This window comes from Acomys minous (genome assembly GCF_964271855.1).
Source record: "Acomys minous genome assembly, chromosome: 17".
Taxonomy (NCBI): Eukaryota; Metazoa; Chordata; class Mammalia; order Rodentia; family Muridae; genus Acomys; species Acomys minous.
Genome location: NC_140500.1, coordinates 57,702,460 through 57,819,667, shown reverse-complemented (window position 1 = coordinate 57,819,667; position 117,208 = coordinate 57,702,460). Strand labels below are relative to the sequence as shown.

Here is a 117,208-nt window from a genome sequence, read left to right as displayed (position 1 = left end):
AATGCTACCTTTATTTCCAGACCAGGAATAAGCTTTAAGACTGAAATAGCTAAGTTACAAGGAAAGATCAAGCCTGGTCCTGCAGGCCAGTAGTGATTTCCATCATCACAGCTTCCTACAGAGAAGCAAGGATTGGTGTTGTGCTAGCATTATCATTGTGACATTATCAATGGAAAACACCAGGAGGTAGCTTAGAATTGTAGACCAGCCTGTCAGTGGACTTGTGGAAAGAAGGCTGCTAGGGAAATGTGACACAGATGATGGAGTTGAGCCTAAAGGTAAAGGCCAGCTTTCAGGGGAGTGTGGCATTACAGTTTTGGAGACTATTGCAAAGGCAACATAAACAGCAAAAGGGTGTTGCTGTCACCAACTGATGCTCTCTTTCCAAGGGCCCCTTTAAAGAGCCCCAGAGTGAAACTGTAGACAGAAGCAGAGGACGGAAAGCGCCTGGCCGACTGTGTTGTAGCCCCGTTCTTATCCACACCCAAACCCATAGCAATCCTCTCAACTCTGTTCTGAAGACTGCCTAAGAATAAATGCAGGGACTAGGAGACGGCTCAGTGGGCAGAAGCTAGGCAAGCAAGCTGGCTGACTAAAATGCAGCACTCAGGGGGCAGAGACCAGCTGGCTAGCCAGAACAGCCAAGCGGGTAGGCTCTGAGCAAGCTCAGTAAGGGACTCTGCCTCAATAAAAAAAAAAAGGGGGAAAGAGGCCAAGGAATACATGTGATAGCCTCAGTCTCCATGTGTGTGCACACATAGGTGCACACACACCTGCCTACATATACGCCTATTCACATATATGTAAATATGCACACACACACACAGCACTCCATGGGGAAAATGTCAAATTAGCCATTTTATTTTGTGCAGCAGTGGAATTTTCTGTCATTAGTAGTGTGTTCAAGTCCCCGTAACCCATAGACAGGTGTTAGTAAAGAAACAAAAGCCGGGCCAAATGTGCATTTCACTTTGGCTGTGGGTGCTGTCCTGATGTTGTCCTCTGCCAGATGTGGAACGAAAGGGCTTTGGATTTTCCTCTTTTGTTTTGGTGGAAACAGGTGCAGGGGCTCTCATCTGGACAGAAACCACTCCACGGTTTCCTTGGCTGGAGGGTTTTTGTTTTGTTTTGTTTGTTTGTTTGTTTTTTCGAGGCAGGGTCTCTCTGTCCTGGACTCGCTTTGTAGACCAGGCTGGCCTTGAACTCACAGCGACCTGAGGACAAAGGAAAATGCAGAAGCAACAGCAGTGGTCCTGATAGTTAAATGTCTTCCTGACATGGGCTTTTCTCCTCCATCCCTCTCTGAAGCCCATCTCTCGGCACGGGGCTTCGTTTACTTCTCTCCGTCACTCATAGTATAAGTTTTGTAATTTACATATATGTGTGTGTGTGTGTATGATGGTGGGAGGGGCTATGTGTAGATTTTGAGGGAGGAAACGGGGTGGGAAGGATCATATTTCATTGTACACCTGTTTGAAATTCTCAAGAATAAGAATTATAATTAAAAAATAAGAGACAGAGCCGGACGTGGTAGCGCACGCCTGTAATCCCAGCACTCGGGAGGCAGAGGCAGGCGGATCGCTGTGAGTTCGAGGCCAGCCTGGTTTACAAAGCGAGTCTAGGACAGCCAAGGCTACACAGAGAGACCCTGTCTTGGAAAAAATGCAAAATCGGGGGGCTGCCGAGATGGCTCAAGGGTTAAGAACGCTTGCTGGTTTTGCAGAGGACCTAGGTTTGGTTCTAAGCACCCACATGGCTGCTTACAACCATGTGTAACTCCAGTTACAGGGCATCTGCTGCCCTCTGTAACCTGCACAGACACTAGACATGCTTGTGGTCCACATATATGTGTTCAGACAAAGTACTTATACACATAAAAATTTTAAATTTATGCCCATGTTTCCAGGTGTGTTGACATTTGGTCTCAAGAACACTTTTAATGCTTTCTTTACTTTTAAGATTTAGAAATAGTTGGCCTATTTACCTTGGTGTTGGTGGTGTGTGCATACCTTTAGTCCCAGCACTCAGAAGGCAGAGGCAAGTGAATCTTTGAGTTCGAGGCCAGAATAAGTTCCTAGACAGGTAGGGCTACATTGAGAAACCCTGTTTTGAAAAAAAAAAAAGTAGAAATACTTTATGTTAAAGTCCTATCTTTACAACCTCCTTTGAAAAACAGCTGGGATTTATAAAAAAGGACCAGGAAAGTCTTCTCCTAGGAAGCTGAGTCTCTCTCTTTCTCCCCTGTCTTTCCAGTTGGGTTCCTCAGCCTCCTTTAGGACAGAGATTATTGTGCTTGGCTTCCAGCACAGCGAGAGGAACCCTTCGCTGAAACAATTGTGAATAGCATAGTTCATTCCGAGCAGAGGCCGAGCTTAGGACAGCAGCTTCCTTTGAAAAGGTTTCTGTGGTGTGACACTTACATTAATGACCTTTTGGCTCACAAAAACAACCCACAGGGGCTTCAGGGCAGAGAGACCCCTGCGGGTTCTTTCACCTCACTGAGCTTTATCATTGTTTACTACTCAAAAGTAGCATTGCCAAATAATCTCTAATTTTCCAACAACATGCCCCCCCTGAAAAAAAACCCCAAAGAATCATGAAATGCTGACAGGGTTTCAGGATAAGTTTCTGTAATTAGATTAGCTTTGATGTTGTGGTTTCACTTAGTCCAAATGTGACAGCAACGCTCTCTCTCTCTCTCTCTCTCTCTCTCTCTCTCTCTCTCTCTTTCAGCCCTCTTTAATCCTTCCTCAGTTCAAAGTCTTAAGATTAGAGAGCTAAGCATTGGACTTTCTGGCTAGCTGGCATCTTTGCTATTTGCTTAATTACTATAACTGGCATCGTGCACAGGAAGGGTGAGGCTGCCTTCTGTTAAATATGCACTTGGTAAATATCAAAAAATGAAGTGGGAGTGAATTGTTTCAAGATTTCACTTGTTGGGCCAGGCGTACTGGTGCGCGCCTTTAAGCCCGGCACTCGGGAGGCAGAGGCAGGTGGATCGCTGTGAGTTCGAGGCCAGCCTGGTCTACAAAGGGAGTCCAGGACCACCAAGGCTACACAGAGAAACCCTGTCTCGGAAAAAAAAAAGACAAACCATACATACAGATAGTACACAAACATACACACATACAGGTGGAACATTAGATATATACAGGTGGTACTTTTTTTTTTTTAAAGATTTATTTATTTGTTTATACAGTGTTCTGCATGCATGTTAGCTAGCACACCAGTAGAGGGGCACCAGATCTCAGTATAGGTGGTTGTGAGCCACCATGTGGTTGCTGGGAATTGAACTCAGTACCTTTGGAAGAGCAGACAATGCTCTTGACCACTGAGCCATCTCTCCAGCCCTAGGTGGTACTTTCAAGTGGGGACCATAAAGTGCTAAAGCACTTGGTGCTAAAGCAAGCAAGAGAAAGAAGAGGAGCGGAGAGTATGAGAGACTCTGGAAGGCTTTCAAGCCCACGGACACCCCACTAAAGGAGTGCCGCCACCAGGAAGATGCTGGTGATTCCCTGCTGAGCCTGTTGCTAAGGAGGAAGATATCAGCGGCTCTCCCGAAGGAGTGCTCAGGCTCACCTGCAGGTGAGGACCATGTTGAATTTCAGGTTTGTTGTTCCCTTGCTGAAGTGCAGAATGTGTGGGCATGGGTGGAGCCAGGCGTGCCTTGGCTCTTGGGAGGCCCTAATAGCACCCAAGGCAACAGACGCAGTGCTGTACAGGTGAAAAAGATCCACCTGCCCTAGCAGTGGCTCACTACCCCTGTCCTTGAGAGTACGCTGTCTATCCTCCCTTGTGTGAAGGTACGCTGAGGATAAAAACTGTTCATCTAGCCCAAGGCCCTTTCAGCAGCAAGGTGTGACCACACACACAGCTTAGAGCCTGTGAGGCCCAGGGAGCTTCTCATGCATCGGGCATGGCCAGCATGAACGTGACCTTGTTTCTTCTAGACCCTGCGACTGGCAAGTAGTTCAAGCTAGGCAAGGCAGGTTCAGCGGGCGTGAGGTTGTCTCAGGGCAGCAACGTAAACTGAGGAGGCCAAATGGCTCATGGAGAATGAGTGTGGACTATGGGGGCTCCCTATGGCGAAGCCTGCTTCTACGTCACTGTGCTCAACACTGCTCTTTGGGATTTTTTGGTGATGTATTAAGTCATACTGTCATCTTTTGTTTTTTGTTTTTTTTTTTTTTTGAAACAGGGTTTCTCTGTGTAGCCTTGGCTGTCCTGGACTCACTTTGTAGACCAGGTTGGTCTCGAACTCACAGCGATCCACCTGCCTCTGCCTCCCGAGTGCTGGGATTAAAGGCATGTGCTACCATGCCTGGGGCATCTTTTTTAGTATCCCTAGAGAAGCCAAATTCCGGCACCAGATGGAGCTTGCTAAGAAGGGACAACTGCAAGCCTTCCGGGATCTGGCTGACCCACTGTAAAAGATTTAATTTTATAATTATGCACTTGAGTATATTACAGATTTGTAAAAGCACCTGGAATAATGCTAAACACAACAGCTAAACAAAACAAAACAAAACTTTAAACAATCTCTCCTATTCTCCCTCTCCAAAACAAAACAAATATCAGAACTAAACTGGACAAGCCCCCCTACACACACACACACACACACACACACACACACACACACACACACACACAATCATGAAAGCTGTTTGGGTGAGGGGGATGTGGGAGGAGCTGGAGGAGAGGATAACTAAAATATATGGCATGAAAACAATTTTTAAATGAAAAAAGAGAAAGAAATAGATCAAGGTGCCTGTGTGTGTGGTAAAGGACACTCCCAGTAGCCACATGGTTGTTGGATGACTATCCCAGTGTAAAAGGTGATGTATCTCCCTACAATGTGTAAGTCAGGAGGCCTCTGAGTGTCCTCACACTACAGGCTACTGCCGCTGCTGCTGGTAGCATGGGAAAACTCCATAGCGAGTCCCTATCGCTAAAAGATGTCACACTTTTCTTTTTGTAATAAGACATGGGAAAACCAGACGGAGTTGTGAACGCCTTCTCTCCTGGCTAACATTTGCAGTGTTGCAAAGGGGCCATGCAAGATTCTGGAGAGAACCGTTGCAACCGGCCTTGTTATCAGCATGTGCCAGGCTGCTTAGCTCTGCTGGTTTGGTAGTGTCACAGCTGCAGGCACAACTACCCACTTTCTGGTTGAGTGTAAAACCCACTTCCCAAGGGAGAACCAGGACTGGTACTATAAGTTGGCAAAAAGCCTGTAGCAGGGGAGGTCATAGGCTTCGGAGTGGAGTCCACTGCTGTTGTTTTGTTAAGTTGATGCTCATGTTTACCAAATTGTCTTCTAAGCATGTGCATTCGTACCAAACGAGCGCCACTTCTGTCAATCACTGCTGTGAAGAGGGATCTCTTTCCTCCGGTGGACGGTGGACTCATAGCTAACCAAACTGCTAAGAAAAGTGTGTGTTACTCTTTGTTTGTTTTTGTGACAGGGTTTCTCTGTGTAGCTACTCTAGCGGTCCTGGAACTTGCTCTGTAGTCTAGGCTGGCCTCGAACTCACAGAGATCCACCTGCCTCTGCCTCCCAAGTGCTGGGATTAAGGGCATGAGCCACTACCGCCCGCCCAAGTGTGTGGTACTCTTGACATCTATATTTCTCTGGGAACGTTGCAACAGACTTGTGTGGATGTCAGAACTGGAGGGAGAGGAGGCGCGCTATGTAATTATCCACACAAGGTTGATACATTTCCTTGCAGGAATGAAAGAGACACACCTGAAATTCTCAAAAAAAAAAAAAAAAGTTCCAAGAGTCCCCTCGCCAGGGTGACATAAGCACTTAACAATTGCTTGTGGTCATGAAACTCTTTGACGATGTAGCTTCTTACAGGTTGTTCTAAGAACTTCAGTAATGCGGCCTCCATAGTCAACTGCCCTGGTCAAAGTGGACTTTGGGTGACACAACTCTCTAAGTCATCCACGTTGATGTAAGTGACCCATTATCTGTGCTGCGACAAGCAACTCTGATGACCGCATTGGCTGGTCAAGATGGAGCAGCCATTTGTCTGGTTTCTCATTGGTGTGGTATGTGGATGTAAAAATACTGTTGTCCCGTGTGTCCCCCAAAGCATCCCTGCCCCTAATAAAGCAGGAGTTTTCATGGTGTTACCATGAGCCCAGGACTCCCATCACCTGAGAATGGAATGTTGTCATTGTCCTGGTAACCTTTTCTATAACTGTTATTAGGGCCTGCCCTCATTACTTTCAACCGTCAACTTGCCGTAGCCTAGCCTCATCTTCTGAAGGTGTCTCTGTTGAGGGATTTCTCAGATCAGACTGATCTGTGGGTACCATCAGTAAGGGACTGTCTTAATTTAGGATTGACGAGGGAGGTCTTAGCCTACTGTGGGCAGCGCCAACCCTAGGCTTTGCCTGGGCTGTATGAGAAAACTAGCTGAGCATGAGCTAATGAGTGAGGAGAGGGCATGCCAGGCAGCTAGCAGCACCCTCTGTGGCTCCTGCTGTACTCCTTTAGCTGCGAGTGAGTTCCCCAGTCAGAGAACACTGCGTGGACCGGTAAGCAAGCAGTCCTACCTTGAGTTCCTGGCCTGACTTCCCTCAGTGATGGACTGTGACTTGCAAGTGTAACATGACACGAGCCCTTTCTCCCCCTAAATTGTTTTTGGCCAGCGTGTTTTACCACAGCAACAGAGAAGCACACTAGCACAGGCTCACAGCATCCAGAGCCCATGTGTGTTCAAGTAAAAACCATTTCTCTGCTATTGTCTAGACATTCGCAAAGACAGCGACTACCTAGAAACACCCCTATGGCATTCCCAGAGTGCCCTGGAAGTGCTCCTGGAATTGCTGTGTAAGGGATGTATGTGGAAGCAGAGCAATAGAGGCTTGGGAAACGCAAGTATTGTATCTGTCTGAAGAGCCTCCATTTGAGTAAGAAACTGGTCTAGAGTTCAGTAGTCACAGGCATCTGTGTAACAGCTGTCTTGTGGGTGAGCAGGAGGGAAGTAGTTGACCCCTGTGCTTTAGGTGGGCACAGGAAGGTAGGCCTGAAGGAGGAGGGTGGGTCTGAAGAGGGAACTGTGGGTACACAGCAAGGCATTAAAAGACACCTCCCTAGACACAGGAGTTTACCTTACAGTACCAAACCTGGGCTCTCCCTATGGAGTGAGCCTGAAATTCAATCAGAAAGCAGTTGGCTGCACCCATAGCAACTATGCCATTAGCACACCAACAAGAGTATCTTGCCTGACATGATTTAATGACCCTTCCTTCCACCCTCAACGACCCAGCCAGCATAGCACTTTCTGATACTGGAAACGCCAACTAGTAAGGAGAAAGACTTCATGTTTGTCTATGTGGGACTCTCAGAGGGAGGCATGTGTTCCTGGAAAAAGTCTCTTTGGTTTGGAGACATTCTACAGCTTGCCAAAGTGATAGCATGAAGATACATGAGCCTATGAAAAGACTGGTTGGCGGGACGGCAGAGAATTGCCTATCAGATCTCGCAAAGACAGCTCTAAGCCAATGAAATGCCAAGGCTGGGCAGTAGTTCCAATGAGGAGGACCTACAGCTGTGATTAGCGGGGCCATCTGGGTTAGGGACTCCCAGTGTGAGACAGTGTCAGACCTATCTCGGTACGTCAGTGATAGAGATGAAGTTGCAGAAATTACAGAAACATCAGCACACAGCTGTCTTAATTTGTCCTTGAAGCTTGTAGGACGGCATGGTTGGGACTGAAGCACCCATGTCACCGGAGTCCCTAGTCTAGGGACAAAGGCTGTTCCAGCCTCAGTTCCCATGGGTAGTAAATCCAGGACACTCAATAGTCTCCTAACTTCTTCCTGGACCCACAGAAACACCCCATACACGGCTTCTACTCAGTCATGCTGGCCCACGAGACTGGGTCTCGTCAGTGCCATCAGGGTCACACATGTTGGTCAGGAACTACCCCCACTGCATCAGTGATCACTGACACCCCCTCTCCAGGAAGTTAATTTTAAAGGAAATAGAGTACGTCATTGCCCCTGTTCTTTATACACCATCACACAGATAGCATTCCGATGAGCATGACAGATAATGCCTTTGTGAACCGCTACTGTATTAGGGTTTGCTTGTGACAGCACAGTGAACTGGAGGCTGACAGCGGCACAGGGAAATGAGATCACAGCTCGCGTTCCTGGGCAGAAGGGAGCGGGTACATGAACTGAATTGAATGAACAGCCATTAGCTTTGCGATCGTGTTGAAGAAGGACACACCTGTCTTTTGGAAGCCCATGCCCTTGTAGAGGGCCACAGCGTCACGCATCAGCATGTTGGTCCGAAGAACAACATCACTGTAGCCCTGGTCCCGTGCAAACAGGAGGACAGCTCTGACCAGCGCCTTCGCTATCCCCTGTCCTCGATGCTGTGAGAACACAGACAGGTGAGAGAGCTGCAGCTGCTGCTTCTTCTTCACTGAGGGATCCTTGACTGGCAGAGCAGCTGCTAGGCCCACCACCTGCCCCCCAGACTCAGCCACAAAGAAGCAAGAGCCATGCTCACTCAGGTAGGACTTGGTGATGTCAGCCAGGTCTGTGCGTAGACTCCTGGCCACAAACATCTTAAAGGGCTGTCTGGCAAGGAGCCGCAGGAGCAGGAGCAGAAAGAAGACACAGAAAATGGCCAGCAGCCAGGAGCCAGACACCAGGGCTAGGGCAAGGGGCACCCCAAGTAAGACCAGGAGGGTTTGGGGCAGCAGCAATGCATGGTAGAATGCAGTGGGGACATGCTCTTCCATGCCCCTACAGAACATGTCCAGGACCTGCTTGCGGTCCCTCTCCTGGTACTGGCGAATGTGATAAGGTGTCATGGGGAAACTTCTGGGTCTCAAATCTGCATCCATAGGGACAGCCAGACCTGCCGGCACAGAAGAGAAAGAAAACCACGTGAGACGCCTGAGACCCTTCAACCCTGCTCCAGGCCTCCTAGGAGCTGTGTAAAATTTGCTCAAGTGTGTGTTTTTTAGTGTCACCTAGGACGCAACAGGGTTTCACTGGGAGAAAGTGTGAGGTTACTAATACCCGGCTACTCCTCTGGGTTCCCGCTTCCCTCCTTTGTGACCTCATCATGCTCCTTGAACTCTCTCCACCTTGCAGAACACAGTAAAATAACACTTGCTTTCCTGGGGAATTGTGGGGATTTAACATGGCGGCCACCCTTCCCTGCTTCTGTCCTTACTCACAGGCTATCTAAACTTCTCTTGTCTTGACACAGCACCTTGTGGCAGGAAATCTAGCCTCCAGCTGTTGCTTCTTGAGGGTCCATACATTGCAGAACCCCACGTTCCCAAGTACAAGTTTCAGGAAAGCCTCTCTTCCCTCTGATTAGAAAGTTTAATTTCGTGCAGAATAACAGCTCAAGCCAAAAACACCCTGTCCATGTGGCCCGAGGAAGGTTGAGGAACTCCAGGCCCACAGAGGCCCCTCCCCTCAGCCTTGCCTCTCTGTTCTTTCACCTAGTAGCACAGAACAGGCAGTTCCAGGACGCTGCAGACTAGGCATTCAGAAGAACCTGTCTGGGCCTGCTGCCACCTCCGGGGAAGAAAACTTGGCCTAGCATCTCATTGGCTGGCTCCTGGGTAATCATAGACCAAGTCAAGAACTGGAATGTGACAGAGGGCAAAGGAGCTGTCCGTGCACTTTCTGATCCCCCCAGGGAGCTGATCTGAGGGGAAAGTAGGCCTGAGTGGACCCTGGGTCCTTAACCGTGTGAGACAGCTTTGAACCTTGTGTGCCACACTGTCTCTCACAGCACACTTGGCCCTCTCTCAGGACATTCTAGGCCACAGTGCAACTCACCCCAAGCTCAAATTGTCCTTGTCAGGAGTCCAGGTTCATCGGCTCAGCAGCAAAGTTCCTTCGTGGCAGGGTTTCTCTCTGTCTAAGCTTGCCTGTTTTCTCTTTGAGGACAACGAATGCTCCCAGTGCGCAGTGCTCTCTGGTCTCACCCCCTTGACTATCACACAACTTTACAGGAAGTACTGCCTTCCAGAGGATAGGCCTTGGATAGGGGACGGCCGTGTGAGCTCTGAGGGATGCTGGGAGTCCGGAAGACAACTCACTCCTCTCACCTGCCTTAGCTGAGGACTTGCCTCACACGCTTGAGCAACTCAGACGCTTGAGCAACTCAGAGGAACACCATTCTCCAAGGAGCTGCCCCTCCTTTCCCCGAGTCTTGACCTACACAGGCCTGTGAGGGTCCTGCTGTCTCCTCCCATGACACCCGACACAGGTGGAGAGGAGCCTACAGTTAGTTCTTACTTAGAAGGAGTCTCATAGGAGCTTTGGGGCCAAGGAAAAGTGGGGCACCCTCACAGCTGTGACAAGAACCAGGTGGGCGGTGCTGCTGAGCTATCAGGATAGAGATAGGATGCCCAGAGAAACATCCCAGAAGAGGCTGGTTTACCTCAGCAGTGTGGGCAGCTCATCAGGCTGAAGGTAGAGAAGCACGGATGCTCCTGAGGCAGCAGCAGGGCGTAGTCCTTGGGGAAGGGTGGTCCTCAAATGAAGAAGTGGCTGATACTAGTAGAGACCTGGTTATACAGGACCCTCATCCCATGGTAGGATAGATAGTGCATCCCAGATGCTCATGAGTCTGGGAATATGCTTTCGGCTGGAAAGCTAAATGACAAGTGTGCTGGTGAGGCCATGGGTATCTGTTTTTATTCATTTGGACCATGGACTGGCTAGTCGTGGCAGGAAGAGGAGCTGTGTGCACAGAGATGTGCTGGCTGCCGTGATAAGACAAGGTCCCCTGGGTGTGCAGGCTGCATGCTGCAGAGACCTTGTGGCCAGCAAGGTGCCATGGAACTCAGTCAGTGCTGGCTCCCAGGAGGATCCCTGGCACATAGCTGAGTTGGAAACAAGTTCAAAGGCTGTATATTTTTTAATTGCTAAAATGTCTTGTTTGCCCACGATGTTGTGGACCGAGTGGGTTTATTGTTTGCAAGGGGAGCCTTAATCAGTGTTGACTAAGGGAACAGTAGCAGGAACAGTGTGTCTTATGACCTGTTCATTATGACCCAGGCCAGACAGGGAAATCTGCATCACCTTGAGGTGCATTTAGGGCAGAAATGACAGGAATCAGCATCCCTCAGACAGTGAATCAGGAGGATAGTCTCAGAGATGCAGGGAAGGCCATGACAGAACATCTAAGCTCGTGTAGGGAGAGGCCAATTTTTGAAAGCTCAGGGATGCTGCCTGTAGACGCTTCATTGCACACCAAGGGCTGAAGCATAGGTCCTGGTGGAGGCTGTGGCAACTCAGGATGTTTTGACCCTTCAAAGTTAACCATTCTCATGATGCTCATGAGAAACTGGGTGCTCTGTAGCAGGTTATGATGCTTATGGGGGGGGGATAGAACAATGACCCATTGCTAGGGGAGGTGAAACACTTCCACATGCAGAGATGCTTCCTAGGCTTAGGAATTAAGCAACTCAAGAACTTCAGGAAGTCCCTGAAACTGACCAGATCCATTAGCCTTCCCTCCTCAAGCATATGAGCGTACATGAGTAGTAAGGGCTGCTGGGAAGGAATGGAGGTCTGCCAGGTGACCTAGAAGAAACCGAGACCCGCTGAACCACCTGGAGATGCCACTCTCGGAGACCTGCTGATCCACCTGGAGATGCCACTCTCCAGCCTGCTGAGTTGTCAGTATGCAATTTGGCTAACTTTTCCTCTTCTTGTAATTTGTCACTAATGATGGAATAGACTTTAATGATGCAACTGTTTTGCTGTTTTTGAATGATTCCTGAAAGTAACCATTCGCTAGGATTTCTGTACTTGACCCAATAAAACACAAGAGTTCAGTAAGCTGGACTTTGATGGTGTCTGTGCTTTGGTCTGTCATCAACTCTATTTGTGGTAAGTAGATGTGTGTGTGTGTGTGTGTGTGTGTGTGTGTGTGTGTGTGTTGCGTCTTCTCAGCAATACTCCCACAGAGCAATGGGTGACCCTGTCTTGGGACATGTTGATACTGTCCCTAACATGTGAATGCTAAGCTGAAGTTAAACCAGGGGCCTGAGGGGGGACCAGAGGGTTGACTGCTGCTGTGCACATTCCGGGGCCTATTACCTCCAGCAGAAATGGAAGTCAAGCTGAAAGACTTCGGGCTTAGGTCCTCTGTGCCCACATATCCTTGGTGGCTTCCTCCAAACCCAGTGGCCTCGGTCTCAGTGCATCTTGAAGGCATGCTGAGCCTTATGGTTTCTCTATTACTCTCTGCTCGGTGCCACCTTGTTCCCACCACTGATCTCATGGCTTGCAGGCTGCTCCCTAGGTAGCTTCGCTTGCTTTGTTTCCCACCAGCGAAAGGTGACAGCTTATGCCTGGTATCAGAGTGCTGAGTGGGGGGCGGGGGATGACACCATGACTACTGCCTGTGGAAACAGAATGAACTAATGGCAACAAAGCTACATTATATAAATGTAGGTTTATTGGAGCAGTGAAGGAGGGGGAGGGGAAGCACACACGGGGTTGGGGGGAGGTTAAAGGAAAGGAAAGAGAGAGTAGGAAGGGGTAAATGGAAAAGAGGGACCAGCAAAGGAAAAAGGGGGGAGTGTCATTGGAACCAAAATGTCTGGATTATATAGTGAAGGGAAGGCCAGGCCCTGGGTAGAGAGCAGGGCATGTCACCCCACCTTGCAGCAGGACCTAACAACTGTGGCAACTCTTATAAAGGAAAACATTAATTTGGGGCTGGCTTACAGTTCAGAGGTTTTACTCCATTCTCTTCAGCGTGAGAAGCGCGGTGGCGTGCAGACAGACACAGTGCTGGAGAGGGGCTGAGAGCTCTACATCTGGATGCACGGGCAGCCGGAGGAGGCAGTGAACCCCCAGGCCCGGCTTGAGCTGCTGAACCCTCAAAGCCCGCCTCAGTAACACACTTTCTCCAGCAAGGCCACGTCTCCTCGCAGTGCCTGTTGCAGGATGTTTGATCACACTGTGAACTCCAAGATTGTGTTGTTTACTGGAAAAACAAACAAACAAACACCTGTTTCTAGCTGTGGTGTGGTTCAGCCCCAGCACACACCTTTAATCCAAGAGTTTTCTGCTTGAGTGTTGTAAACAGGATTAAATGAAGTCAACTATAGGTCCTGAGGCTGAGCAAGCAGCCAGTTTACATAGGGGGAAAAAAACAAACAAACCCCAACAGAGAGTGAGAGGAAGTCAGGAGGACGGATAGAGAGAGGCACAGGAAGTAGAAGGGAGGGACATTAACCCTGAGGGTTTTTTGAGATGGCATGGGAAGAGGCATTCCCTCTTCGGGGACATCAACTGAAAAGGAAGGTCAGCTGGGTGCATTCTCTGCCTCTCCGAGCTGGCAGGCTTTCACCCCAGCATCTTCATGATTGAGATTTTGTTTAAAGTAACAAGTGCCCTATGAACCTATGGGGGTCATTTTCATAAAAGCCAAAACACAGAGCATGGTTAGGTGGTCAGTGTCAGTGCAAAGCACTCTTTTAAAAAGTGAGTGAATGAGTCGGGCGGTGGTGGCGCACACCTTTAATCCCAGCACTCGGGAGACAGTGGCAGGTGGATCCCTGTGAGTTCGAGGCCAGCCTGGTCTACAATTCGAGTCCAGGACAGCCAAGGCTACACAGAGAAACTCTGTCTCAAAAAACCAAATAAATAAATAAATAAATAAAAGTGAGTGAGTGTGTGAGTGTGTTTATGAGTGTGCCTGTGTGTGTATGTGCGTTAGCTAGGCTACAGTTGTTAGAGAGCCTGAGACCTTAGCACAACTGACTCCGTGGTGGAAGTGCCATTCAGGTTACAAAACTCCGCATGTAAACAGCACCACCTGCCAAAACTAAAACAAAGGCCTAATCCATGAAAGTCCATAGCTCTGGAAAAGTCTCAAAAATGTACTAACCTTGCTTTTTAGCTTGTGTAGTTCTGCTTCCAGCTGTTTTGTAAACTAAAGTATGTCAGCCCTGAACACAGTTTTTGCGCTTTAAAGCTCATCCTGAGAAAGGCTGGGGGCTCCCCTGGAATCCTGAGCGCCAGTGTAGTTGCTGGCTGGCGAACAAAGACTTTCTATTCGCTTAACCCACATCTAAGCAGCCTTCGCTGGTGAGCAGCCTGAAACATTTCTGGAAACTCCAACAAGATCCCAGAGCCCAGACCTTGAGACACCGGGGGTGGGAGGGGGGAATGGGGGGATGTCTCAAAGCCCCTTGGAGTGAGGAAGAGTACCATGGTCAGAGGACTTCCAAGGGAAGTTGGCTTAACCCACGTCCAAGCAGTCTTCACACAACACAGTGACAACCAGTCTCTAAAGCTGACTAGTTCATCTCAGCAAAAAAAAAAAAAAAAAAAACCATGATGCTTCAGGCCACCAGCCTGGTGGAGGCAGCTCAGCCAGGGCTCCAGGGTCAAACCTGCCAACTGGGCAGAAGCTCCAGGGATGGTGTAGGAGCTTGAAAGCTTCTGCACGGAAGTGACATATGAGGCTCATCTTGTTTCATTCACACCAACTTCAAAAACGGTAGAGAGGTGTGACAGTGACATGCGCTAGAGTGCCCACTTTCATGCAGGCTTCCTGGGCTCCGTGCTTTGTGTGCTCTGTTTAGTCTTCGCTATAACCCTAACATACTAGGAGGGAGAGGAACCCTCTTGTTCTGTTTACTTTAAAAAAAATTCAAACTAGGTGTGGTGGAAGACACCTGTAATTCCAGCGTTCAGGAGGCTGAGGCAAGGAAGGATTGGGAGTTCAAGGCCAGTCTGTGCTACGTAGCAAGAGGCTGTCTCAAAAATTTTTTCAAGCCTACATATTAAATATAATTGATATGGGAATTCTGTGTTGTTGTTGAGAGCAATAGAGCCTCTCTTAGCTTGAGGAACTAGCAAAACTGGACAGTCACAAAAGCCTGTGACTCTTAGGTGCTTGCCTCAAGAATCCAAAGACTCAAATACAGGGATTTAGAGACAAGTTTATTACAGCTTCGTAGCGAGAAGCTTACGAGAAAGGAAGACAGACATTCCATTTGAGTTAACCTGATATAGATAGAGGTCATGGCAGACATATGGTGGGGGATCGGAACCTGGCCATCATGGAAAGAACAGTAAGGAAGCCCAGAGTACCAGCAACAGTATAATTAGGCACTGGCCAGCACCATAAAGAGACAGAAGGGTACATAAGCTAATAGGGGTGCATAAGAGGTAACGAGGTACATAACCTTATTAAAGGACTAATTATTCTTCATCTCTTCAGCGATCATTAAGGTGAATCCATCAGCCCAAGAGGTCATCCCACAGGCAGGTGATTGACAGGTACAACCGGATTAAGTCTTTATAAAGAAATTATTGTACTTTTAGTACTAGGATGTGTCTAGGCATTTTGTCTACATGCAGGTATATCTGTGCACTTGAGTGTCCACAGAGGCCGAAGAAGCTATCGCATTCTCTGGAACTAGAGTGACAGAGAGTTGTGAGCTGCCTTGTGGGGACTTAAGAGTTGAACCTGGTTCCTCTGAAAGAGCAGCCAGTGTGCTTAACCACTGAGCCGTCTCTCCAGGCCCTGGATTAACTCCTAAGTCAGCAGACACTGGTGTACACCCATTCTTTCATCCTGGAGGCAGTGGCTTTACCTTTGTGGGCTTCAGTGCTATGGTAGCCCACTTCCCAAAGCCACACCCCCAAACGATCAAGTGCTGGCATGAACCGCCACACCCAGATTCACTTATGTTTTAATTTATTTAAAAGAGAAGGAGAGAAAGGAGGAGGAGGAAGGAGGGAGGGAGGGAGAAAGGGAGAGAGACAGAGAGGGAAGGAGAGAGAGAGGGAGGGGGGAGAGAAAGAAGGAGGAGGAGGAGGAGGAGAGGAGGGGAGAGGAAGAGAAAGAGACAGAAGATGTGTTTGTGTGGGTCATATGTATTTGGCTCCTTGGATGAAAAGCCAGCTGGAACAAGGAGGTGTGTAAACCAGTGGTCACGGTTGCTCCGCAGGCTTGGGAAAGACAAGCAAGGCTCTGAGCCAGCATGGAGGAGGTGTTTTTGGCACAACCCATCCCCCATCAGAAGCCAGCCTGCCCTAAGGCCCCAGCTTCCTCTTAGGAGACCCAGTGCTCCTGGGCTGTCTATGGGCTCCTGCTGCCAACTTCCTACTTCAGCCCACCCCGACCCCCCATGTGTGCCTGCCTGGAGCTGTGCTGGCTCTTTGGCCACTCCTAGTTTTTGTATTGTTTTTCCTGGTTTCACTGCAACTCCTTTCAGTCACCATGGAGAGTAAAGCATGGCCTTCTGGGTCAGTTGCTTTGGGGATAAAATCTAGATGCATCACAACTGGCTGTCCTAGATGCCCTCACAGCCCTTTGTGCCTGGGTCAGCATTTTCCCTCCCGCTCATGCTGTCCTGGAGACTGGCTTACTGTCCTGCCACAGCCAGAGCATCAGGAAGCCACTTCTCAGCCTTCACTTGAGTTTGGGGGTGGGGTGTGGGGCCTGGGAGTGATTGGAAGATGGAGGGAGAGAGGGTGACCTGGTGCTTTGTCGGGGTCCTCCTTGAGGACAGGGTCTATTCCCAGCATCCGGGTTCCCCAAACTTTCCCTCCCTTTCTGTCCAGGACAGGCAGCCTTGATGACTTAAAGCTCCTGCTCATCTGCTCAGGCTTGTAGCCGCAGCATGCTGGCTTTAGAGCAATCGGGGTGTGAGTGCTGCCTCTCATGGTGGGTCAGCTTCATACAATCGGGGTGTGAGTCCTGCCTCTCATGGTGGGTCAGCTTCATATAATTGGGGTGTGAGTGCTGCCTCTCATGGTGGGTCAGCTTCATACAATCGGGGTGTGAGTCCTGCCTCTCATGGTGGGTCAGCTTCGCATTGCTGATCAGGAAATTGTCCCTAAGACCCTGAGCTGGATAGGCTGGGAAGAGATGAGTCCCAGATAAGTGGCCTCTGGATTTCTCAGCAGGGCACCAAACTAGGTCCAGCTTGCGTCCCAGCAAGGGCAAGCTGAAGAACAGTTGTTGGGGACGACAGGCCATATGGCCAGTGTTCAGCCATCTTGTCAGAGTCTGTACCTTTAAGTCTCTGTCTTTCCCAGAGCTTGCCTTTCACCAGAAACTAGCTGACCCTGTTGTGGGTCAGCCATTAGACTAAAGACAGATAGAGATGGAGCAACCCTGTTATGGTTTAGCAGTTAGACTAGACAAAGATGGAGCCAGATACCCTGTGTGGCAGGACATTATGACCCTGCCTGGAATTCCCTGTGTTTTGAGAAAAGCCTGCAGCTGGGTTGCTATAGCAATATGCTTCCCTGCCTTCTGCCTTATAAAAGCTGCTGCCTGACTAATAAAGTTTGAGAGTTTGATCAACCAGACTTGCTTTCCTTCTTTGTGTCTTGCATTCCAACAGGTGAACTTCCTCCCGAATTTTAGTCGAATCCCGCAGGCTGAGGCAAACAGTGACTCTAGCAGGTGTCCTTTATCAGCAGGAGAGATGGACACCTCAGTGAGAGGCTGACACACTGTACTCCTTTGGTTAGAGTGTGGACTGGATGGAAGGGGACTACCTAAAAAGGATGGGATGCCCTCTGGTTCTGGGATAGCTCCTGTACAGAGGCCTCCCTCAGGCATGGCTCCACATGTAGGTGGTCACCTAGACTAGAGCCTTCTTCCTCCCAGAGGCCCAGTGAGGCACAAGTCCTTGGCTTTCAGGAACATTTGCCCAGTGGGATTTTTGCATGACGATGTCTACCTTGATGGCAAAGAGGGCAGTTTTAAAAGCGTGTATCTAGATCCTAACTTTATAGAATATTCTAAATGTTCTAAATGTACCTGAGAAGCTTATCTATTCTTGTTGTTATTATTATTATTAATGAAGTATTTGGGGCCTCAGATATGCTGTGAAAGTGCTTTATGCTATGGTATATTCCCAGACCCCAGCAGATGCTTAATATTTAAAGACATGCATGGATTGGGTTTTTTCTTTATTTTTCTTTTAATATGTATGGATTTTTGCCTAAATTTATGTCTGTGCACCAGGTACTTACCTAGTGCCTTTGGAAGCTGGAAGATGTCAGCTCCACTGGGAAGAGTAATAGATTGTCGTGACCTGTAATGTGGATGCTTGGAGTTAAACATCAGACCTCTGGAAGACTATCCAATGCCCTGAGACATCTCTCCATCACTCCCATGCCCCTTTGAGATAGAATCAATAGGAGAATAAAAAGAACACACACACACACACACACACACACACACACACACACACACACACACGTGTTCTCTGGGAGGTAATGCTGATCCAGCAGTTCCTTAGTGACTGTATTTTGAATTCTATGACTTTAAGAGTGTTTGCAATAAGAAGATGTATAGAATTTTAAGACTGTAATATGCTTAAGTAGTGGTGGTAGTGGTAGTGATGGTAGTAATGTGTGATGAAGGCAAAGTCTGGGTGCTTGGCTGCTACCCATGAGGCCCGCCTCTAGGCTAATCTATTGTAGACCTCCTCACTAAGGCTAGGGTCCCGGGGGCCCTAGCCCTGGGATCTGGCTCCTGGCCCCTGGCTACACTGTGCAGCCTCCTCACACTCCTTGGCCTGAGGTGCCTTGTCTGGCTTTCTTCAAAATATTATGGGGCTACATATTTGCAAACAGACATGGCTAATGTCACTAAGTCCTATCTGAATGCGCGTGGCTCCTGCTTCTGGGTGGCTGAGTCTGGGGGGCAGGTGGTGGACACAGTGGCTGCTCTGCCAGTCAAGGATCCTCCACTGGAGAGGAAGCAGCTGCAGCTCTCTCGCCTGTCTGTGTCCTCACAGCATCGAGGACAGGGGATAGCGAAAGTGCTCATCAGAACTGTCCTCCAGTTTGCAAGGGACCAGGGCTACAGCGATGTTGTCCTTGAGACCAGCACTGTGCAGTATAGTGCTGTGGCTCTCTACCAGGCCATGGGCTTCCAGAAGACAGGCGAGTACTATGTCAGCATACCCATGAGGTTAGGGGGTCTTTCTATCCTTCACTTCACTCACTCTCTCCCTTTCGCTGTGGAACCAGGGATGTGATCTTTTTTTGCCATGTCTTTGAGGCTGCAGTTAACTGTGCTGTAGGAACAAGCAAACCCTGGCAGTTTTCTACCACCAATCATAAGAGCTTCAGGTCAGTCTTGCTGGTGGTGAGTTGTGGGTGTTGGCTCCCTGCTCCATTCTGCCTTTTTAAATGTCACTCTTTCATCTCTCCAGTGTCATGTTAATACACCACAAAACCCAACTCACATTTCACTCAGGAGTCTATTAGTTGGGAAGTTTACCCAGATAGATGCCCCTTGCTACATCATCGAATGGTTCTAAAGCCAAACATACTAGGGCCTGGGACCATGGGCTTCACTTCTGTTCTCTCCATGCACAGTTTCCTACAGCTGTCTGTCCAGGTTACTGTCCACTCAGTCTGTGGATTCCATCTTCTCTCAAGACCCAACCATTTACACACATGTTCCTCTATGCCTATCGGCTCTCTCTCTCTCTCTCTCTCTCTCTCTCTCTCTCTCTCTCTCTCTCTCTCTCTCTCAAACACACACACACCCCTTTGCCTATGAGTTGTAGGTCCAGTTTCCTACTCAACTGTGGGTCCCTCAAAAGAATGCTGTGCTCTTCTGTCACATCGTCTCTTAGCCACCAAGGCCAGAGCTTCCTAGAGAGGTTCCAGGGTGTATAAGCAGAGGGGACAGAACAGGACAGGTGTCCTTGATGGTCCCGGGGATTTAAAGCTTCATCTAGGAGCAGGTCCCTGTGTAGCTGCGTCCTGCAGACTGAGACATATCCTAAAGAGATAGGAGGCTCACATGGCTCTGGCAGATCTCCAAACTTAGTGAAGCCACTTCTGGGGTTCTATAAGCAGTAAATGGCTGTTGTAAGTGGTAGGGGACTGTGATGGAACGACCTACCTGCTGTTCACGGACTTCTAATGATGCAGGGTTATTTTTTTCTCTTTCTTTTTGGTTTTTCGAGACAGGGTTTCTCTGTGTAGTCTTGGCTGTCCTGGACTCTCCTTGTAGATCAGGCTGGCCTCAAACTCACAGAGATCCACCAGCCTCTGCCTCCCTGAGTGCTCAGATTACATTTCCTGTGCTGATGTGAGCACCTGTAAGAAACCCCCCCTCAAGTCCCTGATTCACCGTGGTGGCTGTGCTGGTTTGAGTGAGAACGGCCCCCAGGGGCTCACAGGCTCTGAGAGGAACAGCAGCGTCACCCTGAAGTGAGTGATAAACCATGCAACCCAGGCCAATCCAACAAGATGTGCTCTGACCTTACATGACCACCATCACACACAGGTGAAATGGCTGAGGCAATGCCATCCAGGTCCAACTTCATCTGATGTTTATTTGCTCACTTCTTGGCTCTCCACTCCCAACAGCCACTTCTGCCTTGGCAATGCTTCAAGGACTGCCCGTGACCTTGACTATGGTCCAAATGTGTTAAACAGTGCCAGGAAGAGACTGGGGAGCCTTGAGAAGGAAGCAGATGTTTCTCAGCTGTTCTAACTCCTTCACTATGTACCACCCTTCCCAGCACTGATATGATTATGGTTTCATCTGTTACAATGCTGTAACCCTGAGCTTGGGCACCAAGAAGATTTTCAAAGGCGTGAGCTCATCTTAGTCTGGTTGTTAATTTTAAAAGAGGACCCGACACTTCTAACTTGCTCAACCAGAATGAATGGTTGTCAATAACTATCACGTGTAAATCATTTCACAGGCAACACACACACACACACACACACACACACACACACACACACACAGAGTAAATAAATGTAATAGGTTGTGTAAATGATCAACCAAAAAAGAAATGATTTAGTCAATTCTAGGTACGCTGTACAAGTTGTCCAAATCACTCCTGTCATTTTCATTAATACCACGTAAATTAATATGGAAAGCTGGTTGGCTCTGAGGGAAAGCATACAGGGGTACACGCCCTAGAGGAAGAGGTAGTCTTCCTGTCATACCCTGCACAGTGAGCACCGTTGGCAGGCCACCTGCCAGTGATTGCTGGTTCAAGGTGGGAGTGGACGTATTCTGAGAGCTGAAACTTGAAGTACTTAGATTTTACTATTTGTGGTCAAGGGCATCTGTTTCAAACCTCCCACGGGGCTGGAGAGATGGCAGAGTGGTCAAGAGCATTTGCCACTCCTGCAGAACATCTTGGTGGCTCACAGCCATCTTTAATTCCACGTACAGAGGATCTGACACCTTCTGGCCTCTATGGTACCAGGCATCCAAGGGGTACATATACATATAGGCAAACACCCATGCACAAAATATGTTGTCTAAGTTTCCTTTGAGATCAAAACATTACACCCCGAAGGAGGCTCCTTAAGCAGCCAAGATGCCTGGAATAAGTTCAGACCAGAATCACTTGGAAAGGACAGTCTCCAGCCTGTTGTAATGCCGGTGTCTTAGTCATCTCTGCTCCAGTATCACCTCGTTGGCACTCCTGTAAGTAACCCACAATAAAACTCATTAGTCCATCAAGTCAGACTTGGTGGTCTTTGTACTTTGGTCTGTCATGAGCTCCCTACCTGGGGTGAGCAGACATGCGTGGTGGTACATCTCACCAGGGATATTTTAGCGGCATAATGTAAGTCTAAGAAAGAAACCATGTCTCTACCTCGACCACTGGAAAGCACGGTTTGGCAAGACACACATGTGCTTTGCAATGATCTGTGGCTCCCCATGACGTTATCAAACAATTCTCTTTCCTTCCATTTTCTAAAAGATCTTTTTGTTTCTTTTCTATACATTGGTATTTTTGCCGGGATTTCTGAGAGATTGCATCCACTGAAACTGGGGTTACAGATCCTTGCGAGGAGCCGTGTGGAAGTCTAACTCAGTCTCTCAGCTAGAACAAGCGATGTTCATAACCACTGAGCCATCTCCCCAGCCCATTCTATTTTTTTTAGATGAAAGGTACACGATATAAGATTAGCTTATAGTTGCACTGTATTTGTGACCTTTGGTCCATCCAGGTGTCGTGCCTTAACCCTATTCCTCAAATCCCAAGCATTCCCAGCAGCCTAAGACGCAACTTCAGCTCCAGCAGCGACTGCTTCCTTCTCTGTCTCCCCAAACCTTGGCCATCTCCGCTTTACCAGGTTGACTGCCTTTGGGCTCACAGTTTCCTATTGGTCACGTGGCCCTCCCAGCACTAGCGCATTTTCCTCCTTGTCTTTGTCCACTCTGGCTCAGCAATGTCAATCCCATGCACGCGTCCATGCTGCCATCAGCACACGGAGCGTGGGCTCCATGTTTGCATCCTTCAGCAAGAGACGACGGAGCCTCGCTGACTATTGTGGAAGTAGTTCAAGACCACTGAGGACATCGCTTTCCTGCTCCTGGATACGGCTGCATGGCACCTCAGAAGGCTCCATTCAGGGTGGGCATTTAAGGGCTGGTCATAGCCTTTGGGGTGCTCAAAGCGCCATGTCCCCTTATTCATCAGGCAACATGGCAGCTGGCGGATCCCTCGTAGGGAACACATTCCTGGAGCATAGAGGGAACTCTCCATGGCAGCCAGGATTCCAACAGGACAAGTCTCTTCCCGACTCACAGGACATGTTTGGATGCAGCCAGCAATCTTCTCTGCCCTTGAGTGGCTGCCATGTCTGCAGAGGAAGAGCAGGGGTGGGGCAGGGAGGTCAAGGGGCAGCTCAGTGGGTGTTTCCAGGAGCAGAGTCAATGAGCAGGAGAGATCCCAGTAGTGAGTGGGGGTGGGGGTGGGGGTGGGGTAACGCAGCTTTCCCTGGTGCCCAGGACTGGCCCATTACCTACTTTGGCAGTCTTTCCATGCAAGACCTGCTTGGCCTCTCTGCTCCTGTGATCTGGCTCGAGGATGGCTTATTCAGGTAGGTACAAAATGAGGAAAACCATCCTTTTTGTGCCAGTGTCACTGTTTTGACTTCCCCTGGGGATGTGAACAACCATCTGGTCACACCATAGAGGGCACCAGGACAGACAGACAAGCAAACAAGCATGATTCTATTCAAGTCAAGTTGGACAAACCAGTTTATTGGGGCTGCTCATAGGAACATGGGAAGGGTCCTTACAGGAGCATGGGTGGTCCCACATTAATTAAAGTCCTCCATTGATTGCATACAATCTGCAACACTCAGGTTCCTAAGGGACTTCTCTGCCAGTAAGTGTTTCCTGCTTGGTGACCTTAGGGAAGAGCCCTTTCCCGAGACTTCCAGCCCCTACCAGCTCTCCACAGGAGGATGGTTCAAGTCAGGCCAAACAGACAACACAACTCCAGATCTTGAATCTTTCTGCACCCTCTCCCATCCTCCTCTAAACCTTGGAGCAGATGACATATGAATCTATTTTTTTTCCATTCATGACATAATATGGGGCTGTACCAAAGGAACAGTCACTTTTTCTCAGCAATTTGACACGTTCTGAGTCTAAAGTAACCCTCACTCACTGTGTGATCTCCCCACACAACTGAGGCTGCACTGCAGGCATCTGTGGGCACAAGCACCAATGTTGTGAAGGCCACTGGCACATTACACATGCTTAATAAAGAATAAAACAATAGAAGTAGTCTCCTCACTGTGGCCTATGGCTTCCACAGCCACAGGATTTCATTCTGGCTTAGAATACTCAATAGCGTTCCCTCCCGCAGAGGCACTAAGTTTAACCAAAGAGCATCTGCTTGCAAATGTAACAACGGCACTATTGCACCACCGTGGACATCTTCCTGGCATGTAACAGTTCAGCACACAGGTTCCAGAACCGAGCAAGACTCTGCAACAACTGTCCCAGGGCAGCTTGAACTGAGCCTCTTGCCACTAGATACCCAGACAGCAGACAGGGAACTTCCAGCTGAGTCTCTGCTTTGTTCTTCCACGTCTTGTGATGTCTCCAGCAGTGAGCTCTTCAGTCCTGGCATGCACCCAAAAGCCATGCATTTGTGGTCTGCTGGACATCAGGGCCTTTTCCTCACAACAGCTAGGAAGGCTGCCTATGCCTAGTACTGAAATGTCTACCCAACAACCTCACCAGCTCTGAGAATGCCTTTCTCCACTCTAGAGGCTGCTCCAAGTTCTGCACTGCCATCCGCACTGTGGTTCCAGGGTGGTTTCCTTATCTGGAAGACACTTAGGGTTGGGCTCATGAAATCTTTAAGATAACCAGGATCACTGGAGGCCTCCTGCTGCCCAACCCAAGCAAGGGCCAAGTGGTTCTGGGGTTTTTCTCTAGGGGGACACATTCATGACAACTCATGATCCCATATGCTCTCGTGGATCCACACCAACGTTTCCTGTTTGCTATCCACCTAGTTGTGCTTTCCCACAGACCGGAACCAAATAAGGCATGAAGGATCAGGAAGCCAGGAGAGGCCATTTTAATCACTCTCCCTGCCAACAGAAGTCACCTTCCTCTCTGAACAAAGGTGACTTAGGGGTAAGATAAGCACTTGGTTGTGCCACTTATCACAGGGCACATGCTAGCCTGGCCTGTGACTGTGCTGTGCCTGGACCACAGGAGGCTCCTTTCAACACAAGTCTTACATTTCTCTCTATGTGGCAGCTTCGGTGTTTCAGAAAAGCTGCCATGTTCTTTCTGAGTTCATTCCAGCTTCTCTGCAAAGAACCTAAATCCATCTGGGCTGCTAGAACTTTAGCTCACCAAGGTCACTTGCCCTGTGGTCTTGAGACCAGCTAGCTGAAGCTGGTATCTAGTTGACTCCTGAGTGAAATGTGAGTTGGGGTTTTGTGGTGTATTAACATGACACTGAAGAGATGAAAGAATGACACTTAAAAAGGCAGAATGGAGCAGGTAGCCAACACACACAACTCACCACCAGCAAGACTGGTCTGAAAGGAAAACAAACAAACAAACAAACAAAAATACAAAAAACAAAACAAAACAAAAACAAACACAAAAAGCCCGAGATATTGGCATAGGTGGCAGAAAACTGCCAGGGTTTGCTTGGTCCTACAGCACAGTGGACTGCAGCCTTACAGACATGGCAAAAAAAGATCACATCCCTGGTTCCACAGCGAAAGGGAGAGAGTGAGTGAAGTGAAGGATAGAAAGACCCTCTAACCTCATGGGTATGCTGACATAGTACTCGCCTGTCTTCTGGAAGCCCATGGCCTGGTAGAGAGCCACAGCGCTATACTGCACAGTGGTGGTCTCAAGGACAACATCGCTGTGGCCCTGGTCCCGTGCGAACTGAAGGACAGTTCTGACCAGAGCTTTCGCTATCCCCTGTCCTCGATGCTTTGAGGACACAGACAGGCGAGAGAGCTGCAGCTGCTTTCTCCCCAGTGGAGAATCCTTGACTGGCAGAGCAGCCACTGTGCCCACCACCTGCCCCCCAGACTCAGCCACCCAGAAGCAGGAGCCACGCGCATTCAGGTAGGACTTGGTGATGTCAGCCATATCTGTGCGCAAACACGTAGCCACAAAATTTCTCCAAGATAGCCAGACACGGAGCCTCAGGCCAAGGAGTGTGAGGAGGCTGCACAATATAGCCAGGGGCCAGGAGCCAGACACCAGGGCCAGGGCAAGGGGCACCCCAAGTAAGAGCAGAAGAGTATGGGGCAGTGTCAGCATATGGCGGAAGGCAGCGGGGATGTGCTCTGCCATGCCGCTGGAGAACAAGTCCAGGACTCTCTTGCGGTCCCTCTCCTGGTACTGGCGGATGTGGTAAGGAGCCATGGGGACTCCTGGATCTCAAGTGTCAGTGATCACAAGACCTTCTTGCAAAGCTTCCCTCAGCCTGCAGGAAACAGAGGAAGCCAAGTCAGTGCCCCAATCCCCTCTCAGCCTCCCAGAACCAGGGAGATGCATTCTCAGGTGCGCCTCTGTCAACAGCCATTAGGAAGCAGGGCAACACTACTGGGAAAAACTATCAGGCCATTGTCACCTACTGACCCCATGTTTCCTCCCTCTTCTAGCCACCTGACCCTGGGACATGTCCCATGACCTCATTAGCCTATGTACCCTCATCTGTAAAACAACGCCTGGTTTCTAGGCTGCTCTGAGGATTTAATAGAGGAAACTGACCTTTAGGAGTTGAGGTGCTGTTCTGAGATCTTTGTTTCCTCTTCCAGGTCCAGACATCCAAAACTCCTGTGTTCCCAGGTGCAAGTTGCAACAAATGCTCTTTCGAGCAATTGGAAAAATTCACTTTATACAGAGTGTTGACAAAAGATCAACCCAATAACTCTCCACCCATGGGTCTCCAGGAAGGTTGTGGGACTCTAGATCACAGAGACCCCAAGTTTTACCCCTGTGACCTCTAACAGATCTGTCTCCTGGGTACACAGTTTGAAGTGTCCAGGATGGTGTGAGCCTCTGATGATATCCTGAAAAGCCTACCACGGGGCCACTGAACTTCTAGGGCACAGATCCGGCCTGGCACCTCATTGGCTGTTTCCTGGACAATTATAAACCGAAGGTCAAGAACTGAAATGTGACAAGGGCTGGAACCCACATCTATTCATCTTAGGCTTAATCTGGGGCGGTGTGTTTGTGTGTGTGGCGGGGGGGAGGGTAAGCTGGCTCTGGCTAACCATTATGGGAAGCCTCTCGCTCCTTGCTGTCCCTTCTTTAACGCAGACAGCATCTTTCACTCAGTGCCCTTTGCCACCTCTGGATTCCAGCCTAGTCACTGGCATTGGCACACACATGCTGGGAGAGGCCTGTGCTCACGACCAGCTGGGTTTCTTTTCGTGGTACTTCATCACCCTTAATGTACCCCGCAAGTACCCTAAAAGTCCAAATGCCCCCTTTAAGTACACCTCAGGTGGGACAAGTCTGAAAAGACAAAACAAAACAGAAAAGCCAGTGAAGTGTGACGCCAGCTCGTGCTGCAGTGAAGGGGAGACGCCTCAGGACCACAGCACCTCACCAGCCTGTCCTGCAGCTTCCTGTGCTCTGCGCTTGTGTAAGCACTGTATGCACTGTTCAGTCTTCACTGTAGCTCTGGGATTCTAGACGGAGGGAACAGATTGGCTCTTTCTTGACTTCAAAATAAATCTCAAAGCAGGCATGGTGGAGGACACCACCTGTAATCCCAGTGCTCAGGAGCCTGGGACTTGGGAGGGTTGAGAGTTGGAGGCCAGTCTGGGCCATGTAGCAAGACACTGTCTGAAAATGTTGTGTGTGTCCCCCCCCCCAGCCTACAGAATAAAGCAGAAAACAAACATCTAATGGTATGTCTCGGGCCTTTCCCAGGAGTCTACCATTATAGAACACTTGCTTCTTGCTCTCTGGAGCTCTTCCATTGACTACCTGCAAACACACCTGTTGCTTGGTTTTCTTACAGTATTAGAAATAAGATGCTTGCTTCATGGCACTTCTCTGTACATTGCATGTAGTGGCCATGTCTCTTAGAACTAACTGCCTCTTTAAAAATAAAGTTGAGATTTTTGTTTTTCACACTAAGCCTGTCTTTCAGGACTCTGTGTATTTGGTTTTATCCAGAGTTATTTAAAACAGTTTAATCCTGAGCACAATTCCTGGAAATGTTGGGAAAGCCGCAGCACCCACACTGTGCTCACTTCCTCCCTCTGCTTTGCCCAGGTACTCACTGGCCGCTGGTCCCATTGTGGGCGAGTCTCTTCACCATTAATGCCTCTCCTCCACTGCTGTTCTCAGAGTTGAACAATTTCTCAGACTCAAATTGCTGGGCTGGAATTAAAATTGAGATCTGAGAGATGCCTAGATCGAGAGATCTCAATAAATCTACATTAGCTCTTCCTGTACTCTCAAAAACTTCCACGTGCTGCGATGAAGGCTGAGAACAGCTACACTGAGATTCTACTTTTAAAATAAATAAAAATAAATACATAAAATATTGAGGAGGGCATGGCAGGGGAGGGGGGCCACATCCTGCACGAAGGTAACTTTTGAAGGCTGTTTTTTTCCCCTCCCACTGTGGGGTCCTGGCATTGAACTTAGCTTCCTCATCCTGAGAACAGTGGGAGGACAAAAAGGCCGGAAGTCCTCAGTGGATCTCGGTATGTGACCTGTTGCTGTCTGCACTACTAATGCACAAGTTAGCCTGGTGCACTGCACCCCTAATGCCTTTCTAGGGCGAAGTGCCCCACAGCACTCCTAATGCCAGGTCAGGGATGAGACTGCCCCGAAGCAGTCTTGCAAGCAATGCCAATCCCTAGCCCCCTTCTGCCCTTTGGGCTGTTACACTGCTGGGACAGCTGATGTGGTCGTTTACTGTGTCACAGAGATGGCTTGTGAAGCTTTCATTTCTCTCGTTGTGATGTCTTTCGTGCTTGTGAGCCTCTGGCCAAGAAATCAAATAAAGTAGAGCCATTTCCCAGGGAAGAAGTTAAGGGAAGTGGCCCATGTCTCTCAAAGGGTAGTTTCAAGCCCACTTAAGAGCAGTGTTCTCTGTACTACCCACTTGTAACCGGGGCCTGCGCCCTGCTTTACAAAAGCTGCTTCTTTCTAATGAACTTCTAGGAGGAGAGGGCATGTAGGAGCCGGGGACATGTCTCTATCAAAAAAGCACTTGCTACACAAGCATTGGAACCTGAGTGGGATCCCCAACATCCACGTTAAAAAGCCAGGCATGGTGGCCTGCCATGTAATCCTGGCTCTGAGGAGGTAGAGACAAAGGAATCCCTAGGGCTCTCTGCAGCCTTTGTACCCTAAGATGGGACCCGGGCCAGTGAGAGGCTGTCTCAAAAAGAAGGTGGCGGAACTCCTGGGGAATGAAATCTGAAGTTGACTTCCATCCAACCTCTGCATTCCCGTGGGTGGGCACCTTCATATGGGTATTCCAGCCTACACAGGGCGGGTGGGGGTGGGGGGGGAGGCTGAGGAGGCGGCAGTGTGGCAGTGAAGAGGTGTTTTCGTGTATTTGGCTCCTTGCATGAAAAGCCAGCTGGTACAAGGTGGAGGAGGGGCTGTGTAAACCAGTGGTCACTGTTGCTCCGCAGGCTTGGGAAAGACAAGCAAGACTCTGAGCCAGCATGGGGAAGGTGTTCTTGGCACAACCCATCCCCCATCAGAACCCAGCCTGCCCTAAGCCCCCAGCTTCCTCTTAGGAGACCCAGTGTTCCTGGGCTGTCTATGGCCTCCTGCTGCCAGCTTCCTACTTCAGCCCACCCCAATGGGTGCCCGCTCAGAGTCTGGAGCTGTGCTGGCTCTTGGCCACTCCTGGCTTTAATGTTGTTTTTCCTGGCTTCACTGCAACTCCTTTCAGTCACCATGGAGAGTAAAGCATGGCCTTCTGGGTCAGTTGCTTTGGGGACAGCATTTAGATGCATCACAACTGGCTGTCCTAGATGCCCTCACAGCCCTTTGTGCCTGGGTCTGCACTTTCCCTCCTGCCCATCCTGTCCTAGAAACTTCTATACTGCCCCAGCCCGAGCAGGAAGAGGCCACTTGTGTGTACACTCATATCCCCCTGAGAAGTCAGAGTTTTCTGGCACTTCTGGTTTTGATGCTGTCTCACCTCCTGGCAGTGTTTCGCTTACTGAGGGAGTCTCAGGAGCTGACTTTCCCCTTTCACAAAGTAGTGTTTCAATGCATGGGAAACAGCTACACAGCTATTTCACTAAAGAAAGCACAGCAGTAAGATAAAGTGATAAAAGCACTTCCCCCCCTAATTTCCAAATAGAAAATTAGGAAATTCGGTGTCTTTTCTATTTCTGGGAAATCTGAGCTGTTGTGTATGAAGACAATACGATGTTGGGCTTAAGCACGGGTGGCGGTTGGAAATGTACTTTTCCTGAAGTCCTGGGGTAAATGAGCTTTCTTGGTATTTCATATAATTTTGCATGTCTGTCTGTCTGTCTGTCTTTAGTTTTTTGAGACAGGGTTATTTTGGCTGTCTTGGACTCCCTTTGTAGACCAGGCTGGCCTCGAAATCACAGCGATCTGCCAGCCTCTGCCTCCTGAGAGCTGGGATTAAAGGAGCGCGCCACCACTCCTGGCAGTTCGGCATGTCGCTTAATGAAAGTCTCCACTCTGAGCACATGAACATGAACTAAAACAGTTCAGGCCCCTGGCATTTTGTTCTTTTCCCCCAACAACCCTTCTATGCTTACGTCTGTCTCCAGCACCTGGGGTCCATGGACTATGTTTAGCTGTAATGAAAACCTGTGTGAGTGAAGATTGCGTTAAAAACTCAGTGCATACATATATGAAACTGTCAGAGAAAAAAAAAAGTGGACTCAAGATATCATTTCTAACTCTGAGAAGGGCAATGATACAGGCCAAAGCCCATGGGCTCCTGGAACAGAGGACCAGAGGGGCCTCCAGGTTCACTTCCCATGCTTAAGGTTTACGTTCAACCAGGTGTCCTGGGGCTGGGTAAGCTGCCCCTTCCAGCTCTGCAGAAACGTCTGACCCACAGACTCCAAAGTGAGATGCATGTAGTAGTATTTTTGCATTGTTTCTAATATGACAGATGGGGCTAGATATATGAAACACAGGCACCCCAGAAACCTAGAGTGTAGCAGAGCCCCCAACCCTCACTCAGCCATCATATGTATTAGAACTGGTGTGCACCAGCAAGGAGCTTTTATTGTTCATCACACTGACATGATGGGGTTCATTGGGTCTTGTAGCAGAGTGTTCTGGGGTATGTTTGCTGCACAGGAGCATAGGCCACAGCCCCCCTTCCTAGGCAGAAGGGAAGGAGTACTTTAACTGAACTGTACAAATAGCTATTAACCTCCAGAACATACTCATGAAGTACTGGCCTGTCTTCTGGAAACCCAAGCCCAGGTAGAGGGTCATAGCACCTTGCTGCAGTGTGCTGGTCTCCAGGACGACATCGCTGTAGCCCTGGTCTCGTGCAAACTGGAGGACAGTTCTGATGAGCGCTTTCGCTATCCCCTGCCCTCGATGCTGTGAGGACACAGACAGGCGAAAGAGCTCCAGCTGCTTCCTCCCCAGTGGAGAATCCTTGACTGGCAGAGCAGCCACTGTGCCCACCACCTGCCCCCCAGACTCAGCCACCCAGAAGCAGGAGCCACGCGCATTCAGGTAGGACTTGGTGATGTCAGCCATGTCTGTGCGCAAACATTTGGCCACATACTCCTTCCAGGGCTGTCTGGCAAGGAGCCGCAGGAGCAGGAGCAGAAAGAAGACACAGAAAATGGCCAGCAGCCAGGAGCCAGACAGCAGGGCCAGGGCAAGGGGTGCCCCAAGTAAGAGTAGGAGGGTTCGGGGCAGCAGCAGGATGTGGCGAAAGGTGGCTGGGATGTGCTCCTCCATGCCCTTGGAAAACAGGTCCACGACACTTTTATGGTCACTGTTCTGGTACTGGCGGATGTGATAAGTAGCCATTGGAGACTTCTGGGTCTCAAATCTTGGCATCCGGGACAGACAGCTTTACTTGCCTGCACACCTTCCCTGAGCCCTGCAGAAGAGAAGAGTCATGTGAGTCTCCTGACCGCCCCCTTCCCAACTTCCCAGGGTCTGTGCACATGCCGTTCAAGGGTGTGTCTTTCTGCTGTTACCAGAGAGAAGCAGGACACTCACCCCTAAAGCAGGACTTGACTGCTCCCCTGCCTCCGTTCCCTTTGTAGCCTCTAGCCACGGGGTGCTGGCTGTCTCTTATCCTCTTTGAGCAGATGTATCTTCATGTAGATCTGGGAAAAAAAGAATGCCTGGTTTCCATGCTACGGCCTGTGTGCAAGCAGCATGCATAGAAACTGTTTCCTCTCTGTGGTTACCCAGTTACAGGCTTTTTGGTCTTTGGTACTCAGATGGTACTTTTGTGCAGGAAGATGTGATGTCCCAAGAACTGTGTTTCCTGGTCACGGTCCCCACATTCCAGAGCTGTGTTTCCAAGCTCACGTTCCAACAAACCCTCTTCTTTCCCTTGATTAGAAAGACTTGATGTGGTCAATGGCAAAACGTTAATCCCCACACTGTCACCTTTGAGTCCTGTGCAACACAGGCCCCACCCTTGCCTCTCTTTCCTCTCACCTGGTACCACAGAGTCAGGGGTGTCTGGAACGGTTCCACCTCTGAGCAGCAGTACGTACAAACTGCTGGCACCTTCCTTTGCTCTGGGCAGCAGATCCAGGGAGGCAACTCCTTGGATGGCTCCAGAATAATTATAAACCAAAGTCTAAGAACTGGAGTGTGGCGGTGGAGGTGGCACACATGCATTTTCCTTGTGGCCCCAGGGAATATACCCAGACAGGCGAGCTCTGGCATGGCACACTGGACCCCATGCTTTGGAATCCTGCCTCCTTCTTCCTGTTCCCTGCATTTCTTAGTGTTTTTCTCTAATTCCCAGCCTGGACACCTGAATGCACCTGCTAGGACAGTGTTTCTTAATTAACCTGGGGGCCAAAGAACCTTTTAACAGGGATCACCTGAGACTACTGGAAATACCAGATAGTGACATTACAATTCAAAACAGTAGCAACATTACAGTTATAAAGCAGCAAGGAATATAATTTTATTGTTGGGGGTTACTACAATAGGAGGAACCATCTGTTATGGAAATGTATTAAAGGGTCACAGCACTGGGAAGGTTGAGACCCACTGTGCTAGGAAGAAACCTGCGGTCTGGCCACTTGCCATGTGCTCACGCCTCCTGGCCCAGTGACAGCCTTCTTAGCAGTGCGCATCCCTGCCTCAGCTGTACCTGATCTGGAGCTACTAAAATGGATCTGGAGCTCGCACTGACCTCCCCACTCCTTAGCCACGGTGGAGGACACAACTGGTATGCCTCATGGACACTTTTCAGTCCCAGAAAATGACAGTTCCTGGGTAGAGTAGCTGCTGGAATTGAGCCATGCTTGAATCCGAAGATCTTCTCACATCAACATCGACAGCACCTCCCCCAAGAGGGGAGGAGTGGCTCAACTGGCTGTGTGTGCGTGTGTGTGCGTGTGTGTGTGCGTGTGCGTGTGTGCGTGCGTGCGTGTGTGTGTGTGTGTGCACGCGCACGTATGAAAAAGATTTATTATTATGTATACAGTGTTGTCTGCATGTACACCTGTAGGCCAGAAGAGGGCACCAGATCACATTATAGATGGTTGTGAGCCGCCACGTGCTTGCTAGGAATTGAACTCTGGAAGAGCAGTCTTAACCTCTGAGTCATCTCTCCAGCTCTGAGAATATTTTTTAAAAGAGAAAGTATGGGAATATTTTATTCATGTTTAAAGACAGTGTTGCCACCCCTCTCTCTATGGCTACATAGCTGTACTGGAACTCACTGTGTAGACCAGAGTGGCTTCATACTCAGAGAGATCCACCTGCCTCTGCTTCCCCAGGGCTGATATTGAAGACATGTGCCACCATGCCCAGGGAAAAGGAATATTTTAGATGATGAAGGATTTTGAAGGGTAAATTAGGATTTTGATCTGGATAAAATGACCAGGTCTCTCCAAAATGGTAAAAGACAATAAATAAATAAATAAATAAATAAATAAATAAATAAATAAATAAAATAAAAAATTAAAAAAAAGGGGGGGGGGGTAAAATCAGGAAGCTGAAATGAGTGGCAAATGGTCACAGTGAGGTACACAAAGTCTGTGGGTGAAGGCTGGCGTGGTGGTGCATGCCTTTAATCCCAGCACTCAGGAGGCAGAGGTAGGTGGATCTCTGTGAGTTCGAGGCCAGCCTGGTCTACAAAGTGAGTCCAGGAGAGGCAGGATGACACAGAGAAACCCTGACTTGAGGGCTGGGAGAAGAGCTGGAAACAAAGTCTGTGGGTGACAACGTAAGGTGGCATAGCCATGTGCTGTTACTGGGATTCCTCAGGTCAAAATTAAGTTCATTCACACCGCCTAGAATGTAGTACTCTGTTGAAAACAGTGAGTTTTTGTAAGATATTAATCCACTCTCAGCATTGGCAAAAAATACTTTAAAAAACGAAAGGGTTTAATTAAGATAATTACTTATGCTTCTGTTAAGTTTGTCAGAATTTTAACTACTTAGGAAACCCAGTCTTTAGTCGATGCTCATTAATTCTAATTTGTTTAAGTTAACGTCTTGAAATAACCACTTTCATACACATTTTCCCCAGATGAATCTAATGTCCTACGTATCTGTGTGTGGTGATCCATGACTGAGCTTGTTTGCAGTTAAAGTCAGAATACCAACGATTCACACGGAATGACCACCATGTGCTCTCTTTTATACAGAATTCATTGTGGCCAACATAATTCTTCTGATATTTCTACTATTTTTAGCCAATTCCATTCAGAATTAAAAACAAAACCAAATCACAATCTTGCCATTTGGGCGGTACTGTTACTTAGAATCCCGGTCTGTATGTCTTCACCTTGACAAAAGACACAGCTTGTTGCTGTACACAGAATTCACTGACTACATCTGTGCATGATCATGAACACTGTTCCCCATGACAGGTCTAAAGTTTATTTTTAAGTAGGTGGTGCTGTAGACCTATTATCCTACCCGGCCAAAAAAAAACCTACATTTTGCTTCAAAGACAAAAACTAGATAGATTGAGAGATAAATAATGGGGACAGGTACTTTGGTTTTGTATAATCCTTCCATGTGGTTATACAAACTGTTGTTGGCACTCTCTCTCCCTCTGTCTTTGTCTGTCTCTGTCTCTCTCTTTCTCTGTCTCTCTCTCTTTCTCTCTCTCTGTCACACACACACACACACACACACACACACACACACACACACTGCATAAGTACAACCTATAACGTAGAGCCCCATTAGTATTTTTTGAGATACTAGGACATCAAGCAACAGGATAGATAAAATGTAAAAAGCAGACCAGGCAAGTCTAAGAGCCATCCCTTCCACAGCTCTTAGTTGCCTAGAACTGGATGTAAAGGGTTTATGGCATTAATTCCTTGACATCTCTCACTCACTCACACCCTCAACACAGAATCCATTCAAACCAGTAAGGACAGGTCTCATCCCAGGAATGAAAGACAAGATCAAACCACCACAGTCAGTCAACAATATCTTCAGAGACGTGGAAAGATGTCAGGATCGAGCCACACTGCCATGATGTAGCTTGTCTGCAATTCCAGCACTTAGGGAGTTGAAGTAGAGAGACTGAAAAGTGGAGGACAGTCTGGGCCACATGAGACCCTGACCCAAAACCAACAGTAAGAACGGAGTCATTTGTACAGACTTTCCAAAAGTAAGAGGAGAGAAGTGAGAGAGAAATGGTTTTTATGTATGCTTACCTGACACTGTTTTCCAACTTTGGTTTATACTTTTATTGTTTATATTTGTTTCAGACAAAGGCCTATTTCAGAAATTCTCATTCCAAGTCATAGTGGCTCCTGCCACATATGGTATGTTCTGATATACATCTTCATGTGCCAGAAAATCTCCTGCAAGTAAGAAGCCATTCTGACAACCAAGGGCACACTGTCATGATGCCAGCTTTCATATGACACAGATCGCAGAGTTACTACTAACTCTGAAGGATGATTGGGGACAGATGGGGACACTTGCATATTCTGTATTATGAAGACACACTTGGGTTCCACAGTGTAGAAAGCAACCAAAATATCCATAGTATTAGCTTAGCATGGACACACACTCATTTGTTTTGAGTTAATCACCCAGCCCAGCCCAGCCCAGCCCAGCCCAGCCCAGATACCTCTGAAGCAGCATGAGGCTGTTATCAGTAGAAAGTAACTAGACTCCAAGTCTCAACAAGTGCCCAAGTCCAAACATCTGCAGATGAGGAAAGAGCACAAAAGTAACAAAACTTACAGACATCTCAAAAATGTGACTGACCCACCACCTGACCAGGGAGGCAACATGGAGCTCCAGGACAATTGGCTGTCTTTGCCTCCAGCCCTATCTCCTCCCTATATAATCTGCTGGCTGGAGGTGGTACGGAATTAATGTCTTTAAAACAATTAATCTATTTTCGCAGACTGCTGGCTCTCTATGGATAAACCATAACTTTAAGATTCAATCCCTTTCTCTGTTCACTGGGTTCTTTGACAGAGAGGCAGAACCAAATTCTGGTTTCACTACCTTGGTGGCCTTCCTTCCTCAAGAGCGGTGCCCTGGCCTTACACAACTGCCTGAGGCAGATGGCTTCTGAGGACTTGACCCTAGCATCCTTTCTGAGACGGGGCTTCACTGTGCTCCCGTCTGCTCAAAAGATTTGTCTCTTTCCCCCGTCACAGCTGTGAGAGTCCACTTGTCTCTAAACCTCCAGGCACCGGAATAGCTCCTTCAATGTAAGACCCCACCAAGGTGCATCCCCGCTTCCTCCCGAGAGCACCCTCGGTAAATTCAGTCTCAAAAGTTCTGAAAAGCTGTGACTCTCGTTCTAGTGAATATTTTCATTTTCACAGGAAGAACCCAAGGCTGTTCAACACAGGCTAAGAACAAAGCCGATACTCAACAACATACCTCGACTTCTAGACGCGACATGTGGGTCCTTCTCACCCCCAACGCCAGGAGAGAATAGAGCCAGCTCTCCCTGGTGTTCAGCATCAGCTGCAGGTGGTACCATAAGAGTCTCTGGAACTTACAGAGAGATGTAGAATCGACCACGCCCACCAGGATCCGGAACCAGGGCGACTTGGAGCCGGTCTACTAGATCAAAGAGTGAGCACTTCCGGAAGTGGAGAGCTTTGTTTCCAAGGGGAAGGTCTTCTGAGCCGGACGGGAGACTGATGGTGAGTTCCGCTCTGCAGCTCCTAACGTGCGGTGACATTTTTGTGGGTGATTTGCACGTCTCTCTTCGCCGGTGTTTGTCGCGAGCCCTCCCGGGCTGCGGGTGGAGAGTGAAGTCGCCTCGGCTGCGCTCCGGCCGCTCGGCTGCGCGTGCCCGGGTGCCCCCTGCCGGCGGAGCCCGAGGCTGAGGCTGGAGGAGCCGCCTGCAGCCCGCACAGCCACAGCGGGGCCCGGGGCTGGGAGGGAGGCGCGGCCCAGAGCTGCCCCTGCCCGCTCCGGGTCTCCCCAGCTGGGACGGAGGCAGAAAGCCCCGAGGACAGGGACGCCCCCAGTGGAAAGCTTGACCACTGAAGCTGAGGGCAGCCCATGCCATCGGGGCGGGAGAGGAGTCAGGCAGGGACCAGACGCCACAGGCGGGTCCTCACGGCATAGTTCCGGCTTTAGCTTCAGCTGACTTCCTCCTGAAGGACTCTGACCATCATCATAGGTTAGAATTGCGTTGCTGGTGGTCGGGGCCTCGGTGAGGACGCTCTTAGGGTGCTGTGGACGAGGGATGATGGCGTGTTCATGACAAGGATGAGCCAGAGTTAGACGTGGAGGTAAAGTCAGTCAGTGCGTGCCCAGGCCCTGGACGTGGTACTGCAGTGAGAGGCATCTGCCTTGGATCCCCTTCTGTAGCTAATATCACAGTACCTCTTGGGTGAGGTGTTTTGCTGTTTGTTCTGTTTTCTGAGACAGGCTTTCCCCGCATAGCCCTGGCTGTCCTGGAAGGAGCTCTGTATACCGGGCTGGCCTCAAATTCGAGATCTGCCTGTCTCCTCCTGGAGCCAGGAAGGGGGTTAGGAGACTAGGTAAACTTGCATTCATCACAGAATCGCTCTGGAGATGTAAGCTATTATTTTAATTATCATATGACTGGATTAACAACTTTTTGAGTTCAAGACCCTAAATACTCCGAAGATAAACTATTAACTTCATAGTCGCATGAGTGGATTAATGATTTTTTGAGTACAAAGTCCTAACCACTCTGACGGCCCTACTTGACCTCACCTTTTAATATCTCACATTGGGAACTAAATTTCAACATGACTTTTACAGGTGTCAAATCAGATCAATATTAAGTGATAATTCCAAAGTTTCTGGTCTAAATGACTCTCACACTAAACAAGAACAAACTGTTCTGAGAGGTTTTCTAAAAGCTCTTTTCCCTTAGTGTTAAAAATCAGGCCGGCGGGGCTGGAGAGATGGCTCAGTGAGTGGTTAAGGGCACTGACTGCTTTTCCAAAGGACCACGGTTCAATTCCCAGCACCCACGTGGCAGCTCACAATTGTCTGTAACTCCAACATCTGACACCCTCACACCAATGCACATAAATTAAAATTAAATAAAATATTTTTTTAAAAAAAATCAGGCCGGCGTTTCGGTTCCCAGCACCCACATTGTAGTTCTCAAAAGTCTGTAACCCCAGTTCGGTGGAATCCAACACCCTCTTCTGGCTGCCACAGGTACCGGGCAAGAACGCAGTACGCAGACATACATGCAGGCAAACACTCAAAAAATATTTTTTAAAAAGACACTTAAGAAAAACTGGGAACATCGTTTTCTTCCCTGATTGTAAGTACTCAAACTTTGTTTGATGACTGTAGAAAGTTCAGAACACGCACAACAGAATTTTCTGAGAGTAGATTAAAAGTCACCTAATAATCTCAGTACTCAAGATTTCTTCTCTATTTTGTTATGTTTGATACTTTTTTCTATGCATGTCTTTATATAACAGAGCGTACTGATCATCTCCTACCCTTCCACAGCCTTTCTCAATTAGATGCTAACATGAGAAAAGACTGGGTCAGGACATTATTTACAAAACTCTTCTTTTTCTGCTACAGAGACCCTTAGACATAATTCTAGAAAATCAGAGATAGCTTTCTGTTATGTTTAAGTTTTGTGGTTTAAATTAAAAAAATGTTATTTTATATGTATGGATGGTGTGTGTGTGTGTGTGTGTGTGTGTGTGTGTGTGTGTATTTTTTTTCCCTCCCTCTGGGACTGGAGTTACAGGTGGTTGTGAGCCACCTTGTAAATGCAAGAGCAGCATGTGTTCTCAACCTCTCGCCCGCTGGTTCTTGTTTTGTTTTGTTTTGTTTCCCACGGCAGGATCTCATGGAACCCAAGCTAGCCCGGAACTGGAATTGTGTAGTTGAGGATGACTTTGCTGTTTTTGTCAGAAGGAAATGTAACTCTATCCATATCTAATCGGGTAAAATAGGACAGGCCTAAACAAAGAAGAGCCTCGGAAGAACAAGTCAGTGCTGTTTTGTTTTCATGGAAGAAAGAAACTGGAGCAGGCTAGGATGTTGAGGGAAGACTCCCCCAGAGGAGGCAGGCAACATCAGGTTAGGTTTTAGGTGCGAGCATCAGGCATTACCCACACAATCTACGTGTGTAATAGAGAGTACAAAATTCTGTTTAGTATAAGAAGTTTCACATTAAATATTAACGGTTTGTTTTTCAAAAACTGATAGGCAACCTTTAGAAATGGTTTCCATTATGCAAGTACTGGAAAAATCTCATATACATATAACCAGCTATGCTGTCCTTGGTACCGTTAAGCTGATTCAGGCAAGTGTACCTTCCAAAGCAATACAGAACGAACATTTCCAGTTTGGTTGTTTTGGCTGAGAGCCATCGTTCAACATTTTAGGTTTTTAAATGGCAGCAGTAATTATATTTTGCGTTTTGTTGTATATGCTTCCTATAGTTTTTTGTTTTTTTTTTTTTGAGACAAGGTCTCACTATGTAGCTCTGGCTGTTCTAGAACTCACTATGCAGACCAGGCTGGCCTAAAACCCACAGAGCTCCAGCTGTTAAGAAAACAGTTGACATATTAAGTGAAGAAGATCATCATATTTAATGTCAAAGGCAGTCCACCCTAAGACAATTATGGTAATGTATTAAAAATGAGTGTTAAAGTAATATGAAGAGCACCATAGTTGATTTGGGGTAAAACTAGCCTGTCACTCATTCTAATCAGGCTGCCTTACAGGAGCATTGGCTTTCCAGGAAAGAAACTATTCTAGGAAACTAGTGTATCTTTTGATAGTTTTACATCTGTAAAACCAGGATCAGGCTACATCTTGGACTCTGAAGACGATAGCCAATCACACGTGGCAAGATTCCGCCATAGTGTAAGATGAGAAGGTCTTCCTTCCGCCACGTGTCCCAGCTCTAGAGCTTCATGTGCAGGGTTCAGCTGAGTTTATACGTGCATGGTGTCTGAGCCTCAGAAGTAGGTCTTTGTGATGCTCAGTAATTTGCACAGATAAAAGTAGGCATGAGTGGAAGCGTAACCACAGTTCCAGGTATGTCTGTCTGTCCTTCAGTCCAGTGATGTTCTGTCCGTTGGTTACTAAGAGGTTCTGTTGAGTGAGGAAGGTTATTTCTGTCAGTGGGGCTGTTTTACACTGCTAAAACCAACATGTCTGCTACTATCCTTAGGTATAGTGATAGCTGTGTGAAGGCTCCACCTCACATAGTCATCTTACTAACCTCTCTAAAGCCTGTTTTGAGCACCCTGTGTGCCTTATCAGGGCTCTACCCTGAGGAGTTTTCACCATGTATCTGGGTCACTTCTCCAAAGCTCACACCAACCAGTGAAGTTAGCCTGGACTAGCTGAACAGATAGACCGTCATCATTGGATTTCAGCCTCATTCTTATAAAAAAAGTGACCTCATGGATCCCTCATTTAATTCCCACTCTACGAATTCCAACATCATTATCTGCTACAGGTGCCGCGGCATAGTTCACAGGACGGTCTTGCTCCCAACTGCCTCTCAGCTCGTGCTCCGGGGACCAAGGCTGGAATTGCACCACTTTCTTTTGTATATAAACTCAGCCCCGTGTACTTGCAAGCGCTTTGGAGATGCCTTGAGATAAAGATTTCCAATTTGAACGATGGGAGAGAAGCCTCTGTCAAAATTGCTTGGCCGGCAGGGTTGGTGGAGAAGTTGGGTTAGGCTTGGATTGCCTACAGATACTCAAGAGAAGGCTAAAGACGTGTTTTGATTTGTCTTCAGGCATTTTGCAGACTGTAAAGACCCATGTCCCCGTCCCTCCAGCCCTCTGACCGTCCTCAGGACTGGCTTGGAGGTGAGTTCTGTTGCACCTGGCTTTACACAGCTCGGCATGGAACGAAGGTTTGCATGCTACGCCAGCACTGAGCTGTTTCCTCAGCCCCCCTTTTCAGTACCTTCCTGTTAAGAGCAGCTTTTAAATTATTTTCAGACTTTTATTTCACGTTATGTGCACGTGTGTGTCTGCAGATATGTGTGCACGTATTTCTGGGTGCCCGCAAGTGCCAGAAGACCCTGGGAGTTGGAGTTACAAGTGGCTGTGAGCCACCTGACGTCCATGCTAGGAGCCACACTCAGGGATGTGCAAGGACAGCGGGCGCTGGTGGCTGCTCAGCCGTCTCCCCAGCCCCATGGGGAGCTGAGCGTGGTGGAGCAAGCTTGTGACCCCACTGCTTGTGTTGGGGAAGCAGTAGGATTGCGATTTCCAGGCCAGCCTGGCCCAGAAAATAAGAATAACAAAGATTAAAATGACACATTTAGCCACATTTATTTTGTTTTTCATTCCTGTGGTTGTACTTAACGTTATTATTGCTTTAACAAACCACTATAGCACTTGTTTTGTTTAGGGCTGAGGCTTTTGTGCTAGAAATTGAACATGGCCTTGTACCTACTTGATCACTAAGACATTTTCCCTACCAACAGCTTAAAAAAAAATTTTTTTTTCAGCCTGGTCTACAAAGCGAGTGTAGGACAGCCAAGGCTACAAGGAGAAACCCTGTCTCAAAAAAACCAAAAAAAAAAAAAAAAAATGTAAATTCTTCTCTTAAATAATGTATCCTGACCATAGCTTCCACTTCTTTCAGTTTCCCTCTACCACCTCCTCCTCCCCTTCTAGAAAAGGCAGGCCTTCCAGGAGCATCAGCTGAACACAGCATAAGAAGATACAGTAGACCAGACACAAACCCTCACATCAAGGCTGGGTGAGGCAGCCAGTAGGACCTAGGAGGAGGAGGAGAATCCCAGGCAGAGGCACCCCGCCTCTCACTGCCCATGAGAGTCCCAGGCAGAGGCACCCCACCTCACACTGCCCATGAGAGTCCCAGGCAGAGGCACCCCACCTCCCAGTGCCCATGAGAGTCCCAGGCAGAGGCACCCCGCCTCCCACTGCCCATGAGAGTCCCAGGCAGAGGCACCCCGCCTCTCACTGCCCATGAGAGTCCCAGGCAGAGGCACCCCACCTCACACTGCCCATGAGAGTCCCAGGCAGAGGCACCCCACCTCCCACTGCCCATGAGAGTCCCAGGCAGAGGCACCCCGCCTCTCACTGCCCATGAGAGTCCCAGGCAGAGGCACCCCACCTCCCAGTGCCCATGAGAGTCCCAGGCAGAGGCACCCCACCTCCCAGTGCCCATGAGAGTCCCAGGCAGAGGCACCCCACCTCACACTGCCCATGAGAGTCCCAGGCAGAGGCACCCCGCCTCCCACTGCCCATGAGAGTCCCAGGCAGAGGCACCCCGCCTCCCACTGCCCATGAGAGTCCCAGGCAGAGGCACCCCGCCTCTCACTGCCCATGAGAGTCCCAGGCAGAGGCACCCCACCTCCCAGTGCCCATGAGAGTCCCAGGCAGAGGCACCCCGCCTCCCACTGCCCATGAGAGTCCCAGGCAGAGGCACCCTGCCTCCCACTGCCCATGACAGCTTTTGTCGACTGTTTAGTCACACCACCTCTTGCCATTGGCTGGGTAGGTCGTTCTCAACTGACATCTTATTTTGTCATCCTCAGACTTCCAATTAGTTCTTTGAGAAAGAAAACTAGAAATGGATCCTACAGATATAAAAGACAAATAGAGCCTGGTAGATTAGCCACCAAAGAATCAGCAAGACGTGGGTGCTGGAGATGTAGCTCAGTAGTAGAGTGTGTGTTTAGCCTTTGTAAGACCCTTATTCAATCTCCATCATTAAAAAGAAAAGTGATGGTTGAATTGTTCTTAAAGTTTGTGTTTTTATAACATATAGCATATCTGTCAGACTCAGGACGTCATTCGCAGTAGGTGAGCCCTCCCACTGGCATAACCCAATACTCTTAAGTTTTCCTGTTTAGCTGAGATTGTAGGTGTAATTCTCACATGTGGTGAGAATTACTTAACAATTGTATGCTTTTTGTCAATTCCATATTGAAATGTCTTTGTGTAAAGCATGATATTTGAATATTAAATATTACTTTCTAAATACTTGTGACCAGGTTTTGTTAAAGTATAATAAAATAGATCAGGAATTTAGGAAGGATGCAGTAAATTACAGCCTCATTAATGCTCTGGGTAATCTGGGATCCATCATTCCCTGGATCCTGCAGCTGCTTGTCTGACCAGGCACAGAAGCTGCTCATCTTGCCAAGGAGGGCACCAGCCACTTCCTTTGGCCTTTCCCTAGGAACAGAACTAGAAATAGCTTAGCACAGTTGGAAATACACATTATGAAGATGCCAAAGATGCTTTAGAAATGGACTTTCCTACTTTAGCAATTCTGTAGTTTATGAAATTAATTATCTTCAACTGTCAGCTTGGCATGGCTGCAGAGTCACATGACAGGAGAGTCTCAATTGAAGGATTGTATAGATCATATTGGCCCATTGCCCTATCTGTGATGGACTGTCTTGATTCTTAATTGTGATAAAGAAGGGCCTAGCCCACTGCGGGCAGCACCATTCCCTGGGCAAGTGGTGCTGGCCTGTATTTAAGAAGCTAATTAATTAAGCAGGTGCCAGTGACTGAGTCAGCAAGCAGTGTTTCTTTGTGGTTTGATTTCCTGTAATTGTAAGCCAAATAAGCCCTCTCCTCCCCTAAGTTGCTTCTGGTGAGAGTGTTTCATCACAGCAACAGACGTGAAGCTAGAACAGAACCAGGAAAGGAGAAAGCAAGGATTTTGTTAAGTTGGTTACAGCTGAGTGTGTTTTCACATGCAGTTCTGGGGCTTGGGGGCCACGGGGCAGGAGGGTGGCGGTACAGGGCAAGTTACAGCACAGCAAGGTTGTCAGAGGAGAAAGAGAGGAGAAACTGGGTGGGAAAGATGGGTACAGTCCTTTACATATAAACACCTGCTTTGTGCTTTGTGTTTTGCCTAGTGGAGTCCTCCCTGTCTATGAAATGCAGTTGTCACGGCAGTTGGACTTGTTTCCTGAATGCAGGGTGACCCTCCTATTATTTAAAGATGTGAAAAATGCAGGAGACTTGAGAAAAAAGGCCATGCAAGGATCTATTGATGGTTCATTGATAAACCCTCATGTGGTAAGTACAAAATATGAGAATGAATTGATTATGGCAGTCACTTAAGAATATGCTAATTTTACCCTAAAATTATTTTATAATTCAAGTAAAAAGTGTTTGCCCAAGTCACATTTGGTGTTTTGAATTTAAAACAGCAAATAGAGTGTGTAGTGCTGTACCCTCTCTTAGGAGATAGGAAAGGCTGAGGCCTATCTGTGACCACATTCGTGTTCCAGCAGATGCCTGAGCTTTGTTCTTCTCATATGTGAAGTGTGAGTCGGCAGAAGCAGAGTGTTTTATTTACTGTTCCACGGCCGTGAAGAGACGCCATAGCCAAAGCAGCTTACAAAAGAAAGCACTAATTGTGGGTTTGCTTACAGTTTCAGAGGGTTAGTCCATGACCGTCATAGTAGGGAGTGTGGCAGCAGGCAGGCAGGCAGGCATGGCACTGGGGCAGTAACTAAGAGCTTACATCTGCTCCCCAAGATGGAGGCAGAAAGCACAACTGGACCTTCTGGGGGCTTTAAGGTTTCAGAATCCCATCCCCAGTGATACCTCAAACCTAATGACAACAGTGAAACCTCAAAACTCATCCTCAAACAAGGCCACATCTCCTGTGATGGCCCAACAAGGCCACATCTCCTGTGATGGCCCAACAAGGCCACATCTCCTGTGATGGCTCACCAGGGCCACATCTCCTGTGATGGCTCAACACTCAATGACTTCTAGCCCAGGAATCATTCTACGGTCCTCCTGAAACAACACAGTCAGGTCCGTCACAGCTGGACTCCACTAACCAATTTCTGTCTTAGTTAAGGTTACAGCTGCTAATTTTTAAAAATAATCAATTTATTTTATGTGCATTGATGTGAGTGTATCGGATCCATTGGAACTGGAGTTAGACAGTTGTGATTGTCATGTGGGTGCTGGGAACTGAACCTGGGTCCTTTGGAAGAGCAGACAGTGCTCTTAATCACTGAGCCATCTCTCCAGCCCTCTCTGTGCTAATTTTTGTATTCTCTTAACTGCTGAGCCAACTCTCCATTCCCTAATTTTTATATTTTTTCTGGTAGATTGTCGATCCATTTCAGATACTTGTGGCAGCGAACAAAGCCATTCATCTCCACAAACTGGGAAAAATGAAGACAAGAACTCTGTCTACTGAAATTATCTTCAACCTCTCCCCAAATAATAATGTAATGTGCTGACTGACTTTATTACTGTTGGCCCTGTCATCATAGCATATGACCACCCACCCCCAGTGTGACATGCTTCTCCCTGCGTGCGTGCATGCGTGCGTGCGTGCGTGCGTGCGTGCGTGTGTGTGTGTGTGTGTGTAGGGGGGGTTATGGGGTGTGCATATTCATGTGTGGGAGTATGGATACCTGAGTGCCATGATGTGCTTGTGGAGGTCGAGGACAACCTCAGGTGTTGCTTGCCGTTGCCTTGTTCCAGACAAGGTCTCTTTGTCGTTTGCCACTGTGTGCCCGAGCTATGTGGCCTGCAGGCTTCCTGGGCTCTTCTGTCTCCACCTCCTATATTGCTGTAGAGCACGGTGATTACAGACAGTGCTGCTGTGCCTGGCTTTACATGAGTGCTAAGGAATTGAGCCAAGGTCCTCACACTTGGGTGGCTGGTGCTTTACCCACTGAGCCATCTCCCAGCCCAAGACTGCATTGTATATTGAGATGATGATGTTCTGTATGTGACACATGAGCAAGATGTCTGAACTCTACTGATGAAGATTACTACTGCTGATTGTAACAGCCAGCTACTAGTATCATCAAAGGGAAGATTAGGAAGCCTATGGCACCAATTAAACCACACTTGGCTACTAAGTTTATAAGATGCAGTCAGCGTGGCAGCAGAACTTCCCATTAATGGGACAGTTCAAATTATTGAAACATCATTCTGCTCAAGACACTGCTCTAGGGGCAGGAAAGGCAAATACGATCTTTAGAAGAAGACGAATAAGAAAAAGTTAAGCTGCCCTAAGATAAATGACAAGAGGAATACAGATTATGATCTGGGAAGGTCACTTGGAGACAGGTGTTTGTGTGCAAAGCCAAAAAGCCTGGGCTGGACCCCGAGGAGCAAAGTGCAAGTTACAGCAGAGACAGCAATAGTAGGTGCTGGACAGGGCCTGTGCAGGGAAAGTACACTAGGAGAGACGGGAGGCTAGCTGAGCAGGCCAGCAGCTGTTCCAGGCAGGAGGCTAGCTGAACAGGCCAGCAGCTGTTTCAGGTAGGAGGCTAGCTGAGCAGGCCAGCAGCTGTTCCAAGCAGGAGGCTAGCTGAGCAGGCCAGCAGCTGTTCCAGGCAGGAGGCTAGCTGAACAGGCCAGCAGCTGTTTCAGGTAGGAGGCTAGCTGAGCAGGCCAGCAGCTGTTCCAGGCAGGAGGCTAGCTGAGCAGGCCAGCAGCTGTTTCAGGTAGGAGGCTAGCTGAGCAGGCCAGCAGCTGTTCCAGGCAGGAGGCTAGCTGAGCAGGCCAGCAGCTGTTCCAAGCAGGAGGCTAGCTGAGCAGGCCAGCAGCTGTTCCAGGCAGGAGGCTAGCTGAACAGGCCAGCAGCTGTTTCAGGTAGGAGGCTAGCTGAGCAGGCCAGCAGCTGTTCCAAGCAGGAGGCTAGCTGAGCAGGCCAGCAGCTGTTCCAGGCAGGAGGCTAGCTGAGCAGGCCAGCAGCTGTTCCAGGCAGGAGGCTAGCTGAGCAGGCCAGCAGCTGTTCCAGGCAGGAGGCTAGCTGAGCAGGCCAGCAGCTGTTCCAGGCAGAAGGCACTCACTGGCTCATTGTCTTCTGGTTTTTCATTATAGATTTCAGAGGCTTTGAAGAAATTTGGCATCTCAGAAAGTAACACATCAGTTCTGATTGTTTACATCGAAGACGGAGGAAAACAAATAGATCAAGAACACCTAATCTCTCAAGTGGAAGGCCAGCAGGTGCCTTTGGAAAGTCTTCCAGAAATAACAAAGCTCTCAGAAGTCAAAAAGGTTTGTGTTGCATGTTTTTAAGAGTTCAGTAGATGAATTATGCTGATGCTGTTTGTTCATAACGGGGCATATTCTTTTTTGTTTTGTTTTGTTTTTAAATTTTTTTTCAAGACAGGGCTTCTCTGTGTAACCCTGGCTTCCCTGGAGCTCTCTCTCTCTGTAGACCAGGCTGGCCTCAAACTCAGAGATCCACCTGCCTCTGCCTCCCGGATGCTAGGACCACCGCCCAGCTTCATCACTGTGACTTTATGAATTTGGAACTATTACCATTTTAGTTAGCGTACAGGATAATGGTATTCACTACACTACACTACATTACATATCCTTACGGCTCTCACTCTAGCTGCCTGCTCTCTTATTCCCAATCCCTTCTGAGCCTTTGAGAAATAGTGTGGGGCTGGAGAGATGGCTTAGCACTTAAGAGCACTTGCTATTCTTCCAAAGTAACCGGGTCTGGTTCCTGGCGTGCTCATAACCACCTCCAACTCGAGTTGCAGGGGATCCAATGTTCTCCTCTGACCTCCATGGGGACTGCACACACACAGTACATACACATAGAGGCGAACACCCATACAAGTACAATTTTAAAAAGCTTTAGAAATAGTAATATAATTTTACAGATACTTGGAAAGTATTTGTAAATGAAAATGAAAAGGGATGTACTAGTTTCTGTGGGAGGAGAACCGTGAGAAAAGGGATCTCTTTCAATATTAAGTGACTATATGAAGTTAATAGCTAGATGTGGACTCTTAAAATTGATAAAAATGTGGGTTATATGTTCAAGCAATTTGTTTTTTTTATATTAATAACTACACTTCAAAAGAATATATTAGTGGCAAATTACCACCTACTTTGAATATTTCTAACTTATTTGTGTATGTGATAATAATGCCACATACAAATGTTTATGTAATAATAGTGCATGGACATGCCAGCACTCATAAATTGTCATTCATTTTTACAGATATATAAGCTGTCATCACAAGAAGAGAGTATTGGGACATTATTGGATGGTATAATTTGTAGAATGTCAACAAAGGATGTTTTATAAGATGTTTAAAATTACCAACAGAAAATCTCAGTTAATCACTAGCTTTTTCTTTCTTGGTTATAAAATTAACATACTCATCACAGGAAAATGGAAAAAGAAACCAATACCAGCCCTACATTTTTTTCCTTCTTAAAGATAACCTCTGTTACTGTTTTTGTCATTGTCTCCTAGTCATTTGCTTATTCCACGTTTTATTTTTATAATTGGAATAAAAAGTGCAAGCGTCTAGTGAAGGCTGCAGTGTTGAGGGCTCTCCTCAGTAATTCCTCCATCAGTGTGTAACTCGCCTGTACCCCTGGCTTCTCCACACTGCCCTCCGAGCTTCTGCATCCTGAGCGTTTCGTGCATAGGAGTTTCCTTAAGTTAGGTGTGGTGACTCACTTCTACAGGCCCGTACTCAGGAGACTGAGGCAGGAGGAAGCCACAAGTTGGAGGTCAGCTTGCGATATCCCATAAGTTCCAGAGTAACCTGAGGCACTTTGTCAAATCCTATCCCAATAAATAAATAGCAATTCATTTAATTCTCACAGCGACCTGTTAGGTGGATATGTCTTTGTGCCCACAAAGCAACTAAAAGTGTAGCAATATTAACAACTAGCCAAGAGCCATTTAACTAGTGTAAAACTGTATTTGATGGGTTTTTTCTTACTTTATCTCGTATTTTGTTTGCATCAGTCGAGATAGGCTTGGTCAAGGGTCAGCAAAGCTCTAAAGAGCCAGGTGGCTGCTTTGCTCCTCAAAGGCTACCTGGTTCTCGCTGGAACTACTCAACTCCACCTTTGCCGTCTGAAAGCAGCTACAGAGGACACGTACATAGTGAGTGGCCTCTGTCCAGTAAACTTTGACTTGAACAAGCAGGGGGGGCTGTGGCCTGCAGACTCAGGGTTGGTTGGGCTAGAGTGACAGTCACTATCTAAAGTTCCCTGGCTCAGTACAGCAAAAGGAGGTATCTTGTTATCTTCAGGGCACTGGGGATCAGAGAAAAAACCCACAGCCGTGTGTAGGAGCCCTCTCTGCTGGGGGCTTCTCAGGCTTTTAGGGTACTGCGCAGCTGGACAGAAGCTCCGGGAAAGGCACCCACACGGAAGTGACACATACTGCTCACCTTGTGCCATTCACAGAGCTTCAACAATGGCGACTCCGTGTTCTTCCCACGTGCATGGTCAGTTCTATACCCCTTCAGGCCCAGCTAGAACGCATGCTCTGCAGAGCCACGGTGCCCTCTCATAGTGCTGCTCCGGGGTGGCCCTCTAGGCACTCTGTTGGTGAAATCTTATCTACTTTATTTGGGTTCTTATACCTCTACCTCCCTTCCAACCCCCAACACTATGTAGGAGAGAAACAAGGTGAGAGGAGAAAGGTGACATAGGGACATAGACCTCTTTAGACTTAGTGTCTTGGGACAAGTCCAGCCTTTGTAGTCAGGATATCGAGCAGTTCAGCAAACAGCAAACACAGCAGTAGGACTAGGTGGCAGCAGCCACTTTCTTCCTTCTAGCACCCCCATCCCTCTCTGGGCTCTGGCATTTATAACCTCTCAGAGTCCTCAGAATTAAACTATCTGCAGCTGTAAAGTCATGCCCCTCTCAGAGCCCACATGAGACAGTCACTGTTAATAGTTGTGGACAAACTAAAGCAGCCCCATATCTCACTCCTTGGATTAAAACAAAAAATATGTTTACATAACAAATGAATTTTTAATGAAGCTAAAATATTCACTACCCAGATTCCCTTTCTGAGACATACCTCTGAGTACTCAGACAATGCTGCTGCTACACTGGGGGACAGAGGATGGTGCAGTGCAGAGAATAAGTGACACTTGCACACTTTCCCAAGATTGTCCAAGAGGAAAGAAGTCTTGATTTTCCTTCTGGCAATTATGGAGGCAGGGGGTGTGTGTTCTCAGTGTCCCTGTCTCATATGGGCTTCACACGGGACCGTACTGAGCTGGAACATTAACTCAGAGGATGCAAACTCCTAGGGGGTACTGGTGGGCTTTAGGTGATGGAGAAGGACTCACAGAAGCCCAAGGAAGGTGGCCTAGGTGATGGTGGACAGAAAACACACTGTGGTTCCCATCCAGGCCAAGGAGAGCCACATGGCAAGAGGTGAGGCGTATAGTCCCAGTAGTCAGGTTACCTGTGTTTGGAGTTGCATAGCAAGGGGTCTCTGTGTGGTTGAAATTGGTCTATGACAAAGTTTGTCAGCAGGCCAGGGAAGGTTTGGCTTGGCTGACCCCTCTGGAGTGAGGTTGTATCAGAGGTGATGCAAGGATTAAACAGGACTTCCAATAGTGCCCAAGTTTCACAAATTACTAGCTCAGGGGTGCTTGGATCTCTTGCGATCAGCAGTCTCCAGCCTAGAGTGGGAGTCATGTCGAGGTACCCCACATCTCTAATGAGCCATGTTGGGGTACCCCACATCTCTAATACGTCAGTATTACAGATGAACTATGTGAGAAAGAGGGACAGCCTTGCTTATATAAGCACAGAACCACATCCCATCACAGCCTTGGGTCAGAGGTTTGCAAGATGCTGGGTCCAGGCTGAGTTCCAGGAGTGCCAGCTGTAGGGCCCGTCCATCTGCATAGCCTTTAGAAATGCAGAACTCGCCTGAGAGACAGCCCACAGCAACAGCTCTGTAAGAGTGGCCTGAGGTGTCCTCCTTATAGACTCAGACCTCACTCTATCCTAGCCGACTTCTACTCTCTGCCATGACAAAAAATACCTCCGCTGGTTCTTTTCTCAGTTCCACACCCAGCTTCTGGTCTGCTACTCTACAGATCTTGTAAGCACAATCTCTATTTGTCTCACATGTTCTGCAAGTGACACCTGCTTGGAAATCCTTTTGTTTCTTTCTCCTCTGCCTTAGCTTTGGCTGCTCTGCAATCCTTGTGAGCCCTAACCAGCTAGCCTGCTGCAACAGCACAGCACCCAGTTGTCTGGCACGTCAGCCAACTTTGATGCTTGCACAGATGAGTGAGGTGCCTGCCCTGTAGAATCTTTCTGGTTTACAGAAATACATGCAGTAGTATTAGCATTGTTCCTAATACAACAGTGAAGTTGGGCTCAGTAAGTAAAATACAGGCACCCCAGAAACCTAGAATGTAGCAGAGCCCCCAACCCTCACTCAGCCATCATATGTATTAGAACTGATGTGCACCAGCAAGGAGCTTTTATTGTTCATCAGAGTGCACTGGGGTATGCTCGCTGCACAGGAGCGTAGGTCACAGCCCCCCTTCCTAGGCAGAAGGGAAGGAGTACTTTAACTGAACTGTACAAAGAGCTACTAACCTCCAGAACATACTCATGAAGTACTGGCCTGTCCTCTGGAAACCCAAGCCCAGGTAGAGGGTCATAGCACCTTGCTGCAGTGGGCTGGTCTCCAGGAGAACATCGCTATAGCCCTGGTCCCGTGCAAACTGGAGGACAGTTCTGACGAGCGCTTTCGCTATCCCCTGTCCTCGATGCTGTGAGGACACAGACAGGTGAAAGAGCTCCAGCTGCTTCCTCCCCAGTGGAGGATCCTTGACTGACAGAGCACCCACTATGCCCACCACCTGCCCCCCAGACTCAGCCACCCAGAAGCAGGAGCCATGTGTATTCAGGTAGGACTCGGTGATGTCAGCCATGTCTGTGCGCAAACATTTGGCCACATACTCCTTCCAGGGCTGTCTGGCAAGAAGCCGCAGGAGCAGGAGCAGAAAGAAGACACAGAACATGGCCAGCAGCCAGGAGCCAGACAGCAGGGCCAGGGCAAGGGGTGCCCCAAGTAAGAGCAGGAGGGTTCGGGGCAGCAGCAGGATGTGGCGGAAGGTGGCTGGGATGTGCTCCTCCATGCCCTTGGTGAACACGTCCTCTACACTTTCACGGTCGTTGTCCTGGTACTGGCGGATGTGATAAGTAGCCATTAGAAACTTCTGGGTCTTGCCTGCACGCCTTCCCTGAGCCCTGCAGGAGAGAGGAGCCATGTGAGCCCTCAGCTTCTCCCTCCCAACCTACCCCAAGTAGGCCCCGCTCAAGGGTGTGTCTTTCTGCTGTCACGAGAGAGGAGGCAGGACACTAACGTTGGGAGAATGCCTGTTCAGTAACACCTGACTACATCCCTGTTCACCATACTGGAAGTCTCTGCACCTCCTGGTCCATAAACACAAGTGTAGTGCTGCAGATGGACCCAGGTACCAACCCATTTGTCACTGTCTGTGGACTCTATTGCAGGCATTGGGTGTTTCTAACTGTGTATTTCTACAAAATCCTCTTTCCAAGAACTATAAAAAGTTTAGATTACAGTATTGGTAAAAAAAACAAACCAAAAAAAAATTGCTACAGCCCCCCCACCCCCTCCTCCACAACCTTGAACTCCCAGGTAGGTTCTAGGATTGCAGGCCCACAGTGAGACCCTCCCCACAGTGCTGTACTGGAATCTTCTTACCTGCTACTACACAACCAGGAGTGGCCCGAATGGCATCAGCCTCTGGTGGCATGCAGTCGAGAGAGTCTAGGACTGCCTCACAAGTGGTGAACAGACCTGAGTCGGCACCTCATTCACTGGCTCCTGGTTATTTGTTAATCATGAAGCTCAGGGTCATAGAGACAGCAGGCCGATCACAGCCATTCACCTTATGAGCTCTGGGTTAATAATCTGTAGAGAAAAGTAGGATGGGGGTGCCCAACAGTTTTCACCCTCATTGGAGGCCTGCCCCCTGCTTACTCCCTTCAGGCTGTGCTTCTCTCTGCCGTCTGAAAGTCAGCCTGGTCCCTGCACATAACTGCTCGGAGCGGCCTGATGGCGAGCCACACACACACTGGGCCCACAAGGTCCTCACTGCTGAACTTTCCTCCATGCTGTGCCTTGTCCTGATGAAATGGATCCTAAGGGTCCCACATCGCTCTCGTGCACCTTCTGCTCCCCATCAGCCCTCACCCAGCAGCCCTAGGATCCTCTTCAGCCCCAGCCCTGTGGCCGTTGAGATGGTAGGCCCTGGACAGGGGACAGCTGTGTGAGCTCTAGGGGCTGCTCAGGGCTTGCACACCATGCTCTTCATGTGGGTTAGCTGAGTGGTTGCTTCCCTAAGACAAGCAAGAGGGACATCTTTCTCTACAGACTGTACCCTTTGCTCCCAACTCTGACCTAAAGGCCAGTGAGGGCTGCACTATCCTTACCTGACCCAGGCGAGGTTCTGACAGGTTTTTGTTTTTTGTTTTTGTTTTTGTTTTTGAGGGAGTTTTGAGGCCAGGGGAGAGTGGGGACACCCTCACACCTGTGACAAGGACCAGAGGAGATGCTGAGATGTCAGAAGTTGCGAGGCTTTTCAGGAACCATGCCCAGAGCCAATACCTCAGAGACAGTTGTTCTCCTGAACAGTGACAGAAGAGAAGCAAGGCTGCTGCTGACCAAGGCACAGCCCTTGGGAATGGAGGGTCTTTAAAGGAGTGGCTGATACCGCAGGATCCACAATGGTCAAGTAGTGTGGATACCCCATTTCAGTTGCACGTGAGGCCGTGAGTAGGCACTTAGCTGGGAGGCCAAGTGACAGGTGTGGTAGTGGAGGCATGTAGATGGCCCTGGCAAAACAAGGCTCCCCAGGTGCGCAGCCTGGCCAACAAGGTGCCCTGGAAAGTAACATTCAGCCAGTGCTGGCTCCCAAGAGGAAGAACCCTGTCATATAGCTAAGTTAGACACAAGGACAAATATGTTTCCCAATTGCTCAAGAGTCTTGTTTGCCCAAAACAACATGGATCTAGTAGGCTTACTGTTTGCCAGAGGAACCTTGTTCAGTGTTGACTAAGGAGACAGCACCACTAGCAGGGTACCTAAGATTCATGTGGCCTCTCCATTGTGACCCCGTCCAGGTGGAAATCTGCATCACCTTGAGGTGCATTTAGTGCAGAAATAACAGAAGTCAGCATGATTCAGGTAGGGATAAGCAGGATGTAACAGGGGCCAGCCTGCAGCAGAGCAGCTAATCCAATGGTTCTCAACCTTCCTCATGCTGCGACCCTTTAATACAGTTCATGCTGTGAGGTCTCCCTGACCATACAGTTATTTTTGTTGCTATGTCATACCTCTAATTTTGCTGTTGTTATGAATGGTAATGTAAATGCCTGTGTTTTCTCATAGTCTAAGGTGATCCCTGTGTAAGGATCTTTTGACCCTAGAGGGGTGGAGACCCACAGAACCACTGATGTAGGCTCACTGTTGACGTAGTGGAGTGCCACTGTTGGCTCAGCTGGAGTGCACTTGCACAAAGCCCTGGATTCAGTCCTCAGCGCAGCCTTCCCATCCCCCCAATGCAAACAGCAATGACATCAAGTTAAACACATGACTGTAAACACATAAAACACACTAACACAGCTAATCCGGGGCTTTTCTTTATTTGAGCAAAACATAGAGGGTTTATTAAGCAAAAATGAAAGCTCTTGGTCGCTGAAAGGTGATCCAAAAGTGTCAAGTATTTTGTTGCTGGATTTTTTTTTTTTTTGAAGCTTTCATCATGTAGCCCAGGCTGACCTGGAACTTACAAGATTGTTGCTTCTCCCTCTCAAGTGCTTGGGATTATAGACATGCAGCACTAACTGTAGTGCTTTTAAAAACCTGCACAGAAGCCAGGCACAGTGGCACACGCCTGTAATCTCAACACTCAGGGAGGCAGAGGCAGGTGGATCTCTGTGAGTTTGAGGCCAGCTTGGTCTACAAGGCAAGTCCAGGACAACCAAGGCTACACAGAGAAACCGTTTGGGGTGAAAAAAAAAAACTGCACAGAAAGAAAAAAAAATGATTGAAGGCTGGAGAGATGGCTCAGAGGTTAAGAGCACTGGCTGCTCTTCCCAATGTCCTGAGTTCAATTCCCAGCAACCACATGGTGGTTCACTACCATCTATAATGAGATCTAATGCCCTCTTCTGGTCTGCAGCCACACATACATGCAAAACATTGTATGCTAAATAAGTAAATCTTTAAAAAATATTATATACACTATATAATTATATAGTATATAAATATATAATATATATAAAAACAAATATCAAAAAGTTAAAATTTCCTATTTGCTGGAAGTGCCTAAGGGTTTTAACAAAAAGTGACAGAAGATATTTCTAAGTAGTTTTCTGACACACAGTCAATCTTCAGGTGTGCTGATGTCATATCAGAAGAGGGTACAGAAAGCTCTTGCCAACATGGTGTCCATTGCAGAGGAGGCAGCAGAGCTATTTTGTGCACTGAGATTATTACTGTCCTCGTAAAGTGTTTTGTGGTCTACATTCTGGTCATTGTACAGTGAGTAAACAAAAATTTAAGTATTCCCAACAGGGAGGGAACTTAGTAGTTTTTCTTTTGTTGTTGCTGTTGATTTGTCTTGTGTGTTTCTTTTTTCTTTTCTTTGTTTTTGGTTTTGGTTTTTGGAGACAGGGTTTCTCTGTGTAGCCTTGGCTGTCCTGGACTCACTTTGAAGACCAGGCTGGCCTCGAACTCACTGTGATCCGCCTGCCTCTGCCTCCCGAGTGCTGGGATTAAAGGCGTGTGCCACCATGCCCAGCTCTTTTTTTTTAAAAAGCAGATTTATTTATATGTACATGAGGGCTCTATCTGCATGTACATCTGCAGGCCAGAAGAGGGCATCAGATCACATTATAGATGGTTGTGAGCCACCACATAGTTTCTGGGAATTGAACTCAGGACCTCTGGAGGAGCAGACAGTGCTCTTAACCACTGAGCCGTCTCTCCAGCCCCTGTGTGTTTCTTTTTTGTCTTGTGCTTTTTAATACTAGAGGAAAGAACTCTTAAAATGCCACAAAATAGTTTGCTCCTTTAGTGTAATTCACTTTAGAAAGAAACCTTACAATAGATACAGTTCCCATTTCTTACCAGGAAATTCATCAATATGAAATATTTTAAAGGTAGGTTTGGAACCAAAGCAGTTCCATTAGCAGTTCTATTAGCTAAGGTTTCTGTTTGCAGTTAAGACAGTTAAGAACAGGTTCCTGTTTATCCTGTTTAAAGTTTCTATTTGTAATTAAGAATAACTTCCTGCAAGCTGGGCGTGGTGACACATATCACTGTGAGTTCCAGGCCAGCCTGGTCTATAAAGGGAGTCCAGAACAGCCAAGGCTACACAGAAAAACCCTGTCTCAAAAAATCAAACAACATCAAAATGACACTAAACTTGCAATCCCATTCCATGATATAAATCCTCTATAAGGGACTTCAAGAGGCCAGCAGGAGCTGCTCTCTTAACTCCTGATTAGGGTAAGAAAGCCAGATGGCCAGTTCTGGGTGCATCCCAGAATACACCTGGCTTTAATTGGCAATTTGGGTTTTACCTTCTCTTCCCACGATTCTCAGGTTTAACACAGAACCTTTAAAAGGTAATTTAGACTTTGCTCTCATAAATGTATTAATCCCATCATACAACTATCAAATTAATTCTTTATCTCCAATGTGAGTCTGTTTTTAAAACTAGTTTGGCTAGGTCTTCTATCTTGCTACCTATCTCTTCTTGCTAAGTTAGTGCCAGGATCTCAGGCCAAAATTACTAATCAAAATAAACCATTAAAAAACAAAACAATGGCTGGAGAGATGGCTCAGCAGTTAAGAGCACTGACTGCTATTCTAAAGGTCCTGAGTTCAATTCCCAGCAACCACATGGTGGCTCACAACCATCTATGATGTGATCTGATGCCCTCTTCTGGTGTGTAGGTGTACATGCAGGCAGCGCACTGTATACATAATAATAAATCTTAAAAAACAAAACAAAAAAAAACCCCAAAACACCTCACCAAGAGGTACTGTGATATTAGCTACAGAAGGGGATCCAAGGCAGATGCCTCTCACTGCAGTACCACGTCCAGGGCCTGGGCACGCACTGACTGACTTTATCTCCACGTCTAACTCTGGCTCATCCTTGTCATGAACACGCCATCATCCCTCATCCACAGCACCCTAAGAGCGTCCTCACCGAGGCCCCGACCACCAGCAACGCAATTCTAACCTATGATGATGGTCAGAGTCCTTCAGGAGGAAGTCAGCTGAAGCTAAAGCCGGAACTATGCCGTGAGGACCCGCCTGTGGCGTCTGGTCCCTGCCTGACTCCTCTCCCGCCCCGATGGCATGGGCTGCCCTCAGCTTCAGTGGTCAAGCTTTCCACTGGGGGCGTCCCTGTCCTCGGGGCTTTCTGCCTCCGTCCCTGCTGGGGGGACCCGGAGCGGGCAGGGGCAGCTCTGGGCCGCGCTTCCCTCCCAGCCCGGGACCCCGCTGTGGCTGTGCGGGCTGCAGGCAGCTCCTCCAGCCTCAGCCTCGGGCTCCGCCGGCAGGGGGCACCCGGGCACGAGCGGCCGGAGCGCAGCCGAGGCGACTTCACTCTCCACCCGCGGCCCGGGAGGGCTCGCGACAAACACCAGCGAGAGCTGCACACTTGGCCCACAAAACTGCCCAGGCACACAGCTGCGGAGCAGAACTATAACTCTCCCGACGGTCTTAGCAGATCGTCCCCGGAAGCAAATCCCTCCACTTCCGGAAGTGTCCTAACCTCCGCTCTAGTGGAGCGAGGCACCATTTTGAGAGTGCTTCCGCTGGCTCCTGCCGCCCGAGGGCAGATTATGGACGCGACCTGAGTGGAGCCTGAAGTCGAAGTCAGTTTTTAAGTCTCCTGAAGTGAAGCGAGCACACCTTCCTGCTGCTACCACAGTCGGGACCCTCTTTGCTTCGTGCTGGCCCAGCAGCCACTGATGTGTGTGTAATCCCTGAGCCTCCAGGCCAGGCCAGACTAAACGTGCTGTGACTTGTTTGCCATTTTCCTTCGCTGGCGTTCGTCTTTATCAATACTTTCTTTGCATGGAAGGTGTCTGGTGATAGGTGCAATAATAAAGACAAAGGGGGAAGCGGGAATGCTAGGTTGCTGGTGTTACTTTTTTTAGGTTTTTCGAGACAGGTTTTAGGATAGTGATGAAAGCACCCCCAAAAGGACCATTTTGAATCAAGTGATTTGAAGAGGTCGGGAAGGGAGTCTGTGTGTGTGTGTGTGTGTGTGTGTGTGTGTGTGTGTGTGTGTCTGTCTGTCTGTCTTCCCTCCCTAGTTCAGGGGGCAGAACCCCAGACTTTGTGCTATTTGGCAAACACTCTGCCACTGAGCTACATCCTCATTTCGTTTTTAATTCTTAAATTCATTATGACATGAGACTGGTATCCAAGGCCTAGTGTGGTGGTACAGACCTCTCTCTCTCTGTGAGTTCAAGACTAATCATTTATACAGTACTATGCTGTCTTTAAAAAAAAAAAAAGATTGGCATCCAGTAAAAATAGTAAAGAAAAAACTAGTTAATACATTATAAACACTTAGTAAAAAATATATCAAAGGAAAAAAAATAAGACAACCCCTATGAAAAGAGTCTCCAGGTGTGGTGACACGTGCCTTTAATCCCAGCAGAGGGGAGGCTGACGCAGGCAGCTCAGTGAGTTAGAGACCAACCTAGTCTGAAAATTGAGTCCAGGACAGCCAGGGTTCTGTTACACAGAGAAACCCTGTCTTGAAAACAAAAACAAACCAACCAAACAAAAAAGATTCTCAACCTCAGTCATGGACAAAGTCAAAATTTAAAATAAGATATTTTACACAAATAGATTCATCTCAGTAGGAGAAATATTAAAACTAGTGTCAAAAGACATAGCTTCACATGTGGTAAAGTTCTGCATGAAAAGTGATACAAGCACTTACAAAAGTTCACTGCTTTAAAAAGCTGAAGCGAACACTAGGGATATAACGCAATCGATAAAGTGCTTGCCTTGCAAGCTGGAGACCTGAGTTGGATCCCTAGAACCCACATTAGGAAAATAAATAAATAAGGCTGAGTGTGGCGTTTCGTGCTGTGATCCCAGTTCAAGTGAGGCAGAAACATTGGAGCCCCTGGAGTCCCTGGGTAGCCAGCCTAGTTTACCTGGTAAGTTCCAGACTACTGCAAGACCAGTCTCCAAAACAGACAGACTGGAGCTGGGTGTGCCCCCTTCAATCCCAGCACGCAGGAGGCAAAGGCAGGTGGATCTCTGTGAGTTTGTGGCCAGCCCTGTCTACAGAGCAAGTTCCAGGCCAGCCAGTTACCTGGTCTCAAACGAAAGACGGTCCCTGAGGAAGATCTGAAGTTGCACTCTGTATACGTGCACAAAGTGAAAGCATCCCCAAGCTGAAGCTTGTTTGTGAAGCAGGCTCACCTTGCGTTGGTTACCAATTTTTCTGAGTCAAGTGGGGCTCAGCAAATTACTCTTACAATTACAGACAGGCAACAACACACCACAGGCCTGGAATTCATGTGAGCTGGCCTCCTATGACTCAGGAAAACTACCTACAGTGGGGGGGGGGGGGGGGGAGGGGAAAAAGAGAAAAAAAGAAAATTTTGCTTACACTTGCTCCACTTCCACCACAGCTGACGGGGGCCCAGAAAAGACACCTGGGTTTTTATATAATTGGAGAATATAGCAACATGACCCACTGGGCCACTATGTTAAAGAGCCTCTTGTTACTAAGGGAGGCTGGACCAGAAGCTGGGCTGTTCTGGCATCTCAGGCTACTACACTACTGTTACATACATCCCATGACAGGGCTAATAAATTAATGCTGCTGAATGAACAGCAGCCAGACATAGGAAGAATTCACTATGTCTCTATTTACATAAAACAAATGTATGATGCTGCTACGGATTGGCCACTCTTTAGAAAAGGTCTGGATGGAAAAGGGGTTACAGACATGCTCTACTTTCATTGTGGCTTCATACATAGATACATGTACAAACATACTGTTCATTTGGTTTCACCATGACCATGCCAGCTCTTAAGAGGGTTGGCTTCCGGTTTCAGAGGTTTAGTCTGTTGTTATCATGGTGGGAAGCCTGGCAGACGTGGTGCTGGAAAAGCAGCTGAGGTCTACATCTTGATCTGAAGGCAGCAGCAGGGGGCTGTCCCACATTAGGTGTAGCTTGAGCATAGGCCTCCAAGTCCGCCCCCACAGTGACACACCTCCTCCAACAAGGCCACGCCTCCTAATAGTGCTACTCCCTATGGACCAAGCATTCCAACATATGACTTTATGTGGGCCAAACCTATTCAAACCACCACACATTCCAAAGCAATTTTAAACATGTACACTGTATATGAATTGTATCGTTAAAATCATCTCAAAAACACAGACCCATCTTTTAAAATCAAAACATCTAAAATTTGAGTTAGCTCAGGCAGTGAGGGGATAGAAAGGTGGGGACAAGTCGACCTCTGACACTGGCTGGCTCAGTCAGCTTACCCAGGCAAACTTGCCAATGAAATGCCCTGCCTTGAAAACAAAACAATTCCCCCCCTCCCCACCCCCCAAACTCTGGAGACAAGGGCAGGAGGATCTATCTAGAGTTCCAGGACAGCCAGGGCTACACAGAGAAACCCTATCTTGAACAACAGTAAAAACAAAACAAAACAAAAAACAAAAACAAATAACCAACCCAATCAACCAAACAAAAGCAACCAAAAAACTCTCAAGGTAGACAGTGCCTTCTGAGGATATCCTACACACACACACACACACACACACACACACACACACACTACTAATTGCTAGTGAGGGTCTAAGTGGAACATTTATGCCTTGTTGGTGGGTACAAAATAGAACAACTGTTTGGGAAAGTTTGACAGTTTATTCTGAAGTTAAACATACATGACAGCAATTCCACTTCAAGGTGTGTGTATGTGTGTGTGCACGCGCGCGCCTGTGTGGGTGATGTTCACGTAAAAACTTATATAAAAAATGTTTACAGCAGGTTTAAAAATTAAAACAAAACAAAAAACCTACAGACAACCTAAATATCTTTTAACTGGTCAATGAGTAAGCCAAGCTCAAGACAACTATATAAATGGAATAACTCAGCAACATGGGGAAGAGTGACCAGCAGATCTGTTCTGTAGCACAGACCTTAATGTAGTATCTAAACGGAGAAACCCCACTCAGAAGCCAATATACTAATTTCACCTGCACAGGATTCTATTTTATTATTATTATTGGTTTTTTCGAGACAGGGTTTCTCTGTTATCTTGACAGTCCTGAACTTGCTTTGTAGACCAGGCCTGCTGCCTCCCAAGTGCTGGATTAAAGGTGTGCGCCACCACGCCCTGCCTGTACAGCATTTTAGAAAAGAGAAAAACTAGATCAGCAGCTGCCAGGGGCTGGGTTGATGGATGGGGCTGTGACACAGTGGGGGCACTGGGAGGGTGGAGTTTGGGGCTGTGACACAGTGGGGGCACTGGGAGGGTGGAGTTTGGGGCTGTGACACAGTGGGGGCACTGGGAGGGTGGAGTTTGGGGCTGTGACAGTGGGGGCACTGGGAGGGTGGAGTTTGGGGCTGTGACAGTGGGGGCACTGGGAGGGTGGAGTTTGGGGCTGTGACACAGTGGGGGCACTGGGAGGGTGGAGTTTGGGGCTGTGACAGTGGGGGCACTGGGAGGGTGGAGTTTGGGGCTGTGACAGTGGGGGCACTGGGAGGGTGGAGTTTGGGGCTGTGACAGTGGGGGCACTGGGAGGGTGGAGTTTGGGGCTGTGACACAGTGGGGGCACTGGGAGGGTGGAGTTTGGGGCTGTGACACAGTGGGGGCACTGGGAGGGTGGAGTTTGGGGCTGTGACACAGTGGGGGCCCTGAGAGGGTGGAGTTTGGGGCTGTGACAGTGGGGGCACTGGGAGGGTGGAGTTTGGGGCTGTGACAGTGGGGGCACTGGGAGGGTGGAGTTTGGGGCTGTTACATAATCCTTTGTTGGGATGCACAGAAGTGTAGACTAGAAAAGAATTCATTTTAGTTTTCTTTTTAGAATAAACATTCACAACCGTTCGTGTGTTAAAATGAATATAATCTTAATCCAGTTTCTAACACTTATCTCCAAATCATGCAAATATAAATTTTGATTGTTAGCTTCCCTGTAACTAGCACTGGTGTTCTCAAACCATCCAAGTGTTCGCAGTGCCTGATCAGTAGAAGAGGGCAGGCGTAGCAACTGTGTGTAAGTTAGCCATTAGGAGCTCATGGACAGCCCGACCGACAGAATACCTGAGGCCCTCTAGAAAGCAGAGGCTGAGGCAAGAAGTGAGTCCCTGGTATTTTCTCTGAGGTACATACATGGTGAGGAAGCATCTTAAGCTCTCTGCCATGATTTTCCTGTTCCGGAAGCTCTGGCAGGTGCATTAGATCAAACTATGCAAATAAACAACAGCAGGGCAGGCAGGGAGCTTGCTGGGCTCCTCCTGTCCTCTCCAGAGGGAGCAGTGGATCCCCCATGCCTCTGGATCACCACCTCACCCTCTGGCAGCAGCCCAGGAAGCCAGGCCCCGTGTCTACTGTGTACCATCCCCCTTTACTTGAAAGCAGGGTCACATAAGCTGGGAGGCACTCAGGAGGCAGTGGCAGGTGGATCGCTGTGAGTTTGAGGCCAGCCTGGTCTACAAAGCTAGTCCAGGACAGCCAAGGCTACACAGAGAAACTCTATCTCAAGAAAACAAAACACACACACATACACACACACACACACACACACACACACACACACACACACACACACACACACACGCACGTAGGGTCTTTTTATTTTTTTTTAAGGACCTGGTGTGAGGCCATAGTTAGCAGTGAGTGTGTCCTAACTGGCTTGGGAATCTTTGTTGTTTCTCTTTGTAGCCCTGGCTGTCCTGGAACCAGCTCTGTAGACCACGCTGGCCTTGGAATCAGAGGTCTGCCTGCCTCTGCCTCCTGAGAGCTGGGAGTAAAGAGTTAGCTTGGGAATTTTTAAGACTTGCTGGCAAAGGCAAAACAGGGTGCACCCTCCCCTCCCCTGCAAAAAGGTACTGTCGTCCTGTGGCGCTCTGACACTGTCTCACAGAACTTGAAGCAGCATTAATAATGGCACAGGGTACAGTATAGAAGACCATTCTTTGGGGTGGGGTTGAGGGAGAACACGTCATAGAGTAGCTCATCACTTGAGTGTGAACGACTGACTCAGATCACAGGACAGATTACAGCCAAAGAACAACTTTAAGGATGAGGCAGAATGCATGGCCTCGCGTACCCACAAAGTGGCTAGCACTCAGACAGAGGCTACACACGAAGAACTTGATAATTCAGTTTGAGGCCACATAGAGAAAGCCTTAGCAGGGAGGAACCAGAACCCCAAAGCCATAAGCCACTTGGCATTCGCAAGAGGAAAGGAACACAAGGAACTTGTTTTCGGACACAATTCTGAGAAGCTATTAGTTTTATTGGAAAGGATGTTTAGTTAGGACCCCCACATGGGGCCTCCCTCCACAATGTGACTGTATTAAAGACATAATAGTCAAGATATACAATGTAGTTATTAAAAAAAAAAGGACTAACTTAACTCTTAGAAATTAAAAATTAGAACTGGGCATTGGAACATGTACCTAAAGTCCCACCTGCTCAAGAGCTTGGGGCAGGAGGATTGCTGGAGCCCTGGAATTCAAGGCCAGGCTGGGCAACATTCTGAGATTCTTGTCTGTTTATATATTTAAATATCAGGAAATATTTTCCTTTATACTTTTATTTTGCTTATATAAATCACATATAGATCAGAAGAGGGCTCAATAGCTGCATACATATCTCGCATGCTCAAGGCCTTGTCAATCCCAGCATCACTAACCCCAATATATCAGAAAAAAATACTAGAAATTAATGTGAAAAGGTTAAATTAAAAATATATATATAATTAAACCAGAGCTACATTCCAGCGGAAAAAAACCCAACATCCAACTGGAAGTTGCTCAAGGGCAACAGCACTACAACAGCACTACAACAGGACCACAACAGCACTACAACAGCACTGACTACAGACTTCTTGCAGTTCACCACACTGAAAGGGCTCGCCTGGTATATGGCACTGTGGATAGAAAACACAACATGACATCTGAGATAAAGACGCCTTAAGTCTTTAAGAGAAAAATTACAGGTCACAAAGGTTTGAGATCAGAAGATACAGAATTTCAACAGGCAGCAGCGATGCCTAGAACAACACGAACAGATGCACTGAGACGTGCCAACCTGGAACTGCGGCTAATCCAACCTCAGAGCCGAGGAAGAGCCAAACAGATCCATTTCTCTGATTTGGCTGTTACATCCCACCCAACCCTGCGAGGCTAGCAAAGGACGTAACCATCAAACGGGAAATTACAGTCACGAAAATAGTGCCCTGGGACCGAGGAGATGTAAGAGGGTTCTAAGCAGTGACAGGTAAGTAGGAAGAGAGCTCAGGGCAGGAGCTGTGCCCCAGGTGTAACGAATAGCCAATGTGCCTCCTATGGACAGCTGTGTTTCCTCAAGTTCCTATGTGAATGTTCTAAGCCCCAGTATCTGAAATATCACTGCATTCGGGACAATCTTTAAAGAGGCAGAAACATTAAAACGAGGCCTTTAAAGTGAGCCCTAATGGCTGGCATCTTTGAGAGAGCGGAGGATGTATCTTGGCACATCATAAAAGAAAAAAGCAGAGGGAGGGATTGAGTGGGGGAAAGAGATGTATTAGGACATAGAAGACCACAAGAAGACAGTGAGGTACCAGCCATCTACAAAACACAATTCTCGCTGACTCCATCTCTCCCGGCTTCTAGAACTATGAGATTGCACTTACCAGTCTATGATACCCCCACCACAGCAGCCCTACCAGCTTGCCTTGGTACCTAAGCCAGGTATTTTAGGAAGCTCCAGAAATGCCAAACCAAAAGGGCACATCCCTCACACTGAGACTGTTATAATGCTATCAGATGTGGAGGGTGAGTCTGTGATAGATCAATGGAAAAAGGCCAAATGCAGTGGCAGAAAGGTAGAGAGGGAGGCACAAGAGAGCCCACAACCATGGAGCACCCTGGCTCCTGATGACCAACATTTAGATAATATCGAGAATTTCATCAAAAGCTGGGAAACAGCTGTGGGTGGGTAGGCTGAGAGCTAAATCCTCACTCGCCAAAAAAGGAATTCACCATCACATATTATCATCCATTGGAAAATGAAGAAATGGTGATCCGTCAGAGTACTAGTTAAACAATGAAACACACAGAATAAGACAGAAATACTTAAGCTGGCTCCCTCTGAGACCTGACAATCAGGTAAGATGGAGAATGCCTCTTCATGGTAGTCTCGGGAAAGCTACCTGATAAAGTAGTCCGGTGTGCTTCTAAAATAAAAGTATAATGTAAAAATACTACTACATAGACCACTAAAAAAGTTTTAAAAAGCAGCTGCTGCTTCCTTCCACTAGGCTTCGGATGGTGTGACATGGACAGAAGCCAGAACGGTGTGTGTAAGAATAAACTATGAGCTCTTCAATGGTGAGCTAGGTTTTAACAAGGTGCCGGTAGTCCAAAGAGAGAGGAACAGGCAGAAACAATTTCTGAAGGTGCCAGAGCTCATGCAATGGCCCTTGCCGGCAGGGTCCTTCAAAGAAGGACTGGGTGCTCTTCCATACCTGGCCCAGCTTTGTTCTCTTTTGCTTCATAATAGTCTGCTCCAGTTGCCTACAATGGTGACCCTTCACAGCGTATTCTGGGAAAGAATTCCACGGGGGGAGCCTTGTAGCAAGAACCCTTTGACTGTTAAACGTGGTAAGTGGAGAAAAACTTTAAGAGGCATCACTTGAGTGCAGAGCAAATCAGCCACCGGCCAGACTAGATGAGCCGCTAGGACGTCATCGGGGTGAGGTTCCACATGTTAATACATTAGAGAAAAGAACTACTGTGTGCAGCACCAATCAGTTGGTCAGTTTTACAGCTCTCAACATCAGAGCCTTTAAAGGTAGAAGCCAAGTTGCCTAATCACTTGCTGTGGACTATGATGACTCCTGATGAGCAACGTCCTGAGTGAGTTCTACAGCTGAAGTAATTAGCACCGCCAAGCCGCCTGAAGCGTGTTCCAGAGGAGGAGCACCAGAGGAGGAGCACCAGAGGAGGAGCACCGTTCCAGGGCGGGAGGCCACTGGATAGAGCTCTTGAACTGAGGCCCCAAGGCTCAATGCCACCCTCAGTCTTCCCAGATACCCAAGGAGGTGCTGGGCACGGTGGCACAGGCTGGAATCCCAGCACTCAGGGAGGCAGAGGCAGGCGGATCACTGTGAGTTCGAGGCCAGCCTGGTCTATAAAGTGAGGCCAGGACAGCCAAGGCTACACAGAGAAACTCTGTCTCAAAGAAAACCAAAAAGCAGAACAACAAATCTTCAGAGGGTTTTCAAGCCTTCTGGGTAGTGCTGTGGTGGCAGTTACCTTGTGAAGTATATTACACATTACTCAGAACTCTGACTTATCAGTTAGTTTCCTCTTGCCCAATGTGGCAGTCAGTCATTCCCTGAGATCTGACAGTCTCTGCGTTACTGCCTTACCTGGCAGACCAAGTCCAGTAAGAAGCTGGTCAAATCCCAACACTGACCACCACTGAAGGAAAGGATCAGAGCCCCGTAGGTCAGAGGATAGGTGCCAAGAAACTGTCTCCTGGCTAATTTTTAGTAGAAAATTTGAACAGTAGGGGAAAAAAGAAGATATCCATGAAGACACAGAAGCAGAACACAGTAAAGCGCTATGGTCTCTGCACCTACACATAAATTACAAGTGTGAGCAAAGGAAACATACAGGGAAAGCAAAAGCCAATACAGAAATTTCCAAGTTCATAACAGTTTAATCCTTGCAAAATTCCTTGAGAGAAGTTGAAGCCTGGAACGGTGTTCTGGATTGCTGCAGTCACTACCCATCCATCATCAAGCAGGTAAAAAGCAATGCAATTCATCTTTACACTTAACACATGAGAAGGAATAATAAAAGATTTTAAAAAGTTTAAAAATGTTGAAAAAAATTTTAAATTCATTTGACCTGATTTTATTAAAAGTTGTCCAGCTGTCTTCTGTCCAGCTCTGGCTCAGGTGGCCCCTCAAACATCCAGCCAAGGGGTGTCTCACTGGGCCCATCCTCCATAGGCTGGGTAAAAGTGTCTCTGGTAACTCGGAGATGTCCACTTCTTATTCTGGGTTGCTTGGCTGCCATTTGGCTTCACATTCCAGAAGAATCTTCCTTGTGAATAGTCCTCTCCAGCTGGACCAGGAGGAGGGATAAGGCCTCTCCGGCAAACATTCTGATTTTGTGAAAATTTTCTTAAAAAAGAAGTAATAAATCGTTATCAAGATTAACATATAACAAGCTTTCTACACTAATACATAGCTACTCAGATTTTACTCTTTCCTACCTGGATGACCCAGACATAATCACCTCTCTTTCTCTTCATTTTTATAAAATGGAGCTGGGACTGGGGAGACGGCTCCGTGCACAAGTGTGAGGACCTGGGGCTGGAACCCCAGAACCCACAGACAAACAGCAGCATGTGTCTGCAATCCCTACAGCACTATGGGAGGCAGAGACAGGAGCAGCCCTGGGGGCTCGAGGGCAGCTGGCTCAGCTGTGCGGTGAACTACAAGATACAAGAGGCTCTGCCTCAGACACGCTGGAGGTGTTAGGGGTGACACTGGAGCTGTCCTGACTTTACACACAGGGGCTTCCCGTCCCCCATCATATGCTCTCACTATAGGATTAGTTCTTCTTTAGTCTCTTTCCTTTTCATCTTTCTGACTGTTGTTCCTGTCAGTTGTGGTCAGCCATGTGGGTACAGGGAACTGAAGGTCTGTCCTCTGCGGGAGCAGCCGGTGCTCTTAACTGCTGAGCCGCCTCTCCAGCCCTTGCTACTCTTTTTCACTATCCTAAGCTTCAGTTTCCGATGCTGTATAAAATGTCATGGTTACGGCTATGGTCGCTTAGCTGCATCCCCACTCTTAGACTCACAGGCTACTGCCAGTTTTCCTACCATCAATACTGTACACAAAGCTCCTAGCTCTGTCTGACACAGCAGGATTTGAAAAGTAGTCTCAATTGAATATAGAATTGATGAGGTATGAACATCTTTATGGCCATAAAACTAACTCAAAAGGTGCACTGCCACTCTCAGTGTTACCAGTAGCATTTTAAAAAGTGTTACAGTGTACCCACTTGCTTTAACAGCTGGAGCATACAGTGGCCATAGTTACCGGCTGTGCATTTGAAACTCTCCACCTCCAAGAATAGAAATTAAAGATGTGCTCTCACCCAAGACTGCACAGAGTGTGAACGGCAGAGTAAGGAGATAAATCCACACCTCACCTGACAGTTACAACCCTCCGGTGCTCATAACAACTTGAGCTACTGACAGTTTGGGCAGCATCGTGACTCGAGTAAGGAGCAGCTGAAGCTAACGAGGCTTTATTTTCCATCTATCAACAAGAGTGTTTCTAACAAGGATCGATGCACGAAGATCTGCCTTCCACGCGGGCAGGCACGGATCACCTGGATGGGATCCAGTCCAACTACAAAGGCAGAGGGAAGGCAAACTGAGCCTCTCTCTGCCCTTCCACGCCCCATCCCCAGGCTTCTCAGGCCTCCCTCACAATTCCTACAGAGACTCGCCATGTTCTTTGGGTCTGAGCCACACCACTGGCAGCCCTGAGTCTCCAGCTTACAAAGGACTACCTGAGGGACTTCTCAGCCTACAGAGTCAACATGTGTCACTCACCCTAATCAAGGCCCCTTCCTGTCTACCCTCTCCTGTCTTCTCTGTCTTCCCTTTCTCTGGAGAATCATAAGACTATTTTGACTGAACTGAGGATTTTCTAATTTCCCAAGTGAAATACTTTTATGATTTAATCTGCTCAAGTCACTTGTAAATATCTCTATTAGGATTTTATTGTCTTTCAAAATTTGCTCATTCTGTTTCACTTTTGGTTTTGAGACAGAATCTCATATAGTCTAGGCTGGCCTCTCCAGCTCACTATGTAGCCAATGATGCACTGTCTGATCTTCCTGTTTCCAGCCGCCAGTGCTGGGATTGTAGGCACCTTCTACCCTGGCTGGCAGTTTGTATTTGTGCTTTGAAGAGCACCTTTCCTTACTCCCAAAATGACATAGCCTAAGGATTCCAGCGTCTCAAAGCCTAGGACTATACTATAACTCAGCGGGAAAATCTTGGGTCTGATCTCAAGAATGTAAGATTTTATCTTCCAGTAGCCTCACCTAAGTCTTCCTGGAGTAAACGAAATTTAAAAAGAATACAACAAAGTTTCCTTTTCTCATCTGCCTCTGAAGAGCCACATACTTCCCACCTAGTATTTGATTGGCAGAGTAGCATGACTGAAACTGACCTGAAAGGAAATAGCAACTGCTGGTCATTATCACATGTACTGTCCCTGCCCTAAAGCGCAGTCTCCGCCTCAGCTCTAGGGAAGGGGAAGCCAGGTACCTGAATGACTGCTGTGAGGTCTGCATCTGCGTGTGAAAATGCCGGGAAGGTGGTGCACAGCCGCCAGGCCAGCTGTTCCTAGGTCCTTGGCTCACAGGCTTGGGAGTGGTGTTGGCTTGTTCCATGGGGTGTGCTTCGTCCTCAAGACCACCTGACGTAGATGCACTAACATTCTGGTTCCTGAAAGAGAAGTGTCCCACTGTGTCACCAGGTTCCAGTTCCAGTAGCCAGTTTAGTGATGATGTGTTTTGGTTTGCTAACATATGCTCTCATCTCGCTGCTCCTGTAAGTTTAGGTTTTGCTCAGCAAGTGAGCAAGCTGCCAGGGTAACGCGCCATGTGAATGACATCAGAGAGGCCTCCCTAACCAAAACCCTCACCTAACAAGAGGGAAGACTTACTTTCTGACATGACGATTCTGCAGGTTTTCAATGTAGTTCTGCCTTTCTATGCAATGCCCCCGGCACCTGTTGAATACTGAGAAGTGAATGAAGATCAACTGTTAGAAACGGAGAGAAATCTTACCCAGGGAAAGCAGACCAAAGCTCATATTCACTGGCTAATGCTTATGGCGTTACGTCTCATTTCTTGCAGACATGTTCCTTCATAAACTCCTGGCAAATGGCCACTTACATGACTATTACTTTTCTGTCTCTCTTTCGGTACTAGAGACCACACCCCGGCTTCACACGCGCTGAGCAGATATCTACGGCTTGAGCCCCAGCCCCAGCCCCGAGAGCGAGCCGCCCTTCCTGTTCTCGCTTTATTTTCTTTTTGGCACCTTATTTTGGATCATATGAATTATTTTTTTTCCCCCAAAACTGGAAAGTGTATCTACCATTTCCACCTTTAGCTGTTATAGGAAGGAAAGAATAGTGACACCCCTCGTACTTACATTCAATTGCATCATCTGGCATCATGCCTTCTACATCAATCAAATATCTAACAAAACAACATAATTTGGGTCACTTAAATATACTAAAAGAAAGAAAATCAACAGGTCCAATTTCACTTACAAGTGGAGACATACAAATCCTAAGAAAATACTAGATATTTAATCCAACAGTTACAGAATGACCTGCCACGGCCATAGAAAATGACTGCCCCAAGATTGACTAATTTAGAAAATTATTAATAAAGGTACTAGCATGACCAAACTGGCAAATGCTTAAAAGGTAGATTCAGTAGTTATTTTCATCAAAACGCTTTGTGAACTAAAACACAGGAGACTTCCTTAATGTTACGGAACCAACAATACATAAAACAACTGGGAAAAATAGTAACATAGTTTAAAATACTGGATAATCAACTATGTGGACCAGAAACAGGAGCTACTATCACCATCACCCACTTTTTCCTCCTTCTCACCTTCACTCCACCACCAGGGTCCTGACAGTGAGGACCACACCCTTCCACCAAATGACCTCGCCATCCTGGTCAAGTCACCATCACACTTCATATAAAAACCTACTGGCTCCTTGCCTCTACCGCTTTACAACATTCTTATTCAGCAGAAACAGATGGCTCAACACACCAAAAAAAAAGCTGAACAACAACAAAACAGACAAATTGAAACACTCCACTTCGCATGGGCTAGTTCTGCCTGCTTCCTGCACCTGCAGCGCCACTTCCACGCCGTACTCACCGCCCTGCCCACCTCCTCCAGTACAGCCAATGCTGTCCTACTAGGGCTGCGGCTGAGGCCTAGGCCCACATCTCTCTTCAGCGTCCTTACTCAGCTAGTATTAGTTTACCCTTCATAGTCACTCAAACCTTCCACGGAAAAGTACTGTCTTCTTGATGATAGGTCAAAGCTCCTCCACCTAAGCTCTCACAACCCCATCCTCCTCAGCACTGGACAGCAATAGTTTCATAGTCTTCATTACTATTATTATTACTTTTGTTGTTATTATTATTATTATTATTATTATTTTTAATTATTATCATCCTTCCTATCTCTTCAGAGGCAGGTTAAATCTCTTTGCCAGCACTCACACTGCTCACACAAACTGGATCTCAGGAAGGATTTTCTGAATGGGCAAAGTCACACAGGACAGTTCCTTGAGAACCACCGAGGTACATCTGAATTCCAAATCTGCAGGTCAAGCGAGGCTATTGCTCAGTCAGTGGCGTGTGGATCCAAAGATGCACATACCAATTAATGTTTTATCATCCCCCAAACTTCTGATTTGCATGTTCATCAGTATGCAAAAAACCCACAGTGCAGCCTTTAAAAAAAGGTCTCCAAATACTTCCACTAGCGCATACTACATTGCAAATCTGGATGTCTATTGTACTTAGGCCAGAGAGATGTGCTTACATCTCCATTTGTGAGTCTACAATGGTGAAGACAACACAGTTCTATATTCACCTATTTCTATGTAAGGCTACACTACCATTGTAACCACACAAACACAGTTAGCAGTTTTTGGCCTTTGAGTGGGCAACTCACCTGCAAATGAGGTAGCCAGTCCTGTTTAAGCCATGGGTGCAGTGGACACCAATAAGTTTATCTAGAAAACAGGAAATGCAGAGTTAAGTAAAGGAAACAAGATATACCCAAAATATGTTAAGACAATTTTCTCAAGAGTAACACTTACAAATTAGTAAAATATACTAACTTGAAAACATGTTATCCAGAACCATCTACCAAAGGCTCACTGTTGTGGAAATGTTACAAGTACTGGCTAGGCAATGATGTAGAGGCACTGACAGGTTAAAGCTGCATTAGACAAAGCCATCTGTTTCAACAGGAAGTGACACTGCAGTGTGTGTGTGTGTGTGTGTGTGTGTGTGTGTGTGTGTGCGTGCAATGCTGAGGTTTAGAACGGGGACTCATGGGAGCCAGGTAAGAGCTCTGCAATTGAGCCACAGACCTCAGTCCCATTCGTCATATAAAGAACAACCACAACTACACTCAAAATGGAGGGACAGCAGGACGCATCCTGCAGCCCACCTGTGCTGTCTTCCTGGGGGCCGAGGCGCGTCTAAGCTGTTCCTTCTGTTGTCCCTTTATGGACTCTCAGACCCTGAGACTTTTAATCTTCTACCTCTCACCCTTAGCCACAGAAAAAGAGAAACACTCCCATCATATTAGACATTTCTCACTCAAGTTTTGTTTCTGTGTGGCCAACAAGAGGAAAAACAATGTATTGCTACCAGCTGACATTTTCAAAGACAACAGACCCGATTGTGGAATATTAGCGATAGCAAACTGCTGGAGACGGCTCGGTGCTTGAGAGCACATGTGCTCTTGACGAGGACCCAAATTCGGTTCCCAGCACCCACGCTGCGCGGCTCACGACTGCCTGAATCCTGCGTGAGGGAACCTGCTGCCTCTGGACTGAGTGCGTACCTGCATTCATATGTACATAGCTACAAACACACACACATAATTAAAAATAAAAGAGATTTAAAAAAATGTTTCCAAACCTACTCAAAATGTGCACTAGAGTTCAGACAGAAAAGAAAAAGAAACCACGAGGACTTACCATTGTCACTGTTTTTCTTTAAGAACTCTTTAACTGCACATTTGAACTTAAAAATAGTGTGATTACTGGGCACCTGATGACCAACTGTAAGAATTTTTTTGTAAGAAATAGTTTCTGGCAAATCCTAGAAAGCAAAACAAAATGAAACAAAAATTATTTGTAGATAATGAAAGGTCTGAGGAGCCTGAATACAAACTGATAAAAAAAAAGTATGCTAGCGATCCTGACTCAAGAGTCACTACTTACAAGGCTGTTTCAACCAGGAAATAGCACTTGAATATCATTAAAACTACAGGGCAGCTACTAGGTAGACAAAACACACCCAGCTCAATTTGAATGAGGGTGTATAGATGGTGTGACTAAAAATTATGTAAACAGTTCTGCCTATTTTTTTCACCTTTCTGTGCCTTCACAAAGTAGTAATGAGCTGGGCAAAGAGAGCTATGGATAAGAGAGGGGGCGAAAAAAAGGGTAGGTGAGGGGCTGGAGAGGTGGCTCAGGGCTTAAGAGTGCTTGCTGTTCTTCCAGCGGACGCAGTTCAGTTCTCAACACCCATGTCTGATGGCTCACAACAGCCATGTCTGATGGCTCACAACAGCCATGTCTGATGGCTCACAACACCCATGTCTGATGGCTCACAACAGCCATGTCTGATGGCTCACAACAGCCATTCTGATGGCTCACAACACCCATGTCTGATGGCTCACAACAGCCATGTCTGATGGCTCACAACAGCCCGTGACTCCTGCTCCAGAGGATCCGGCGCCCTCTTCTGACCTTGGCACCTACACACACGTGGCAGACAGAGACACAGACAGACAGACAGACAGTCTCAGTCTCAGTCTCAGTCTCAGTCTCAGTCTCTCTCTCTCTCTCTCTCTCTCTCTCTCTCTCTCTCTCTCTCTCTCTCTCTCACACACACACACACACACACAAAGACACACAAATAAAATAAACCTTAGGGAAAAAAGAGAGGTTAGGTGAAAATCTGTGACTGTGGGTTTAAGTAGAGAGCACTGTCATGAATTTTACAGAGTTCCACAAGAACAGTTTCAGAACGAAGTCAGTCTATTATGACAATGCCTGACACTCATGTCTGAACAATTATCTACACTGAGAGGAAACAAGCTTTCTGCAAGGGCTGAGTCACGCTGCGGCAGGAAACAGCTAAGTTGAGCCTGGAACTTCTTTCATGCAGACAAAGTGGTCCCAGATGATCAGGACACGTTGAAGGCTTAAGTCTAAGAAGCCGGTTAGTCTCGCGGAGGAACTACTGGCAGCTGCTGGCTACTTGGGACGCGAGAGTCAGCTTCTTTCAGGAGTGTAGCCCTAGTGGTTGGCCATGTTCCAGTAGATGGCTTCACACGCATGTGCGCTAATTTGGAACTTGGTGTGTAACTTGACGGTGGGGTGGAGAAATGGCTCAGAGGGTCAGTGCTTAAGGCCTGGGTTCAGTTCCTAGTATCCACAGCAGGCAGCTCACAACCACAGGTGACTCCAGGTCTAGAGGATGTCACTCTCTTCCGCCTTCCACAGACACTGTCAAGCATGTGTTGAACTTAAAAATGCCTAAGAAAGATGAGTACATGACATTGGGACCGCAGATCAGGATGAATTACCTGTGGTGTTGGGGTGATTGTGAGCAAAATGCATGTTATATATATGTCTGAAATTCTCAACAACATATTTTTTAAAGGTTTTAGGAGTCAAACTGAGAAGCTCCAACTATCCAAAGGGGGCCCCTCAACCTGTGCTTTAATTGGAAAAGGCAATCGCAGGGGCATTTGTAATGATAGAAAATTTAATTAATTAAAGGAAATCTGACTAGTCACTATTGGCAGGGATCAGGGAACCAAGATACTATTTTGAAAGCTATGACACAGAGGAAAAGAATCCTTTGACTTCACTGAGTAATAAATAAACAACAGAAACATCATTAAATGAAAAATGAATGTTAAGGTTCACCTTGCACAGCCTGGTATGGTGGCGCACACCTGTAATCCTAGACCCTGGGAGGCTGAGGCACGACGGTCTTGAGTTTGAAGTCAGCCTGGACTACACAGCAAGAGCCTGTCTCAAAAAAAAGAGAAAAAGAAAAAAGAAAATCAACTTTTGAAGCCTCAAAGGAATGAACAGATCAGTTATCAATAACTGCAAATACCATAGAGACAACCCCTTATTATATAGTCCCTAACAGAAGGATACAGGACCTATGAAAATGGCTCATGTCAGGCATGGTGGTACACCTTTGCTGTCCCTGTGTCTCAGGAGGCTGAGACAGAAGGACCAGTTGCACACAGGAGTTCAAGATCAGCCTGGGCAAAACAGTAAGAACCCATCTCAAAATACACAGACACACTCAGACGTGTCCTGTTACAAAGGAAATCAACACAGCCAGAGCAATGCTCCCAGCTGAGAGCCTCCCCCGCTTTTGCAGAGAATGAGCACGGCTGTCTGTGACTCTGGCTCCAGTGGCCCTGGCGCCTTTTTCTAACTTCTGTAGGCCCCAGCATGAGCAGTGCGAGTGTGTGCACACACATACACTAAAACAAAGACTCTTAGAAAAGCAGACCACGCTGGGCATGCTGGGCTTTCCCTGCAATCACAGAGCATGGAGGCAGGGATAGTTGGCTCGGGATTGTACGGCATCCTTGGTGACTGAGGAGAGCCTGGCCTATAGGAGACACTATCCAAAAAAAAAAAAAAAAAAAAAGGCCAGGCATGGTGGCACGCCTTCAATCCCAGCACTCGGGAGGCAGAGGCAGGTGGATCGCTGTGAGTTCGAGGCCAGCCTGGTCTACAAAGTGTGTGTAGGACAGCCATGGCTACACAGAGAAACCCTGTCTCGAAAAACAAAACAAAACAAAAAAAGAATCCAGGCAGGTGGAATACTATGTATCTATGACCCAGCCTTAGAGCACTGAGGAGGAAGATCCTGACGGTTAGGTCAGCCAGGGCTACATACTAAGACTGTTTTAAATACTAAACCTAAAACAAAACAATAATGGAGGGAGGGAAGGAGAGTAAGAAGGAGAAAGAGAAGAGAAGCCGGGAGTTAGGGGAATAGGAGGAGGAGAGGAGGAGGAAGAGGAGGAAGGAGAACAGAACCCTGAAGTGTTGTGCTAGCCCACTGGCGGAGAACAACAGGACCATGCCAGCTCATGGAGGCGGCACGGCTACCATTTCCACAGCACAGCCTGGAGCATCTCTCAAAACACAGACAAAAGAAAGTGAGGGGGACACGGGCAACAACCTACAGACTTACTCACACTTGACAGACAAGCAACTGCAAACCGACAATTTTGAGGACATTTTAGGAGCTAACAGATTGTCTACCTGACATGAAAGAACTGATATTAAGGAAAAGTATTGCATTTTAAATATACACACCAAAGATGGAGAGGTAAGTTCTATAATATCTGAGGGTTCCCTTAAACAAGACAAAACATGCCGGGCATGCGGTGCACACACTCACTCACTGCACATGCGGGGCAGGAGTGGAGAGAACTTTGTGGTTAGAGACCAGCTGGCGTACATAATGAAATCGAGGCCAGCCAGGGCCACATGGGGAGACTTTTTCTCATGAAAAAAACCAAAACAAACAAGAAAACCACCCCCCTCGCACCCCCACACAGAGGTAGGGGAATAAGGCAGGCAGAGTGGGGTGAGAGAGACAGGAGCAATAGTGAAACACAGCACTCACAACTTAACACTGAGCCAGAAAAGAAAAGGATTTCCCTATGTGCTTTAATGTCAGAGACTTAATTACTAAAATAACTCAGACACAAAAAGACAAGTATTACATGATACCGAGGCTGGAGAGATGGTTAAGAGCACTGACTGCTCTTGCAGAAGACTCAAGTTCAATTCCCAGCATCCACCACAACAGTTCACAACCATCTGTAACTCTAGCTATAGAGGATGTAATGCCCGCTTCTGTCTTCCACAGGCATGTCTTTGGTGCACATTTATACAGGCAAACACTCATAAAAATAAATAAAAATAAACCTAAAAAAATTCCTCCACAGATAAGTATAACTCTCCCACCTCATCAGAGATACTTTCCTCGCCTCCTGCAACACACAGATTATTACCAAAAGCCACAACTAGTCAAAATGCAGAGACCAACTGACTGCGGGCTGCTCGGCCTCAGTGAATACATCTAAAGGACAACTCTTACATTTACGGCTCAGAGAGCATCTCAGAAGAGGGAGGCAGAAAGAGTCTAAGAGCTCAAGGACCAGGAAGTCAGCTTTACAGATATAACAGGGGACACTACACCCATGAAAACTCAACAATACGGGTGCTTAAACAAGATGTGCCCAGTGACCCCAGCTGACAAGCCAACATGGATGGAGGACAGCACAGAGCGCCCTAGGCCTAGAAGAAGAACCACAGGCAAGTAGAAACTGCTGCAAGAAAAGAGAATTAGCCTTCAGATATAAGCACCCTAAAGTGGTCAACAGGGGAAAAACATACAAGCAAAACTAAATGGACTCAGCCGGCTGTATCTGCGCATCTGCGTGCTCGTGTAGCAACAGGAAAGAGAAGAGGCTGTGACTGTGGAAGAGGGTGTTGGGGAGGGGGAGGGAGGAGGAGGGAGCGACAGAATTGTGTTTTAGTTCAATTTAAAAAGTTTAAATATATGTCACATTATGCTACCTGTATGAGGTACCCTGAAACTGGGAAATCCATAGAAGCAAAGCAGGGAAGAGGTTATGAGGGTTCTGGGGTGTAGGAGAAGGAGGCAGAACCAGCGCTCCATGGTTATAGAACTTTTGCTGAAAGACTCAGGTAATAACTACTATATATTATAGTTCACCTCATGTCTCCAATCTGTTGTGCGTATGTTTTGCTGTTAAGACTTATGCAGTCCCAGCTGGCCTTGGATTTGTGCCCCTCCTGCCTCAGATGCCTAAGAACTGGGGTGATAGCCGTTTACTACATGCCTGGCCTCCATTCTCATTTCACATGAAATCAGGGACACTATTTGCTTTTCTTTTAAATTTATTACTATGAATGAAGCTTAGTTTTCACATCAGCACAGGATGAAAACTGTAAATCACTGTGAGTTTTGTTTTCAGTTCGAGGGGCCACTTACCTCTACTTTATAATAGCGCCGAGTATATGTTAAATCAATTATCAATCCAAGTTCTTCGTTTTGTTCTTGAATTTTATTAAAAAGATCCAAAGGAGAAAAGCATTCTTCTGGCATAAGCTTTGCTTCAAATTTCTGTCAGAGAGTGAAGTAAGAGAGAGCAAATTTGCTGAAAAGTCCTGTACTACACTGTACATATCTGCCAGCCCCTTGAGATGGACACACACGGGACGAGAAGGGCAGGCTCCGCTCTTCTGGAAGCTTCTAACAATTGCTCTTCCAGTGGTGGGAAGAACAAAAGCTAACTTTGATATACATATTGCTGTGTTTGTGACTCCCTGCCTGGATGACTTCAGAGTGTCCTAGTCAACATTAAATAGGTAAGAAAAAAAACAAAAACAAAAACTTATTCCTCCTTTAAAACGTAAGTGCATCCCCCCTATCTCCCCCCCCCCCCCCCACGGCCGTGCACTCGTGAATTCTACTCAATTTCCAGTACAGCAACCACCATGTCAACATAGCGAATACTGAACTATCTAGTTTAGTCAGGCAGACACAAAATACAACAGGGAAATATGGATGTAGAGTCTATTCTCTGTGACTTGCACTTCAGATTAGGAAAGTGACATAAAACAGAAAAATGGAGAGCAACCAGGGGGAGAGCCCGTGTTCTCCATGGGGAGTGTTGAGTTCTGAAGAAATGCTGAATGAACTTTCATTTACCTTTTGCAAAGGAACTTTGAAAGCAATGAAACGAGTCCCAGGCATCCGCTGTCCAATTGGGAGATAGTCTTTCCACCTGTGACATAGGGTACGTGTTAGTCAAAATGACTGTCAGCCTTGCCTCCCAACAGAATAAGGTGCGGAGATAATGGGGCACCGAGCACACACAGAACGCCCCTTATTCTGCTCTGCCCTTCGTCCCTCAACCATTCATTCTGAACAAAGAGCATACACTCTCCTCCTTCCTGTTTCCCCATCTTGAGAACAGACAGAAGACAACAAAACAGCACATAGGTCTCCACAAGCAAGAGTGGCCAGAACTTTTGTATCCCTAATAACCCAGCATCAGGTTCCAAGGGGCTCTATCAGCCATGAAAGCAGAGGGGAGACTGTGCCAGATGGGGATGGGGGCAAAGGGAGGGGAGGAGGCAGCAAGAGACATGAAAGGGGAAGGAAGACTCCTAAGTAAACACACACACACACACACACACACACACACACACACACACGTGACATGAAAGCAGTGGTGAATTATTTAGGGGGAGGAAAGAAACTAGCAAAATGTGGGTTAGAGAAAAGGCAAGTTGTATGTGTGTGGGGGACTATGCGCAAAGATATATGTGTGTGTGTGTGTGTGTGTGTGTAGAAAATGTCACAATGAAGCTCGTCTTTTGTATGGTAAACCAAAACTATTAAAAACAGCAAGGAGTGGGTGGTGGTGGTGGTGCACACCTTTAACCCCAGCACTCGGGAGGCAGAGGCAGGTGGATCTCTGTGAGTCCAAGACAGCTAAGGCTACAGAGAAACCCTATCTTGAAAAAACAAAACACAAACAAAACAAAACAAAAAGAAAGAAAAAGAAAAACAGCAAGGAGTAACTACTACCTACACACTGATTGAAAGAGCTCAAACTCAACCCTTTCACTGTACATTTAGTTTCCACACACAAGTGACATCAAAATTCCATGTGTAGAAACCTCCCGGGTCTTACATGAATTGACACTCTGAACTTCAGCCACACCAGCGGTCAGTGTGGAGAGTCAAGGCTGAATTGGTCCCTGTTCATGAATTATAAATAAATCTGGGCCATTCAGCATACCTGAAGCACACAGAGTGAGGGCTGAGTGGCAGGAGACCTGGCTGGCGACATACTGGAGCCTAAAACAGTGCAACCTAGTGTGCAGGCTATGACAAGGAGGTGATTTGTATTGTTAAAGTCAAGCTCTACCTTACATTTACGAGCTGTTTCCCTATTACTACTCATTATTTAGCTTAAATAATTAACTACATAAAGGTATGTCAAGAATGGATTGGAAGCAGGGTGTGATGGGGCATGCCTTGAATCCCGGCAGAGGCAGGCGGATCGCTGGGAGTGGGAGGCCAGCCTGGTCTAAAAATCAAGTCCAGGACAGCCAAGGATACACAGAGAAACCCTGTCTCAAAAAACGAAGAAGAAGAAGAAGAAGAAGAAGAAGAAGAAGAAGGAGGAGGAGGAGGAGGAGGAGGAGGAGGAGGAGGAGAAGGAGAAGGAGAAGGAGAAGGAGAAGAAGAAGAAGAAGGAGAAGAAGGAGAAGAAGGAGAAGAAGAAGAAGGAGAAGAAGAAGAAGAAGAAGAAGGAGAAGAAGAAGAAGAAGAAGAAGAAGAAGAAGAAGAAGAAGAAGGAGAAGAAGAAGAAGAAGAAGAAGGAGAAGAAGAAGAAGAAGAAGAAAAGAAGGAGAAGGAGAAGAAGAAGGAGAAGAAGGAGAAGAAGAAGAAGAAGAAGAAGAAGAAGGAGAAGAAGAAGAAGAAGAAGAAGGAGAAGAAGAAGAAGAAGAAGAAGGAGAAGAAGAAGAAGAAGAAGAAGAAGAAGAAGAAGAAGAAGGAGAAGAAGAAGAAGAAGAAGAAGGAGAAGAAGAAGAAGAAGAAGAAAAGAAGGAGAAGGAGAAGAAGAAGGAGAAGAAGGAGAAGAAGAAAAGAAGGAGAAGGAGAAGGAGAAGGAGAAGGAGAAGGAGGAGAAGAAGAAGAAGAAGAAGAGAAAGAGTGGATTGACAACACTCTTCAGCAACATGACAGGTAAGTTCTAAAGTCGGATGCCGACGGAGGAAAGCTGGCAGACTCTAAAGCTATCCAGGAGATGAAAGTAAGTGCTTACTGAGCACTTAGTCCGGGAAGGGGAGAGGCCATTCTGTGCACCCTGGGTAGTAGGCAGTGCTCACTTGTGGAAAAAGTGAGCTAAACAAAGGGCTTGCTGGCTTCTAGGAAGGGGAGAGGCCTATTTAGCCACTCTGGTTTCGGCTATTCCTTATGTATAAAACGACCGACTTTTTAAATCTGGGAAGGGAAGCAAACAGTCGCAAGAAATAAACGGTTCACAGCACCCGTGAGAGCAAAATCGTAAAACTAACCACTGGTACAAGCACGGCCAATGACACCTCCGTCTCCTGGAAGAGAAGCCCTCCAGCTGGCGCCAGGGCAGGGTGTGTACTGCTCAGACCAGACAGCTGCCTCGCGCAGCGCCCACGCACACGGAAGACCGCAGCTCCCAGTAATCAAGGGGCCCAGGACTGGCAGCCGCGCCCTCACGCGCTGGCCCGAGCTACACAGACAGTCCTGGATGGACAGACCCAAGACTCCAGATGTGGGGTGGGGTGTGTAGTGGGGTTCGGCGCGGAGGACTCTGGGAGGCGGAAGGGCACGAGGCCCGGGAGAACACCAAGACTCTAGGCCAACAAGGCAGCCGGAACGACCCAGCCCGGAACCAAAGCACCTTACCTTTCCGGGACGTGGTTTCTGCCCTTTATATCGGGTGGGGCACGGACAGCGAAATTCCGGCCCCGGCCCCGACCCCGGCCGCGACTATTGCGGCCATGATGTCGCTGGCTCATATGGGCGCAAAGATGCCGCCCATCCAACGCCAGGCGTGCCACGGCGGCCAGTGTGGCGACCTCAAGGCCGCCAGAAGACGCCGCTGGATCCAGAGCGCCGGCGAAGGAGCGCGCTGTGGTGTCGGGTGCTTCCTTGCTTCGCGTACGCCTTGGCCCGTCGTGATGACATCACACGCCGGGCGTAGGAGTAAATTTCGTCACCCGCCCTTGGCTTCTTCAGTTTGGTCTGTAGCTGGAGCCTGGTATCAAGGGTGCGCTAATTAGTACCTGCACCTGCGAAACTGCTCGGGACAAGGAACAAAAGTCCAGCCCCACCCCTCAGATCTCTGAGTTCTTCTCGCCATTGTCAGTTGTTTACATTTTGGTTATTGCTCATGGTATTTAATTTCATACACGTGTATCCTTTTTCCGCCCAGAAAAAAAAATACCAAAAGTTTTATACAACATATTTCTCCTTAAATATATATTTGTAGAGGGATTTTAATCCAGCAACATAGCTATCTGGCTGGTATACAGGCACGTGCACGCGTGCACATACACACACACACACACACACACACACACACACACACACACACCCCACTACAAACCTTTAATCCCCAAAAATGTAGGTAAGATTTGGAGAAGGAAGCATCCAAAATTGAAAGTGACATCTAAATTGAGAGGAGGCAGACCAAGTAATGAATTAGAGAAACATTTGACAGACTAGGATATGCCCACCTCTCACCAGAAGAGACAGGAAAAAGATGTAGGAGAGCAGTTTAGAGAGGGGTGGGGAGATCATATTGCTGGATTAAAATTCCCCTACAACTAACGCAGTATCTTTCACGCTTAGTTCCCAGTTGAGTTTTAGTACTAGGTGATGTGGAGAGGAATGTTAATTCAGAACATGGCTGTACTGGTAAGAGATCACATCCAAAGACCTTCTAGGTCTACGAGACCCAGCAGGCAAGATATCACATCAAAAGATCTAGGTCTGTGTGATCTGACTGGAATACAAAGAGGCCTTTAATCCAGGAGACAGAGGCAAACAGATCTGAGTTCAAGGCTCTGCTCCCCTATCCAACGAAGGAGATGTAGGACATGAAACCGAAAGTGTGTGGTGCTAGGTGACATCTGCCTTCTAGACAGGTTTAAATATTTCATTCTGCTCGAAGCTCCTGCTCTCTTGCCCAGTCCACAGGTCTCAGCTTTTAATTTCTCCCTTTTCTGATGCTTTTCGCTTTCCAAGCAATTCCACCCGTACCCACAACCTCTCCAATTGCTTAACAAATTTTACAACCCATTCAGATATGCTAGCATAGAGTCACCCTTTTGGCTTTCCTTTATGGTTCTCAGAACCCCCTTCGTATCCACTTACAATTTTTCAAACTGTAACCATTCTCCCCATTTTTTTTTGAAATGGAATATAGGGGGGGGGAAAGAAGAGAAAATAGAAAATCCTCTCTAGGAGCAAAGTAAGAAGGAACCCAGTATCAGGAGCCACAATAAATGGTTTTGCTGATGTCTTGAAACAGAATATCCATTGCTTCTTCCCTTGTGGCAATATAAACCAAGCTTTCCATTTTGCCTAGCTGCACTATGTAACTGGGCATCTGAGCTACTTTACTGGATTCTTATATCCACTATCTTTCTCCACCACAATTCCTTCCATCCCCACAAACACTAGCCAGTCAAGAAAGGTTAGAGATGGGGGTGGGGCATAGATCACTGTGGACTCCTTCCTGCTGATTAGGGGCACCGAGTTCCTTGGGGAAAGTCTAATCTTCATCATTACAATATCTCCAATCAGCAATGTAGCTGTCTAGCAATCCATCAGCAGCAACAGCAGGGACCAGCAGCTGCAGGAGAAGCAGCAGTCACCAGTAGCCCTCTTAGGGCTCCCCCGTTTTTCCCTCTCACGTACCCAGAACTCTAAAGGCAATGTATCTACAGATGCCAACAATTATGCCCCTCCTACAGCATGAGATTGTAGCTAGTGGTTGTGGAGAATCTGAGGCAGCCCCATTTCTCATACAAGGGATTAAAACAAAAACATATTCATATAACTGGATCTTTAAAGAACCCAAAATTCTCACCAAAATAGCACACCTATGATCCCAGTCACTGAGGAAACTGAGGCAGACTGCCTCAGCTTTCAGGCCGGCACAGGCTACACAGTAGCAGACCGGCCAACGCAGAGATGCACATAAAAGACCCTGTCTGAAAACTGCAAAAAGCCAATTTACCAATGTTATTTTATTTCCAACATAAAAGACATATTGCAAAGATTAGAGCTTTGGGAACACGGGGTTATTGGTTACTGTCAGGAGAACTCATCCGTATGTCCTGTCCTCTTTTGTCCAGGACCATCTGCCTCGGCTTCTGACAGGTGATGGGTCCCATGCTGCAGAGAGGTAAGACATCCAGGTGACTCAGTGCTAAAAATCTGGGATCACCTTGTCAGACCACAAACTAAATCTAGTGAGCATTAATAAGGTTGCCCAAAGCTTGGCGTAGTGGGCTCTGACAACAACCCAGCACCCTTAGAAGAGCACCCTAGTGTCCTTGGCAACAACCTCATGTCACATTCTCCTACATCTTGACCACTATGATGCAGAAAGGAGGTCAGGTCTTCCAAAGGGCTCCCTGGAGCTTGAACTGACTTATGCATACTTATCACTATTTTTGCTTAGTGTGTATACAGACACATGTACTTATGTGTTTACTTGTATGCCTGTGCATGTGTGATTTGGTATACATGCACATGTGTGTTCAAACTTACACATGTGTGGTACATGTGTTCAGTCTCAAATGTCACTTCCCAGGCTCTCTACACCTTCTGTTTTGGGCAGAGACAGTCTCAAGACCATGGAGGTTGAGACACACCTATCTTGCTAGGTGGTGGGGACATGTGCCTTCAATCAGGAGGCAGAAGATTGGCATCTTGGTGACTTCTAGGACAGCCTGGTCTATATAGTGAATTCTAGGATAGTCAGGGCTAACTAGAGAAACTCTGTCTGAAAAAACCAACAAGAACATAAAAAGGGATATGCACCTACCTCCATCTCTAAGTGCTGGGTGACAGGCTTCATTCAGGCAGGGTGCTGGCTCTTCTACTTGCAATCTGGAGAATTAACTCACCTATCACACGGGATGGCGGCACTGTTCAGACTGGCCGAGACATCCTCCCTGCCCGCCTGTGTTTCTAAATCTTACCCAGGGTGTGGAGTTCACACTATGACTTGCAGCCCAGCCATCTCTCGTTATGGAGAGCACGGGCAGGGACAGCAGAGAGTATCAATGCATCTTCTTCCAGGGACATGACACTGGCAGCCGAGGTATGAAAGGAACTTTCTTCCTTTATATTGGTCTGGATGAGAAACAGGAAAGAAGGAAGGACAACAAATCCTGTTAGATGGGGAAACAGAACAAGCTCCTCCCCAGCCCCTCTTGTTGTCATGAGTTGAAGCAGGGACTCCAGCAAAGCAGGTGCACTGACACAGTGCTGCCCTAGAAAGGCCCAAGGGGGGGGGGTCCCACCTCAGGGTTTGTGAGAGGGTGCTGGGACAGCAGCTTTCCTGCTTTCCTTATTGGGCCAGGTGGGGGTCTCCATGCTCTGCAAACCTTCCTCCTCACTGCCTCCCACAAGATCATCAGGGAGTACTGTCTGCACAGCTCCCCACTGCCTCCCACAATGCCAGCAGGGAGCATTGTCTGCACAGCTCCCCACTGCCTCCCACAAGGCCAGCAGGGAGCACTGTCTGCACAGCTCCCCACTGCCTCCCACAGGGCCAGCAGGGAGCACTGTCTGCACAGCTCCCCACTGCCTTCCACAGGGCCAGCAGGGAGCATTGTCTGCACAGCTCCCCACTGTCTCCCACAGGGCCAGCAGGGAGCACTGTCTGCACAGCTCCCCACTCCCTCCCACAGGACCAGCAGGGGGTACCTACTGAGCATCTCACCTCTGAGCAGTGGGGAACAACTCAATGCTTAGGCCAATTCCAGACGTGAGCCCAGGAAAGCATTATTGCAAATCTGGACGCCCAGTTTTCTTCTCTCCATCCTATAAGACTTTGGTCCACAAAGAACATCTGGTTGTCATAGCCACTATGTCACTCATTTCTAAGATTTGGGTGGTGCTGGTGCTTGTTTTTCAATAGAGTGCTATGCATCCTAGACTGACCTCAACTCTGTGCTGGAAGATGACCTCGACTGCCTGATCCTCTTGTCTCTGCCCCTAATTCCGGAATTCTGGGCATGCATCACCTCAGTTTGTCTTATGCTGGTCCAGAAAGAACCAGGGCCTCCGGCATGCTAGGCACACCACACCGAGCTATAGCACTAGGCCGGTTGCTCACTTGTTGTTTGAGAGTAGGGGTCTCACACTGCCATCAAAGTTAGACTACAGCTCCCTATATAGCCCAGGCTGACCTTGAACTTATGGCTAGTCTCCTGTTTAAGCCTCCAGAGTTCTGGGGTTCGAGGCATACATCTTCACCCTAGCTCTAGCATCTAGTCCTAAGAAATATCCACAACCTCCCTAGAACTGGCTAAATGTGAGGGGATGTGATCGCCCAAGGGCTGAGGGGACTAGACCTTCAAACAGCAGAGGGGATGCTCAGTCTTCCTGGATTTGTCAGGGCTTCTTAGTGGCTTCTGCCTTCTTTTCTCTCCGATGCTGCTACATAGAGGAATCCAATGAGGTCAACTTAAGGGCTGCTAGTCAGAACACACAAAGGACATAGTCCTGAAAACTGGGCACACCGACCTGAGATTTCTTGATAGGACATGGCACTGGGACAGCCTCTTTCCCTTCTTCCCATCAAGCTCAGAGCTCACAATCTTCGGAAGGGGGAAGTCTGGCTAGACCTCATGTTTGTAGTGCTTCGTAATACTCCAAGTAGGAAAAATAGGTAATCTAGAAAGGAAGAAAGAGGCCGGGTGGTGGTGACACATGCCTTTAATCCCAGTACTAGGGAGGCAGAGACAGGCAGATCGCTCTGAGTTCAAGGCCAGCCTGGTCTACAAAGAGAGTTCAGGACAGTCAAGGTTACATAGAGAACCCCTGTCTTGAAAAAACAACAGAAAAAAATGAAGAAGAAAAAGGAAGGAAGAAAATAAAAAATAATGAAAACACAAGGCCAGTGGAGCAGAGCTGTAATTCCATAGAAGGAATATAGAAGCAGGAGGATCAAGAATTCGCAGTCTTCCTCAGCTCCATAGGAAGCCCCAGGCTAGCCTGAGCTACAGGAGTAGTCAGACTACTAGCTGGGACAGCTCTTGTCCAGTTTGCAGGACGGCGTGGCTTGGTTTCCCAGGACCAAGAAACAAGGCTTGGTGGGTAAATCCTGTAACCCCTACATTTGATAGCTGAAGACAGAAGAGTTAAAAATTCAAGGTTATCCACAACTACATAGATGATTTAAAAAAAAAAAGCTATCACAAAGGCTACGAACATAGTTATATCTCTGAGGATCAGTTGGCTGAATGCAGGAGGATCAGCAGTCCTTGGCAGCCTGGACTGTACACAGAATACTGGAGGAAAATCAATTGAAGGGGAAGAAAAGGCTATCTCACTGGAAGGAAATGATAGGTCACCTTGGGAACTAAGTTATGTGATTTGCCCAAAAAAAATGGGGTGGGACATGAGTATAAAGTACAGACATTAGTGAGAAGGAAAGGGTAAGGCCAGGTTAGAAAACTTTATAAGGAATATGTGTATTTGTGCATGGTCCAGGCATGACCACAGAGGTGAGGTGGTGTGTGTGTGTGTGTGTGTGTGTGTGTGTGTGTGTGTGTGTGTGTGTGTGTTTGTGTGTGTGTGTGTGTGTGTTTGTGTGTGTGTGTGTGTCCTTACACACTGAGCACACACCTAGGCCAGGAATATTCATCAAATGCTTTCTCACCATATTTTTTGAGACAGTGTATCTCAGTCACCTCAGGCCAGCAAGCTTCCACATCTACCTCTCTTCACTAGCAGGCCTAAGAAGACAAGGATGCTGGCATGTCAGCTTTTCACAAGGTCCTTTCCTTGCACTCTTCCACTTTACCTACATCTCCCTAACTCCAGGGTCCAGATCTGATACTTCCAAATATTTATAATTTGCATCTTTTTCTATATTCCACTCAGCCTGGACTTATTCTTGCCTATACTGGCCTTGAGCTTTTCATGCTTGACAGGACAGAGTGGAATTTTTGCCATTGGAAATTAGAGAGAGGCAGATGAGGATCCTGCTCAAGAGCATCTTTGGTTACAAGGTGGAGTGCCTGAGATATGAGACCCTGACTGAAACCCAAATGCTGACAGTGTTCCAGTGTTCCTAAGGGGAAACTGAGGGAGCAGGGTCCTCAGGAAGGAAAAGCCAGCCTGGTCTACATTGATGTCATTTCACCTCAAGTTATTGATTGAGACTGTGTGAAACCTAAACCCAGCAGACAAAAACAATTCCCAGTAATACTCTTCCTCCTAGGCAAAGGAGAAAGAACCAATGTCAGAAAGGAAAAGGGAAATGTGCACATGACATCTTAGCAACACTGTCAAGGAATAGAAGCCCACTTGGATCTCTTGTAGGTGAAATGTGTTCTTGTCGCTGGCATCTGTGAGTCTGTTATTCAGAGTGAGTTATTCAATGCATTATGTTTTAATTTTGTGTGTCTATTTCTACCACTTGTGATTTGTATTTTCTGTTTGCATTGTGGGTTTGTCACTTAAGGTCATCTTCAGTGTTAGGGGATTCCCTGTGGGTCCTGTTTAAGAAAGTGGAGCTTGCTGGCCAATGGTGGTGCAAGCCTTTAATGCTAGCACTCAGGAGGCAGAGGCAAGCTGGTCTCTGAGTTTAATGCCAGTCTGATCTACAGAGGGAGTTCCAGGACAGCCACCCCTACACAGAGAAACACTGTCTCTAAAACCCAAAACAAAAAAAAAAACAAAAACAAAAAAAAAAAGAAAGAAAAGAATAAAGGAAGGAAGGAAGGAAGGGCTAGAGAGATGGTGCAGAGGCTAGGAGCACCGAGTGCTCTTCCTGAGGTGCTGAGTTCAATTCTCAGCGACCATATAGTGGCTCACCACCATCTATAATGTGATGATGCCCTCTTCTGGCCTGCATGTGTACATGCAGGTAGACCAGTGTAGACATAATAAATACATGTTAAAAAAAGAAAAGAAAAAGCAAAAAAGAAAGAAATGCTAGAGCAGCTGAGATATGCCAGGAAGTTGCTTATGTACACGAAGAGACAGAAACAGAGACAGGCTGACCAGGACGCTCCATATTCTGTGCATGGAGGGCAGGGAGCAGTCCAGTTGTTTTAGGGGATCGAGATGCCTGGCCAGCTCTCCTCCCAGGCTGACGGAGTCTCCAAGATGTTCTCCTGGATTTTGGGTGAGAAGCTCAGCCTGGTCCAATGGCTGAGGCCAGCAAAGAATCCTGTGGAATGGACTTCCCATAGGTGTGCATGGTGGAGTGGGGAGCATGGGACCTGGGGTGCAATCCCCACCCCAGAGTGGAGTAAGATAGCCCTCTCTTCTCTGATTAGGCAAGTAAAATATCCTTCCTGTGAGCTTCGCATCACTCAGAGGACAGAGCCGATTAGAAACATGGTTGTGTTTCACAGTAGGAACACTATCTGGACATGATGAATCTAGAAATCCCTGTAGGACAACTATGCCAGGACCCTTGTTGCCCTGGGACACTTTGACAGATGCACCATCCGTGTCAGTTACACAGACTTCTTTGTCACTCCCACAGTGACCAATGCCAGCACAGTCTAGGGAGAACGGCACAGAAGATAAAATCTGGCCAATGTGACAGTGGGATGGACAGGGAAGGCTTTCCAGAGCTCTCTCAAAGGGTGTGCAATGTCGCTTACCTGTGCAATCCTATGCAACCTGCCAAGTCTCAAGAAATTCAAGCAACTTTGTGCATTTGTCCAGCTGATTGCAGGCTCCAGGTGGAGCCCTGAAGCTGGTGTGAGGCAGGGCTCATGGCAGGGTCCTGCTCCGTCACAAGGGTCTCTAGTTCAACCCTGGTGACAACCTCTCCCACAGCCTCATGCTGTGGCACGTGTTGGTGAGTGTGGAATGGAGTTTCCAGTGTGACTGGTGGTCCTGAAGGAGCAAGCACAGAGAGGCAGGATGTGAGGAACTGGAGGACAGACTTGATGGCAAGAGAGGGCACAAGTGCCCTTGATGTCACTCCACAGCTGTGAATTTCCCAAGCTTCCTTCTGAGTCAGGTCCGAGGACTCAATGAAACCTGTAATGGCTTAGGGGTGTGTGGGAGTCTCTGGCTAAAGGACAGCATGAGGCTGCCCTCTAAAGGAGTCCCATAGGGGCCCTGGTAGGCTTCATCCTCAACCTGGAAACCCATCTTGGGCAGGTGGGACAGGCTGACTAGGAACTACCTGTGTGGGGAGAGAAGTCTCACCTGGTGGAAAAGATCATGTTTCCTGCCAAGAAACAGGGAGCAAAGGACAAGTCACTACCCTAGGGAAATCCCTGACGTTTACAAAGAGTCGGGGACAAGGCAAGGGGTAATGTTGCACATACAGCTTTAGGGTACCTCTGCACCCCATCCTCCTCTCTGGGCAAGACCCAGTGGAAATCCAACTCCTGCTCCCTGGGATTTTACCTGCACAGATCTGCGCTGGGGTGGACAGCTCTCCCTGTGCATCCGGGATCCCTGAGCACACTGGCTCCTGGACATCTGGCCTGGCTTCCCCGCAGGGCGTTCCGAATCTCAGCCAGGCCGATCCCCAACCCATGGCTCACAAGCCATGGAGCTGGGGCTTGTCCTCTTCAGGACTTCAAAGCAGAAAGACATGGGTAGGAGACTCTTAGTGACTTAGAAACACACAGGACTTACTGCACTGGCCCTGCAGCACCCCACCGCCTCTCCAAGGAACCTTTGCTTCCTGTGGCCATGTCCCCGCCTCCTCCTCTCCCTGCTTTGGTCAGCATCTGTGCTGTCCACTTTCTGCTCAACAAGCCTGAGGTCACACTTGATGGGTTTCTATGGGATTGGTCCTTCTGAATAACCAATGATTTAGTGACAAGTGGGCACAGTCTTCATGTGTCCCAGAGGCCAGGAGGGAAAAATATGGAGAACATAAAGTGAATGAATGCACCCACCTGGTTCTGTGGGTGACTCCACGATCTTTTTCCTCTGGAGTCCTATTCTTAGAAGAGGCATGCCTTCTCTCCGTAGGGGGCAAACAGCAACACAGCCGCCTGAGGCCATTCACGATTGTCTTCTTCACCCTTTTCCAGCGGCGACGCCGGGGCCTGGAGGAAGCTGCCTCGCTATCCTGAGGCTGGCCATGTGTGATGACCTCTTCCTCCGTTGTGGCCTCTTCATGGGTGATGATCTCATCTTGGATGGTGTTCCTTCCCTGGAGGATGTCCTTTTCCAGGCTGGCTATCCTTTCCTCTATCCAAGCCTCTACCTGCTTGAATGCCTCTTCCGCGGTCATAACACCTTCGGGAATGATGGCCTCCATGGGGGCCTCTTCACAGGTGGTATATAATTCCTGCTCCTGCTTGGGGGCCTCTTCACAGGTGGTATATAATTCCTGCTCCTGCTTGGGGGCCTCCTCACAGGTGGTATATAATTCCTGCTCCTGCTTGGGGGCCTCCTCACAGGTGGTATATAATTCCTGCTCCTGTTTAGGGGCCTCCTCACAGGTGGTATATGATTCCTGCTCCTGCTTGGGGGCCTCTTCACAGGTGGTATATAATTCCTGTTCCTGTTTAGGGGCCTCTTCACAGGTGGTATATAATTCCTGCTCCTGCTTGGGGGCCTCTTCACAGGTGGTATATAATTCCTGCTCCTCCTTGGGGGCCTCTTCACAGGTGGTATATAATTCCTGTTCCTGTTTAGGGGCCTCTTCACAGGTGGTATATAATTCCTGCTCCTCCTTGGGGGCCTCTTCACAGGTGGTATATAATTCCTGTTCCTGTTTAGGGGCCTCTTCACAGGTGGTATATAATTCCTGCTCCTGCTTCAGGGCCTCTTCACAGGTAAAGTATGATTCCCACTTGATATTATCTTTCTGTGTGAGGGTTTTTGACTCCATGCAGGTCATGTTCAGCCATTTGACACCAGAGGAGGCAGGTGTGACTTTTGTACTGGCATCTTCTATCATGTCGCAGAGTTTCTCGCGGATACTGCAGGAGGGCGTACAGTTCTCTGTGTGAGCTATAGACTCATTCTGGTCTGGTCTACCAGAGTTGGTTTTTAGACATAGCGAGGCCTGGGAACTTGCGTTCAGGCTTCCACATAAGCCAATCATGGAGTGTGACAAATTCTCCTTTATTTGGGAATTAGTCACAGAGCAGCCCAGGTAGGATACATGGCGATGGTGGGTCCTCTTTGGCTGGCAGCACAGGGTGGCAGGTATGGTATGGCTTCTGCCACCCTGCCTGGAATAATTCTCCTTTTTCTCCTGGGCCTTAGATGGGCCAGGCTCAGGCTCAGTAGCTCTCCTTAGGAAACCTGGGACGGTGTGAAGATCTCCCCCATGGTAGACAGTGCCTGGCTGCCTGGGTTTCACGGGGTTGGCCTGATGGTGGCAACAGTGTTCCCCAGGTGACTGGGGTTGCAGTATCGGGCAAGTTGCAATCACCTCAATGTGTTCTTGGTCTCCTCTAGACTGGATGCCTTCTTCAGGCTCATACAACGTATCTCTCAAAGGCCCGCCAGTCCTCGGGCTTGTGGTGCCCAGGAGACTGTGAGCCTCTCTGCCCCTGAGCATGAAGCACCCCATGATTTGGTCGATGGTGGGCCTCCTGGCGGGATTGACCACGAGCAGGTGGACAATGACATTGTAAATATTTCTTGAAACATGCCGAGGAACGGTGAAGATGGCAGAGCTGACCTGCACCCTCAAGATTTCGAAAGACCTAGCTTCAAAGGGAAAGCACCCAGCCACCATGAGGAAGAGCAGAACCCCTAAGCTCCAGATGTCTGTGGGGAATGGGTCATATTCCTCCACTCCAAAGAGTTCCGGAGCACAGTAGAACGGAGTGCCGCAGAACCCCAGAAGCTTCTGTCCAGGACTGATGTGTCGGGCCAGGCCGAAATCGCTCAGCTTGGCATTCCCCCTGCTGTCGATGAGAACGTTCTTGGCTGTTATGTCTCTATGGCAAATGTAATTGTCTTGGCAGTGCTGCACTGCCTGCAGTATCTGCGAAAAGAGTCTCCACGCCTCACTCTCCTCTAAGTAACCCCGTAGGAGGATGTACTCCTTCAGCTCTCCCGGTTGGGCAATCTCTGTCACAAGGTAGGTGGTCTTTTGCGTCTGAACGACATCCAACAGCTTTATAATATTTGGATGCGAAATCGATTTCATAATGCTGATTTCATTCGCAATGAGGGTTGCTCTCTTCCTGGTATTCCTAAGAATCTTTACTGCCACACAGGTCCTTGTGTCATGGTGTATGGCCAGTTTGACCTTGGCAAAATGCCCTTGTCCTAGGGTTGTGATCATTTTATAATCTCTCATAAAGGTCTTTTCCGTGGAGTTGCAGGCCTCCATTCCCTGCTTTGTCAGGCCCTCCTTGATATGGCTAGAACCAAACTTGCAATGAGATAAGTTGAAACAGTCAAAATTGGGCCCAGGGAGATGTTTATAACTATGATTTCTACATTCAAATGGCAAAAATGAAAACAAAACGGGGTTGGGAAGAGGGAAAAATGTCGCAAACATTTCAGATGACCTAAGCAGGCACTCAGAATGCCTAGGAGGACAGGGACAGAGCATGTTTAAAGCAGCAGCCAGCAAAGCCCGCCGTAGATCGGGTTGACAGGGATCAACTGCACACTGCAAGGACAAAACAAAGGACCCTAGAAACTGAGAGCTGCTTATTGGAAAGGACCCTGAGCTCAACACACCCTGGGAAATAAGGCACTGGTAAAGTCACATTCAAGAGGAATTGATAAGAAACAGAAACACAGAAACCCAGTGAGTCAGGCCTAGGCAGTTTGCTCTGCAGCCCAGCAGGTGTGCTGCTTCTGCAGAGGCCTTGGATTTGGTTCTCAGGACCAATGTCAGGTGCTTCTAACTGCCCTAATTCCAACTCTAAGGCATCCTAGATCTCTGGTCTCCTAGGAGACTCATACACGTGCGCGCGTGTGCCCAGACATATACACACACACACACAAATACAAGTGCAGTCACAGGTACTACATGTCATTTAATATAGTGATACAATTCTTTATAACTTGATTTATATAAACATGAAGGTTGGAAGTGGGCCTGGAAGTGTAACTACAGGTAGTTATGATCTGGCATGGGAGTGCTGGGTGTAGAACTAGGTTCTCTCCAAGAAGATTGCATGCTCCTAAGTGCTGGACCATCTCTCCAGACCACATCACTCCTAAATAAATATGATTTTTAAAACCCAGAGTGTCCCTTTCATGAACTGGATAATGCAGATGAAATGGAGAAATTACTAGATATAATTTCACCTAGAGAAGACATTAAAATGCAAGGAGAAAGTAACAAGATTGAACTGTTTATGAAAACGAATCTTCATTAGATAGCACAAGACCAGGCAAATTTCGTTGGACCATTCCAGGCCCTTGAAGAACAATGTCAGAGCTCCTAAAATTCCACAAAGGAGAAAGGGACTTAATAGTTCCCAAATCATTCATGCCACAAACAGGGGAAAAAAACAAAAGCCTAGCCAAAAAAATAAAATAAAATGCTACTTCACGATGAACATGGATAAGAAAATCCTTAGTTGTGCATAATACTTCTAAATCAACAACATATAAGTATGCCATCCTTTATGGAGAAGATATGCTCACAGCATCCTTTGAATGAGTGCTCTGCATGCCCAGACAGACAAACAACAGAGAATAGCAACAGAATCAGGGGTAAGCATCCCACAGTCCTGGGCAGCCATAAGGAAGGACAAAAGTGTGGGATCTATGGACCTAACACAGCAGATTGCTTTACAGAGAAAGTAACTGTTCCTGGTTTTTTCCTCATATGTGGAATTTGGGGGAAGGAAGCGGTCCTGAAGATAGAAGGGGCTACTGTGAATGTGGAGGAGGAAGTGGGAGAAGAAAGCACCACAGCACGGTTAGTCACGTGATTAGTGTGAGCAAAGGGCATTGCAGGTGTTCCTGTGTTTGTCATAACAATTGCTTATATGGTACAGTTATTCCATGCCTAGAAAAGGCTTAGAATATGAAGGGAAATAGACCACAATAAAGTAAAATAAGATAAAGAGTGAGGTAAGAATTCAAACCCATGGCACAAGCCAGTGAGGGCATATTCCTTCATCTCACCCCTCGGGAGGCAGAGGCAGGTGGATCTCTGTGAGGTCGAGGCCAGCCTGCTCTACAGAGTGAGTCCAGATGGCCAGGATACAGAGAAACCTTGTCCCAAGAAACTAAAGGGGGAAAAAAAGAAGAAAAAACAGATGGGAGATGATTTAGCACTTGAGACCACTGCCAGCTCTTCCAGAGAACCCAGGTTCGATGCCCAACAAGCACATGGTGGCTCACAAACACCTGTCCTTCCAGGTCCTGGAACTCTGACTCCCTCTTCTGAGCTCCACAGAAGATACCAGGCAAGTGGTGCTCAGACATCCATGAAGACAAAATACTCATTCACATAAACTAAAAACAGTCAAATGTTCTTTACCTTAGAAAAGAGAAGAGAGATCCTCACTACGAGGAATTCCTGTCAGCTTCTGAAAGTGCAAGGAACAGCCCTCAGCAGCGCAGAAGTCCAGTCTCTCGCCAACTCCTCACCACCTTCTGCTGTGGAAGACCGGAGGCAGCCTCAGCCAGAGCCTTCAGTGGGCAGGTGCCTCTTATTCCTCACAATGGCTCTTTGTGAGGTAAGTGCAAGAAATGGACCGAGGAGGGCTGGGCACATCCCCCAACCCCCAGATTTCCTAACTTTCTGGACCCAAGACAGGAAGGCTGGTCTTGGGCAGTGGGGCAGTAGGGCCCTGAGGAAGCTGGTTTCACTCAAATGGCTGTCCCCAGTGTTGCCCAAGGACCCAATTCTTCCTGCCAGGCCCACTGACCAAGGCCCACAATTTCCCCCTAATGGTGCCACCTTGGGGAATCAACTTTCCAACACTTGGTCCTTTGTGAGAGTTTTGACACCCAGACTTTAAGAAGCACCCTTTTCACTTTAACAATCCATTGAGGTATCACAGGATTGGCAACAGGCTCCAGATCATTGGCCCTCTTCAGTTATGAGCTCTGATATCTCCTGTTAGTAAATGGACAGTGTTTTGCCTTTCACTTGGACCCTAGCCTTCATGACCACTTTGTAATAATCATCATCTCTACACTCAAAGTATTCCATTTAACTTTCTTTAAACCCAGATTGATGTGTGTGCTGATGGATGGTAGCTCCTGGCTACACTCAGAGTTGTGACAAAATACTGTTTTTCATGCCACCCCAGGGCCTGGGACTAACATCTGTGGGGCCGAGAGAAAGATGATGTTATTTATCACATGATCCCCATTAGGCCTGAGACTTCCACCAAAGCCCAGGATACCAGAAGACAGTGAGTAGGGATGTTCAAAATAACCATCAAAACACCCATCAGCCAGAGAACTCTGTAGACAACAGATGTGGAGATGGAGCCATATCCTGGCCCTTCTGCTCTCAAATTGCCTTAGTTCTGTCCCTTCAATACAACAGAAATTGATGGCCCATGTATCTGGATGTTGGGGAGGCGAGATCCAGATCCCAGCAGATTGAGTGTGTAACATGCCTGCTTTAGAGCTCTATCCAGTGCTTTGTATGTTCCCGCATGGTCAAGGAGAAGCAGGACCTCAGTTCTTAATATTGTGGCATTGGGGTTGAAGTTCCAAGATGGCCTTGGTAGGACACACACACACACACACACACACACACACACACACACACACACACACACCAATTTTTGTGCCTAGACATGTTCTTTGAACTGTTTGGCCAGCAGAACTCAAGAGTGAAGGCTTGATCCTTTACTTCAAATTCATCGCCCCATTTTCCTGGCCCTGAGAACACACTAGCTTCATGCCATAATTGCCCTCCTTAAGATAGAAGTTATCCCATGGAAGGACAGCTGCAGGAAGGAGGGCGACAGAGGAGGTTGGTGGCACAGGCTATGGTAAGTCTCACCAGGGAAGTCCTGTCCTTTCTCAGAGAACAGGCTCTTTCTAGATCCACATTTATTATGACCTTGAAGTCTTTTCAGTTGCCTTGTTCCATTATTACGCTGAAAAGAATGGGATCTGACTCTTGTCTCCAGCCCTTGCATGGAGTCCTGACTTCTGAACTACCAGGAAGATCCTAAGGCAAACAGCTTGGAGGCTGCTTTCTGCTAAAACAGGGACACATTGGCTCCCTTCCTTATGAGACCATCCAGTGTGCCCGTCAGTCCTCTGAACAGGAGTCCACATGAGTTGGACTCTACTTGGAAAGTAAAGAGATTAACAGAAAAGGGAATCCTTGAGGGACTTGGAAGGGCGGACAGCAGGCAGTGAGATCAGGGGAATGTGTTCAACCTTCTCCTTTACATGTGAGAAAATGTTCCTGTGAGATTATACATGTTGTTAGTTAATATACTCTAATACATGTTTTTAACTTTTGATAATGAAAGAAAATCAAAGTGGAATGAGATAAAGAAAACAAGAATAAAAATGGGAGATTGTAAACAAAAACAAAAGTAATCACAATCATACCTGAAACCAAGAAATGAGGAAATAAAAGCAAAAGCCAGATAACCAACAGCCTCCCAAGGAAACTCACTCTGCTGAGGTTCAAGGCTCTAGAAGTCCTAGTGGAGCTCAGAAGTATAGCGATTCGCCAACTCTCCAACCGTCCAAACAATCTACCCACAGCTCCCACAGTTAAAGGACAAAACCTAGCCCCAGTGAGTTCTATTTATAGCCAGGTACCCATCATTCCTCACAATGGCTCCTTGTGATGTCATGGCAAGAAAAGAACCAACCATTTCTCTGCACCAACCACACGGATTTCCTCAGTTTCTGCCTTAAAGGTAGCCCGCAAGTAGGGACCTGAGCCAGTTAGTTGTACCCATTTTTTCCTTGCTGCCTAGGACCCACTTCCTCCTGTAAGGCCCCACCCCCTAAGGTCCTCACCCTCCCCACACTGTGCCACTGCTGGGGCCCAATGTTCAAACACATGATTGGGTGACATTTACCACCTAAAGCAACAGGCTCCAAGATGTTGTCCATTAGTGGGATGTGGACACTGACCGGCACCCGTTAGGGGCAGAGAGCGTGCTTCCCTTTCCACCTGCTCCCTAACACTAATGACTTTCTCCTTCCACAGCTCATCATATAGACACTCAAGGACATCCATTCCCTTCTCAGGTTAAGGAGAAGTGTATGGTGGCCTTGGGCTGACCTTAGGATGCCGAGATGGCTACTCTGTTATCAGCGAGTACATTAGGAGGTGACTGAGGGGGTGGTTCCCAGCAGTCTACGGGGGTGACCCTAGCTGAGATTCCTAGCAATGGGGCATATGGAGCCTGAAATACCCACCTCCTACACCAGAGGGGACTTCCAGTGGAGGGAAAGGGACACCAACCCACCCACAAAGCCTTCAACCCCAAATTTGTCCTGCCTACTAGAATTGCAGGGAGGAAGATGGAGTATAGATTGATGGATTGGCCAACCAATGCCTGGCCCAGCCTGAGACCCACCCCATGGGAGGAGCCAACTCCTCTCCTACTGACACTCTGCTATGCTTGCAGACAGCAGCCTAGCTTAACTGTCTTCTGAGGGCCTTCAACCAGCAGAAGAGGGAAACAGATGCAGATACCCAGAGCCAAACAACAGGCCATGCTCGGGGAGTCTTGTGGAAGAATGCAGGAAAGGATAGAGGGAGCTGGAGGGGTCAAGGACACCACAAGAAGACCTACCGAGTCAACTCACCTAGGCCCATGGGGCTCACAGTGACTGAACCACCAACCCAAAGCATGCGAGGGCTGGACCTAGACCTCCTACATATATGTAGTAGAGGTGCATGCTTGTTCTTCCTGGGTGTCCCCTAACAAGTGAAGTGAGGGCTGTCTCTGACTCTGTAGCCTGCCTTTGGATCCCTTCCCCCTAAATGGGCTTCCATGTCTGGCCTCAGTGGGGGAGGATACACTTAGTTCTGCTGTGACTTGATGCACCAGGGTGGCTTGGTACCCATGGGGGACCCCCTTTCTCTGAGAAGAATGGGAAAGGGAGTGGGGTAGGTGGTGTGAGGGAGGGAATGGGCAGAGAGATGGGAGGGGCCTGTGATCAGGCTGTAAAATGAGTAAATAAAAAATGGATAATTCTTAAATCAGCATTAACTGAAGCCCAGGAGGTTGGGCGCACCTGAGAGGGATTTTCCTTGGTTGAACTATTTGAAGTGGAGACTCACCCTAAATCTGGATCATTTGAGTCAGAAGATCCACCCTAAATGAGCCACGCCTTTAGCTGGCAGCCTACATAGAGACACACAAGAAGGAATCTTGTGCTTTTCTGTCTGCTTGCCCTCCCTCTCACTGACCAGTTCCTAGATTCTCAGCCCTCTCCTAGCTGGTGTTAGCACCCACTCCTGGATTCCAGTGTGGACTGAAAACTGGTGGCTCTCTAGGACCTCCCTGGGATTCCAGCACCAGACTGGTGCTGCTGAGTCACCCAGTGTCTTAGTCATTGTCCTGTTGCTGGGAAGAGACTCTATGTGCACAGCAGTGCATAGAAGAGCAGAATTGAACTGAGGGCTGCTCACAGCTTCAGAGGGTGAGTGCATGATCATCATGGCAGGGAGCATGGCAGCAGGTATGCATGGCACTGGAGCAGGAGCTGAGAGCTTACATCTAGATCTGCAGGGGGAAGGAGAGGCAGGGAGGGAGGGAGGGGGAGAGAGAGGGAGGGAGGAGATAGAGACAGAGAGAGAGAGGGGGCAGGGGGAGAGCCTGGCCTGTACTTTTTGAAACCTCAATGCCCACCCCAGTGACAACGGTCTGCAACAAGGTCACTGTTCCTAATCCTTCCTAAAGCCTAACTGGGAACCAAATACTCCAACTCAAAATATATTCACCCCCAATGGGCCCCTGCAGTCTCATGCATATAGTTTACACAGCAAATCATCCTTCTCATGGCTGCAGGTGATGGGGCCATACCCAGGTATTTTGTTTTATTCCTGACCTCTAAATATGCCTCAGTGTTGTTATGTGTGTACACACATACATATATATGTTGTTTACTTGTGTTCCAGGAGGTTGCCATGTGCACATGAAGACATCAGCAGATTCTGGGTGACATGAGAGCCACCTTCTCCAGCTTGTATGGTTCTAAGTTGTGTTTTCCTATATAAGTGAGAGAGGAATTCTATTTGTTCCTTCAATCTCTTTGTAAAACTGTGTATTATAGCTCTTCAAAAATTACCCTTCCATCCCATTTTACACCCATCAGGTGTCTAAGAGAAGAAACTCAAGAGGCAGCACATGCTGACAAAGACTAGGAGAAAGGGAAAGGCTCCTCCATTGCTGGTGGAAGTGCAAACTTGTACAACCATCTTGGAAATCTTTCTGGCACTTTCTCAGAAAATTGGGAATAGCTTTACCTCCAGACCCAGCTATAGCACTCCTGGGAATATTCCTAAAAGATGCTCCCCCATACAACAAGGACATTTATTCAACTGTTCATAGCAGCTTCAGAAACTGGTACAACCAAGATGGCCTTCATCCAAAGAACTAATGCAGACATTATGGTACTTTTTCACAACGGGATACTACTTAGCTATTAAAATCAAGGACGTCGCTGGGCATGATGGTATATGCCTTTCATCCTAGCACTCATGAGGCAGAGGCAGGTGGATCACTGTGAGTGAGAGGCCAGCCAGGTCTACAAAGCGAGTCCAGGACAGCGAAGGCTAGCACAGAGAGACCCTGTCTCGAAAAACCGAACAAAACAAACACACAAAGAAACAAACAGCAAGGAAATCAAGCAATTTGCAGGCAAATGGATGGAACTAGAAAATATCATCCTGAGGTTGGTAACTCAGACACAGAAACACACACAGGGTGTGTACTCACTTTAGCCATATATATAGTACAGGGAAACCATACTACAATTCACAGACCCAAAGAAGCTAAGAAGACCCAAGGAGGCTGCTTGAATCTCACTGAGAAAGGGAATAGGATAGACAGTGGAAGTGGATGAAGAGAGGAAACAGGATAGAGAAGGAGGGCAGAGGGAAATGTGGGGAGGGTCAGATGTGGGGAGAGCCAGGGCAGGAAGACAGCTCCCACAGAGAAGAGAAACCATGGGCAGGGGCATCTCTGCGACAAGCTGTGGCTATAGCACAGGGTAGACTCCTAGGAGGATATGGGGGTGACTCTAGCTGAGACCCCTAGTACATGGGTCATGGGGACTAACGTGTCTACCCTCCAACCAGACAAGACTTCTAGTGGAGGGAGGGGAACACCAACTCACCCACAAAAACTGTGGCCCAAAAGTCACCCTGCCAAAAAAGTGTGCAGGGGCAAACATTGAGCAGAGATTGAAGGAACGTCCACCCAATGCCTGGACCAACATGAGACTCACCCCATGGGAGAGAGCCAAGCCCTGCCACTATTAAGAATATTCTGCTATGCTTGCACACTGGAGCCTAGCATAGCTGTCTTCTGAGAGGCTCAACCAAGCAGCAGATCGAAACAGTTGCAGGACTCATAGCTAAACATTGGGCAGAGCTCAGAGAGCTTTGTGAAAGAGTAGGGGGAAGGACAGAGGACCTGAAAGGGACAGGAGCTCCACAAAAAGACCAACAGAGTCAACTAATCTGGGCCCAGGAGGGCTTGTGGGACTGAAGTATTAACTAAGACCATGCATGGACTGAGTCTAGATCCCCTAGACATATGTAGCTTACAGCCAACTTGGTCTTCCTGTGGATCTCCTAATAAGGGGAGTGGGGACTGTCTCTCACATGGATCCTGTTGCCTGCTTTTCCATCATTTTTGTCTGGCCGGGCTATCTTGGATGCACTTAGTTTTTATGGGACTTGATATGCTTGGGTTGTTGGTGTGGTATAGTGTGTGTGTTTGTGTGTGTGTGTGTCCCCTTTTCTGAGGTATATGAAATGCAGGGAAAGGGGAAGAGGGAGTAAGTGTGGGACTAAGAGGAAGTTGAAAAGAAAAGAATTTAGCCTCAGGTGAATGTTAGTTTTTCCCTTCTTAAGGTCCAATGCCTGGGACTCAATGCCAACACCAAGCCTAAGAAGCCTTTCTAGTCACTTCAGGATGGTCTCTTATTTTCAGAGACCCCAGCCAGCCATATGCCAACTGAGGGAGTTCTTAGTCATGGAGGATCTTCTAGACTCTGGAACTGCAGCTCAGCATGGCAGCTAAATGTATATCCCTGTAGAAAGAATCAGAGGGTGAGCCATTAGATGGAACCCCGGAAACTGACACAGGCCATGGACCTCCTAAAACAGGCCTATCCCTGTAAACTAGCCTTGGAAACCCCTGCTTCTGCTTGTACGTGAGTGAGAGGGACTAGCCCTGGCAGTGTATTATTGTAATTTATATTTATCTTTTTTAAAAAAGTTTTGTTTATCATTATGTGTATAGTCCACTGCCTGCATGTACAGCTGAGGGCCAGAAGAGGGCACCAGCTCTTATTGTAGAGGTTCCTGTGAATTGAGTTCAGGACCTCTGGAGGAGCAGTCAGTGCTCTCAACCTCCAAGCTATCTCTCCAGCCCCCATGTTATTTTTATCTTATGTGTGTGAGTTGTCATGTCAAAGGGAAACTGTATTCCCCTGCCTTCCAGAAAGGACAAATGGCTCCCTGCAGTGCCTATTAGCACAGCAAAGTGCATGTTGGCCTTCAGGGTCCTTCAGTATCACAAGTACCTGCTACACATTTCAAAGTCCATGCATCCCCCTAGCTTTTCTCACCTCCTCCCCAACGTAAAGTCCTTCCAGCTGATGGGCTTCCTTCACCTCCACTAGTGATTCTCATAATCCTGCTATTTTGGCTACTCTCTCTCTCTCTCTCTCTCTCTCTCTCTCTCTCTCTCTCTCTCTCGGTGTGTGTGTGTGTGTGTGTGTGTGTCTTTGTCTCTCTCTCTCTCTCACTGTCTTTCTCTGTCTCTCTCTCTTGGTGTGTGTGTGTGTGTCTGTGTGTGTCTGTGTGTGTGTGTGTGTGTGTGTCTGTGTGTGTGTGTCTGTGTGTGTGTGTATAGTGTTCCTATTTCTATCCCAGACAGGTCAGCCTGTTGGCCATATTCAGTTTACTACTTCCTCTCTTTGGTCCGATCTCTCTCAGATGCCTCTGGATGTTCTCTCTCTATGGATCAGTAAACACCTTTCCCTTAACTGTATCATGTACTGGTCTGCATGTATGTATGCTGTACACCATGTGCATGCCTGGCGCCTGTGAAGGGCAGAGGAGAGTGCTAGCCTGAGTACAGATGGTGTGAGCCATCATGTGGATTCTGGGACTTGCACCTGGATTCTGTGCAAAAGCAGCAAGTGCACTTAACTGCAGAGCCATCTCTCCAGTTCCATAGCACTTGATGTTTCAATACAAGGTTTGGGGCCTCGCAGCACCCTGTGACTTTCTGTTCTTAAATAGTAAAGATTCTTTTCAGGCTGATGGTGGTGGCACACACCTTTATTTTGTTTTATTTGTTTTTACCTTTTGCAATATTACCATTTGTTTTTTTCTTTCCTTTTTGAAGTAATTTGCTCAGATTACATCCCGATTGTTATCCCTCACTTGTATCTTCCCATTTCCCCCTCTCCCTTTTTCCTCTTTTTCACGTCCCCTAGACATGTGACAGAAGGAAACCTCCTCCCCCACCATGTGATCTCAGCCTATCAGGTCTCATCAGGATAGCCTTATTCCGCTTCCTCTGCTTGCCACCAGGCCTCCCCACCAAGGGGAAGTAGTCAACTAGGGGCACCAGAGCTCATGTCAGAGGCAGTTCCTGCTCTCCCCACAACCATGGAGAATGAGCTGTTCATTGGGTAGATAGGAATAGAGGGTCTAGGTTCACTGTGTGCATTGTCCTTGGTTGGCATAGGAGTTTGTGCAGCCCCCATGGGTCTCTATCTACAGCCTTGATGGTCTTCTTGTGGGGTTCCTGGACCCTCTGGGTCCTTCTGTCTCCCCATTCTTCCATAGCTATCTCACCTGGAGTCCAATAGTCCCAGCACTCAGGAGGCAGAGGTAGGCAGATCGCTGTGAGTTTGAGGCCATCCTTGTCTACAAAGAGAGTTCCAGGACAGCCAAGGCTACTACACAGAGAAACCCTGTCATGAAAACCAAAACAACAACAACAAAAAAACCTTTTCAAATTTAATAAAAAAGAAGCATTAAGACAGATTTCAGAAGATATGTCCAGTAGTCACCCTTGCAGTGAAAGAAGCCGACACGTGACAGACAGCCAACCTCTAAAGGAAGGAATCTCTGGGCTTGAGAGGTGGCTTAGAGGTTAAGAGCAGTAACAGCTCTTCAGGTGGTCCTCAGTTCAACTCCTGGCAACCACATGGTGGCTCACAACATCTATAAGGAGATCTGATGCCCTCTTCTGCTGTGTAGATGCACATTCACATAGACGTGCATATAATAAAGAAAGAAAGAAAGAAAGAAAGAAATCTTTTTTTTAAGGGAGGAATCTCTGAGCTCAGCAGTTTAGTGATGATTCAAGATATGAGATCAAGTTATAAGTAGAGTTGCTGTGTTCTTGATTGACAGGCAGCTGATCTTACTGTATTGCCCTGCATCAGGGTTATCACACAAGAGTTTAGCTGCTTAGTGAAGTGACAACACAAGTTGTAAGTAGGTGACTCTGGTTGCCTTGATCCAGGGATGGTGGAAGGTGGGGAGGAGTGTGGCTAACACCTCTGTAGCTGCAGACCCAGCACTTACCGAGGAATTTCCATGTGTTCAGCATCTGGCTGCTCCCATAGTGAACCGTCCTTTTGGGTTTTATGGAGGCTTTATCACATCGGTGTCATTCACTAAATCATTGTTTGGTAAAGATTAACTTGTCTTTAGCCTTTTGCCTCCTCCCCTGGGATTCGCTGAAAGTCCTGACTCTGATTTACCTCGAGCAGCCCCATCCTGGAGCTACATGGGGCTGCCAGCCCTCAGGTGAGAAGCACACCAGAAGACACATCTCTACAGATTCTAGGAAATGGAGCAGTAATTAGAGCAGAGAAATATTTGGTAATTTCAGAAAGCACTTTGAATCTGCAGAAGGAAACAGGGACAGCCTTGAGAAGGTCAGATACTGGAAACGTTGAGAAGATGCACTGACTTCTCAACTTTCCCTCTCACAGTCTGGCAAAATTCAGGAGAGGGATGCTTTTTTTTTTTTTCCTTTTTTATCCCCTGTGGTTCCCAGTTTAGATGGATAAATCAGAGATTACAGGCAATTTGTTAGAGGCGCAAAGTGCTGAGTGGAGCTTATAACTGTAGGGGACAGAAGTCAGGCTGAGACAGAGAAAGGTTTCCCCCACATGGGAAGAGATTCTGAGGGAGGAATGGACTCTCCATATTCAAATCCTGGAGCTTTTGTCAGGCCACCACAGAGCCCAAGACAACAGGGGTGATGTCAGTGTGGCTGGAGACTCAGGGACCAGGCATAGCAGCAGGTGACATCACCACCCGGGAGACCCAGTGAGGTCAGACTCTACGGAGGCCTCTTCATAGTCCCCAGCCATGGTGGAGCCGCAAACCCAGCAACAAGGCGCAGAGTTCCCTTCAGGTTCAGCTTGTGTTCTTCCCAGTGCCTCCTGCCTGCACAGGCCCTTCCCAGTGTGTGAGGAGAGCCTGAAGAAAGGGGGTTGATGAAGCAGGAAGTCTAGACCTTGGGGAAAGACACATGTCCCTGTTTATTTGCATCTCCTAAAGGAGCACCTCTGCCTAGAGGCTGTGTGTGACTAAGTGACTGACTCTGGAGACCTGACTTGGGCCAACTGAGTTTACCAGCAACGCCCACTCCCAAGCCCCTCTTGCCCCTCCTACTCGCTCTCCTCCGTCCCCTACCCACACAGCTAACTTCAGGAAAGCAACTTGGGGAAGAAAAGATGTATCTGGCTTCTGCTTCCAGATCATTGTTTGTCAAAGAAGGAAGCCAGGGTAGGAAAGCAAACCAACAAGGCAGGAACCTGGACCAGGGGCTGATGTAGAGGCCATGAAGAGTGTAGCTTACCAGCTTGCTCCTGATAGCTCGCTCAACCTGCTTTCTTACAGCACCCAGACCAGTAGCCCAGGGGTGGCATCAACCACAGTGGGCTTGGCCATCTCACACCAATCAGAAGAAAATGCCCTACAGGTTTATCTACAGCCCAGTCTTATGGAAGCATATTAGGTTCGCTCCTCTCAGAGGACTTTAGCTTGCCTCAAGATGACATAAAAGTAGCCTACACACCCAGTTTTTGCCATAGGTCCTTTAAAGGCCTCTAGATGACTAAATTGACTTTACCTTATTTCCTGAATCCCCTCTGTGGTGGTTTGAACAGTTATGGGCTCCATGGAACTCATTCATTTGAATGCTGGGCCCAGAGGGAGTGGCACTATTTGGAGGTGTGGCCTTAGTGGAGTAGGTGTGGTCTTGTTGGAGGAAGTGCATCACGGTGGGGGTGGATTTTGAGGTCTCAGAAGCTCAAATCAGTCTTCTGCTGCTTGTGGATCAAGATGTGGAACTCTCAGCTCCTTCTCCAGCACCGTGTCTGCCCGCAGGCTGGCATGTTTTCTGTCATAACAGTAATGAAACAACAACCCGAAACTATAAGCGAGCCCCAATTAAATATTTTCCTTAATAAGAGTTGCTGTGGTCATGGCGTCTCCTCAGAGCAACAGAACACTGACTAAGACATCCTCCTACTCTACTGTAGCTCTGGCTTTGCTCTCTTTCTCCTGGCTTCCTACAGCCTCCCTGTTTAAATGCCAACCTATCAAATTATAACAAACGCCTCTCTAAACTTCTTCCTCTGTGGTCCATAAGTTTCATAATTGGTAATTTTTTTTTTTGATCTAGGGTTTCTGTGCACCCCTGGCTGTGTTGGAATTCCTCAGTAGACCAGGTTGGTGTAACTCTCAGAGAGCCAGCCTCTGCCTCCCTAGTGCTCAGATTAAAAGCTACCACTGCCTGGTTGTCAAGAAACAAGACAAGAATCTAGTAGAATCGACCCCAGGATCTGTGCTCTCAGCTCCTCTGCAGGAAAGGACAGAGCAGACCTAAGGGGTGAGACAGGAAAATTGTCACGCAGGAGCTTCTGGGTTACCCAAGAGGCTGAGCCAAGAAGGAAAATGAGATCATAGGAAAAGACCCGCGGAGGGGGTGACTCTGGAGATGGAGGATAGAAGGAACAGTAGCACAGCAGCGTCAAGAGTAAAGGCTGAAGCTGCCCAGGTGGCTCAGCGGTTAAGAACATCCTCTGTTCTTGCAGAGGACCCCAGTAGGTCCCTCCAGCCACATGGGATGGCTCACAGCTGGCTGTGACGTCAGCTCCTGTGACGTCAGCTCCTGGGAAAGAAGACTGGAAGCCTGCCTTTGGATGCACTCTTAAGGTCATCTTGGCACTCATGGGTGTGAATTTTTTTTTCTCTTTTCACTGGATATTGAACAGTATTTTGGTCTGCTAAATGCACTATACCACCACGTTATGACTTTCACTCATTATTTCTAATTCTTAAAGCTACCCAAGCTATTGGTGCAGGTTTTTGAGAATGATGACACTTTTCTCAACTCAGATGTGAAAGACTTAGGAAGCTCTACATTCGGTGGTCATTGCTTGGGGTCTCAAATCAACCTGGGATGAATGGCTACCTGAGGTGTCTATTCACCAGCAGGGAGGAGGCTGGTCTCCAGTCTTTCTCAGCCTGGCAAGTGCTTATTACAGAGCCCTGGCTCCTCTCAGCCCTGCTCACCCCCACCCTACCCCACCCCACACTCCACACCTCTCCAGCCTGTGAGGTTGCGCCCCTTTCCCCACTCTCTGATGCCTACATAGTGCAGCCCTGTGGCCTATGTGCTCTCTTGGTCCTCGGCTCCTTTCTTTGTCCCTTTGCTGTCTCTCCTTTTCCCTCTCTCTTCTCTTCCTCTCTAGGTCTCTCATCTCCTTCTCTCATGGCCCGGTTCAGTGAGCTGGCCGTGTCCAGTCTGGACTCTTGCAGATCTCTGGCTGTTCTCTCCCTCAGATCTACAATGAAAACCTTCTCCTCCACCATCCCTAGGAGCAGTGAGGTCACTTTCATTCAGTCACTAGAAGTGAGGCTGAGACAGGGACTCCTGAACTCGTTGATTCATGAGGATGAAGATTAAAGATGTCACCTGGAGTTAGGCAAAGTGAGTGCAAAGCCTTTGTTTTTTTGTTCGTTTGTTTTGTTTTGTTATTTTTCCAAGATGACTTCTCTTTGTAGCTTTGGCTGTTCTGGAACTTGCTCTGTAGACCAGGCTGGCCTTGAACTCATAGACATCCTCCTGCCTCTGCCTCTCAGGTGCTGGGAGTAAAGGTGTGCACTGCTGCCTCAGCAGCCACCACCATTGCCTTGCTGGATCTTAATCCTATTTGGCATAAGCATATGCTGCAGCAGTGTCCTACCCAAACTGGCTAGTGGGTGGCCATGATGACAGAAAGCAAAGTCTACTAGATGCCATAACAGTTGTAGGGAGGACAGAATTAATGTGCAGATCCATAGGGATTAGACAGAGGCACAGGGAGACAGAAGAGAGAATGAGTGACCTGACAGTTTAGTGTTCCTGTGGGTAGATGTTTATAGCAGGTTTTGAGTGTTGGGAGTATTTGAGTGTTGTTTAGTAAGGTAAAACGTCTGCCCATAAACACACTGAGTACCCAGCAGGAGCAACCTGGGCAAGGCAAAAGGGTCAGTGCAGTGTTTTGTTTGTTTGTTTGCTTGTTTTATTGAACCTGACTTAAACTAGAGTCATTTGGAAAGAGGGAACCTTAATTTAGAAATTGCCTTCATCAGACTGCTTGCACAGCTCTCTTTCTCTCTCTCTCTCTCTCTCTCTCTCTCTCTCTCTCTCTCTCTCTCTCTCGCTTTTGAGACAGGGTTTCTCTATGTAGTCTTGGCTTTTCTGGATTCACTTTGTAGACTAGGCTGGCTTAGAACTCACAGAGATCCACCTGCCTCTGGCTCCTGGAGTGCTGGGATTACAGGCATGGGCCAGCATGCCCTGCTTCCTTTTCTTAATTAATGATTGATGTGGTCTCAGAACCACCTGCAACTCCAGCTGTAGGGGCTCTGACAGTCCAGCCTCTGCAGACACCTCCACACATGGGGCACATATACATACACACACAGGCACACCTACACATATAAATGAAATACATCTTTAAAATGAAGGAATTTATAAAAGGCAAATTAATTGTTTGAAATTTCCAGGTGTGTCTGACATTGTTGCCTGTTGGAACAGTGGAAACTTTAAATTGAAATACAAGTTCTCTCCAACTTACATTTTCATTTGCCACACTAATAAATGTCAGAGCAGGAGAGGGGGGAGAAGTGCTGGGAAATGCTGCCTACCTGACATGACAGGGCCAGAGAACTGAACTCCCTGAAGCTGTACTAACCCACACACGATCAAGCCAACAGTATATAGAGGTCGACATTGCAATAGGCAGCATGAAGTGGGCACTGTAGGTTATCCACAAAAGGGAAAAGGAGAGGATGGGAAGGGTGGAAGGGGGCAGGCTGGAAATGCCTGGGGGCAACGAGGTAGTTGGGAGTGCATGTTATCAAGACCCATGGCTTATATGTATGAACTTGTCAGAGAATAAACAAGGCTAGTCTATTTAAGAAAGACAATGTAGTGGCACATATTTGGCAGAAGCAGGGAGTTCATTATGAATTTGTGTCAGCTTGGGCTATAGAGTCAGATATTTATTTTATAATTTCTACAAATATTTAAAACATCATTTGTCTATGTATCTAGGACTGTACCTATCACCTATCTCTTTATGTATTTAGCCACATGGAGCTCAGGCTGGCCTTTGACTTCATACAGAGTGGAGGGTGTCTTTGAACTCCTAATCCTCCTCCCCTGCCTCTGAATCCTGGGCTTAAGGCTTGTGGCAGCATCCACAGTGTGGTGGTGTGGAGGAGAATGGGCCCCAGAGCCTCATCTATTTGAATGCTTAGTCCTCAGGGAGTGAGTGGCCCTGGGGTGGCCCTGGAGTCTTCAAAAAGCCCATTCTAAGCCCAGAGTCTGTTTTCAAGGATGTAGAGCAAGAAGGAGGAGGAGGAGGAAGAAGAGGAGGAGGAGGAGGACAAGGAGGAAGAAGAGGAGGTAGTAGTGGTGGTGGTGGTGGTGGTTTAGGAGTGCTGAGGATGGAAGCTAGACTTTAGCCATGCAGAACATCACATATACAATATAAGGACTACCTCACTAAGCCATACTCTCAATGTTATAGAGGGTAAAGCACTAAATAAAGGCTCTTCATTTGGATCTTCTGATATAGGTATCTGCTCCCTGCTAATATTGGAAATTACTCACAGGGACACTGTCCTTCAGGTCAGTGCTTTTCTAGTAACTTCATGTGCATCTGACATTCTTTCTATTTAGAAGGTATCAACCAGTACATAGAAACTTTACATGTAGTGCATCTCGTTTTTGAGAGAAGCTCGCCTCATACTCCATATGCACTGACAACTGACCTTAAATTCCCCATTTTAAAAAATTAAATTGTTTTTATCTAAATATTTTTCTCCTTTCTTTCTTTCTTTCTTTCTTTCTTTCTTTCTTTCTTTCTTTCTTTCTGCAATTTATCATCTACAGATAGGATCTTAAGTCGCCCAGGCTGGTCTTAACTCCATCAGTAGTGGAGGATGACCTTAAACTCCTGGTCTTCCTGCCCCTACCTTTATCTAAGTGACTGTCCACTGCTCAGCCCTAAGTGGGACATCTCTGTCAAGCCTCACCTTCCCAAGGCTCAGGGAAGATGATGGAATAAGGAGTGGAAAGCACTTAAGAGCCTGGGGATTGCCTATGAAATGCAGCTTCTGGCCACTGGACTCATGAACTCACTGAAGGTAGTCTGTCCAGATCTTTCTGTCTTAGTGTCTTAAGGTCACACACCCCTGCTAATCAGACACTGAGTCTTTGACGACCTTGCTACCTCAAACAAACAACAATAAAACAAAGAAACAAACAAAAATCTCAACCAAACACAAAACTGTTGAGGTAGCAAAAGCAGGTTTTACCACTGCTGTACACATCTGGCTTTCAGAGCAGTTTGCTATCTGGAGGAAAAGTTTTTCACTGAGTAAAATGCTAAAGTAGGGACTGGAAGGGGCTCTGTGTCGTGTGTTTCAAAAGATCTTTAGAATTAGGAGAGGCCCCAAGTCCTCTGTAATCTCTGACCTTGTGTGAGGCACTTGAAGCAGGCGTGATGGACTAAAATGAGGACAGCCAGGAAGTTTGTGGACTCTGACAGGTTTAGTAACTTGTTTTTTCCTGCAAAGCTGACCTTGGATCGCTTTCTGCTGTCTGCTATCCATTCAGTGTTAAAATGTATTTCTTGTTAATGACCAACATTTTCTGGAGGAAGCCATGAACGCATAAGAGAAATCAAGATGCTTTACTCTTGCCCTAGACTCTGTCTTTCTATTCCTCCTGACTGCTCTTCTGTTTACTTTTGGGCAGGTATTTTACTGGAACTATATTACCTCTATCATATTTTATGTATATATAATCAAATATATCGATTTTGTTTGCTCTTTTCCAGCAGGCTGTCATATATTACAGGCTAGCCTCTAACCTGCTCCTACCTTCCAAGAGCTGAGATTATAAGCATGTGCCCAGATGTACATGAATGTCCTTAGGAAAGGAAGAAAGGGTTAAGAAAGGGCTTAGCAGTTAAGAGACCTTGACATTCTGGCAGAGGACACGGGATTTGTTCCCAGCACCCACATAGCAGCTCAGAACCATCTTTAAGTGCAGTTTCAGGGAATACAGTGTCTTCTTCTGATCTCCAAGGGCACCAGGTACACCCAGGGTACACAGACATGCACTCCAGATAAATGTTTATACTCGTAAAATAAATCTAAAGAACAGAAGTGAGTGGGGTCTGGGATGGTGGTACCTGCTTATAATTCCAGCAGAGTTCAATAGAGTTTAAGGCCAGCCTGGTCTACATAGTTCAAAGCACTAAATAAAAATATCCAAAGGCATGGATTGTCTATCCTTTCATACCTTACTTTTTCCACTTGAACTATAATTTGGAGATACATTTATATCTATCAAGTATATTCTTCTTAGAAATAGCCATTTTAAAATTCATACATATGAATATTTTGCCTGCATGGATGTACATGCACCTCTTGTGTGCCTGATGCCTACAGCATTGGAACCCTTGGAACAGGAGTTACAAATGATTGGGAGCCACTATGTGGATGCTGCAAATCTAACCTGGGTCCTCAGCAAGAACAGAAAGCACCTTAAAATGCTGAGCCATTTTCCCAACCTTAAGTGTCTTCCTTTTGAAACGAACAGTTAGTACAGTCCTGTTAATACAGGCCTAAGTCACTTGCTCTCAGTTTTCCCTCTGCTTCTTCTGACATGCTTCTTTGATTGACAGCAACCCTGTTCTCTGTTGATGGAATGCCTAACCTGCGGGTTCTTTTCCATGTCGTTCTTTATAATACACACACACACACACACACACACACACACACACACACACACGTTTAAAAACCAAACTGTGTTCTGGGATGTTTATGAAACGCAAGTGACTGAATCAGAGTTCTCAGAAGTAAAACCTTTAGTGTGTGTTTAAAAGGCAAAGCACTTATGTGTTTCTAGGTGCTTTAGAAGCCTGGTCTGTTAGATTAGTGGAACTTTGGAAGAAAGCACATATGTTTCACTCTGGCACCATTTCTCTCTAAGGTATATTGCTAGCCTCATTTACTTCTTTCCTTCCTTCCATGTCCCTCCCTCCCACTTCCCTCTTTTCTTGTGTCCTTCCTTCCTTCCTTCTTTCCCACCTCCCTTCTTTCTTTTCCTTTTATTCTTCAGTAGAGTCTCACTCTACATCTCAGGCTGGCATGGAACTCACCATGTACCCCAGTCAGACCTCCCACTCACAGTGATCCACCTGCCTCTGCCTCCAGGGTGCTTGGATTACTGACATGCTACCACACCTGGCCACTAAGGGTGCTTGAGAAAGCCACAAGGCATCATCTTATTTGTTTACTCCAAATTACACATGACAAATGTATGTGCATACATAAGAATATATAGTTTAAATTAGGTTAAGCTACTTGTGTCAGCAATCAGGCACCTCCATGGCCAGCCCTAGGAACTTAACAACATCAAGAGACATTAGCACTAGCCGCTGAGATGTGACATCTTCCCTCTGTGGTCATGAGTTGCATGCCCTCCTCCTTCCTGCAGGCTGAATCCCCTTACAAAGGACTCTGTCCCCTTCCCTATCTCTTTCTCTCTTGCCACCGTCAACCCAGAGGCTTCCTCTGTATCCCCTCCCTTAATGAACCTCCCATGAAAGATCTGTCGCGTGATGTGGCTTGATGGATTCTGCCATATAGATATTATTAACAACTGTGTGTCGAAATACAGGTTTTCCTGTAGCTCCAAACCCTCCTGATCTTTCTACTGCAGTAGCATTGCCTTTGAGGCAGGGAAACAGTGATAGGTGAGAAATCCTTTCACCTAGGTTAAACTGCATTATCTCTTTTCACATAAGTCATCATTTCAATTTCTCCCTTGAAACCTTCCTCTCTAATTCCTGGCTGAACAATGGAATCCTTGGGGAGTCAAACTGCTTCTTCCCAAGACCATTCCTTGTGGAGGAATGCCCTGTGTGGATGCAGCAGCTGTCCATAAAGAGCTGATTGGCCAATCAGCTGGGCAGAAGGACAGGAAGTGGAAGGCAGGACTTCCAGGTAGTCAGAAAAGAACTCTGGGAAGGGAAAAGAGAAAAGCCTTTTCACTAGGAGACAGTCAGGGGAAGATAGATGTGTTTGTGCATGCTGGGAAGATAGCTGGCCACGTGGCTGAGAAAGAAGATGGTTCTGGTCACGTGGCTGTAGGAACAGCCTGATGAAACAGAAGCAGCCCCAGAAGTCATCAGATTGGCAAGTGATTGGTGTTTATGAGATCCTGTATGCTCCTGAGGTCTGGCGGGTCACTTCAGGGTGGCTGGTAGAGCCATGCCCCTGAGACTGCAACTGTTTCCCTTGATCCCAGGAGTTGGGTGGCCAGAGGATAAAAGCCAGCAGCCCAGAACCCAGGAGCTTTCCCCTGGGCTGCAGGAATATCCACGTGGCCGGAGCTAGAACCGCTTGCTCTCAATCAGTCTGCAGTCACTTCGGTCCTGGGATCAGAAGCCAAGCTAACTGGCCGCTGCCATCTTGCGTCTCCCCAGTAGTGATTTTGTCATCCCATGCCACCCCTCCTCTGGTGACAAGCTTTGCTCAAGATTAAACTTTTTCTCTCAAAATGGGCTGCTTTTATTAACCCTGGCACCATGCATGGCCTCCCCCTGCCTCTTGGCCACACCCTCCTTGCTCCCCCATCCAACCCAGGAGATGATGTAGAACTTGAACCCACAAGTGTGTGGTGCTATGTGGATCTGACATCTGCCTTCTAGACAGGTTTAAATATTTCATTCTGCTGGAAGCTCCTGCTCTCTCGCCCAGTCCCCAGGTCTGAGGTTTTTATTTCTTCCTTTTCTGGTTCTATTCATTTTCCAAGCAATTTCTCTACCCACAACCAATCTACAACCCATTGAGAAAGGCAGGAATAGGGTGACCCTTTTGGCTTTCCCATTTCATTCATTGTTTTCTTCAGCATCTCTTCGTATCCACTGACAATTCTTCAAGCTGCCCAACCATCCTCCCGAACTTTTAAAACAGAATAAAGGAAAAGGAGGAAGAGAAAATAGAAAGTTCCCTCTGGTAACAAAGCAGGAAGAAGGCAGTGTCAGGAGCCACAATAAACTGTTCTGCTGATGTCTTGAACCAGAATATTCATTGCTTCTTATCTTGCCGCTTCCCGGTGGCAGTATAAACCAAGTTTTCCATTTTGCCTAGCTGCACTGTATAACTGGGTTTCTGGGCTACTTTATGCCCACTGTCTTTCTCTACCACACTTCCTTCCAAACTCCCTAACACTAGACAATCAAGAAAGGTCAGGGATGGGAGCACATAGATCTCTGTAGACTACTTCCTGCTGATTAGGGCCACTGCATTCCTTGGGGGAAGTCCAACCCTCATCATCTCCAGCCAGCAATCTAGCAACCCAGCAGTCCATCAGACAGCGGCAGCAGCCACCAGTCCTCCTCCTATGCTGCCCCAAGAGTCCCCAGAATTCTAAATGCAAAATATCTACAGATGGCAGAAGCCATGCCCTTTCTATAGAATGAGAAATCCTAGTTAGCAGTGGTGGAGAATCTGAGGCAGCCCCATTTCCAATACCAGGGATTAAAACAAAAACACAGTCACATAATTGGGTGTTAAAAGAAACCTAAGTTCTCACTAAAATAGCACACATATGATCCCAGGCACTGAGGACGCTGAGGCAGACTGCCTCTAACTTAAGGCCGGCACAGGCTACAGAGTAACAGGCCAGCCTAAGCAGAGATGCACATAAAAGACCCTGTCTGAAAACAACAAAAAGTCAGTTTACCAATGTTATTGTATTTCCAACATAAAAGACATATTGCAATGATTTGGGCTTTCGGGGCACAAGGTTACTGGTTACTGTCAGGAAAACTGATCCATGTGGCCTTTTCTCTCTGGCTTCTGAAAGGCGACGGGTCCCATACTGCAGAGAGGTGAGACATCCAGGTGACTCAGTGCTAACAATCTGGGATCACCTTGTCAGAACACAAACTAAATCTACTGAGTTTGGCATGGCTGGCTCTGTCAACCACACGACATCCTTAGCAGAGCACCTTAGTGTCCTTGGCCACATCACCCTGTCTCATTCTCCTATGACTTGACCACCATCATGCAGAAAGGAGGTCAAACCTTCCAACGGGCTCCCTGGGTCTTCAATTGACTTATGGCTTCTTATCACTATTTTTGTTTAGTATGCATGCAGATGCACATATTATGTGTTTAATTGTGTGCTTGTGCATGTGTGACTTTGTATACAAGGTAGGCGAGTGTGTGGTACATGTGTTCAGTCTCAAATGTCACTTCCCAGGCTCTCTACACCTTCTGTTTTGGACAGAGACAGTCTCAAGACCATGGAGGTTAAGACGCACCTATTTTGGTAGGTGGTGGGGACATGTGTCTTTAAACTGGAGGCAGAGAGCAGGATCTGCGTGAGTTGTAGGACAGGCTGGTCTAGGAGTGAGTTCTAGGACAACCAGGGCTAACTAGAGAAAGCCTGTCTGTGAAACTCTTAAAGAGAATAATATAAAGAAATGCCCTATGTTGATCTCCAGTGCTGAGGTGAGAGGCTTCACTCAGCCAGCATGCTGGCTCTTTTCCTTGCAATCTGGAGAATTAACTCACCTATCACAGATGATTCCAGCACTGTTCAGACTGGTAGAGACATCCTCCCTGCCCACTTGTGTTTCTGAATCTTACCGAGGGTGTGAATTTCACACTATGACTTGCAGCCCAGCCGTCTCTCATGGAACAGTAGAGAATGTGGATACAATTTGTTCCAGGGACATGCCGCTGGCAGCCGAGGTATGAAAGGAACTTTCTTCCTTTATTTTGGTCTGGATGAGAAACAGGAAGGAAGGATGGACAGCAAAGTCCTGTTAGATGGGGAAACAGAACAAGCTCCTCCCCCAGCCCCTCTTGTTGTCATGAGTTGAAGCAGGGACTCCAGCAAAGCAGGTGTACTGACGCAGTGCTGCCCTAGAAAGGTCACAGGGAGACGAAACACCACAGGGTTTGTAAGAGGGTGCCGGGCCAGCCTCCTAATTGGCCCATGTTGGGGTCTCCATGCTCTGCAAACCCCTGCACTGCCTCCCACAGGTCCATCAGGAAGCACTGTCTGCACAGCTCCCCACTGCCTCCCACAGGGCCAGCAGGGGGCAGTGTCTGCACAGCTCCCCACTGCCTCCCACAGGGCCAGCAGGGGGCAGTGTCTGCACAGCTCCCCACTGCCTCCCACAGGGCCAGCAGGGGGCAGTGTCTGCACAGCTCCCCACTGCCTCCCACAGGGCCAGCAGGGGGCAGTGTCTGCACAGCTCCCCACTGCCTCCCACAGGGCCAGCAGGGGGCAGTGTCTGCACAGCTCCCCACTGCCTCCCACAGGGCCAGCAGGGGGCAGTGTCTGCACAGCTCCCCACTGCCTCCCACAAGACCTGCAGGGGGTACCTACTGAGCATCTCCTCACTGCTGTGCACAGGGGAAGAACTCAATGCTCAACCCAATTCAGATGTGAGTCACAGGAAAGAATTACTGCACATCTGGATGCCCAGTTTTCTTCTTTCCATCACATAGGACTTCAGTTCATGAAGAATATGAGGTCGTTTGGAGCCACCATGTCACTCATTTCTAGGATGTGGGTATTAAGATTTGGGGGGTATGGTGCCTGCTTTTCAATAGAGTGCATTTTCAGTAGAGTGCATCCTAGACTGACCTCAAACTCTGTTCTGGAAGATAACCTTGACTGTCTGACCCTCTTGTCTCCGCCCCTAATTCTGGGATTCTGGGATTCAGTTTGTCTTATGCTGGGCCAGAAAGAACCAGGGCCTCCGGTATGCTAGGCACACCACACCGAGCTATAGCACTAGGCCGGTTGCTCACTTGTTGTTTGAGAGTAGGGGTCTCACACTCCCATCA

The 117,208-nt window shown here is 47.6% G+C and overlaps 9 protein-coding genes and 2 long non-coding RNA genes across 19 annotated transcripts; 4 read left to right on the top strand and 7 right to left on the bottom strand.

Annotated features, from left to right (window-relative positions):
* Positions 1-8,047: 8,047 nt before the first annotated feature.
* Positions 8,048-11,841, bottom strand: LOC311588497 (putative N-acetyltransferase CML1). Of its 2 annotated transcripts, XM_084766186.1 has the most exons (3): positions 9,829-11,841; positions 9,470-9,604; positions 8,048-8,887 (listed from the first exon to the last, which is right to left on the bottom strand). In XM_084766186.1, the coding sequence occupies exon 3, from the start codon at positions 8,871-8,873 to the stop codon at positions 8,154-8,156; it is 720 nt and encodes a 239-aa protein (XP_084622312.1). In that variant the 5' UTR covers positions 8,874-8,887; positions 9,470-9,604; positions 9,829-11,841; the 3' UTR covers positions 8,048-8,153. The 2 variants fall into 2 exon arrangements, with proteins under 2 accessions (XP_084622312.1, XP_084622311.1); XM_084766185.1 differs by lacking the exon at positions 9,470-9,604 and having other exon boundaries at positions 9,829-11,838.
* Positions 11,842-12,050: 209 nt separating this feature from the next.
* Positions 12,051-18,085, bottom strand: LOC311588504. The gene is made up of 3 exons (XR_014776225.1): positions 18,019-18,085; positions 12,736-12,997; positions 12,051-12,407 (listed from the first exon to the last, which is right to left on the bottom strand). It is a non-coding gene; the product is annotated as an uncharacterized lncRNA (long non-coding RNA).
* Positions 18,086-18,389: 304 nt separating this feature from the next.
* Positions 18,390-19,228, top strand: LOC311588161 (N-acetyltransferase family 8 member 2-like; the record flags this gene model as incomplete). The annotated part of the gene is made up of 2 exons (XM_084765642.1): positions 18,390-18,411; positions 18,472-19,228. 2 exons carry the CDS (start codon positions 18,390-18,392, stop codon positions 19,029-19,031), a joined length of 582 nt encoding a protein of 193 aa, XP_084621768.1. The 3' UTR covers positions 19,032-19,228.
* A 3,780-nt stretch (positions 19,229-23,008) lies between these two features.
* Positions 23,009-26,738, bottom strand: LOC311588501 (N-acetyltransferase family 8 member 2-like). Its single transcript, XM_084766192.1, has 2 exons — positions 26,036-26,738; positions 23,009-25,748 (listed from the first exon to the last, which is right to left on the bottom strand). Exon 2 carries the CDS (start codon positions 25,685-25,687, stop codon positions 25,004-25,006), a length of 684 nt encoding a protein of 227 aa, XP_084622318.1. The 5' UTR covers positions 25,688-25,748; positions 26,036-26,738; the 3' UTR covers positions 23,009-25,003.
* Positions 26,739-30,490: 3,752 nt separating this feature from the next.
* On the bottom strand, positions 30,491-52,488 carry LOC311588717 (putative N-acetyltransferase CML1). 5 transcript variants are annotated; one of them, XM_084766662.1, is made up of 4 exons: positions 36,335-36,475; positions 35,565-35,641; positions 31,490-31,599; positions 30,491-31,367 (listed from the first exon to the last, which is right to left on the bottom strand). In XM_084766662.1, the coding sequence occupies exon 4, from the start codon at positions 31,322-31,324 to the stop codon at positions 30,626-30,628; it is 699 nt and encodes a 232-aa protein (XP_084622788.1). In that variant the 5' UTR covers positions 31,325-31,367; positions 31,490-31,599; positions 35,565-35,641; positions 36,335-36,475; the 3' UTR covers positions 30,491-30,625. The 5 variants fall into 5 exon arrangements, with proteins under 5 accessions (XP_084622788.1, XP_084622791.1, XP_084622790.1 ...); XM_084766665.1 differs by lacking the exon at positions 31,490-31,599; XM_084766664.1 differs by lacking the exons at positions 35,565-35,641; positions 36,335-36,475 and adding an exon at positions 35,143-35,511.
* TPRKB (TP53RK binding protein) lies at positions 36,465-48,204 on the top strand. 3 transcript variants are annotated; one of them, XM_084766668.1, is made up of 6 exons: positions 36,465-36,603; positions 40,677-40,749; positions 43,794-43,956; positions 45,009-45,131; positions 46,744-46,920; positions 47,885-48,204. In XM_084766668.1, the coding sequence occupies exons 3-6, from the start codon at positions 43,816-43,818 to the stop codon at positions 47,969-47,971; spliced, it is 528 nt and encodes a 175-aa protein (XP_084622794.1). In that variant the 5' UTR covers positions 36,465-36,603; positions 40,677-40,749; positions 43,794-43,815; the 3' UTR covers positions 47,972-48,204. The 3 variants fall into 3 exon arrangements, with proteins under 3 accessions (XP_084622794.1, XP_084622796.1, XP_084622795.1); XM_084766669.1 differs by lacking the exon at positions 36,465-36,603 and adding an exon at positions 36,626-37,088; XM_084766670.1 differs by lacking the exon at positions 40,677-40,749 and having other exon boundaries at positions 36,514-36,603.
* Positions 48,519-60,315, top strand: LOC311588160 (uncharacterized protein; the record flags this gene model as incomplete). Its single annotated transcript, XM_084765641.1, has 3 exons — positions 48,519-48,526; positions 48,667-48,787; positions 56,905-60,315. 3 exons carry the CDS (start codon positions 48,519-48,521, stop codon positions 57,577-57,579), a joined length of 804 nt encoding a protein of 267 aa, XP_084621767.1. The 3' UTR covers positions 57,580-60,315.
* LOC311588718 (putative N-acetyltransferase CML1) lies at positions 51,129-52,539 on the bottom strand. The gene is made up of 2 exons (XM_084766667.1): positions 52,403-52,539; positions 51,129-51,921 (listed from the first exon to the last, which is right to left on the bottom strand). The coding sequence occupies exon 2, from the start codon at positions 51,879-51,881 to the stop codon at positions 51,213-51,215; it is 669 nt and encodes a 222-aa protein (XP_084622793.1). The 5' UTR covers positions 51,882-51,921; positions 52,403-52,539; the 3' UTR covers positions 51,129-51,212.
* A 2,897-nt stretch (positions 60,316-63,212) lies between the features above and the next one.
* On the bottom strand, positions 63,213-81,648 carry DUSP11 (dual specificity phosphatase 11). Of its 2 annotated transcripts, XR_014776327.1 has the most exons (10): positions 81,349-81,648; positions 78,598-78,673; positions 77,878-78,009; positions 72,777-72,900; positions 71,738-71,798; positions 70,181-70,227; positions 69,687-69,762; positions 69,287-69,466; positions 68,155-68,357; positions 66,981-67,118 (listed from the first exon to the last, which is right to left on the bottom strand). XR_014776327.1 is itself a non-coding variant. In XM_084766661.1 (9 exons), the coding sequence occupies exons 1-9, from the start codon at positions 81,459-81,461 to the stop codon at positions 66,923-66,925; spliced, it is 1,005 nt and encodes a 334-aa protein (XP_084622787.1). In that variant the 5' UTR covers positions 81,462-81,644; the 3' UTR covers positions 63,213-66,922. The 2 variants fall into 2 exon arrangements, 1 of the variants encoding a protein (XP_084622787.1); XM_084766661.1 differs by lacking the exon at positions 68,155-68,357 and having other exon boundaries at positions 63,213-67,118; positions 81,349-81,644.
* A 3,986-nt stretch (positions 81,649-85,634) lies between these two features.
* LOC311588159 (uncharacterized protein) lies at positions 85,635-97,940 on the bottom strand. The gene is made up of 6 exons (XM_084765640.1): positions 97,141-97,940; positions 95,120-95,211; positions 90,570-93,016; positions 90,070-90,242; positions 89,310-89,547; positions 85,635-86,361 (listed from the first exon to the last, which is right to left on the bottom strand). Exons 3-4 carry the CDS (start codon positions 92,972-92,974, stop codon positions 90,206-90,208), a joined length of 2,442 nt encoding a protein of 813 aa, XP_084621766.1. The 5' UTR covers positions 92,975-93,016; positions 95,120-95,211; positions 97,141-97,940; the 3' UTR covers positions 85,635-86,361; positions 89,310-89,547; positions 90,070-90,205.
* A 15,349-nt stretch (positions 97,941-113,289) lies between these two features.
* On the top strand, positions 113,290-113,898 carry LOC311588341. Its single transcript, XR_014776165.1, has 2 exons — positions 113,290-113,533; positions 113,646-113,898. It is a non-coding gene; the product is annotated as an uncharacterized lncRNA (long non-coding RNA).
* Positions 113,899-117,208: the final 3,310 nt, after the last annotated feature.

Excerpts from the sequence above, each read along its gene's own strand:
- LOC311588497 (XM_084766186.1), bottom strand. The coding sequence starts at position 8,873 with ATGGATGCAGATTTGAGACCCAGAAGTTTCCCCATGACACCTTATCAC.
- LOC311588501 (XM_084766192.1), bottom strand. The coding sequence starts at position 25,687 with ATGGCTCCTTACCACATCCGCCAGTACCAGGAGAGGGACCGCAAGAGA.
- TPRKB (XM_084766668.1), top strand. The coding sequence starts at position 43,816 with ATGCAGTTGTCACGGCAGTTGGACTTGTTTCCTGAATGCAGGGTGACC. Across the intron at positions 45,132-46,743 it reads ACCTCTCCCCAAATAATAAT|ATTTCAGAGGCTTTGAAGAA; the intron begins GTAATGTGCTGA and ends TTTTCATTATAG. Across the intron at positions 46,921-47,884 it reads AGCTCTCAGAAGTCAAAAAG|ATATATAAGCTGTCATCACA; the intron begins GTTTGTGTTGCA and ends TCATTTTTACAG.
- DUSP11 (XM_084766661.1), bottom strand. The coding sequence starts at position 81,461 with ATGAGCCAGCGACATCATGGCCGCAATAGTCGCGGCCGGGGTCGGGGC. Across the intron at positions 70,228-71,737 it reads ACTGGCTACCTCATTTGCAG|ATATTTGATTGATGTAGAAG; the intron begins GTGAGTTGCCCA and ends TTGTTTTGTTAG. Across the intron at positions 67,119-69,286 it reads ACCTCACAGCAGTCATTCAG|AAAATTTTCACAAAATCAGA; the intron begins GTACCTGGCTTC and ends TTCTTTTTTAAG.
- LOC311588718 (XM_084766667.1), bottom strand. The coding sequence starts at position 51,881 with ATGGCTACTTATCACATCCGCCAGTACCAGGACAACGACCGTGAAAGT.
- LOC311588717 (XM_084766666.1), bottom strand. The coding sequence starts at position 31,324 with ATGCCAAGATTTGAGACCCAGAAGTCTCCAATGGCTACTTATCACATC.
- LOC311588159 (XM_084765640.1), bottom strand. The coding sequence starts at position 92,974 with ATGGAGGCCTGCAACTCCACGGAAAAGACCTTTATGAGAGATTATAAA. Across the intron at positions 90,243-90,569 it reads GGAGTCACCCACAGAACCAG|TCCTGAAGAGGACAAGCCCC; the intron begins GTGGGTGCATTC and ends TCTGCTTTGAAG.